General features: G+C 39.8%; 2 protein-coding genes across 2 annotated transcripts; both read right to left on the reverse strand.

The window, feature by feature from the left end:
- Nucleotides 1-10,579: 10,579 nt before the first annotated feature.
- On the reverse strand, nt 10,580-64,282 carry oprd1a (opioid receptor, delta 1a). The gene is made up of 3 exons (XM_084130667.1): nt 63,821-64,282; nt 15,394-15,749; nt 10,580-14,430 (listed from the first exon to the last, which is right to left on the reverse strand). Exons 1-3 carry the CDS (start codon nt 64,057-64,059, stop codon nt 13,901-13,903), a joined length of 1,125 nt encoding a protein of 374 aa, XP_083986793.1. The 5' UTR covers nt 64,060-64,282; the 3' UTR covers nt 10,580-13,900.
- A 61,308-nt stretch (nt 64,283-125,590) lies between these two features.
- Nucleotides 125,591-138,931, reverse strand: LOC311093033 (zinc finger MYM-type protein 1-like; the record flags this gene model as incomplete). The annotated part of the gene is made up of 4 exons (XM_084130110.1): nt 136,991-138,931; nt 131,613-131,712; nt 126,788-127,079; nt 125,591-125,760 (listed from the first exon to the last, which is right to left on the reverse strand). Exons 1-4 carry the CDS (start codon nt 137,848-137,850, stop codon nt 125,591-125,593), a joined length of 1,422 nt encoding a protein of 473 aa, XP_083986236.1. The 5' UTR covers nt 137,851-138,931.
- Nucleotides 138,932-144,179: the final 5,248 nt, after the last annotated feature.

The following is a 144,179-nucleotide window of genomic DNA, read 5'->3' on the forward strand; positions in this document are numbered from 1 at the left end:
GACTCTAGGGCTGTGCGATATGACGATATATATCGTATGGGCGATTTAAAAAGTCTATTGTTTCATATTATGCTCTATCGTTTATATCGTGGTGTCGCAAAAAACATTGTTTACGACAAAACTTTTTCATAATTTGAATGACTGCAATCTTACACGCCAACCATGGGGATGCAGGCAGAAATGTGAATAACATGGCGAGTGAAGGGGAGAAAGAACCGGGTGGCTCCGAGCAGGAGAAGAACCAGCCAAGACAAACCGAGCAGATTGTTCCTAAACGAGGGGCTACCTCTGTGGCATGGACATGGTTTAGTTAACTTTCTATATGTTTGGTTGACTATCTTATTTTGATAATGAACATGCTGCGATGTCAAGTTAGCAATGCTAGAACGTGTGCGCGTGTGAGGCATCGGAGCAATCACAGGAATTTTTGTCCTTCTGAGGAACCTGTTACTCCGTAATTTATGGTCATACGGATAGAAGCAAAAATGATTCAAAACTGTAAAACTTTGGTAAAATACAGAAAACAAGCACGATGCCGTTTTCTGCCGTCCTGGAGTGCGTTTCCCGAACAACGACGTAACTCGCTGCTTCACTACCATAGTACGATGCATCGTTGAAGAAATCAACTAGCTAGTCACGACTGTTTCCCAAAACCGCATTGTCGCAAAGTGGTCGTTCAACCACGTTGCTTTATGACATCACGCATGTGTTGGAGTAATAACTACTTTCAATGAATTAACGCTAGATGTTTTGCTATAATTTACAGACATGGCATCTGAGGACTATTTCTCATTTTTATTTTATTTTGCTTTTTTTCCAGATTCAATCATAGACTCGTTCTTACACACTAGAGCACGTTCGCGCATGCGCACTCTTCAAAAGCGGTGCTTTAAATCTCTTGACAAACTACAAGACGTAAATGACATTTGTATGTATTCTAAATAAAAGACACAGGTTGTACTGAATGTCAGTTTGATTATTTTGCTCAAGATAAGGATTTATTGAGTCCACATGTCATGCAAACTAGAAACTATGCTTCTAACCACAGGTCGAGAGCTGTCGTTCCAACTACACAAGTCTGCGATGCTGTTTGTGAATGTTCGTTAGAACGATGGTTTCGGGAAACACTGACTCGTCGAACTATGCTGATAACGAGGGAACTTGCAAACATTTTTGGCTAATGATGCTTTTGGGAAACGCACCCCTGGGCGATTAAATGGTCGACAGGGGAAGCATGTCTCTGAATATCGCCACTGGCCGAAAACCCCCTGTCTCCGTCTCCATCTCCATCTCCATTTCCCTCTCTCCTTCACACCAGCAGCTACGTCACTCAAATCGATCTCTATGGCAACGGTGCCCAGGCAAGCACACACACAGGCAGCACGCATGCACGCAGCCACGCACCACTTAAACAGATCAGAACTTTACACACATGCAAACACGGCTTGGGTAACGCAGGAAAGCTATAGTCTAGTAAAGTAGTGTAGTTATCGATATTTTTAATGTAATGCGTTACTTTACTTCGTTACCCAAAAAAGTAGTATCGTTACTGTGATCCGTTACTTTGTAACTTGTTACCCCCAACACTGTTACTATCCTAACCAGAGATACGGGGATGTTGGAGTACTCTGGGTTTGTGCCACACTCCGAGCTCGGAGCCCTCCCCCAGTCAGCATGCCAAATACGCATACTCTTTTACTCTAATCATTTGTAAATGTGAACTCGTTAACCAATTATTATTGTCTTGTTGTTAATATCCATTTTAAAGGCTATTGTTCACTTTCCCTTTTGAAGTCGAATTCAACACTACCTCTTGGATTGACGCTATGGAATGCCATCAGCGTGACCGGTGTCCGAAGCACGTGCAAAAACATTTCTTTGGCCAACAGTCAACAGTCTGTGACAGGACAAAAGTCTGTGATGTTACCGGAGGGCCTGTGAGTATAAGTGGGCGCCTGCAATGTACGTCATCACTTTTTTTGTCTTCAGGAGCTGTTTGCGTTTAGTGTTTGGGTGAGGACCATGCGCGTTCAGTTTTTGAGAGTTATAAATGCAACCATTGTTAGAACGGTCATCATTCTCAAGAGATGAGGGACAAGAGTCTGCACATTGCGGCTCAGGCCCTGCTGTAACTGAGACATAATATAAAATTTTAAACCACAAATGCTCGACTTGCATTAGCTCTGTGATGTGCCACGCATTCCAATCACGTTGGAAAGGTCACGTGTAACATACAGACCCTTTCCAAAAAATTAGAATATCATGGAAAAGTTTATTTATTTACATAATTCCATTCAAAACATTAAATTCCATAGATTATAGATTCAGGGCCCACAACTTAAACGATTTCAAGTATTTAGTTGTTTATTTGTACATAATTTGGGCTTCCAGCTCATAAAACCCACGAAAACAGGATTTCAAAAAATTAGAATATTACATGAAATCACACAGTAATTACACAGTGATACCATGGTCATTGAACCAGGTTTTGGTTATTTTGGCAGTGTGGGCAGGTGCAAATCCTGCTGGAAAATGAAGTCAGCATCTCCATAAAGCTTGTCTGCTGAAGGAAGCATGAAGTGCTCTGAAAATGTCTTGGTAGACGGCTGCGTTGAGTGGACAGCACAGTGGACCAACACCAGCCGATGACATGGCTCCCCAAACCAACACAGACTGTGGAAACTTCACACTGGACTTCAAGCATCTTGGATTGTGTGCCTCTCCATTCTTCCTCCAGAATCTTGGACCTTGGTTTCCAAATGAGATGCAAAATTTGCTCTCATCAGAAAAGAGGACTTTGGTCCACTGTGCTTTATTAAATCCAGAGTCAACGCAGCCGTCTACCAGGACATTTTCAGAGCACTTCATGTTTCCTTCATTTTCCAGCAGGATTTGCACCTGCCCACACTGCCAAAAGAAGTTTTATGATTTTTTTTTTTGTGGGTTTTATGAGCTGGAAGCCCAAATTATGTACAAATAAACAACTAAATACTTGAAATCGTTTAAGTTGTGGGCCCTGAATTTATAATCTATGGAAGTTTAACGTTTTGAATGGAATTATGGAAATAAATAAACTTTTCCATGATATTAAAATTTTTTGGAAAGGGTCTGTAGGTGCAGGGTGCGAACTACGGGGGAGCAAGGGGGAGCTCGGCTCCCCTTAATAAGATATGGGCTCCCCTGAAAACGTGATTTGTGAAATTTTGGTGGGTCTCAAAAAATATTGATAATGTATTATTTTGACGTGCAATTTCAGTTTTGTGTAATGTGATCATCGTGGATTATTATGTGTAAAATAGCTAAAATATCATTCATTCATGCATGACGGCGATTTAAACCTAATTCACTTCAATAAAGATATGAGCATCAAGGTGTGGTGGCGGTGCGGTGCAAATTCCACTCATGTTTAGTACACGTGTTAACTCAAAGATTCGTAGAAAAAAATATAAACGTTGGAGGCCATTGATCTGCACGTGAAGTCCTTGAAATCCATTCTGCAGTTAGCATATAGCAACACTTCTTGGATTTCTGGGCAAACAGCAAAGGAAGCTGACCCCAGGCCTCTGTGGTCGATTCTGTGTTAAGGTAAGCCATGTTATTCCCAATTATGTGTTGTGGCTGGGTTGTTATAGGTCTGCATGTCTCTCGATGTCTTATGCCTAAATGAATGGAGTAATTATGGTATTCTTCTGTAGCCTGACAAGTAATTTAACCGTTGTTCATGTGAACTGAAAGACAGCCTATTTGTAGACTATTTGTTGGTGGCTGTTGGCTGTTTGACCTATCAATTCATGTCAATAAAGTATAATAGGTATCCTGTATAGTGATTTATCCTATATAGTGCTTGCATAAAGCAAGTAGTGCATACACTTCTAGCTGTTGTGTATCTTTGTAAGTCACTGTAAGCACTCTTTTGAGGCACACGCAAGCGCACAAATGTTGTAATGACTGGGACATTCCTTATCATGGAGCATAGAAGCTTGGATAATGGCCAAGGGAATATCACCATTTGACAGCCCCAATGAGTCTTAGGATGTATTCTGAATAATTGATGCATCTGAGTCGGTAGAGTCAATTTATGCTGTGCCCATTATGGTTGTGCATAGTCACAGCTAATGAGGCAGGCATTCCCTCAGCATGGTGGAGTGGATATTAGTCAAGACCAAGATTGTCACTAAATGTTCACACCTCAAACATGAACACACACACAGATTAAAGCTCTGTTTGTTTTGTTATGCGAAGCAACATTTCAATATACTCATCATGTCACAAGAGAACGCAAAAGCATTGAAATACAGTAAGCACTGTAATATATTATTTTTAGAAGTGTCCTCTTTACTCTTTAAGAATATTGTCCTGTTAATGCAGAGGTAGAAAATAGAAGAATGTCTTGTTTCTGTTGTTTTCTGACCTAGTCATTAAGTTGAGTGGAGTTAATGCACTTTAATTGACTAAACACTTAGTTTTACTAAACACAATAAGGTCTGTTTTTTTTTTCCAGCCCCAAAATGAATCCTTTGTACAAGGGGGGGAAAAAAATCAACAACATATTGTATGGTTACATACAGTACTCGCTCTAACTCAGTAATTTAATTTCCTTAATTTTTAACAAAAAAACCTTGTATAGTTCAGTTAAGTGGGTATTCTATATAATTCTATATAATAACTGCTGAATATGTGAAAAGACATTATATAGGTAAAAAACTCATTTAGTCCCTAGTAAAATATACATCTAACATTGTTGCACCAAAATATACAATGTTTGTGTATATCAATATTTAATAAAAAACAGCTATGCATTTTTTCACTTTAGCTCTATTGCATACAACAACATAGGTGTAGTATACACAAATACCTTACATGCAATATTTGTGTTTTACTACAAATACTGCTAGAGCAAAAACGATTTTCAGCACATGATGTCAAATCAGCCATTCAGTGTTTGTGTACTGAAGCTCTTAATATAGCAGCTCTAATGCAGACTGTTAGGGACTGTGGATCTTGGAAGCAAAAGCACTTAATGGAGCAAGCCTCATCACTAAGAGGGCTTGGGGTCAAGGGAATGAACTAAGTCATTTTCCTGTTCAGTTCTGTAGCCTCAGTGGATTTGGGGGCTCAAGCCCCTGCCCTTTAAAAAAAAAAAAAGTGCCCCTCTCAACAATTATCAACAATAATATTGTGGTCAATGAAATAAAAAACATTTGAATTATAAATAAAATGACAATGTGTACAAAATAGCAACTTTTCATTTACCCCCTTACTGCATATCCCCCATTTTGGCAAGTGGGGCATAAATTACATACCCAAAATAAAAAGGTTGCTGCTCATAAGTTATTCTGGATAGACACACAATCAACATATATTTAGAAAGATGACACTTGGGAGTTCAAGACTGTTATTAATATGGAGATATATATACACTAAAAAGAGAAGGCTAATAAAAATGCTAATTGAATGATTTATGGCCCCTATAACACCCCTGCACTCTCTAATGTCTGGCACGGAGAACTGCCCATTATTCTTTTGTTTTTATTCAGCCATTATTAGCCTTTTTCTGGCATTACATGGCTTGCCCATCAACACCACTTTCATCCCAGATTCATTAGTCCACCTATTACCTAAAGTCTTTCTAAAAAAAAAAAAAAAAAAAAAAAAAGAAAAAGCATACTCTTGGGACCTTATGTTAATTCTGTGAATGCTCCTGATGCGACAGGTGCATTAGAGCTACAAACTACATAACACAATTTAAATGATTAACATTACGCTTTTACTCACAACTCACTTTAAACCACCAATGAGTGTTTGTAATAACTTCTGATTGTGATCTAAGATGGATTTTGGTCATATAATGTTGTTGAAATATGTCATATTTAGCATTTTATATGGAGCGAAGCGCTACACCTGCTTAGCATGCACTGTAAAAAATGATTGTGATTTTAACGGTAAAAGACTGTAAAAATGCTACAGTGAAAAACTGTTAATTGGTTAACAGAAAGTTTCCGTACTATATGCGGTTAATAACTGTGATAGATCTAATGGTATATTTAATGTATTTTTACTGTAAAATACCATTAAATTTACAGTTTTTGAAAGTGAAAAAGAACAACTCATTGTACATTGGACATTCCCACAATTCCCTGCGTGACACTTCACATTTGATCTATTTTTGTTAAAATTTTGTTGTTATTATTCCACTTTTGAATAATAAACAATATCAAGTCTATACAATCCGCCAAAACTCTGCGAAGCACAACAAGCACATCAGTGATAACACTCATTTGAACAGCATACATACCCGGACACTTGACTGCCCATCACATTTTTGACATTATTGATACTGCTTGCAATTATTATGCAATGGACCGGTCTATAGTACATAAAGTAAGCCTCTAAATAAAAGGGTTATTGAGCTGTTTACACTGACATATACAATAAATGATCCTGCACAGGAAAAGGAAATAGAAATGAACACAAAAAAGTGCCTAGTGCCTACCTTTCACTACACCGATTGTGGATTTGCACTCCAGAAGTGTGAAAGGTACCAGAGCTTAACACCAGCACAACACTAGCTCATGCCACCTGTGGAGGTTGTTCTCTGATGACTGCTGTTATGACTGTTTATGACTTTTTCTCTTGTGTATTCATAGATACAGTTGCATTACAGATAATGGGAGGGAACTAATAAATGTATCTACATTAGTTTATTTCATTCTATATGTGCACTATCCATTGTCTGTTATTTTACTACACTGTTTTTATTGCATGGCTATCTGGAATATTCAGATCGGATTAGTCAGTAGCAGCACTAAAAGCTCCACTATTTTATTTTAACCCATGCGCATTGGAAATACGAACCTGTGGTGACATTTCTACAAAATTAAATTATGTTGCTTCTTGCTCATTTCGTGAAACTTTCAATGAGAAATGTCCAGAGAGTGGCACTAAAAACACGTTTTATCCGAGACAGATGAATGTAAATCTGGCAAAGTTTATTGCGGTGGTTGGAAATGTTTGGAAATTAAATACATTTTGTACAAGGATCTTTGTATAATGCTTAACAGTATATTTGATATTTGTCCATGTCAACATACAAGTGTTACTTCCTCTCTTTCTCTTTTCATACCAATTCAAGTTAGAATGGTTAGTCAGTGCTATCTTGCAACTGTAATAAAAATGGCATCAAACGGAAAAAATGCATATTTTAAGTGAACATAACTTTTTGTTAACAAACCTTCCAGAAACTATTCTTTGTAGAAAGAACGATGAACTGGTAAGAGACACAATGACCTAATTAGAGAGAACTTCAGATAGAGGCAAAATCTGAAGTTCTCTCTCATCCAGGTCATTGCTACATTTTAACTAAATAAAAGGTAAGGTAACACTTTATTTTACAGTGTCTGTTACATGTTACATGTGCTTACTCTAGTAATAACAGTTCATTATGCATAATTGTGCAAATACATGCAGCTAACCCTAAATCAATCCCTAATCCTAACCCTATAGTAAGTACATGTTAATTAATATTAATCAGTACTTAAATGCATAATTACAGTATAACAAGGACACCTTAAAATAAAGTGTAACAAAAAGTAGTCTGCAGTAATAGTATCTATAAATTAATATTGTGATATTATAAAAAAATGTTCATGTTGTTTCTTTAAGGATTGTTATCTATGTTGTAATGGACTATGTTTCTTAGCAGAAGCTTAATGCAAACATTTTAAATAAGCTAAACACAAATTATTATTGTAACCTGTATATTCTGTTATGTTCAGTTTGAGCCCTGTTTGCTTTGCCTTCTCAGTTCTCGCGCATGCGTCGTGGCGCTCTCGTGAACTCACATCAGAGGCCCACACGGAAGAAAATTAATAGTTGAATAAAGTCGTTATTTTTGTTTGTTTTTGCGCAAAAAAAGTATTCTCATCGCTTGATAAACTTAAGGTTGAGCCACTGTAGTCATTTGGACTATTTTAACAATGTCTTTACTAACTTTTCTGGGCCGGCAGATGCAATTACCTAGCAGCCTATGAAGGAGTGAGCCAGCTCTCAGATTTCATCAAAAATATCTTAATTTGTGTAAAATGAAAGTCTTACGGGGTTGGAATAACATAAAGGGGTGAGTAATTACTGACAGAATTTTCATTTTTGGGTGAACTAACCCTTTAAGCCCTGAGTTCTGTGCCTGGACTGTGACTGTAGAGATCAGCCTGCCGCAATGGACAAGCCCTCACCTGCAAGGAGGACGGGAAAAGACATCGCCCCGGAGCCTGAGCCATTTGGAGAGTCTGACCAGGTGTGTGAGCCCACAACACTGTGCATCACCTAGGGAGTGCTTATGGAGTTCGAGGTCTTGGAGGGAAGCCCTGGCCACAACCCTGCCGCTGTGGATGTGAATTATATGGCCTCTGAAAATTATTTGGAAGAATTATTGGAGTTGTTTAAGGAAGATAATTCCCTGTTTCTCACACCCCATGCTGGTCCTGCCAAGCCCTGAATCTCCTGTTCCCCACTGGTTCCACCCAGCCCTGAATCTCCTGTTTCTCTGCTGGTTCCACCCAACCCCATGTCGCTGTTGCTTCTTGTGATGCCTCTCAGCCTCCCTCTCCCACCTCCTCTTCCCAGATCAGCCAGTTTCTCAGCCCCGCTCCGTTGGTTCCCTTCAGCCCTCTGCGTCTCCAACGCCTTTTTGTGAGGAACTGCCTAGGAGCTTCAGTCCTCCAGCTCCTCCCAGTAGGGAGGTTCCCCTGTCTCTGCTTCCAGCCTACGAGTCCGTCAATCCATCGCAGCTTGTTGAACTGTCAGCTCCACCTTGGCGCCTCTTTCCCTCGGCTCCACCAGAAACCATCATCCTGATGGCTCCATTGGGCTCCCTCGTCCCATTGGCTTCGCCTTGGTCAGATGTCATCCTGCCTGCAAACGGAGCTGTCGGATCTGCCTTCCCCCCGGCCCTGCCTTCATCTTTAGTCCCACCAGCTCTGGCTCAGTCTTCAGGCTTCCTGATTCCACCTTGGACGCCAGTTGCCACGGATCCACCTCTGTCTCCAGTGCCAGCGATGTTGCGTGGGCTCTTTGGCTCTTCAGCTCCACCTGGGTCTCCATCTCCATCGATCGTCCCCAGGGTGCCCTCAGCCAAGGCTCCTACCTCCCTCGACTCCACCTTGGGGCTTCATCCTGGCTGGTATCTGGGTGACCATTTGGCTCCTCCTGCTCCTGTTTCCCCTCATGGCTCCTCCCACCTTTCACTGTTTGTACTGTTGACTGCCATAATTATATTACGCCCCTCTTCAGCTCCACGCGCTCCACCAGAGCACCCTCCTCTGTTGGACTGTTTTCTTTCTTTGTTTGCTTGTTCCATGTATGTAAGCCCTGTGCTCTCCTTATTTCTTTGTCTGTTCTCGTTTGTGTTAGATGTGTTGTATTTCTCCACGTTCTCCTGTGTTTGTTATTAAAGACTGTTTATTTTGATTCTCCTTTGTTGTGCGATTTATATACACAACCATCACGTAACACTTATTTTATTCAGTGTGTTTATTTGCTAAGTAGCTGTCTAAGTGGCATAATACACATTCAGACAGTCATTATCACATGGTAAATCTGACGAGGTGATTGAGATCCTTAATGTGAAGCAAAGGCAGGGTCTTTGTCTGGGTTTATTTCATGTTAGCTGACTACATCTCTTTAAATTCTGAGTAGCTTGTATCACTATAAATGATACATTTTCAAAGGCGCTTCCTCAACTCTGTAAAGGATATTGGTCAGTATTTGCAGGGACTATTTAACAAAGGACTGCTTATTTAATGTGTTGCATCTGCAACTCAGTGTTAATGATATATTCCTTTTTTTACGTTTATCTTTGTCTAGCCTTCCCTGCTTATTTACAACTGAGTCTCGACTGGTTCTTTCATTTGTTCATGGACTTTAAATAAAAATTATAATTTTATTATCTATATTTCATCATCAGGATGTCTTATTTACATTCTCTTAAAGATGTGTCCTTTCTTGGATCAATGATACATGTTTTGTGTGAAGTGTTTCTGGATTGTGAACATAGCTGCATGTTGCTAATGATGCTATTCATTAGGTGGCATGTTGAGCTCATTTATCTTCACTGTGATTTCTGCAGTTAGAATGGCCTTGCCATTCAATATAATGAGGTAATATATGACTATTCCCAGAATGAATGACCTCTTACACTTTAATGTAGAGTGCACATTTTGCATACTATTTGCAACATGTGCTCTGTTCATTTGGATGATACTGATGTTATTGTATATGTGGTTGTTTTGTCAAGAGACTTGTTGTTTAAAGAGAATGTTCTGTGTTTCTTGAATTCATTCAGCTAAATCCTTTGTGTAAACGACCCTAATTTCTATTAGGGTGTCCTCTACCAAATAGAGGAAAGGCCTAATTAATTAGCTAACAGCCACTTTAAAGTGATACAAGAAAGTAGCCCTCTCAATTAAAAAAAGAAGCACTTCAACTATTGCAAACAAACAATCCTGTCTTTCATCAGTGTCATTTTGAAAAGAGCCACCTGTTATGTGTCATAACAACTTACACTCTGAAGCAGGAGCAAGTAAGCAATGTTTGGGTTAATCACCCGAGTTCATTTATTTCTGTAGACAATGATTTACACAGAAAGCCTTATTGAAAGAGTTACCAATTATCAATTATTAGCATATGCTTTTATTCGATTGAATATTATCTTTTCAAAGATTTACAGTATAAGCAGTTGTGCAAGCTAATGAGAAATTGTACAACTATGCCCTACAGACTGACGCAATTATACACTGAGAACTGCATCACGACCAGTCTAGAGATATGCAAACAACATAAATACCTTCTGTTCTGCCACATAAACAACCAGCAAAAATAACAGGAAGCAGACTCTTTGCTATCTTTTGATCAATAATAAATAATAATGGGGAAAAAACAACAACAACAACAACAACAACAACTGTGCAGATCGTTCCACAAAAGTTTAAAAGTATATTATCCATAATTGAACAAATTCAGAAATAAGACTGAATATTCTGTTAACTGGCATTGTGTAAAGACAAATTAGGGCTTTTCACTCTGTGCTTAACCCTGGGTTATTGTTGTTCCAAACCCTGGGTAAAATAATGTTTCACACTTGTAATTTAGAAGCGGGGTTAGCACCCTGGGTTGTAAAACCCTTCTCCTAAGCAGTTTTAATGCCGCTTTTGCACTGTTAACCAGCATTGACATGCCAAACACCTACTGTGTGAACTGATGCAGTGTAAGAATGTTACATGATGCTTAGCAAACAACAACCAATCTTGGGTCATGAATTGTGTGTTGAATGGAGAAAAAAAGTCAAGTAGTGACAGAAAATGTGTCAATTGGAGTGAAGAAGAGACCATTTTATTCTTATCTGTATAGTCCAAAAAAAATCCTATTTAGATTTGTTTTGTTTTGTTTAATAAATCTTGACAGTACAGTTGGCAAAGCATAATATGAGCACAATGTCATAGCTTTTATATAAACAGATTGCGTGCTGCATTTGTCCAGTCAATAAGACTGTCACTGCATATAAGAACGTTAAACCAGGGTTTAGGAATGTACAGTGTGAAACTTCAGATTATGAATACCCAGGATTAATTGTTAACCCCTGGGGTAAATTATGAACAATGTGAAACGTGAAGCAAGATAACCCAGACTTCAGTTTACCTTGGGTTTAAAATGACCCAGGGTTAACTATTTCAAGAGTGAGAAGCTCCATGAAGTCAAGTATCATGTCAAATACATCACCATTTCATTACTCTTCCAATACAGATTATGCTGTATTTATGGTTTTATGGTGAGAGCTGTTCAGTTTGTAGTCAAAAAGAATAAATTTAGCATTAAATTTTGATACATACATATCAACTTGAAACACAATGCTTCACGAGATATGACTGCGGAAAATTTTTGTAGAACAAAACATGCACATCTTTTCTGGTAATGTTAACTACAAACATACAAATTAATGCCTGAACAGGTCTATTGGCAGTTTAAGACCAAATTAAATTTAACATCATGTACAAAACAGATTATCCTGCAGATGTTTACAATCTTCTTTAAAAAATATATATATTATTATTCTTAAAAATGCAACACAAACACTAAAAAATGCAACAATTTCACTAACATCACTTATCATCAACAAAATTACAGCTCAGTACAATTATCAGTATAATAAGAGTAAAACAAAAATCAAGACTCAACTAGAACAACTAGAAAATATCCAGAGGCAAGGCTTCAAAAACACTTAGTTTTGAGTTGTGAGTCATCTACTAGGCCTATGTTATTTTTGGTAAAGATCAAACTCAATCAATTTAGTCGACTAAATTACTAGGATGCATTGCGATTCAAATTCACCAAGCATTTATGAGGTATGTTCAATTAAAATGGCAAAACCATTTCTTGAAATTTTGAATGGAAATTAACTAAAATGAACTGCTAACAACAATAAAAGATCCAAAATAACAGAATGTACTTATCTATGCACATTCTCTTTTACTACACTTTTGACTTGACTGTACAAGCACAGTGATTATAAAAAGCACTTTCAGCTTCTAAAGGAATATAAGCCATAACACTGATCAAATTGCTCATTGCATTCATTACACATCAAAATGAAGACATTCAAAAATGATAGTAGGGTCCAAGGGCTATATCATGTTCCACTAATACTCAAAAAAGTCAGTAATATACTTAATGTATATCAGGAACTCCAGTGAAAAACAATACTTGTAATTGTAAATTTTGATCTTGCATTGTGGACACAATAAATATTTAAAAGTGAAGCCAAGCTAATCTAATGGAGTTTTTGGCGTGACATTTAATGGATGATTTCTTTCAACAGTCTAAATGGTAATTTAGAGTTTCTCTTTAGTTTGGTTTACTCTTCGTTTAAGTAAACTTTATTGGAAATGTCCAGGAAACTGAAGAAATTTGCAATGTACACCCCTTCACTGTAAATAAAAAATGAATGACAGGTTTTGAAAATAAGTTTGTCTGAAGATGTGTTCATGGACAAATGGAGTAAGTTGGAGAGTTGATGCAGAGTATCACAAGGTGGTCTTCATCAATAATGGCTAATAATCGTTCAATATTATGTCCATAATTTATTTGTCCATATCGCTATGAACAGGTTAAGACCATATACTCTCTGGTCTGCATGTCATATTACTCAACCTTTCCCCATTCTGCTCCAATCTGACAGCTGTCTATTTTGGGGCAAGAAATATTTTCCCGTCATTTCTCCAGAGTTTCACTGGGGGCTAACAGACATTTGAGGAGAGTTTTACATCTTTGTCCAATGTTTGTTTTATTTATTTTTCCCCAAGGGTCTACAGTCCAATATCTCTGAAAGGTAGAGAAAATTAAATATATAATCAACTGCTGAAAATACTTTTCCTTTTCAGCCAGTGTCCTCCAATTGGACCTCATCTCCACTGTTTGCTTTTGTAGGTTTCAGGTTTCATTTCTTGATGCGTCAGCAATTTATTTTCAGTCACAGAGAGTTCATTCACATTTGGGTCATGTTCTCAGTACCAGTGTGATTTCAGACCCTGAAGGTCCACCAGACCCTGAAAGTCTGAAAATACCAATGTAATTTACCCTGTTTAAGACATAACATTGGGCTCAGAAGAGGCTCTGCATTGTGTATGCTAGTTATTTATTCCAAATAATACTGGAGCCAATCCACAATACAAAGTAATAAATGGTGCAGGAGAAGAGCTGCTCGACTCAGTCTCTCTGGTTACGTATTCTTCCCAGGGTGTAGGAAATTATGTTCCTAGAATTCAGTAGTGGAGATTTGGGTGACCTCTGATTGAAGGTCCTGCTGAACTCTTCTGGACTGGGACCCCCGTGGGATCCTCTCCAGGCCTAGTCATACTGGCTTCTTTCCTGCTTCCGAAGGTGCGCAAACTGACACTGGCTCCCTTGTAGCATTTCTTGCTCGGTTAAGACTATTCTGGGCAGCTCTGGTTCGGAAGGGTGGGCAGAAGTCTCGGAAGCATCTCTTGAAATTCTCATCCAAGAAAGCATAGAGAACAGGATTGAGGCTGCTGTTAGTATAGCCAAGTGCGATACACAGGTGCCAGCTGGCAATCACATAGGGGTTCTTTTGGTTGATGTCTACAAGTGTTTTGACAATGATGAAGATGTGGATGGGTGTCCAGCAGATAATGAAGGCAGCCACCACTACCAAAACCATTCGAGTGATTCGACGCATGTTTCTGTCCTTCTCCTTTGAGCCTGAGAGAATTCGGACACTTTTCAAACGTAGGATCATCAGACCATAGCAGATTGTGATGACTAGCACTGGTACCACAAATGCGAAGATAAACACACAAATCTTTGTCACTGTGTCCCAGTACCAGTCTGGATCAGGGAACTTCAGCATGCAGACAGTTGCACCTGTTATGGAATAAATGTAAACAGTTTTAATCAGATCTAGAAAGAAGGTGAACTTTGATTTTATTGGTTATATCAAGACACATCATCCAGCAATTTATATTAGGGGTGCGCCAAAATATCGATATGGCGATATCTCGCGATATTTTCTCCCGCGATCGATTCTCGATGCGCTCTTGCCAAGTATAGATATTAAAAGCCATTAGGGCGGGCGTACACGGTGCGAGTTCGGACACTCGGGAGGTCGTGAGATCAGTTTAACTGATAATCGCGTCAATGCAGCTGGTACAAGGCACGACTGTCCTGCATGAATTTTATCCCGAGCCGGCAGCAATCACGTGGGCTTTCGCGCTAAACCGTCATGTTGCGAATGGGAGAGAGAGAGAGAGAAAAGTGTGTGTGTGTGTGTGTGACAGTGACAGTGTATGCGCACGCTGTATGGTTGCTGCCACTGAGGTATAGCCCCATCGACGTGGTTGTGTATGATTTGGCAATAGGGGACAGCTGGTGAAAAAACATGTTTAAAAATTATCGGGAGGTCGGGAGGTGCTCGTAACGTACTCGGCTCGGCTTGTAATTCCTCTCACACGCTACGATCCGCGACCATGCGAGCATCACCGATTCCACTCGATTTCTCCCGAGTGAAAAAAATCATCTGCAGCAAAACAAAAATAGTGTCTGTGACTGTTTTGTTGCAACTGATAAGACACAAGTTGTTTTTGTTATTGTGTTTCATCCAAAAACGAAATGGAGATTCATTTTCCTAATTAAAAAAAAAAATCTTTTTATTTCTTAAAACATGATATATTGTGAGTTATTACTGATAATATATCGATTATCGCAGTATCGTCATATCGTGATATTATCGGTATCGTGAACAATGTATCGCGTATCGTGAAGTACCCAGTGATTCCCAGCCCTAATTTATATATATATATATATATATATATATAAATATATGCTCACCTTGGTTTGTCACTTTGGTAACTGCCATGATCATGATTGGCACTCCTACAGCGGAGGAGAGAATCCAGATGCACACGTTGATGATTTTGGCCTTGACCGGGGTACGAAACTCCAGTGCTCTCACAGGGTGGCACACGGCAATGTAACGGTCCACACTCATCATAGTGAGGGTGAAGATACTGGTAAACATGTTATAGTAGTCAATGGCTATGACCACTTTACATAGAGGCTCACCAAAGGGCCAGGTGTTCATTAGATACTTTGCGCTCTGGAATGGAAGTGTACTAGTGGCCAGTGCATCTGCCAGGGCCAAATTGAAGATGTAGATGTTGGTGGCAGTTTTTAGCTTGGTGTATCTGCAGAGACAGAATCGACAGAGCAGTTTGTTAGAAAACATTTATGGATTGACTAATGTGGTCCTATACTTTTTGTCTATGTGGTTTATGTAAAGTGGCTAAAGGTGGTAGTTTTTTCTAAAGTGTAGAATTTTAGAGGAATTTGATTAGAAATTTGGAAAATGTATTTAAGTGTCCTGTCCCTAAAACATTAATTCTTATTCTGCAAGACCTGCTGTTTTGAAACATCAAATCCCCTTTGGCCTTGATGACCATCTTAACTATACTAAGATGAACGAGATTAAAAGATCCATCAGGTGTACCTACAAGACTGAGGTGAGTGCACACTACAGGGAAAAGCTTCTACAAATAATGTTAAGGAAGTGTGGAGAGTAAAGAGAACCATCACTGGCCTGACTTTAAGTACCGGTAGACTTGGAGAGGGTGCTAATGAGCTCAGCTGATATATATATATGTATATTTTTTCCTTCAGCAGATTTGTCCCTTTGATATCTGATCAGTTTTCCATGCACTACCTCTTCTTCTTCCTGTGACTCGATACCTGGAAACATCAACCATGCAACATCCACTCCCATTCCACTATTCATCATGTCTGTAATTGCCAGCTAGAAGAAAAGAGAGCTGAGTAAGTTCCACACATGCTAGAACAGTATTTTTCAACACTGCTCCCGAAGGAACACCAATAATACACATTTTGGATTTCTCCCTTATCTGATCAATTAATTTCAGGTCTTGGAGTCCCTACTAATGAGCTTATGAGTTGAATCAGGTGTGTCTGATTAGGATTTAAAAATATGTACTGTCAGTGTACTTCCAGGAACAGGGTTGGGAAATAGTGGGCTATGTTGTGTGGATGATGTGCTATCTAGCTCTCTGGAGTACTGCATCATCTGTTTACTTTTTTATACCATGTAAAGTGCTCCAGCTATGAAAACCTTTGGTCCCAATGCCAAAGCTGAGGTGTCCCAGAAACCAGTTGCCCTAACTTCGCACATCATGAAGATGTTTGAGAGACTGCTTGTCAAATAACTCTGACCATTGGTTGCACACCATCTGAATGATGTTATAATCTTTTTGACCTTTTTGACCTTTAAGTGTTTTTAGCACTATCACACTCCACTGAATTGAAAACCCCAACAGATTCCCAGATCATCTACCTAGATCATTTCAGTAATATGCAAGACTGTGTCACCGATCCTGTCTCCAGTTTTGTTTACCCTTTCAGAGCTCGAAATTAACTTTTTTACTTGGTAGCACTGGTGCCGTGTTTAACCAAGCTCTCGCGCTTAAAATGTATTGATTCAGTTGCGAACGCTGTGTTTACTGCAAAACTCTGTCCCACAGGCTTTACAGTGAACGCAATGCATTGAACCATCAGCATAGCGGAGCCACTCAAAATCTTTTAGCCACTCTCTCCGAAAGCTGTACGATTTCTTTTCAGCTGGTGGATCCACATTAACCACATCACCAACTCCAGGATTATTTGTGACTTCAAAAATCTCTGAATGCTCCACGTGAAACTTCAGTCTTCTGACCTTTTACCATTGTGTCAATTCTCTATTGATTTCGATTAATATGCGCGAGGGAGGGAGAGCAAGAAATTTTGAAGTCGGTGAGAGTGCGCGCGATAATAATTTGCTTTGGTGGCCGCCAAAAAAATGTCAATGCAGGAAAAACCTTGTTTCATCTTCTCTCTTATTCAGCCTTTTAAATTTCGCGCAGTAGTCAGCTCCCTGTCACGTGAGCTCAGTGAAAGGGAGTGGGAGTGATTGACAGCTAATATTAACCAATCTAAAATCTGCTTTAAAGTTAAGAACATAAGGATGAAGTTTGATTGGCTATGTGAATGTAGTAGTAGGGGATTTTCCTTTCCCTTTTTGTGTTTGTTACCCTTATATGGGAATGAGTGGATGAGGTAATTGGGGCCGGTGTATTTAAGTGTGTAGACAGGAAGCCCTAGAATGTAGGCTTTGTCATACCCGCCCCTCTTCCGGTTACCCGTGTCACTATAATCGAGTGATTGCTGTAGCCGTCTCGGCGGCGTGCCCTGGGAGTTGCGTCAAGCACTCATTGAAAGCTTTAAGCGGAACATTCGTGAGTGCATCCTGACATCGTGATATGTGTGTCTCTCACGTACCACGTGATGGTTAACTCAGGTCGCGCTGCTGTTTTTCGTGACTAGGTTATTTTCTTTGTCTTTCGTGAATGGATACTTTTCTCAGGTTTTCATAACTTTATTAGTCTCCGTGTTTTTTTGTTTTTTTTCATTTTTATGGTTTGGGTTATTTTGTTATTTCTGTATGGAAGTTGGTTTGACCAGTGTGTTTTGGGCCATAGTGGCCGTGTGGTGTAATTATCTAGCGGCGTGTAGTGTGTCCATCTAACCGTCACCCGTTGAGTACTTTGGGGTCCTCAATGCCGACGAGGTAGGATGGGTTATCCGTGCACCAACTAATTTGGTCAATCATCATATTTGTATCTAATGTGATTGTTGTAACGATTTTGTATTTGTATTGCACCCACTAATTTCTCTTTTGTTTCTTTTGGTTGGAGTCAAGGCTGAGTGCGCCGAAGGGGAGGCTAGTCACCTGGGTGAAACACATTTGCTGTGAGTTTGGAGCACCAGGGTATGAGCACCTATTCCTATTTTGTTTGCCGTGGACACATAAGTGGTTGAGAGCACAATTTCTTACAGCTAGTTTGCCACCCCTAAGGTAAGCTTTAGCCTTGCAGTTTTTATTCTTTTTGTTATTAATTCTTTCTTCTTTTTTTTTTTTGGTGGGAACGGTACAGTATTTTTCTTTTGTGATGTTTGGTTTGATGTGATTCAGTGTTTGAATCAGGCGGGTCTGGAGGAATGTTCTATTAACATTGTGATATTCCTAATATTGTTATAATAAACTTGCCAGTGATTTATACCATGATTAAATGATGCCAGTGGAATATTTTTCCTTTTAAATAAAATTATTAATTTGTTTATTGGATGACACGACTCTGTCTTTTCACTGCACCACCGAACCTGTGTTCCTTTCATATTTCCTTGGGTGCAATTCCCAAGGTGGCGTAGTCAGTGCTATCTGGATTAAGTGATATTAGGAAGTACCAGGCCGGTCACATAACGTTGGATAGAATGATGGTCCGGCCACCGCGTATCAGCGCACAAAAGGTACACACTGTGCAGTAATTTGCGAACGTTTTGTAGAGAAATGAAAACAGGTCGCACCACAACCATTATTAACACTCGCACAAATGCTCCCAAATATATTTTTAGGTTGCACAGATTAAATTTCAGGAACATATGCGACCAAAATGGTCGCAATTTCCAGCCTTGCCTTTACACATCAGACTTGTACTATAACAGCAGTCCATACCGGTGTTACAGTTTAACTGGTGACCGTGTTAAGTTGTGACTTTACACCAGATGTTTCTTATTACATGATGTTGGTATCATTGTAAAGATAAACCATAAGTGATGTCATTACCTGTAATGGTAGAAGTATGTACAACAACAACAACAACAAAACAAAACACTTATAAAGTCATCCTTGTTACGGGATTCGAAATCGTCCGTCAAAATACAATCAACGCATTGTTGGAGCATCCTATCTTGATCTTCAAATAAGCTTTTCTGTAGCCTAATTTTCATGATGCTGATGTGTCCATGTTATAGTTTTTCACAATTGCTAAGACAGATTTCTTGAAACCTTCACCCATTTTCTCACAACATTAACCTCTTCCACTATAAGGCATATTTTGGAATTCCGCCTGAATTTAGCATACCCAAGTTTAAATATTCACCCTACACACATACATATAAAAAAAAAAAACTGGTGTCATTGTACAGTAAAACCTTCAAATTGACTAAATCAGATTGCAAAACTTCATAAATAGCATTGTATGTGTTTAAAATATTACGCTAAACATAAAAAATAGGCCATTTTTATTTATTTTTTCCCCAGAATCCTGTCTTTGAAAGTCTGTGATTCAGGTACTGTTTTGCTCTGGGGACCTGCTGTTTGACTACACTATGTGGCAGTATCCACCAGAAAAAAAAAGAAAAAAAAAACACTTTCTGAGCAAGAGTTATTCAAATGTAACCGAAGGGAGGCAGTGTGCCATTTTTAGTGCCTATATGTGTCCTTTGGTAGCCTGACGTCATCATACTCAGATTCTAGTCAGAATATGAGTCTGAAACTGCTCCATTTGGCTGTGATTATGGAGCATGTTTCAACCGAACCAGGAAAGAAAATGCCTCTGCACTCAACTGGATAGACCTACAACCAATCAGAGCAACGGAGTAAGTGACATATGTTCTTCATTCATCTTTCCGATCGACAAATGCCTCGATCGCGGTTCTCTGTTTCTCTTTTAAAATTAATGCGCTGTCGATATCTTCTATAACAGACGTGATGGCGGAATCTGCACATGATGTTTCATAAACAAAGTTCGGGAGGAGCACGTTCAAATAATCAATCCAATTTCAACTTGTCATCAAACAATTACCATGTCTACCCTATCAGCATGAGAGGAAGCATATATTTATTTACTCTGTCAACTCACCTAACATTCATTGACGGTTTTCAGCATCCCTCCACTCACTCTTGGCTTGTTCTTCCACAGCCAGGAATATGGGGGAAGTACTTTGGGTTTGGGCCGAATACAGAGCCCGGAGCCCTTTCCTCAGACAGCACGCCAAATATGCATTCTATCTGACTTATTTGTAAGTGTGAACTCGTGAAATCTCAATTCTCCAGCTGCAGTCATCTTTGTTGTAAACGAATTCAACCCAAGCGCTCTTTGGTGACGTGGATGATTACGTTACTGTTGATCATCTGTCCATCATTGTATAAAGCCCACCCTGACAATTTGATTGGTCCAAAAAGCTCTGGTTCGAGTGTAATTGCTCCACAACGGATCAATGGTGCGTTCAAGTCCTCCTGGGAAGTTCGTATTTACTAGGTGGGAAGTTGTGTTTACGACGGCTGGTGCATTCAAGTCACTTTCCTCGGAGTAAGATGGCAGAGTACTTTATCTTAATTAATTACACAATAATACAGTAAGGTTCTTAAACTCTTGTTCTAGAAAATGAAGAACAAAGAAATGTGCATCAGGTGTACTTTGATTTTTTAATGTTTTTAATTAATTTATGAAGCCACTGCCAACTTTATCGTTACATGTTGCATTATTATATTATAATGCGATCATACAGTGAGGAAAATAAGTATTTGAACACCCTGCTATTTTGCAAGTTCTCCCACTTAGAAATCATGGAGGGGTCTGAAATTGTCATCGTAGGTGCATGTCCACTGTGAGAGACATAATCTAAAAAAAAATCCAGAAATCACAATATATGATTTTTTAACTATTTATTTGTATGATACAGCTGCAAATAAGTATTTGAACACCTGAGAAAATCAATGTTAATATTTGGTACAGTAGCCTTTGTTTGCAATTACAGAGGTCAAACGTTTCCTGTAGTTTTTCACCAGGTTTGCACACACTGCAGGAGGGATTTTGGCCCACTCCTCCACACAGATCTTCTCTAAATCAGTCAGGTTTCTGGGCTGTCGCTGAGAAACACGGAGTTTGAGCTCCCTCCAAAGATTCTCTATTGGGTTTAGGTCTGGAGACTGGCTAGGCCACGCCAGAACCTTGATATGCTTCTTACAGAGCCACTCCTTGGTTATCCTGGCTGTGTGCTTCGGGTCATTGTCATGTTGGAAGACCCAGCCTCGACCCATCTTCAATGCTCTAACTGAGGGAAGGAGGTTGTTCTCGCAAAATCTCGCAATACATGGCCCCGGTCATCCTCTCCTTAATACAGTGCAGTCGCCCTGTCCCATGTGCAGAAAAACACCCCCAAAGCATGATGCTACCACCCCCATGCTTCACAGTAGGGGTGGTGTTCTTGGGATGGTACTCATCATTCTTCTTCCTCCAAACACGTTTAGTGGAATTATGACCAAAAAGTTCTATTTTGGTCTCATCTGACCACATGACTTTCTCCCATGACTCCTCTGGATCATCCAAATGGTCATTGGCAAACTTAAGACGGGCCTTGACGTGCTGGTTTAAGCAGGGGAACCTTCCGTGCCATGCATGATTTCAAACCATGACGTCTTAGTGTATTACCAACAGTAACCTTGGAAACGGTGGTCCCAGCTCGTTTCAGGTCATTGACCAGCTCCTCCCGTGTAGTTCTGGGCTGATTTCTCACCTTTCTTAGGATCATTGAGAACCCACAAGGTAAGATCTTGCATGGAGCCCCAGTCCGAGGGAGATTGACAGTCATGTTTAGCTTCTTCCATTTTCTAATGATTGCTCCAACAGTGGACCTTTTTTCACCAAGCTGCTTGGCAATTTCCCCGTAGCCCTTTCCAGCCTTGTGGAGGTGTAACAATTTTGTCTCTAGTGTCTTTGGACAGCTCTTTGGTCTTGGCCATGTTAGTAGTTGGATTCTTACTGATTGTATGGGGTGGACAGGTGTCTTTATGCAGCTAACGACCTCAAACAGGTGCATCTAATTTAGGATAATAAATGGAGTGGAGGTGGACATTTTAAAGGCAGACTAACAGGTCTTTGAGGGTCAGAATTCTAGCTGATAGACAGGTGTTCAAATACTTATTTGCAGCTGTATCATACAAATAAATAGTTAAAAAATCATATATTGTGATTTCTGTTTTTTTTTTTAGATTATGTCTCTCACAGTGGACATGCACCTACGATGACAATTTCAGACCCCTCCATGATTTCCAAGTGGGATAACTTGCAAAATAGCAGGGTGTTTAAATACTTATTTTCCTCACTGTATTCTGTGCAGGCAATTAGCTTACTGCGCTGTAAATAGAAAAGCCTGACAATATCACTGCTAAATACCTTTAAGTATTGTGGTATTCCGCCATGTTTCTCAGTGACACGCCCCCAACTCGTAAAGATCAGGGCATAGAGAAAATCCCGAACTCCCCACTGGTATTTACGACATTGTGGTGGCGTTCATGTGCGTTCAACTCGAAAATACAATCTATACGAGATGACTTGAACGCACCACAAGTCCAGACCGAACTTCCTGACCTAAAAATGTTGTGGGTGGGGCTAAGTTCGGCTGGCATCCAGGCTAGTCCTTTGGTGTTTTCAAATACTCAAATGCAAAAACATTTTTTTTACAAAGGACAGTACCCAAAAAATCATACTTTTAATATATGCTAAAGTACTTTACTTGATTATTGATTGATTTTCTTCATTTTCATTCAGGTTTAATCTTTGTATCTGAGAAACACAATATGCAAAATGGCATAAAGGAATGAGAGTAACATTTTTTGTGTTTTGTGAATAAAAGCACAAACATTTAATTTTCCTTTCAGGAGACACTAATAACTTACAAAACAGTCTTGTAGTTTTTATATGGTCTATTAAAACAGACCACTTGTACAAATTGAAAAATAAATAGAAATACGAGGGTGGGGGTCTCAGGCCCATCTCTCGGATGTGTCTCAGCTGTCGTTTTTATTACACACAAACTGGTTGTTTGCAATATATATATATATATATATATGCAGCAAAATTAGCCAAATTACATCATTTTATTCAAGTCTGATTTTTTTCAAATACCGAATACGCAACTAATGTTGTTAATAAAACATAAACACTAAATCAAGTTTCCACATATTCTGCCAAGAAACAATTAGGTGGCTCAATTGCTGTACTTTTCAATTTCAAAATAAAAATTCTAAAATACTTAGCAGCATCGGGTCACTATGTTGGGTCCAGCCTGAGCACTTTGTCCACATCACAGGCAATGTTTAGTACTTTTTATTTTCAGGTTAAAATTAAGCCCTCCACTCAATACTTATTCTCACTCAAAATCTCATTCAATCTTGGTGAAAAACCAAACTTTGACTTTAGACCTGACACACAAGCCCTCAAAAACACACTCTACAACATTAGACACAAGTGAGATCAATTAAAAAAATAAAAATAAAATAAAAACCTCCCTTTGGCATTCAGGCATAATTTTACAGCTCAATGTCTATTACAGTATACAACATAAATAGAAGGGTGCAGATAAAGTGAAATGCAACAATCAGCTAAAGAGTACTGTAAAGAGATATTTCAGTAGATGAAAAGCACTAGAAAAGAAAAGTTGAAATACCAAAGAATTGAACATGAACTTAGAATTTCAATACAAAACAGCCTATGCTGTCAATTACAGTACAGTAAAACAAAAACGGATCTTTGGCCAAATTGCATTGCAGTACTAATAATGAACATATTTGCCATACTAGAGCAGTTTCTTAGTCTTCTGACATAAGACTTTCTCTCCTTCCCCTAGGCAGTTGTCTCTCAGTTCTGCAAAAATATTAAATGTAAGATGTACTTGGCTACAAATCAGTTTGACAATTACGAGTTTGAGGGTGTACAAAATGTGCTTCAGAATTTTCTGTACATAGAATAGTGAAAGTTCTCCCATCTAAAGTACTGCTACTGTGTTATACTGTATGTGTAAAAACCCTGTAGATGACCCTGTAGACCAACTTTCCTCATGGTCATTCCATGCAAAAGAACATGTAGTGTAGCAACTATAGTGCTTTGTATTTCATCAGAAACAAATGTCCTTTGACCCTGTCCCCTTCATTTTTTTTTCCTCTCCAACTCTCCCACCACTAGGATTCATTGTCCAAAGCACATAATAAACCGTGGCCCTATTTATATTATCCTGAGATTCTTATTAGTGTGTCATCAGTTTTACTACTTACAGTTTTTTCTGAACTGCTAAAACACATTTCTTGAAACCATTACTCACTTTCTCAAAACCTTAAACACAAAATTAAATTAAATTTTCAAACCACATTCAGAGAACCTCTGACACTTCTAGTTAAATCAAACAATTGCCTCAAAACCTGTGATCAAAATCAAACAATGCTTTCAGATCATACATACAGCGAGTCAACATTATAAACACTACAGATCATTCATTAGACACTACATCAAATAATGGAGAACACGGAATCCAAAGCATGCAGTTACAGAAAAAAAAGTATATTGTAACAAAGTAAACAAATTTGTCAATTACGTAAAAAAGTATAGTAATGACAACTTACAGTAATGAGGTGAATAAATTGTATACAGTATGCACTGAAAGTATAATATTGTACTGAATATTGTATACTATTGAATGTCTGTATATTCAGCACTTGCATAATACAGTGTGAAAATACAGTGACCCAACTGCAAAAGCCAAAAAGGTTACAGTAAAGAACTCTAAATGAAAGGCATGTTACAGTACACTCAAAAGAGTTGTGCAACTGCAAAATAAAGGTCAGTGAGATATTTTTTTATTCTGTCTTCATGTTTTGTCCGGCCTGAGGACTTTGTCCACATCACAGACAATGTCATCTCTGCAGGCAAAAGGAAAACCCCTAAAGCCAGATCCAGCCTTGACAACATTCTTCACACCTTGCTCTTTCTCTTCCTCATCCTCCTCGTCCTCCTCCTCTTACTTATAATCTTCCTCCTCTCCCTCTTATATTGTTTCCAACCATTGTTGGTATCAACATTCAGTGCAACATTTTGAGTCAATTTTGGCACTCTGATCTGACTTGTATTATGTACAGTTGGTTTGGACACATCATTAGAAAAAAGTGTAAACAATTTTTGAGTCGTTGTGTGTTAATGATGACAACTGTGTTGTAGTTGTGTTTATCTCTTGCCTGCCTGTGTTTAGCAGTTTGAAACATTTGAAACATAAGTGCATCACAGTGCGAAATGTGTTTAAGTGAGTGAGAATGTGTTTAGAGTTTTGCAAAAAGAGTGCATGAGATTTGCAAACAGTGTTTTAACTACCTGAACTTGAATACAGTTTTTCTGAATTGCTAAAACACTAAACAACATTCTCTGAACCAAATCCCAATAGCCTAAACCAATTTGTTGAATAAATCACTCTTTCCGTAAAACATTAAACAAGTTCAGGTAGTTAAAACATCCAAACACCAGGCTTAACTAGATAACAGCACTGTACAAAAAGGCTCAGGTTATTACCAGTAAATAACTGCAAGTGAGCTTTTTTTTTTTTATACGTCATCTGCTGAACACCTGACCAAACTGATTAGGAAGGCATACAGTACAAGACTTGAGCCCTTTCACATCAATGACGATAACTGTAATGATAACGATAAAGATATAGTTCTAAAAATCGTTCTAAATATAAAGGATTAGCAGAGTCCACACCACAACTATAATGATAACGGCACAGAGAAACGATATAGTTTCACTTTCAGAACGTTTTTTTTTTCAATCTGATGAACGATAAAAACGCTGACAGCCAATCAGAATTCATCGTGCTTATTTTAAAAAAGTCAAACATTTAAAGCAGGAGACGACATAACTGCAGTGCACACTTTTATATATTCACACAAAATTATATATTCATAAAATACATTTCACAAATGCAAAACACAATTCGTAGATATACAACTGTAGACAAAAACCTTTGAATGTTTAAAATGTACGAGTTTATCCTTGAATGTGAATGTGCAAATCATCATTCACGTGTGAATCGCCTTGGATGTGTGTGTGTGTGTGTGTGTGTGTGTGTGTGTGTGTGTGTGTGTGTGTGTGTGTGTGTGTGTGTGTGTGTTTTTGAGACTTTCCTGGCAGCAAAATATGGAAGCAGATTTGTCTCAATTATAATTCACGCAAAAAACATGATTCACACATGCGTAGACAATTTCACATGCATGAAACCTAATTCACGTACACACAAAAACACATTTCTGTGTTTACTGAAGTTAAAGAGTTCGAGATAAGTTTAAGCAATAGTTTATTAACTGCTGTTTAGTCCACATGTGAACATAAACATTTATTTTTAGTATTGATGGATTTTCATGTCCTGTCCACCACACATTCACCTGATGATAATGTATGTAATGAAGTGCATATGGAGACATCTCTTTTGTTTTAAGCTGCATATATTATGTAGTATTATTGTTTCAGATTTCCGAGACAGATGATGTATGAAGTTGCAGACAACCAGTATTGTGATCTTACCATTCCTACTGTAATTCTTTCAAAACAGTCATGTTGCAAGCCATCCATTTTGACAGTTGTTTCAACAAGTTGTTGAAAGTGATGCATTGTTACTGTATTCATTTGTCTTCTGCGGACTATATGTACAGGAATAAAGCCCTGCTATGCATGCATTATTAAATGTTCTTGTCAGAATTAAAAGATTCAAATACATAATTACATTTGATGTACACATTTTATTAATTTGAATGTTTCTGAATCCTTTGGGAATAAAATATATAAAATGACTTGATCATGATTAATGTTCCTGTTACATATGAAGATCATGAACTGACAATCTTTAGTATGAAGCACAACATTCAATACAGAGAAATATACATCTCTTCCAGAGTTGTGAGATCCAGTCAGAGTCTTCTTTTCTTTTAAAGTATATATATAAATATAAGTGCAATAGGCTAAGTAAAATTAATGCTTCACAACATTAAGGCGGTATCGCCGGCGATACCAGCTCGCGTTTTTCCATATCAGTGCAATAGAGACTCTAAATACTCTGTTTACTTTGATCTTCCATACACGTTTCATACATCAATCGATCCTGTTAAGTGTGTATTATTTTTGTGCATACTCACAATAAAAACAAATTGTTGTACTTTTTGCCAAATAAAGAAAAATAAACATGATGCGAGTTCTGCTTTCTCTCTGTCAGTGTAGTCCATTCTGAAACGCGTCTGAAAATGAACTCAGCGAATTCTCAGTCAAACAGGCATACAGACACATAGGCATGAAGCTTGAATTCTCTTCTTTTAAATGAAGTAATTTTTATTTAAAAAAAAATATTCACAGTTTATATAATATGTATGAAAAGAGAGAGATGTCAGTCATTCTCATCTCAATAAATTTTAATGTGACTCTGCCCACTGAGAGCGCGCGCTATTCTTAATTTTACAAGCCTAACCAGGGACAGGGGTTGCAAATTAGTCATGGCTATAAACCTGTATGCATGGCATCTACTTTGTATTTTTTATAAAGCAATGTTCTATGCATTTGTCCCTGTCAAATAAACATTAAATAAATAAATAAATTCAAACGCAAATGATCTGAGAGCAATCCATGCAAACCTGTGAAACGCCCACATCAGCTGGATAACACACACAGCGAGTTCACTTTCAGACTCATGTACTTTACGACGCTGTGAGGAATAATACTATCTTGATAATAATCCTGGAAAATTTACCTCAGAAGTGCTGGAACTTTCATTTCGAGGAGCAAAGGGATCCGGCTGAGGAATAGGTCAGTTCTATATCTGCTTTGTTCTAATCGCAGGTGTCTGTACACGCAAAAGACTGTTTTATGAATCGCGTTTCTGAGTGTGAATGAATGAACGCACAGATGCGCGCTGTTATGTAGCTACAGCTGGCAAAAATACTGTTTAAAAATGAATCGCGTTTCTGTGTGTGAATGAATGAACAGCTTTTACCAAACTCTATTGCTATACTGAGATAAGTAAAAATTGGATAGATTATATAGTTTTTACTGTAAAATACTGCCACATCAAATAAGCTTATAATGTTGTCAATTTCTGCTCATATGAGTTGAATTACGTATGATAAAATGTATACTTTAGTTTTTACAAAGAAAGATTACACTGGAAATATTGTTACAATTTTAATTGTTGTAATTGTATAACCTTTTTAATAAAATAGCAACCAAAAAAATAATAATAATAAAAAAAAAAATATATATATATATATATATATACAAGGATAGATGTAAACACAATCTTCAAAGGTCAATATAAGCCTTCTGGGTAGAGAATATATTCCAAATCTGAAAATACAGTATGAGAACAATTAACTGCACAATTACTAGAAATGTTTACCTTGGATATTACACAATTTGTGGAAAAAACAACAACAACTGTGAACCAATTATATATATATATATATATATATATATATATATATATATATATATATATATATATATATATATATATATAATTGGTTCACAGTTGTTGTTGTTTTTTCCACAAATTATGTATATATATATATATATTGTCCTTGCATTCTTTCTTGTGGCTTAGTCACACACCTGAATGAAAGGCTCATTAAGTATGCAGCCTCATTATGCGGGGGCCCATTGTCTCCTCAGGTGTGAATCACGCCCACCCGCATATTGCCTTTCCAAACATAAAGTGTCTAACAAAACTTAAATCAATGTATTGTTTTATGTGAATGGTTAGGAAGGATGATTTTCACATCATTTTGAAGAAAAAACTCTAGGCGACAAAATGCATTATTCAGAAGTCTTGTGGACACATATATAGTATGTGTTTTGTGGCCTTATTTCAGACATTTTCATTTTTAGTTTTTTCAATAACTATGCATAAACATTATTTTCTCAAAAATACAAACATGTACATACATGTTGCTCACATATTATGGTAGCCCTGTTTGTGCTAAATAGAGTGTAATTATACCTTTGCCATTAATATGTTTATAAGCAACTGAAAAAAGCACAAATGTAAGAGCATGTCAAAACATCTCAAGGACCCCAAAAACCCCTTAGACCCCAGAGGGTTAAGGAAATGAATGTTGAATATATTGGTAACACTTTAAAATAAGGTTCATTAGTTAACATTAGTTAATGTATTAACTAACCATGATGCAATATATTTGTTGCTGTGTTTGTAAATCTTTAGTTTAGACGTTAGTTAAAAATACAGCTGTTCATTGTTAGTTCACAGTACATTAACTAATGTTAACAAGATTTTTATGAAGTAATGTTGAAATTAACATTAACAAAACTGTATACGTGCAGTTCATTATTAGTTCATGTTAACTAATGAAACGTTATTGTAAAGTGTTACCAATTAAGACAATAATACAAAAAAAAGTATAAAAGAGAATAAATAAACAACATGAATTAAGATGTTTGTGACTGCTATCCAGATGTCATTCCAAAGGTGAGTAATCCTAGCCTAGAAATCTAGACGCATCCTAGCAGCAGCAGCAAATTTATTTTGCAGCCAGTGTGGTCTAGCAACTCTCCGTTGACTTTCGATACATAATAACTCAGGTCAGGCCAATCACATCGTGTATAGAGTAGGCGGGGCGGGCTTAACATAATGACGACAAAGAATGGCTGCTGCTGCTGGCGAACAGCAGTCTTTCGAATCGGCTTTGGCCGCGACTCTGGAGGACTTGGAGTTAAGCTTTTCTTTGAGAAAAGAGCAAAGAACAACACTTTACCACAGGTTGTAATTCAAGCCCTATAAGTAGTAATTTATATGCAAAATTGTCGCTATGCCCGTGTTGTTTTCTCCGAGGCAAGAGTAATGCTGCTGCTTCTTCAAAAAACAACGATAAAACAATCAACAGTAGCCTATAAGAAACCTCAGAGCAGCAATAATCACAATTAAGTGTCCAATAGCGACACCATTTTACAGCTTCAAAAGAGCTTCGTGCAGAGTCGGTTTACCGTTACATTAACCCATACAATTTGTATTATGCATTTCCTGAACATGTACTTGCTAATCAAACACTTTATATGAACAAACTACTAATCTATAAAACACAATCGGTCTTCCGACCTTTTACTAGTGTGTCAATTGATGTTGATATGCGCGAGGGAGAGAGAGCAAAAGCGCTCGTGTTGTTTGAAGGCGGTGGGAGTGTGCGCGTGTGGCCGGGGCTCGCTCTCTCTCTGCTTGTTCTTATGCACCCTGTCCACTGATCTAAATAATTTGTTGTTACGACGACTTATTTGTTCCCTCGTTTTAATAAATCGTGGACACGTTGAACTAATTCCATCCCTCATTTTGATTTAACGAATTGCAACGTGGCCACAATATAGTGAAACGAGGGAACAAATTAGTATAACGTGCTGAGGTATTATTAATTCGTGGTCACGAAACAGTATTCACTTGAATATTCACCAATTCACAAAAATATAGGTCTTTAGCATTCACTATTTAATTAATAGTATCAAACTGTTTTTCTTACCTGTGAAGATGGCTCTTCAGTGAAGGCCGACTAGTGTTCTCGTACAGCTTTTTATTCCTTTTGCAAAGAAATTGCTGTTTTTTTAATAAGCAGGAAACATTTCCGACTTTAAACAAATACCCATTTAAATGCTTAGGATGTTTGCGTTGTGAGAATGTACAGGGAGACTACTCTTATCTTAACATTAACTTTTAAATAAGTAAAAGCATCTGCTAACTGAGCAAATTTATGTAAATGTATTCTAAAATGCATCTTATTAACAATTTCTCATGGTTATGGAGACATGCTAATAGATTGCACCACTCAAACATGGTTATGGAGACATGCTAATACATCCCTTCATCATTATTAACCTTTCTTTATTATTAACCATTTTGCTGTCATTTTATATGCATCATGTGCTTGCAAAGTGAAAAATGAGTTTATCCCAAGGTAACAACATGGAAGAAACTGTTTTTGTTTTTGTTTTGTTTTTGTTCCAAATATGTATTCACAGAATAATTTGGGCTTAATTAAGTAGATATATTAGCATGCTCTGCTAAAAGTGTAACTGTAAATGTAAATTAATTTTTTTTGGACCACAGCTCTCACAGCACTCTATCACCATTTGCATACTATGCATGTTGCATTTATCAGATGATGGAACAAAATAAACAAAACACTGCAATGGAAAAGAAAGCACCACCTGTGTAGATATAGTTTATTGTTTTTGAAAAGCAATTTATGTTCCTCTATAAAAAAAATAAAAAAAAAAATAATAATAATAATAAATTAAAAAAACAATATACATGCAATAAAGATTTTTCATCTTGAAGGTCTATGAAGAAGGAAGCTCGCTCAAGTACTGGAGAGCTAAACCATTTAGTGCTTTGTAAGTAATCAGCAATATTTTAAAATTTATACAATGTTTAATAGGGAGCCAATGCAGTGTTGACAGAACCGGGCTAATATGGTCATACTTCCTGGTTCTGGTAAGAACTCGAGCTGCTGCATTTTAGACCAGCTGCAGTTTGTTTATTAAGCGTGCAGGGCAACCAGCCATAATAGCATTACAATAATCTAGCCTTGATGTCATGAACGCATTAACTAATTGTTCTGCATTTTTCATTGAGAGCATATGATGTAATTTAGATATATTTTTAAGATGAAAAAAGGCGGTTTTACAGATACTAGACACGTGACTTTCAAATGAAAGATTGGTATCAAAGACCACACCCAGGTTCCTAACCGACGACGAGGACTTGACACAGCAGTCATCAAGTGTTAAACAGTATTCTAAGTTATTACGTGAGGACGTTTTTTGTCCAATAATTAGAATCTCTGTTTTTTCAGAATTAAGTAGTAGGAAATTGCTAGTCATCCAGTTTTTTATATCAGCTATGCATTCCGTTAATTTTGTGAATTGGTAAGTTTCGTCAGGGTGTGAAGAAATATAGAGCTGAGTATCATCAGCATAACAGTGAAAACTAATGCCATGCTTCCTAATGATATCTCCCAAAGGTAGCATGTACAGAGTGAACAACAACAGACCTAGTACTGAGCCTTGTGGTACTCCATACTGAACTTGTGATCGATAAGACATCTCTTCATTTACTGCTACAAACTGATAACGGTCAGATAAGTATGATTTAAACCATGCTAATGCAGTTCCACTAATTCCAACATAATTTTCGAGTCTATTTAAAAGAATGTTGTGGTCGATAGTGTCAAATGCAGCACTAAGATCGAGTAACACTAATAGAGAGATACAACCACGATCGGATGATAAGAGCAAATCATTTGTGACTCTAATGAGAGCTGTCTCAGTACTATGATAAGGTCTAAATCCTGATTGAAAATCCTTGCAGATATCATTTCTTTCTAAAAAGGAACATAGTTGTGAAGATATTGCCTTTTCTAGTATCTTTAACAGAAAAGGTAGATTCGAGATCGGCCTGTAATTGGCTAATTCTGTAGGATGAAGTGAAGTGAAATGAAATGAAGTCTTGTGTAAATGAAGTTTACACAAGACTAGATAATGATCTGAGATGTCATCGCTCTGCTGCAGAATTTCAACGGCATCAACATTGATTCCATATGATAATATTAGATCTAGAGCAGGGGTGCCCAATCCTGCTCCTGGCAATCGACTGTCCTGCACAGTTCATCTCCAACCCTAATCAAACACACCTGAAGTAACCAATTAAGGTCTTCAGAGCACGTCAGGGTCACTTGAAAATTAAAGGCAGGTGTGTTTGATTAGGGTTGGAGATGAACTGTACAGGACAGTCGATCGCCAGGAGCAGGATTGGGCACCCCTGATCTAGAGTATGATTACGACAATGAGTAGGTCCTGACACGTGTTGTCTAACTCCAATAGAGTTAAGAATGTCTTTAAATGCCCATCCCAATGCATCTTTTTCGTTATCTACATGCATATTACAATCACCAACAAGTAGGACTTTATCTGCAGCCAGTACTAACTCTGATAGAAAGTCAGCAAATTCTTTGATAAAGTCTGTTTGGTGCCCTGGTGGCCTGTATACTGTAGCCAGCACAAATCTCAAATGTGATTGATCATTTACACTAGATATTGCTACATTAAACACCAACACTTCAAAATAATTTTATTTGAAACTAGATTCTTAGTTATTCTGAAAATATTACTATAAATTAAAGCAACACCTCCCCCTTTGCCTTTCAGATGAGGTTCATGTTTACCCTTAGATGGGTTTGGAAGTTTTTTGTATTTCCTAATTCGGGGAACAGACACAGTCTCTATATGATAATATCTAGGTGAAAGAGTCTCTGTGTGATGGGATTTATCTGACCTCAGTGACGTGAGACAGTTAGCAGATGGTCGGTTTAGCCAGTATGTCTGCTTCCTGACCTGAGCCCCAATTCATGTTTGAGCTCCAAGACTATGTGCCATATTACTAGAGAGAAGAGCAGCACCATCCCAGGAGGGATGAATACCATCTCTTTTCAACAGGTCAGGTCTGCCCCAAAAACTTTTCCAATTGTCTATGAATTCTATATTATTTACCACTTAGACAGCCAGCCATTGAGTGAGGACAGTCTACTAAGTATCTCATCACTCCTGCGAACAGGAAGGGGGCCAGAGCAAATTACAGTGCCTGACATCGTACTTGCAAGTTCACACACCTCTTTAACGTTAATTTTAGTGATCTCTGACTGGCGGAGTCGAACATCATTAGTGCTGACGTGAATAATAATCTTAGAGAATTTATGATTAGCATTAGCCAGCACTTTTAAATTTGAACCTGAACCTGTTTGATGTTGTAATCGGAATGGAAGAGCGGTGTTTTGTCCTGCGACTACAGCGTCTCATCGTCACCCAATTGCCCGGCTGCACTGGCACTACAGCCAGAACCGAACAATGCACGGAGTTCACTAAGCTAGTCGCATCCAAAGCAGTATCTAAAGCCCTTGCACTCTTACAATTAACCTAGATTAAAGTTTGGGTGCGTGTCTCTAGTTCTGAAATCTTCTCCATCAACCTGACTATCTCCCTGCATTTATCACATGTAAATCCTGTGCTGACAGTGAAGGCTATTGTTATGCAGGAGTTTCCTGCGTCACCTCCTCCGCACTCACAGAGGGATCCGTCTCCAGAGTATTGACTGTTGCCATGGAAACTACATTTCCCATAATGCAGCTCTCCTGGACTGATCACACACACCTGCTCTTCACTGATTACACTCACACCTGCACTTCATTCCCACATGTATAAAATCACGCTCTCACAATCATTCAGTGCGAAGTCTTGTTTTGCCCTGGCTAACATTCTGAGCAATTAATCTACTTATTCTGTTTATACTGGTTTAGATCTTGGACTGTTTACGGATATCTTCGACCACTCTCTGGCTACCTCGACCTTGGACTGTTTCCTGGCTATCTGATCATTCTCTGGCTCCCACGACCCTGGACTGTTACCTGTGCTTTGAAACCTCTCTGCCTGCCCCGACCATCTGCGCTTGCTTACCTGAGTATTCTTTGCCTTGCCCATACCATTCCTGTCTACCGATCTATACCCTGCCTGTCTGACTCTGTTTCTAAATAAAAGCTGCAAATGGATCGACTCCGACGATTCATTACAGCTATGCTATACATGTTACATGAAGAGCAAGTGACAATAAGAGGAGAAGATGACATGACACACCATGTTTGTTGACTGATCCTACTCACCACAGTTGTTTGAATTAACTCGTAAAAAGGCGTGAGCGCACGAGAGAATAAATAAATAAATAAATAAATAAATAGATACAGTAGAGTGCACGGATTGCACGCTAACAGGCTAGCGAATTACTAGCGTGTTGTGCTAGCAATAATGTTTTAGATTGAAGCTAGCGATGTCAGGTTAATGTGTGATGTTGAGTAAGTTATATTTAGCAGTATAAACAACAAGGAATGATAGTAAATAATTATTAAAAACAGAAAGATATACGAAGCTTACAGACACAAACCAACTCAACAGCAGCAGCAAGGCAGACAGGAGGAATCGATGCAGTGTGGAATAGTTATGCAAGTGTGGATCTCATATCTTGCCGATCAGTAAATTGCAGTACAGACCACAGGTTGTGAGTGGGGGTGTTTTTGTGGAATGCAGGAGTGATGTGATTTCCCAAAGGAGAGGAGCATTTTCATTGACTATATTACAGCTCCATTTATTTCTCCCAGTCATACTTTGACATGAATCTTAACCTCAAATCACTGGAGATTAAGACCCCCAGTGAATTATTTTATTCATACATAATATTTGAGAATGTAAATGCAGAGCTTTTTTTAATTTATTGTGTGTGTGTTAATTGACATGTTCAAGTTAATGGCCACACAAGAGCAGTATCAATATTGAATTAAGTTCTTCCTTTAGCCCAATAACAAAAGATTACTTTGAAATGTGCTTCAGAAAGAAAGGGGAAAAACACTCATTTAAATAAATTTATGTCATCCTCAAGGCATGCGATTGGATCTTCATTTTCCCAGGTAATTGGCAGCTATGTAAATGTCTATGAATCATATTTAGTCCGAGGAGAGCTGTAGAGAAAAACCATCTCATATCATGCCTATTCCCAGAGCAATTTTCCAGAACAATTGGCAGTGCAAAATAGGCTCTTGCATTCTCCACTTTTTTTCTATGCTCATCTGTAGCTATCAACACAAGCCTACTCACTGCTCAGTGAGATCTAAAGCATTTACAGTATTGAGGGTGTCTGGAAGGATAAGAGTATATATGAGAAAAAGACATGAAATGACTTTGCTTAAAAAAATAAAGCTGAACTGCATGTGCTCTGTTCAGTTTTCTCTTGTTAACCATCACTTTGAATCCCTAACAACAGCTGAAATTGTCCTCACTTTGTGCCAACCCAGCAGCCAAGCATGTTAATCCACGGTCAAGAAAGCATTCATCTCTTGACAATCTCAGACATTCAGCTGAGTTGAGCAGTTCCTCTAAACGCCCGTGGGATGAAGAGATTTGGATGACCTGTGTTCTGAGGACACAGTCTGAGGAGGATTCACTGAAAAGCTGCAGAACTTTATTGTGTGATGTGTCAGTGCAAAAAAAAACAAAAAAAACAAGGTGTGGTCACATCTACCGTTGTCTTTTCAATAGGAATCCATGCAATTTGGAATTTTGTGTGAAGGTGAAAAAATTTCCCCATGCAGATTTTGCAAGGTGTTCAAGTTGTTCACGGATTCGTAGCTTTGACCAACAGAAAGCTGCTTGGTTTGAAAATGACTTCTGTGTGAGTTGTGTTTTATACTGTACTGTATAATGTATTTTTTTACATAGCAGCAAAATCTACTCCACCATTTATGATCGTACAGATAAACACAATACATCACTCGAAACTTTAAAGGGTTTACTTTTATTTGTGTCAACTTACAATCAAAACAAAACAATGTGCTTCTGTAAAATAAAGTAAACAAACAGGTTGTGATTTCTGCCGTCTCAGTCTCCGTGAACTTTTTTCTGGAGCTTGTCACAAAAATAAAAATAAAACAGCGAATATTTGTTTAATATATATATTATATATCTATAAAACATGCAAGTGCTTCTTTTAAATTATCTAATTCAAAATGAAAATAAATATTCTCTGTTTATGTAATCTGTATGAAAAGAGAGAGATGTACAGTCCTTCCAGTATGAGCTCATAACACCCACATCAACTCGATGAAACGCATCAAGTTTCATCAGATTCATTTACTTTGCATTGTTTTGGGATGCGGTGAGGAATAATAATAAGAATTTACCTCATAAGAAGAGTGCAACTGTGGTTTCAGTTTTATTTTGAGGAGTGAGTTGATCCAGCCGAGGATATAATTTCTGACTAGGCATGGGATGATAACCGGTTTCAAGGTTTACCGCGGTTTGAAAAAGTCACGGTTTCAAAACCGCAAACAAAAAAAGTTATACCGTTCCTACGATATGTGCATTTTTTGTGTCGTCAAAGTGAAAGCGCAGGACTCCCTACTAGATTGTGTGTGTGCGTACCTGCAGCGAAAACAATGCAGCCCCTCCCCCACCGGTTACTGCTGGCAGGCGCGTGTATGTGATTGTGCACGTGATCCGCAGTCAGTGAGACTCAGCAGTAATTTAAGTTCAGGATGGCCGAAGGAGGTGAACCCCCACAACTTTTCCCCCCATCAAAAAAGACCAAGTCAGCGGTGTGGGATTTTTTTGGGTACCGGAAAAATTCTGACGGCCACGGCTTGGAAGAGGAAGGTCAACCGACATGCAAATCATGTTTAAAAAGAGTCGCTGCTAAAGGAGGCAATACATCAAATATGATTTCTCATCTACGGGAGCACCATCCAGCACTCTTCGCTAAATTCAAGGTGAGTTGTTAACTTAAAGCTGTCTTGAAATGAACTTTTGCAAACATCTAAGTTACCGAGTCAGATAACACGGCTAATTAATAAACATTAGCTAACATCAACTAATTTCCTCTTGCACGTTACTTTACAGAGTGGGGAATAGCAGACTATATGTACTAACGTTACGTTTCTGTGATTGAACATTAGTACAACAATTAAGTTAAGGTGAAATCACGTCTTTGCTTTTAAGCCTTCTGCCACGTTAACATCTTTTCAAAATCACGCCATTAAAAAAAAAAAAAAACTCCTCGCTGGCTCTCACGTGTCTTTGAGTGTTCGTGAACTGATGAGACTGTGTGTGTGTGTGTGTGTGCATGTGTGCAGTACACTCGCACTCTCTGCGTTAATATGCATCAACACTGAAATTAAAATTTATTTTAGAGCATTATTTTGATATTTTTAGCAGTACTATTTGTTTTTACACACACAAAAAATTAAATAATGTAATTAGTTGTTTTTGTTAAATCTAGTAAATTACCACATCGCATCTATTTTTAAAAGTATACTGATTAAAAGATGAAGTGAAAAAAAAAGACTAGTTACAGATTTAGCTTAAATTTAACATGTCAGTCTTTGTTTTTCTTCTTTGTAGAGCAGCTGTGGCTTCAGCAGCAAAGGACCATCCTCCTCAAAAGCTGCAGGTCAGCCAACAATCCAAGAAACTTTTGAGAAACAGCTTGCTTATGCACCCACATCCAAGGCTGCAAAGGACCTGAACAGTGCGGTGGCATACTTTATTGCAAAAGACATGATGCCTTTTCAAACTGTGGAGAAACCTGTTTTTTAAAAACTAATGAAAACAGCAACACCTTTATACAAAGTGCCATCAAGAAAATTATTTTCAAAGAATGAAATCCCCAAGATGTACACAGAAGTCAGGGGTCATGTGCAAAAACAAGTGGCAGAAGGGGTGTGGTTTTCTGTTACTACAGATGTTTGGACCAGCAGTGGTGGTAGTGGAGAACCATACATAAGCTTCACAGTTCATTTCCTCTCTCCAGATTGGGAATTGAAGTCCTTCTGCCTCGAAGCTGTTTTTTTTCCAGAGGACCACACAGCTGAAAACATCTTGGAATTTTTTGAAAACATGCTGCAGGAGTGGAGCATCACAAGGGACCATTTGTCCAGCATCACAACAGACAATGCGTCAAACATGAAAAAAGCATTCCAAGGCTTACCCTGTGTTTGGCTCAGCTGTTTTGGCCATAACCTAAATTTGGCTATAGTCAAAGTGCTAAAACTTCAAAGAGTTGAATCCGCTGTTCGAGCATGCAGGCATCTTGTTCAAGGATTCTCTCGCAGCTGGAGAAGAAAGAGGGAACTAAAGAAAAATCAGGGACTCCTGAATATTCCTGAAAAATCACTCATTCATGATGTAGTGACAAGATGGGGGTCCACCTTCAAAATGATTGAAAGATTTCTGGAACAGCAGCAGGCTTGTTGTGCAGTGCTTGGAGCAGACAGAAGCTCATGGCATTTAATGCCAAAAGACAGTGATGTGCACACTTTGGAGATGGTCTGCCAACTTCTGAGGCCTCTAAATGACTTCACAGATCTACTGGCTTCTGAAACAAAGACCACCCTGTCATCATTGAAGCCTGTTATGGAGCACATCACTGGCATACTGGAAGAAAAAGAGGAAGATGATGCCCCAACAAAACAAATGAAAAAAGTAATGAGGGATGACCTGCAACAACGTTACTCCTCTGAGGATGTCTGTAAGCTGATTGACATTGCTTGCTTCATTGATCCCCGTTTCAAGGGCAACTTTTCGCAGAACAAGGATGAGACTGTCATGATCACTGTAGAGGAAGCTGTGAAACTGGAAGAAATTACATCACGGCCACCTCAAGAATTACCTGCCTTCACTACTGCTCAAGAGCAAGGAAACAGCACTTCCACAACCACTGTCCCTTCTGCTGCAACAAAGAAGAAAGACAAATCTCTGTCTTGCTTGCTCAAAAAAATTACATCAGCAAAACAAGAAACGGTCAAAGAAGGAGATGTCCCATTAAAAGAAAGAGTGATAGCGGAGGTTAAATTGTATATGTCTCAGCCTCCCATATCCTCTGATACTGACCCACTGGCATGGTGGAAAATTCATGCTCAAGAGTTACCTCTACTTGGCAAGGTAGCAAGAAAATTTCTCTGCATCCCAGCCACCAGTGTGCCCTCAGAAAGGGTGTTCAGTTGTAGCGGACATATCCTCGTACCTCACCGGTCCAAACTTAATCCAGGAAAGGTGAACATGCTCACATTCCTGCATCTTAACTTGGACTGAACTGAATAAAGAATGTGTAAAAAGTGAGCATGTCTACAAAAATTGTTGAGCTGCTAAAATGACTACATTTATTTATTTATATATTTATTTATTTTTGGAACTGTGACAAATGGTCATGTTTTTGTTTTGATTAGTGATTGCATTTTTTCCATTTAGAAGGAGGTTTTTGAAAATTTTATTTATGTTTATTTATGTTGATTATTGTTGAGCTGCAGGATTAGGCTCACACAAGTGACTGCAATTTAATTTAATTAAGAAGATTCAATTATTTATTTTAATTATTTTGCCTGATGTTCAATGTTACAAAATGTTCTATATGTTTCCTAAAATAAAATATACTGTGTTCAGTTGGAAAAAAAAGAGTTGTTTTTTTACCCAGACATTTAAATATAACATTGTAAAGCAGTAATTACAATACTGTGATACCGTGAAACCGTGATATTTTTATCCATGGTTATCATACCGTCAGAATCTTATACCAGCCCATGCCTATTTCTGACAAGTTATTTATTCTTACTTACATGTACATTAGACAGTATGTTTTTTATACCTTTCTGTTCAGTTTAGTTCAGTTTTAATGGACTTTCAGTTTGTTTTCATTTGTCACGTGTCTTCTTTGTTCATTAGGATATAAAAATGTTGTACTGTTTACTGTGCAATAATTCATGCATGCATGTGACATTACAAAAATCATGTTCCCTTTCAAGGGAACTCCCGTTGCGTCGAGAATGACGCTATGGGGAACGCTTTGCGTGATGACGTCTTGAAGCACATGTAAAATCAGTCCAATGGTGTGGCGGAACGTCAGAGGCGGGTGACGTCACGTACCAGGAAGCTATAAAAGCCGGCCCGAAACAGAAAACGAAAGCTTTCTGAGTCTTCAGTCGCGCTCTGTGTTGAAATCTGTCCTTGTTATTTGGTGTTGTCTGTCTATATATATATATATTCAGTATGGCGAGCAAGCAGCAGTTTAGAGTGTGTGTCCATCCCTGCCCGCGTTATTTAACGGGAGGTGACACACACACTCTTTGTGTTGTTTGTTTGGGAGAGGAGCATGCCCAGTCAGCACTCGAGGGTGGTGACTGTGTGCATTGCTGTGCGCTTCCATTGCGTACGCTCCGATCCCGGTTGGCACGGTTCAATCCCGATCACGTTCCCCAGGGCTCTGGTCCCGCTGCTGCCGAGGCACAGCGTCGATCTCAGACCTGGGGTTCGCAAATGGATCTATCAGTGGATGTTGAGACGGGCTCTGCCTTATCTCAGCAACCTTCTGATAGATCCAGTGCCTCTCATCAGGGTGTGGAAGCACGCGCTGCGGTTTCTTCCCCCCCGATGGAGGCACCAATACTGCAATTGTCCAGCTCTGAGGAGTTGGACGTTGTTAGTGTTGAAGCTGAGTCTGAGGATTCGCCACCTCAGTCTCACGCTTTTGAGGAATTGCTCGATGTTGTCACGAGAGCAGTTCACAGATTATCTATTGAGTGGCCAGAGGATAGGCAGGACGTTCGCTCGAAAAGTAAGCTCGACGAACGTTTCCTGCCATCTCGTGCACAGCCTCAGAGAAAAAGCCTTCCGTTTTTCCCCGATCTCCACACCGAGGTGTCGAGATCGTGGGGGAAACCTATGTCTTACAGAGTTTACACAACACAAACCTCTCACTACTCTTCCATTCACAATTATAAAGAGCATGGTTATGGGGAGATGCCGAAGGTGGAAGAGACGCTCGCGAGCTATCTCTCTCCAGCGACGGCATCTTCCTTGAAGGCTCCCTCTCTTCCCTCTAAACCAGTAAAATTTACTTCATCGCTGGTTCATAAATCATATGCAGCCGCTGGTCAAGCTGCAGCGTGTCTGCATACGATGTCTATTATGCAGGCCTATCAGGCTGAATTATTGGGGGATTTAGAGGAGGGCGGGGGTATTGGTCCAGACACAGTGGCTGAACTACGCAGAGCCACGGATCTGTCTCTCAGGGCCACCAAGGAGACCGCTAAATCAATCGGGCGGTCTATGGCAGCCCTGGTGGCCACTGAGAGGCATCTGTGGCTCAATCTGAGCGACATAAAAGAAAAAGAAAAACATGTTCTCTTAGATGCTCCGGTCTCCACTGATGGTCTATTTGGTGATGTTGTGAACAGTGCGATAGCTAAATCACAAGAGGCCTCTAAACAGGCAGTTGCACTCCAAAGACTTCTCCCCCGCCGTTCATTCTATGAGGCTGCTGAGCGGGAGCAGCCTCACTCCTCTAAAAAGAGCGCTAGCCATCGTGCCACTCAAAAACAGAGTGTGTCCTCTCGTGCTCCCCCACAAAAATCTCGGGGACACGGAGGGCGCTCTCAAACCCAGCAGCCCTCGAGGGGTAGAACGGATCTGCGGACCGTTATTACCGCCAAGAAGGCTGCTGGGAAAAAGTCCTGACGTCCGAGGGCTCAGGACAAATGAGGGTAGTCCCCCCCGAAGCAGAGCGGTTAACACCTCTTTTCACGGTGCCCGTCTCTCTTCGGTACCCTCAGGGGACCGTTCTGCCAACCCTGCCGCCTCAGGTGTTACAGGGCGCAGCGGTCTCCGGCGAGCACATATCTCAAGGACCACCCGGAAACGTAGTGGCCTCGGGATGCCCGCCCCCTCCGAGGAGGGTGTTAGAGCAGTCGGTTCGGTCGTTCCCTGCCGGTGCGCCGTTACAGGGCGACGAATTGACTACTCAACAACAACGAAATCCAGAAACCAGTCTCGAGAGGCTGGTACCTCTAGTAGAATCTTTGACAGCGTGGAAGCTACTGTCAAATGTTTCTCGTTGGGTCCTGCAGACCGTGGAAAAAGGGTATCAGATACAATTCAAAAAACGCCCACCTCGGTTTATGGGGGTCCTGCCCACAGTGGTGGGCCCCGAGCAGGTTCTGGTCATGGAACAGGAAGTGAACACTCTGTTAGAGAAAGGGGCCATAGAATATGTACCTCCCTCCGACAGGGAAACCGGGTTTTACAGCCGGTACTTCATTGTTCCGAAAAAGGACGGGGGATTGCGTCCCATTTTAGATCTTCGAGTTCTGAACGATTCAGTCATGCAGCTCAAGTTCAAAATGTTAACATTGAGACAGATCGTGCCACAGATCAGGTCCGAGGACTGGTTTGTCACGATAGATCTCAAGGACGCATATTTCCATATTTCCATCCGTCCGTGTCATTGGAAGTTCCTGAGGTTTGCTTTCGGGGGCAAAGCATACCAATATCGTGTTCTTCCATTCGGCCTAGCTTTATCACCCCGCACTTTCACCAAATGCATGGATGCAGCTCTGGCGCCGCTGCGCCTCCAGGGTATTCGCATCATGAACTACATCGACGATTGGTTGATTTTAGCTCAGTCGCATCAGTTGGCGGTTCAACATCGAGATGTTGTTCTCGCCCACATGAAAGAGCTGGGGTTACGGCTGAACGCCAAGAAGAGTGTGCTTTCTCCACTCCAGAGGACCACTTTTTTAGGCGTGGTTTGGGACTCAGTGTCGATGCAGGCGCGCCTGTCACCGCCACGTATAGAGTCCATCCTTGCAGCTGTGAAAAGTGTAAAGCTAGGCCAGCTACTCACTGTCAAACAGTTCCAGAGACTGTTGGGTCTCATGGCAGCAGCTTCCAACGTGATACCTTTTGGACTGCTGCACATGAGGCCCCTGCAGTGGTGGCTCAGGACCAGGGGGTTTTCCCCGAGGGGCAACCCATTTCGCACAATCAGGGTCACGCGGCGATGCTTACGTGCCCTGGTTATGTGGAAGAAACCTTGGTTCCTGTCCCAGGGCCCAGTGTTGGGAGCTCCTTGTCGTCGCAAACTGCTAACGACGGATGCTTCCCTCACGGGTTGGGGAGCGATCCTGGAGGGTCGCTCATCTCAAGGTCTGTGGGAAGACCATCATCGTTCCTGGCATATCAATCGCCTAGAGATGTTAGCCGTCTTCCGGGCTCTGAGGAGCTTTATCACAGATCTCAGGGGACACCATGTGTTAGTGCATACGGACAACACGTCGGTAGTCGCCTATATCAACCACCAAGGGGGTCTGCGCTCGCGCCCATTATCCAATCTGGCGCGCCATATCCTCTTGTGGTCCCAGGGGAAGTTGCTGTCACTCAGAGCAGCCTACATCCCCGGGGTCCAGAATATAGGAGCAGACACTCTGTCGAGGCAGGGGCCGAGGCCCGGGGAATGGAGGCTCCACCCCGAGGTGGTGGAGCTGATATGGAGGGAGTTCGGCCAAGCACAAGTGGATCTGTTTGCGTCTCGAGAGACGTCTCACTGTCCACTTTGGTTCTCCCTCACGCATCCAGCTCCTCTGGGACTGGATGCTATGGTTCAGACGTGGCCGAGGCTACGTCTGTACGCCTTTCCCCCAGTTGCTCTGCTCCCGGGAGTTCTGGAGAGAGTTCGCAGGGACCGGGTTTGCCTGCTTCTTATAGCCCCGCGTTGGCCGGGCAGAGTATGGTTTCCCGATCTGGTCTCCCTCCTCGACGGGCATCCTCTGGAGTTACCCGTCAGGAGAGACCTTCTGTCCCAGGCAGGGGGCTCAATATTTCACCCCCGCCCAGAACTGTGGAACCTGTGGGCTTGGCCTCTGAGGGGGCCCAGCTCATAGAGTCAGGTCTCTCAACTGAGGTTGTTGAGACCATTCTACAATCCAGAGCTCCCTCCACAAGGAAACTTTATGCCCTGAAGTGGAGAGTCTTCACTTCTTGGTGTAGTGACCGTCGGTTGGACCCAGTTAACTGCCCAATTGGTACAGTGCTGGAGTTCCTGCAGGACCGGTTCACTGCAGGTCTGACCCCGTCCACCTTAAAGGTTTATGTGGCGGCCATAGGTGCTTACCACATTCCTTTGGGTGGAATGTCTGTGGGGAAAGACCCCTTGGTATCTCGTTTCCTTCGTGGCACTTGGAGGCTGAGGCCTGCAGTTCGCTCTAGGGTGCCACCATGGGACTTGTCCATTGCGTTACAAGGCTTGTCCCTGGCCCCCTTTGAGCCTATTGAGGAGGTTCCTGAGAAGTTTTTAACGCTGAAAGCTCTTTTCCTTCTTGCCATTTCCTCTCTCAAGAGAATAGGGGATCTCCAAGCGTTGTCGGTTGCTCCGTCATGCTTGGAGTTTGCTCCGGGTATGATCAAAGCATTTCTTCATCCGAGACCGGGCTATATCCCCAAGGTCCCCACTAACGTGGTCAGACCTATTGTTCTGCAGGCCTTCTGTCCTCCTCCCTTTCAAAATGCGGACCAGGAGGCTAATAATTTGCTTTGCCCTGTGCGGGCGTTAGACGCATATGTCCACAGAGCTGCCCTGTGGCGAAAAAGTGATCAATTATTTGTGTGCTTTGGGTCCCCTAACAAAGGAGGCCCAGTGTCTAAGCAAAGGATGAGTAAGTGGGTGGTCGAGGCTATCTCACTTGCCTATGAGGCGGCTGGGCAGCCTTCTCCTTTGGCTGTCCGGTCGCATTCGACGAGGAGTATGGCGGCCTCTAAGGCCCTTATTTCAGGAGTTTCTTTACAGGACGTCTGTGATGCGGCAGGCTGGTCCTCACCGCACACTTTCGTCAGGTTTTACTCTCTGGATCTAGACTCTGCTCCAGGGTCTCATGTTTTATCTTCCTAGTGCTGCTCTCTAGATTACACACAGGACAGACATTCGTAGCTATGGAGGCGTTGGTATAGACGTTCCCCATAGCGTCATTCTCGACGCAACGGGAGTTCCCTTGAAAGGGAACGCCTCGGTTACGACTGTAACCTCGGTTCCCTGAAGAGGGAACGAGCGTTGCGTCGCCTTGCCATATCTCCTTCATGCCTGTCAGCTCGACTTCAGACTTTTACGAAGCTTTCGTTTTCTGTTTCGGGCCGGCTTTTATAGCTTCCTGGTACGTGACGTCACCCGCCTCTGACGTTCCGCCACACCATTGGACTGATTTTACATGTGCTTCAAGACGTCATCACGCAAAGCGTTCCCCATAGCGTCATTCTCGACGCAACGCTCGTTCCCTCTTCAGGGAACCGAGGTTACAGTCGTAACCGAGGCGTTTTCTGTTATGAGTGGACATTATATTAATGTTAATACTATCGTTGCTGTTGCTATTATCCTGTTATCAGCATACTCACAGATGTTATGAATGAATAATTGTAAACACAGTTATAATACATTATAATACGTATGTTACGCGTTTAGAAAGTATAATGAATTAAAACACATGACAAACAACCACTTTCAGATGCAACAAGGGATCTGCAAACATTATAATGCATGTAAACTTTTGGTTACAATTATTTATGAAAAGATATAATGAATTATAACGTACATTATGTATACCTTTATAATACATTATACATAAAGGTTTTAAGTAAAGTATTACCGCATGTTGTAATTGGCATGTTATTTTAAGTAAATGTTTGTGTATATTTTGTAGTGATAATGGCAGCAGTAATTCATTTTCATGAAATTATGGTGAAGTGTTATAACTGGGCATGTAATCGGCTTTTGTTGTACAGTACAACAACATTGTACAAGTATGTCAGGTAGTATGTTACTGTACATCTTTTACTTGGCATTCTGTACAATCTGCAAGATGGAGAACTGCACATGCAATTTGTGTTCACCACTTCTTTATTGGGCATGTCTGAGCAGATAACTCATTTGCATAATTCAATTTGTGAATCAGTTGGTAAATAAATGCTAACATCTCAGGTTATGTAACCCTCGTTCCCTGAAGGAGGGAACGGAGACGTAGTCGACATGTCGACTGATTGGGATCACGCTTAGGGAGCCTGTCATCTTCGAGTATTGTTAAAACAAGCCAATGTACATTGGCGTGCATGAATTGCATCACCAGTTGTTTTTCGCTGAGGAGACGAATGGAGCCCAGAGTCAGCGGTGGTTCAGCAATAGTGGTGACGGGACTACATCTCCGTTCCCTCCTTCAGGGAACGAGGGTTACATACGTAACCGAGACGTTCACTTTCAGTCGTGTTGACTGATTGGGATTCCCATGAAAACGCCACTAGTGCTGCCACCTTCCAGTGCCTAGACAAAAGCCTCCTGATCCTCCCGCATATTGAGGCAGAGACAGGACAGGGCTTAGGCCAAGGAAGTCGCTGTTGTTCCACAAGACCACTGGGAAAGCGTTTAACCTTTCGTTGGAAGGCATACGCTGCGGAACCCACATCCTGCCCGTAGGGAGGTAACGTGGAGGATAACACATATGGACTGGGCGAATTACCGGGCAGTACAACATATGGAATGTCACTGAGGTGGCTCCAGCCGATAACAGGGGGAAGACGCAACTGGTCAGTGATGGCAGAGCAGGCTCTGCCAAGGGAAGACACAGGTTCGCCGGAGGGAGCCGTACCGTGGAAGAATACACATATGGGATCGCTGTAGGGATTGCAACATATGGACCCAGCCTAGCACAAGTTCCACCAGTGCATACGAGTGGTAGGCCTAACATCGGACGCTCCGCCATGTCCAACACCAAAGGGGTGTGGAGGAACTCAACAGGGTTCGGCTAAAGGGGAACTCAACTGGAGCAAATGGCGCATGTATCCAGTCCATAGGAGGGGAATGCCGCAGCAAGCCGACACTACAAACCGGGCAAACAGTGAAGCTGGCTTCATGTGAAGGGAGCCCACGAAAAGCAACCGGCTTGATACATAGGCTATTTCCTAGCGAATGTGCTGGTGTCGCCAAGCCCGCAGCTCCAAAAAAATCTGTCAGTGAGGCACTCTGTGTCAACGCCCAGGAAGGAGCTACACTCACTCTTTGGAGGAGCTCACCTCCCAGGTGGGCACGGTGCACCTTGGGTATAACACACCAAGGTGACGGCAAGCACTATGCAGTGGGCCAACCTCTGCATGGAAACACCCTTCCCCTCTGCTGGTTTCCGTAACAGACAAGAGCTGGAAGAGGTCCTGAGGCTTTGCATTCTGTCCTGTATAACCACAAAGCGGAAGGATCAGAGAAAAGCCAGGGCTGGGTCTGCCTCCTCTGGGGCAGCGCTTGCAGGCTCACCACCCAGTCCCGTCTTAAGGGAGAGGAACCATGGGCACGTATCCAGACCGGGGTCTCAGATATTGTGAGAGTTGGCCAGCCCGAATTCCAGGCACAAATCATTGACCAAAAATGTGTGCAGGTAGAGGCAAGCAAACAGGATTTTTAACTCAGCTGCTTGCAGTGACTCAAGGGGAGATCTCTGAGTGCAGTAGCACCAAAGATAAGTCCCGAGAAGGTATAGAGGGGGCGCAAGGCGGATTCAGTCTCCTTGCTCCCCTCAGGAACCCGATGATCAAGTCGTGCTTCCCTAAGTATTAAATACACTGCATCATGATGTGCGTAATATAAAGGCAACATACATAAGGGTGGAGGGAGACAGCCTTTGCTCCGACCCATCTTGCAGGAAAGAAGCACAGAAGTGATCGAACACCTTCGGGGGTCTTCCATGGGAAGAACACCAACAACGAACAGGTTCCACTTCAGGTCGTAAGCAAGCCTCATCTTTTTAGAGGGAGCTCTCGCAGAATTGATGGTATCTACAGTAATTTTGAGGTAGATAACTGAACCTCAGCAACGAGACATGGAGTTTCCAGAGGTCTGGTGCGGGTGCCAACGGTGCCCCATCCTTGAGATGTCTCAGAGGAATGGGTCAGGAAGGACTGTCGAGAGGAGCATAAGTTCAGGGGAACAAGGTCCAGTTGGGCCATTACGGGGCAATTAATAGACCTGCTCCTTCTCCTTCCTGACTCAGCACAATGTTGTGCAAGAAGGCTCACTGGGGAAATGCATTTTGCATAGGCCCCGGGGTCAGCTGTATGCCAGTGTCTCCATGTTTCAGGGAGTAAACTACTGGCAAGGGGACGAGTTCGGAGAGGCAACAGATGTAACTGTGCGGCCCCGAAGTGATCCCAAAACAGCTGGACAGCCTGGGGATGGAGTCTCCACCTTCCTCGGCTACAGGCTGTCGTGACGCCTCGTGGGTGGCACGATTGAGTAGGCTGGATTACTTAAAGTGGAAGAAGCGGCCTCAGAAGCTTCTGACTACATAGGAGGAGGTGGCGGGTGAGTTGTGACATGCGAGGGAAGCATATGAGCAACGGTCGCTGTACTGAGCAGTGCAGGCTTGCTGAGCAGCGGCATCAAGCAAGGGAACTGCTAATAACTCGAGGCAGCGGCCAATGCAGTGGGAGGTTCGCCCAGACCCCCGTTACTGCATGCCGTTATATGTGGCCCCTCGGCTGGTGTTTAACAGACACTTGTTCTAGGAGCATTTTGGCCCGGAGAAGCAAAAGGCCTGAACATGGCTGAGAGTTTGGCGGAAGCCGGTTATATGCGGCTTTGTCTACCATATGCCCCAGGAGCCTCTGAAAGTTTCAGTGGGACCCTTTCTCACTTCTATGTAGCACCGACCGGACATGTTCCTGGTGAGGAACGTGTAGACCAAGTCCCACCTCCAAACCGGAAAAGAGATCCTCAGTCCGTGGAGGAGTTTACTCCTCTCCAGTTGACCTGAAGACACAACTGGCTATGTAGCACTCGAAGGGAGGGACTTGTAATGAGACTTTGACACTTCAACGAAAGGGCACAGGCATGGCCTGCATTGCAGAAGTACGTGTCCTTCAGGTCAAACGCTGCAGACCAATCTTGGGGACGGAGCATTGAGAATGCGTTTCTGTGATTGTAACTTGAACGGAAGCTTGAAAAAGGGCCTGAATCAAGAGAGACAGATCCAAGATGGCCGTAACTCACCTTTACTTGAGTACAATGAAGTACGGGCAACTTTTTTCAGAAGCCAGTCTTCATATCGGCTGGAGGGACGGCTCAATCGCATCCTTCGCCAGTAGGAATGCGATGACCGCGCACATGACAGAAGCACATTCAGAAACACTGAAGTGTAATGAACAGCACTGAACATGGGCGGGCGCCAGGCAAACTGAATCGTCTAGCCGAGTCTGCTGGCACAGAGGAACCGGCTGGAATGGTCTGGAGCAGCATCTAGTGTTTCAACGGACTGACGCAGGGGGACCAAGGGTACCACAGACGTACTCAGAGTGAGGCAACAAGGTAGAGAACAGGGACCCAGCTCGGAAGGCCCGAAGGCGACCTGAAGCAGGGTCTGAGTGTGTAGTGCAGCTCTTACCTGTCTCTACATGGCAGCAGAGAGTGCGTGAGAAAGCGTGACCGGGTCCTCGAACCACACCCAACTGCTGGCTGACGATACAAGAGGTAGCTGAGGGGTGCAAGGCTTTACAGGGTCGCACACCACCAGAGGACCCTGGGACTGGGACCCAGGAACAGAGGAAACTGCTCTTTCTTTGAAGTGTGGGTACCGCCGGCTCCGCTATTTTGGGAGGCTGCTGTGGAGGCCCAGCAGGAGCGGAAGCAGGGGAACACCCTCGGTGACGAGCAGGCGGAGGAACTTCCACCGGCTGCAGGGTGGAGGCAGCAGCGAGCCGCCGGGGCAGGATGTGTTGGATGGCCTCCGTCTAGGGAGATAACGCAGCTGAGTCATCATTTCCAGAGGTCAGCTAACCTTCCGATGCTGCAATCGACATCCTGTCCTCTGGAGATGCCCCGAATTAAACGGCTGCGCGGGGGGCTCAACCAGCTGCGATGTGATAGAGGAGTGAGGGGCCCACAGGGATTGGTTACCGGGTGGGGAAGCCTCACTATGATCCTCTGATCACCCATCCCACACGGCGCTGTAGCGGGGTGTGGTAATGGGGACTCCACCTTCACGCATGAAGGCAAGTCTCAATCTCAACACCGCGATAGTCATATTCTCGCAATGAGAACATCAACTATCCACAAAAGCTGCTTCAGTGTGCTGTATATATATATATATATATATATATAATTTTTGTTTTTACAAACACGTGATACAACTATTGTGACTGTCCATTTGGGGGGACAGGGAACGATCGCATCCAGAAACGCACGGATGGAATGGCATCTTGAAAAAGATGCAAACGCACCCGTGTTGCTCTTTCAGGAAATGGGACCCATCACCAGTGCTGGAGCACACAGGGGAATGACCGCGGCAACACTGAACAGTGAACTGAAACAGTGAAGCACTCACTTTTCCGCCCTCTAACCAGCCGTTAACAAACACAGAAATTTGATGCTGTTAAAACAGCAGTTAAGAGCTCAAAGCTCACGATCACCGATGCACTCGCGCTGTAAAACCATCAGCACTGGGAGAGTCTTCCTAGAAGAACACCGACACACTCGCTCGTTGTAAACAACAGCACTCTTAAGAGACATCGACACCGAACGGCTCCGAAGAGAAAGACAACTGGTACATGCATCCACTTCCGTATATATACCGGCACTGCGGGGCGGAGCATGTGATGCAATTCACGCACCCCAATGTACATTGGCTCGTTTTAACAATACTCAAAGATGAAAGGCTCCCTAAGCGTGATCCCAAATCAGTCGACACGTCGACTACGTCAAACATGAGCGACTGAAAGGGAACCATGGTTTCCTGAGAGGGGAACGAGACGATGCGTGGATGACGACATTTTGGGCAATGCAAGCGTCTGAAGCACGTGCAACTAATCCAATCTTGATTGATGTTACGTCAATCCATGACGTGTGATGGTGTGCAAGGAAGCTATAAATGTAAGCCAGCAACACAGCAAAAGTAGCTTGTGATAGGATGATGCAAGCCACTCTCAGGGATGCCGGAAGTATGGCAAAGGGACACAATGTCTCATTCCTCTCTCAGGGAACCATGGTTACTTGCGTAAAATCTGGAAAGAATGGCAAACCCCCATGTGGAGACTGTGATTTTGCCTGCAGGGAGCGTACATCTGTCTTTCCTCGAACGCTTCCCCCTTCTCAGCCAACCAGTTTATATTAAACAAGGCACAAGTAAAAATCTCCACAGGCTCCTCATACTGCGGGAAAAAGGCTGGCGAGTCAATCAAGTCACCTGTATCGATGCTTGGGGTGTCCACCAGATCCCGAAAATGAACACTGGAGTTAGGGGTTGAGAGCTGAAAAAGGGCCGAAGCCATCTCAAACTCTCTCCTAGCTCCATTTGTGAACCTGCACGAGTAAAGCCACCAGGCTGCCCATATATAATAGATATATATCGCGGCCATAATCTACACGCTGCCTTGGCAACATGAGATTGCCATCAAAAAACGTTATTCCCTCGAGAAGAGAGTCAACCGGAGCGGAGCTAAAACTCATAATAGTGCATGCTCTTCTCTCTTCTCACACTAGTTGCACATGTGCTTCAGACACTTGCACGCCAAAGGCATTCGGCAAAGTGTCGTCATCAACGCAGCGTGAGTTACCTCGAAAGGAGTTTTTCCTTGCAACATTCATTTTCTGTGAATTTCCCATTCTTTTTAATTGATTTCTTGTATCGATTGCTTATGACTATACTCAAGAGCTGAAATAAATTGGCTTACAATTTTACATCAGTGCTTTGTTTATGAATCAATAATAATGTGCATTGATAATCATGGACCTCCACATTTTTAGATTAGCATCCTTTGGCGAACAATTCAGCTTGAATTTTAGCCCCAACCAGGCAGTGTCAGATGAAAATGACTACTGATGTCTGTCTTCATGCTAAATTTTTGAAGATGAATAATATATATATATATATTTTTTTTTTATATATATTTTTTTTTTCATAATTAGCTTACGTGAAGTTTGTTCGGCTTGACTCTCCTGTGAACATATCCGTCAGCATACAGTTAATTACTGCACAAACACGGACTCATGTCTTATTATCACAGAGGACCAGCACAAATCCTGAGAGCAAAGGAAATTTGTGTTTATCGGATGGATTGAGAAAAGTATGTATTTATTTGTATTTGTGCATTGCTCATAACAATTTTTTTCAAGGGTTTAGAGGTAGAACTGCATCATAGCAAGTAGGTTCCCAGTTCAAGTCCTGACTGAACCAGGATGCCTTTTAGATGGATCATACTATTTTTTCTGTTCTGACAGTCTGGAGGACTAAACTGTGGATCATTAAATCACTTCTTTGATTTACAGTGCATTCAAATTAGAAAATAAGTAATGTCAATTGCTTTGCAAAACTCTTCTATGCATGGCCTATGTATGTTTGCATTATGTTTAAAAAATAACAGTACATTAATCTAAATAATACAGTGATGTACATTATTTGTACAAAAAAAAAAGTTCCTTATTGAATATAAAAATAATAATCTACTCAAAAGAGTCCGTCTTTATAATGTAAAAGTACACGTGTAACAATCACCAGTGAGAGTGCCCCGTGATTACCACCAGAGGGCACTCCACCCCGGACAATAACCCCACATCCACATCCCCATTATCCTTTGCTCAGACTAATCATCCATTATCACATTCACCTGTGTCTCATCATCTTGTTTACTCACCCTATATAAGCCTGGTTCTTTCTGTCATTCCCTGTGAAGTCTTGTTTAGTGTTTCTACTGTAATTCCGAGCATTCTCTCTGTTGTTCCCGTGTTCTTGGTTTTTGATCTTTGCCTGTTTCTTGGATTCCCCTTTTTGCCTGTGTCCCCTGCCTGTTTGTTTGTTTGTTTGTTTGTTTGGGATGCTTACTTTGTGTTTATGACCTCTTGCCTGTTATCTGGATTACATCTTTGAATTAACCGTTCAAAATTATCTGCATCTGGATCCTCAACCTTTGTGTCTCAGAGCAGTACGTGACAACATGGCTGACTGGGATGAATCAAAGATGCCAAGAGATTTTCCTTCAGGTGTATAACCAGAGGGGACAAATAACAAGATGTAAATGAGCAACACACTGAACATCAGGAAACATCATTCCAGTGACTTTTGTTCTGCACCACAAAAAACACTTTTGTAACAAATGTCTGGCTTTGGATGATTTCATCGCTTTGCCAAAGGTTAAAGCACAAAATGTTACAAAGAATGGAAATTCTGCCATCAATTAATCATCACTTGCAGTAATTATTTAATGTTTAATGTGTTTGCCCAGGGACAATAAAGGAGTTTCCTAAATATCAGAGCATCGAAAGTACAAATCATTTTGTGGACTATATTCCAGGTCTTCAGAAGCCATATTCAATAATTATGCACTGATAATCATCACCATCACACTCAAATTTCACCATTTTGCACATTCAGAAATTGTCACAAGCAGCATTATTAAACCGGATGATCTTTTTTAATGAGACAAGATTTGCTTTCATGGAGGGAATCAAAGGAAGGATTAGAGGGGATGATTAACAAAATAAATTGTACTCTGCCTCAACCACAGTTATGTCTTTGCTTTGAACAACCAGCACCTTGGTCATTTGATGATTTTTGTCCTTTTTGGGAATAAATTATTGTGACAGTTATTAGCATTTACTGTATATTTGAGTTTTTACATAAACAGTAAAATTACAGTTAGTTAAATGTTAAGTTAATGATCATTCAGTACACTTTGTTATTTGTTCATTCTGAGTTCATCTGTTCCAACCAATTTATTTTCTGCTTACGAAATGAATCCAATTAATTCTGGTATGTGCACAGTAAAATTGAACAGGCAGATAAATCAGTTATAAGCATCAGTGCAGTACAGTACAAAACAGTAGTGAAGCATTTTAAGCCTTGATAAGGCAAGCTGTTTGAATTGCCTGGAAATTATTCAAAATGATTCAAATAACAGGATCATTAATTTGCTCAAATAAATTCCCAAATGTTTTATTTTATTTTTTTTTATTTTTTTTTGTGTGTAAATTTTTCATAAAATTCTCATTATATTACAGGCAAACTGACATTATGTAATTGGGAGTACATTTTGGAAGTACTAAAAAACACTGCACACTGGTGTATCACTACAAGAGGCACTACACTGACAGCATCTGCTGGTATTTGTCAAAGTCAAACTTTGTTAAACTTCATTATGTGTTTAGTGCTTCTTTTTTTTTTTTTTATCCGAAAGTATAACTCATGCACCCCTTTCATTACACATTACGCTCATTATGACTCACATGAAAAACATTTTATGGTTAATGACACATCACCATAAGCTGATCTCTTTAAATCGGATGTATGATTGTGTTGCATTATAGACCACTAACAAATTTATAACATATTCATTTATGTTGGTTTAATTTTTATCTTTTTAATAGTATGGTGAGCAACAGACAACAATGCTTCAAAAACACTGCTGGTGTGGATGATTTTGACGTCATGAGCAGGATGTTATGTTTGGACCGTCTGCCTGGACTGGAACTCATACAAACTGCACTAAAGAGGGAAACATGCTGCGAGAGTGCTTCTGTGAGTCAGACCAAAGCACGCACATGCACAAATATGTGAAATGAAGACATTATGTCTCTCAACTGCATGTAAACACATGCATGTATCTACAGTCTTTATCTTTGCCTCAATTCATAGGATTATTTCTACATAATATCTAACCAACAAAAATTACATATCTTAAAATATATACTTTGTTCTTACAGAGGTACAATATTTTGGCTCTCGCAAAGATATATTACTCAAAAAATCTGTGATTTTCTCACCTCAGTCCAGGTTGTTCCAAATTGCCATTTTTTTTCTAAATGATTGATTGATTGATTGATTGATTGATTGATTGATTGATTTATTGACTGATTGATTGACTGATTGATTTTTTGAGGAACAAATTCTTAAGAATGTACTTGCTCCTTTTTTTGTCCTCATGTGTTGTGTACTAGCCAGACACAACACATCATTCTATATTTGAAGTGAATTTGTGCGCTCTGGTGGAGGTAAGATTGTAAAGAGAATTGTGTACATTTTTCAAAAACGTTCACTGAATAAAATAGCGGCATACAGGTTTGGACAACATAGGAAAAATGTGCCTCTACTACATGCACAACTCCAAAAACTTAACTATACATTCAATTCACTGCTGTTTTCAGATTAAATGCACATTATGATTACAGGAGCAGATTATCAATTAATGAAGATTTATTTTCAAGCTGTTCCTTGCATAATACTGTTATGACCTCAAAACACCTTTACTACAGTGCATGACTTGCAAACTAACACATTTTGATGTCTGAATCACACAACCAGCTCCATATGACTTTCCTGATGTATTAAACTTGCTTGAAAGCTCACCTGGTACAGAATTACACTTGCAGTGTGGTGTTTTTGCATAAATCTCGCCACAGGCATGTTTTTCAATGAGCCTGGGTTGGGTTTGGGACAACATCAGGGAGACTGAATAATAACAGAATTTTCATTCCTATTCCTTTAAAAAAAAAAAGACACCCATTATGTTTCTAGCAAAATTTTAATAATAATTTAAATGTTTATCCTCGTCTTAGAAAATGGTATTTGAAAAAAAAACAAAAAAAACAAACAAAGCATAAATATGTTGTGGATGTAGATGTAGTTAATGGCCACCACTATATGGGAGAACAACAACACAAGGCAATTTCAGACATATATAACATGAACACCAATTACAGTCAAGACTCTTTCCATCACAAAGCCACCCATTCCACCGTATATTACAACCTATAACCTGTGTAGTGATGATGTACTTTTACCAGACAGACTCGCATGCTGGACAGAAGGATGTTGATGTTTTTTTATTTTTTATTATTATAAACAGTTCTTCAGCTCAATAATCAGACGCAGTGCTCCTCATTTGCAGAGCTCTCAGTGACAGGTGAAAAGACCGTCAGACAGACCACTGACAAGTGCCTTGAGCTTCAACTCAATTGTGTGATCCAACATCATTATCAGCCTTATAGCACTGACGCCCACCATCTTCTGATGACAGACTGTATTAGGGTATAACCTGGTTGTACTCCAATATTTTTTCCCTTCATTACAAAATGAGCACATTTTGTTCTCTTCCTACCCCCACAATCTATCATTTCCTGTGTTCAGCTTTCCTCAAAAAATAATGCCTAGAAGATTGAATTTTTACAGCTGCAATTTCAGCACATTTTGTCCACTTAGTTGCTAGTGGCCACTACTGCTCAATGATTTATTTATTTCTTCTTTATCTTTCTTTTCTTTTTTTTACAGTGAGGTACTGCTTGTATGAGAGGAGAGGCTTTGAATCTTGAGAACATTTTGAAGTAGGGTTGTGAATAATTTAAGGCTCTTGTAAACTGAAGTTGCTGCACCGCAGAAGGTGTTGAAATTGAATTAGAGGAAGAGAAAATTACAGAATTGGAATGAAAAAAGAATCCCCAAATCTAGTCCCACTAACAAGAAATATTACAAGAAATATATGTGTGTGTGTGTGTGTGTGTGTGTGTGTGTGTGTGTGTGTGTGTGTGTGTGTGTGTGTGTGTGTGTGTGTGTGTTATGGACTATTATTTTGATCTTCTGTTTTGTTTCCTTTAATTCCTGTTTCCCCGGTCTGTATACTTTGGGTTTCCTTGATTACTGATTATATCTTTGTTTGTTCCTGTGGTTACGTATTATTTTCACCTGTCTGTCATTATATTTGCCTGGTATTTATACTCCCTGTTATGTTATGTTCAGTTCAGTTACTTGTTGGGTTCTCGTGTATGATTTAATGTGTGGTTTATTCTCCTGTGTACTCCTAACATATGCATAAGAATACAATTACCCTGTCTCATTGTTTGACATATTTAACTAATAAATTATGTTTAATGCTCTATTTAGTTTATTTCCTAAAAAAGACATTATGGGCAATGATTTAACTGTTACATATCATCACCTTCCTAAAATAATTGTCCAAGTCATATTTTCAGATTTCTTAGAAAACACAAAAAACTGAACCAATAATTGAGGTTGAGTAGATTTTCGTTCTTCTTTATGCAGCTGCCATCTTGAAAAGCTTGTAAAATTGCTTAAGTCTCATTGTATTTTGACTTAGGCAAAATAAAACGGCCTAAGTCACACTCTTGACATAGGCCATTATACTACAGGGGTAGAATTGCATGATCTGTTCAACTGAGGATGTGGGCGATTTTACCAGAGGTGGCCAGCATCATGAGGAGATGACTTATGAAAAAAAAAATCATTTTTGTCAAATGATTATTTAGGAAGGTATGTATATGTATTTTATTTATAATACAATGAATATAACATTTGTATGACGTGTTATAGTATTCACTAAGTAGTGCTGTGAGTGTTAGGTTGGCGAGCGTTGCATAGTTATATGTGTGTGCAGAAGCGGCTGTCCAGAGTTAAATCTGAGGTCAAAGAGATAAGGATGAGACTGCTCTACATATCACTCTACAGATTACTTATTTATGCTCAAAGTAGAAAAGATAAATGGTTTTGTGGCACTGTTCTTTTTACCCCAATATTTTTTGTTAAAGTAACACACATATATTTCTTTTACCACCAAAACACTATTGTTTTGCGTTTAATTAACTTAACCTGTATAATTATTCACTATACTTAATTATCAATTGTTAAACTAATGTAAAGGGTTTAATTTCGCGAAAAAAAAAAAAAAAATGCATGTGACGATTTCCAATGTATTGGATGAAGGTGCATGGTGTCAGAGCTAGAAGAATCAGCCAGGTAAGAAAATATAAAGTTAATCTAAAAGCAAAGTCTTTCATTTCAGTTAGTATTTCGGAAAGTCTGTTCTGGGATGCTTTTAATATATTACACTGAATTTTTATTTTTATTTTGGCTGCTTGTTCAAATTGCTTCATTAAAATGAGCTTAAGCCACACAATTGCTATATATTTTGTCCAAACTTAATTTGATTGTGTTTAATCTGCTTAAATATATGTAAATGTATGTTACATGAATGATTTGTGTTGCATTAACTGAAACTGGGCAGTGCTTGTTAGTTCCCAGCATGCTTTGCATATAGCTGAATTAAGAGAGAATAAATGTTGAAATTAAGTGTTATTTTATGTGTTATTTACCATTGTGGAGAATTTGGTTAGGCTGTGGACTGATTTAAATAAGTTTAACACCTATAGCTGAAGGAGCATATAAATATTAGCATTTAAGATGTTAATAAATGCTATTATTAGCAAATAGCTAGCTATAGTCTAGAAATTCAATTGAGAGATCTAAAGTGACTGATGTACACTATCAAATCATGTAAATCCTACAAACTTTTTTTTATTTCAGTGCAGTTTTAAATAAACTAAAGCATGTTCACTAAACTTACAGTAAATGGTTTAAGTTACAGGGAAGCAATTCCATTGATTTGGTTGGACATTACTATTTCACATAGATTCTTTCTCATTCAGTTGTGTTGTCACAACACAAGGAGTCTACATAGATTAAAAAAAATCCATTAATATTAATAAAAAAAATAATTTGCTTGTGTGGAACCACTGTCCATAATTTAATTAAGTTAGTTTAAAGGGGTGGTATAATACCCTTTTCACAAGATGTAAAATAAATATCTGATGTCCCCAGAGTGTGTATGTGAAGTTTTAGCTCAAAATACTCCACAGATATTTTTATATAGCATGTTAAAGTTGTCACTTTTTGAGGGTTAGCAAAAACACACCGTTTTGTGTCTGGCCCTTTAAATGCAAATGAGCTGCTGCTCCCAGCACAGAGGGCAGAGTTTCAAGAGCTGTTTCAAGATGTGTGTTAGCAGCTCTGATTACTTCACGCAGACACACACTCGTCAGAAACTGTTCTGCCTTTTATGTTTAAACCGAAGTCAGACAAAGATGGAGAGACTCATGATAGTCTATAAATCGTTCGTATAGGAACTGTTGTGAGATGCACACAGAGTGACTTTCTATTGCATGTGAAAAGATGGATGCAACAGTTTGAGCTGACTCACAAATGTGCTTGACTACAACAACTCTTCCTCTTCTCAACATTGACTGCGTGTTCCCGGGGGCGGGGTTTATGTACATTTTAGGGTTGGTGATGTCACTAACCCGTGAGGAATGTCGTGTAGTCCCTACCAGCCGTTTGTTGTAATCCTTAAAGCATTTCTTTTTAAAGAAGCCGGCGAATGCACGGAGCCATGTCCACTGAGGTATGTATGATTCACAGAAGGCTAGCATATACAGTGGGGAGAACAAGTATTTGATACACTGCCGATTTTGCAGGTTTTCCTACTTACAAAGCATGTAGAGGTCTGTAATTTTTATCATAGGTACACGTCAACGGTGAGAGACGGAATCTAAAACAAAAATCCAGAAAATCACATTGTATGATTTTTAAATAATGAATTTGCATTTTATTGCATGACATAAGTATTTGATCACCTACCAACCAGTAAGAATTCCGGCTCTCACAGACCTGTTAGTTTTTCTTTAAGAAGCCCTCCTGTTCTCCACTCATTACCTGTATTAACTTCACCTGTTTGAACTCGTTACCTGTATAAAAGACACCTGTCCACACACTCAATCAAACAGAATCCAACCTCTCCACAATGGCCAAGACCAGAGAGCTGTGTAAGGACATCAGGGATAAAATTGTAGACCTGCACAAGGCTGGGATGGGCTACAGGACAATAGGCAAGCAGCTTGGTGAGAAGGCAACAACTGTTGGCGCAATTATTAGAAAATGGAAGAAGTTCAAGATGACGGTCACTCTCCCTTGGTCTGGGGCACCATGCAAGATCTCACCTCGTGGGGCATCAGTGATCATGAGGAAGGTGAGGGATCAGCCCAGAACTACACGGCAGGACCTGGTCAATGACCTGAAGAGAGCTGGGACCACAGTCTCAAAGAAAACCATTAGTAACACACTACACTGTCATGGATTAAAATCCTGCAGCGCACGCAAGGTCCCCCTGCTCAAGCCAGCGCATGTCCAGGCCTGTCTGAAGTTTGCCAATGAGCATCTGGATGATCCAGAGGAGGAATGGGAGAAGGTCATGTGGTCTGATGAGACACAAATAGAGCTTTTTGGTCTAAACCATCCCAACCATGAAGCATGGAGGTGGAAACATCATTCTTTGGGGATGCTTTTCTGCAAAGGGGACAGGACGAATGTACCGTATTGAGGGGAGGATGGATGGGGCCATGTATCGCAAGATCTTGGCCAACAACCTCCTTCCCTCAGTAAGAGCATTGAAGATGGGTCGTGGCTGGGTCTTCCACCATGATAACGACCCGAAACACACAGCCAGGGCAACTAAGGAGTGGCTCTGTAAGAAGCATCTCAAGGTCCTGGAGTGGCCTAGCCAGTCTCCAGACCTGAACCCAATAGAAAATCTTTGGAGGAAGCTGAAAGTCCGTATTTCCCAGCGACAACCCCGAAACCTGAAGGATCTGGAGAAGGTCTGTATGGAGGAGTGGGCCAAAATCCCTGCTGCAGTGTGTGCAAACCTGGTCAAGAACTACAGGAAACGTATGATCTCTGTAACTGCAAACAAAGGTTTATGTACCAAATATTAAGTTCTGCTTTTCTGATGTATCAAATACTTATGTCATGCAATAAAATGCTAATTAATTACTTAAAAATCATACAATGTGATTTTCTGGATTTTTGATTTTAGATTCCGTCATTCACAGTTGAAGAGTACCTATGATAAAAATTACAGACTTCTACATGCTTTGTAAGTGGGAAAACCTGCAAAATCGTCAGTGTATCAAATACTTGTTCTCCCCACTGTAAATGTGTATGTGTGCAGTGCCGTAAAGCAATTCGTTACATTACATCACGAGACCTGATATCACGCATTACTTCCTGACGCTGAGGCCCGCTGGCCCAAAGTTGCAAGGGTGGCTCACAGGCGCTAGGGGGAAGTGAGACGGCCACCATTCAACCCGAAAAAAGTCATATAACCATTCCAATGACACCGAAGCTGTTCAGTTAAGGTAAATTGAGCTAAAAAAAAACTGTATAGTTCCCCTTTAAAAAACTAATTATTTAAAAGCAAATATCTCCCCTTGCTTTGAACTTTGAGCGTTGTAACTTTGCAGATGTTACATGCAACATTACACACTAACTAAAGTTAGAAAAGTGAAATCATAATCAACCCTTTAAAGAATATTTTTTTTTAGTGTATTAGATCAGCTTTATAACTATTATGTGTAAAGTATGTTGCTGTGGGTGAAAAGTGATGCAGACAAGAGGAGATGAGCTTGCCAAATGTGGAGGAGAACACATAAAACAGGCCTTTTAAAAGGAGGTCTAGTCTGGATGACCTCATTTTGGGAGGTTACTAATTTATTGTTAAATATCTGTGACAACGACAGTGACATCAGTGAAATTGCCTTGATTCAAAATCTTTTTGATGTTTGTACTTTAACTTATATAGAGTATTTGTAGAATACTTATAACGCTAGATAAACTAATCAATAAATTGATTTCTATTTTTATAACAATTTCTGCCTCCCAAAGCATTGATTTATGATGTTGAGCTAGAACAGACTATTGAGAAGTATTTTGTTTGACTGTATATTAAAGTACATACAGTATAATTTAGGTCTGTTAAAAGGTATTCTCCATTTTTTATTCAGTTTTGCACATTAATTTGTCTTGAAGTAAACAATGATTTGACTATACCACAAAACATGGTTTGTGGTATGGTTTTTCATAGTTTTTGTTAGTACCTTTAATCTTCATAACGATTGAGATGTAGGTTACAGGGTTAATCTTTGTAAACCACAAAAAAAAAAAAAAAAAAATGCTTATGTTTTCCCTGCACTCCTAATATATCTTTATCAGTGTGCAACTTATAATTTTCTAATTATCCAAAGTGAAAGAACCTTGTGTTAAAGCTAAGCTCAACTTTACTCTTAAGCAGAGTATAATTAGCACTCAATTAGTATGTTGATTAAAGCTGTCTATGTAGAAGCACCTCAGTACCAGGGGAACAGAACAATTACTGTCATTTTGAAAATGCACAGCTGGTGCAGTTCCTTTTTACACAATGTCATTTACCAGACAACCCAGCGACTTGGAAGACTCTCACTGTGGTTGTCAACTAAAAGCTGATAAATTAAAAAGATATTCTGCCTTGCACACACACACAAAAACTGTGCTTTTTGTAACAGAATGAAAACCATTAAAAAAATGGTTAATCATGGCCCACAGTAATGTTTGATAGATCTTTATTTTAAAAGGGTGCAGTAAGAAATGTCATTTGAGCACCACCTCTTCAACAACTCCCCTCACATGGAGAATATATTTCCTCACAGAGTGATATTCATCACAACTAAATGCCATACTCTGCAATGAAATGGAACAGGGTGCACAAAATATGAGATGAGCCATCTCTTGAGATATCCATGGTTGTGCCCCATAATGCTATTTCCATCAGATGATCCCAAAATGAGGTAATTTCCTGCCCTAGCTCTCCTTTACCAATGGGTTCATCAAACCCTGAGCATACACTGAGTGTATCCTCTCTCAAGACATGAAACCTCCTAAATTAGAAAACCATAGCATAATTAGCCATAAGCAAAATTATGCATACAACCAGTTAACTACCAGTCAACATCAATTCTACTCCTCTACATCCTCTCTACATTTTTTTTCATGAAAAAGCCAATGGAAAACACCTAAGATTGCTAATACCCTGTTCTAAGACATGAAACAAAATAAGTAGGCTATTGCATGACCTGCATCCTGTGGTTTCACAGTATGTGATTTTGAAAATGGTTAGGAATTTGCTCTAATTATTAATTTGTACAATGTGCACTTGCTGCTTTACATAGGCTATCTGATTCACATATTAATTTTAATATGCTCATTCCAACACACAATGTAAAATAGAGACTAGGGGCAAGTAGGCACAGTGGCTTCATCTCAGTAAATGTGTACAGTGCTTGTTTTCTGTTTTTTCTTTTTTTTTTATGTCGCAAAGGCAGTGTGTGTAGGCTATCTTCCATTTATTAAACAAACTATCAGGATTAAACCTATAGATAGATAGATAGATAGATAGATAGATAGATAGATAGATAGATAGATAGATAGATAGATAGATAGATAGATAGATAAAAAATATTTATGTTTTGCCTTGCTTACCTGACCACCCCGTACATCACTAGGATGTTTCCCAGGAGTCCCACCACGCAGATAACGGAATATAGAGCAGTGATGGAAATTGCGATGATGATTCCCGAGGGGGTCTTTACCGGGTTAGGCTCGGTGTAGTTCCTTCCGTCAGGAACGAAACCCATAACGTCGTCCGGAAAAGTAACATTAAACGGGTTAATGGAGTAAAGGTCGGGCATGTCGCCACCGGGGATGACGGATGGCTCCATCGCTTCAGTGTCGCTGTACGCTCACTGAGGGGATGGAGAGTTGCGCTTGGCGATTTGAACTTCTCGATCTCAGAGCGGGGGGAAAATGTAGAACTATAATATATGCTCGGTTTGTGCAAGAATCGCCACGCGATTAATAAAAACTAAAGTCCATCAAGGGTGAGAAACAGTAGCCTAAGAATGAAAGCTTCCCTCTGTTCAGCTTCCGTCTACAGGTGTGAGATGAGCTCTCTCTGAAGGGATCTGCTAGAAGGCTCAAACTTGTGCGTTTTTATGTGAGGGGAGTGAGTCGGAGGGAGAGCTTTGCTACGTCAACCTGCTATGCTGTATTCGGATTCCTGACATACTTGATTACTTATATAATAACCCCAGCGAGCCTGAATAAGCGGAGAACTAGAGGGTGAAACTGCTCATAATAAAACGATGTCAGAATGAGCCTGTTCTTCTGAGAATGTTCCCTGTTAGCTGGGATTCTAAACAAGTTCCATTTGTTTTACATCTTATTTTATGCTTTGTTATGTTATGTCTTTATTTATTTACTTATACTTTATATATATATATATATATATATATATATATATATATATATATATATATATATATTTATATTGTTTATTTATACAGTTTATTTTGTTTCTCTTAATTGTGTAAAATTTAAAAAAGTAGATTACTTGTGTGATATTGCCCTGTATATATACCATAATGATTTATAAGCGGTCATCCTCATGGGGACCAAAAAATGTTTCCTATAAGATAAAAATTTACTCGTATTACGATCCTCATTTGATCCCCATATTGAATATCAGACACACACGCACACACACTGGGTCATGTATTATGGGGACTTTCCATAGGCATAATTATTTTGTTACTGTACAAACTGTATTCTAATCCCTAACCCTAAACATATACCCCTAAACCTACTAATCACAAAAGACTATCTGCATTTTTTAGATTTTCAAAAAACATCACTTACCAGTAGTGTGATTTTTAAGCTGTTTTCCTCATTGGGACCAACAAATGTGCAAATAGATTTTTTCTTTTCTTTTTTTTTTTTCTCCTGCACAATTATTCAATCAAAACCAGCCTATATATTGGGTAAGGAAACCCACCCAATACTGCAACACTGTCATGGATATAAAAACATAGTTTAACATTGAAAACATAATTGTCAGGCGTCAGTTGTGTATAAACGCATGAAGACAAAGGATAATCAATATAATGTTTTTAATGACAACACTCTCGAGATCAGACAGAATAGCTCGACCTACACAACGTAACATAAACAAGAACGGACAGAGAATGAGGGAAAACACAGGGTATGAATACATGGAGCAAACAATAGGAACTAAAGAGACGACAGGTGAACATAATGATTAATCATACAACTCAGGGAAACAATTTCACAGGGAAATACAATGAAACAGAACATAACTCTGTAATATCAGTGAAGAATGGGAAATGTGAAGATGTTATTTTAATTTTTAATTTAATGTGTTATTTACATTATTTCATCATCCTGAAAAAAAATCCATCTGTCATTCAACCACCACAATTCATGGTTTGCTGAAGCACTGTGGCTCTGTCGCAGATGAGAGATAATCCTACTGATGGTGTTCTGCACCTTTGCCAGGCTTTATTGCCAGTTTCACACAGACATACACCTCTTGAGTGGGCCACCGTCTGGAGTCCACAGAGAACCAATCCAGAATGAAATCTCTAGAGGAAAAGAGAGAATGTAGGTGAAAAAATAAAGAGATATTGCATAAAACTGTACATCGTGCATTTCTCGACTGATTATGACAACAGTTGCAAGATACTCAGCAATGCTTCATCACTCCTTTACTCTGCATGCTCATTTTGAGGAGAGAGAAAGATTTGAATGAAAAATTGTATGTTACGTAAATCAAATTAGGCTAATCAAAAATGCATTTTGATTGTCCACATCTCCAGTTCATTGCCTTATTGGATCTGGATGATGTTATTACAAAAACCCTACATTAAAGGGACCAAATGTCCACACAGAGATGGTAATAGTAATGTTTGACCTTGTGGGGACACTTATTTATTTAATTGTGGTACCCATGTGGAAAACAGCTTATAAATTATATAGAATAAAAAAAAAAGAATTGGAACAATACAAATGCAGAATGTTTTCTATGAGGGTTGTTTTTAGGGGTAGGTTTAGGGTTAGGGGATAGAATATACTGTATATTTATATGTATTTGTACAGTATAAAAACCAGGAGAGTCCCCACAAAGATAGCGAAACTGTGTGTGTGTGTGTGTGTGTGAGAGAGTGTGTGTGAGAGAGAGAAAGAGAGAGAGAGAGGGAGAGGGAGAGAGGGAGAGAGAGAGAGAGAGAGAGAGAGAGAGAGAGAGAGAGAGAGAGAGAGAGAGAGAGAGAGAGAGAGAGAGAGAGAGAGAGAGAGAGAGAGAGAGAGAGAGAGAGAGTTGCTAGGGGTTTTTCTGGGAGGTTGCTTATACTGGTTCAAGCCAAAGACACCCCCAATTCTCCAGGTCCATCCATTATGCCACCATAGAATACACACACACACACAAAAAAAAAACAAAAAAAAAAAACAGATGGATTTGAGATGAGCAAGACGTCAAAACAGATTTGTCAGACTCTTGATAACTCACACATTCTGGCTACAGATATCACAGCAGGTCAGTGTGTTTATGTGGCTGAGACTCATAAGAAAAACATTGATGAAGCCTTACTATTCATACAAGCTAGACAGTTTTGTTTACGTTAACTGTTACTTCTTGGCACTTTTCCTGTAATCTGCTGAGTGTTCATAGATAGATAGATAGATAGATAGATAGATAGATAGATAGATAGATAGATAGATAGATAGATAGATAGATAGATAGATAATCTGTCTATCTATCTATTTTAATCTAGATGTTTTAAAAGCCTAAAATCATATCTAGAAAGCAGAAGCAATTACTTACATTTAAAAGCAAATATTCTGTGGGTGTATTTTTCTCTTCTGAGTTTGTAGTCATTAGCACTCACAATAATGCTCTCCAGAACACATTTATTGATTTATTCTGAGAAAGCTCAAGACCAAAGCTCACTGCAGAGACCATTGCTTTGTGGGTAAAAAACAACAACAAACAAACTGAAATGCTAGGGTGTTTAAAAAAAGAAGCATGCAACATTAGAGGCAACCTTGGTGCTGGACAGAAAATGCAGGCACTTTGCAGTCAATACATATACGTACATAATCTATATAATAAATAAAACTAGATTCTTACATTTGCAAAATAATATATGAAATGTATTGCCTAGGTGCGAGTGGTTGCTATGGGGTTTTCTGGGTTCTGGTTTCTTTATAATGAAAAGTTTGAAAAGCTTTCCACACACAGTTTGAAATGTTATGCATGGGCTGTATGATGCACAAACAGTATAGGACATGCTAAAGGATGGCTCAAAGAGGAAAGACGAAGATGAATGAAAGTAAGTTTATTATAAGGTTTATTTCGATAACTCCAAGATAGTTCAAAATGCATAACAGTGTGTTAAAACACAATCAACACCAGACCACTGAGGTGTGCACTGAATGAAAAATACAAAGGTAAATGAGGGACAAATGATAAACACCTGTGCTTATTAAACGAATTACCATGACAACTGATACGTGGCAGGAAAACTGAACAAAGGAACACGTGACTGAGGCCTTGTCCACACGGACACGGGTATTTTTATAACCGTGACTTTTTTTACGTGGTTCGGCCGTTCGTCCACACGGAAACGCAGTATCAGGTCACTGAAACCGAACATTTTTGAAAACCCCTGCCAGGGTGAGGATTTTCAGAAACACCGGTTGCAGTGTTGTCATGTAGACAGTAAAACCGGGGGTTTTGCTTCTGATTCAGGCATCTGATTGGCCAACGTGGCTTTACGATTAGGGTTATATCGCCGCCTGTTGGTGTGGCATGCTCTTGACAGCGCATGATAGCATGTTTTTGCATTTTCATGTAGGCGGAGATTTCTTTTAAACCGAGCATGTGTGGACGGGATTTTTTTTTTTAAACGCAGGAGGAAAAACTCTGGTTATAAAAATACCCGTGTCCGTGTGGACTAGGCCTGAAAATGACAAACTAAAAGTCCATGAAAATGAAACTAAGGTTAAGTGTCTGTGACAGGGGTTAGTTAAAATCATTAGGTGTGTTTGATATGACACAGGAAATGTTATCTTATATGTATTGGAAATTATTTCCATTCATTTTACCATTTAAATTTTCCATTTACATCTCAAAAGCTGATGCTTCGCAAATGTTTTTTTTTTTTTTTTTTGCTGCAATGGTGATGTGAGGCACTTTTTAGTTCTGAAACAATTTAGTAATTGTTGCATTTAAGAGAGGATTTTTTCAAAATCAGTGCAGTAGAGCAGTGTGAGTCCTTTTCATCTGACAGTTTGAGGCAATGGGAGAAACACTTATATTCAGCACTTTTCATCCATTACTCTGTACTCTCCTCTGTAACCGTAGCAACCCAAGGCTTCAGAATGGCCCCCACCAGATGACATTTCAATGGTTTGAGAAGCTTATAAGTGGTTTGGTCACATTTGTTTGGGTTCTTAACCATATAATACTGATTTAAAGCCTGTTCACACCAAGAATGATAACTATAAAGGTAACTATAACAATAACTCCACACTAATCCACAATAACATTGTCTTTACTATAACAGTTATTATATTGTTTATTTATTTATTATTTATATAGTTTTGTCATCTGCCACTTTAAATGCTTGAGCTGAAGTCAATGTTTTTATCATTCATCAGCTGAAAAAATAAAACAAATTCAACAATATTGTTCCTCTGTGCTGTTTTCATTAGTTGTGGAGTTCACTTTACTATTCTCATATAATTAGAATGATTATTAACAGACATTTAGCATATTACATTGAAGAACTCAAATTTGTTGACCACTAATCTGACGTTTTTGTCTAGGTAGTTCAGTAGCCTAAAGCCTTCTGTGTACAGTATATGAAGTTATTAAACATACTTTCTGAAGGAGTACGGCCATCTAATCTTCTAATTAACCAGGGTATAAAAACAGCCTCTTACTTCTTCCCGTTGTCAGTTCTTTCGGCATCGCTCCTCCTTCTCCTCTATGTATTTTGTATGTAATGGGGGGCAAATCGAAGCTTGAGAAAAATGTCCTCTCCGAGCCCCTCTATAGCAGACAGCAAGCCAAAACTGTTTACCATGTACACTAAGATTACATGGGCACACAAACTCATGAAATATGTGTTTGTACAGTGTATATGAAAGTCATGGCATGGACATTCACTCAGACTAGAGAAATAAATCGCTGACCATTATGTGGAAATGTAAAACTAATCACTGTCATGGTTAAAATGACAATGATGCTGTTACTGTTCATTCAATCCAATAACAATAAAAGATATGACATTTATCACCAGACTACAATGATTAACAATGTTGTAATTAAATGCAAAACTCAAACCTTGAATGCAGTCATGGATAAAAGGCAAAATCAAGGATGATAACATGACAATGGGTGAGGATAGATTTTGTACCTTTGTACTGTTCTCAAACCTAGTCAAGGAGGCACAGTCTTTTTATTTATTTGCTGTCTTTTTTTTCTTCTTCTTTCTCAAATGTCAGATACATTTTAATCAAAGATCTTTCAGACACATTGGGGAACGAAAGTGGTAGGGAGTCCTTTTTTTTTGTCATTTGCTAATGACTTATATTGTATCAAATATAAATATGATTATGCTCTGTAAAAAATTAACTAGCCTAGTAGTGGAGGCTGTATCAACACAGATTTTAAAATGATTTTTCAACTTTACAGTGCAAAGCGATTGACTACAGAGTTCAAAGTTTTGTATTGCAGAATATAGATAGAATGTGTAAAACTGTGAAGAGCATTTCTGGGAACATCACAATATCCAGTGCCATAGAGACTTGCAGTATTTAGCAGGAGTTTCTACTCTGACCCCTACCATCATGGAGAACATATGAGAAAGTACAAGGAACACATATAGACAGCCCGTTCTCATCCCAAGGCGTCATATACTGACGCTTTTGAAATTTCTTCAATATCCGACGCACAGGGCACCCTTAGGCGTCAATATGAGACGCAGATAAATATGAGTCTAGGAGGCGCCTCCTAGCGGTCTAACCCTAAACCTACCCCAGACCTAAACCTACCCATAACCGGCGTCTCATATTGACGCTAAAGGGTGCCCTCTGCGTCGGATATTGAAGAAATTTCAAAAGCGTCAGTATATGACGCCCTAGGATGAGAATGCGTTGATATAGAAGGAGTGGAGAAAAAAAAAACACCTTTTAGACACAATTTATATATATATAAATATATATATTTGCATTACCTAAGGGACACACTTCTGCAAGAATTCAACAAACATTTTTGCATTAGGAAAAAGAGCCTGGTATCCTGCTCTAAAGAAGTAGTTTACACCAAGGGAAAGTCTGGTCAGTCACATCCACCCGAGTTGTGAGCTTGATGCAGTCTCCATACTTGCTTACTGCTAAATTAAAGTCATTAGCACACCTGCCTCAAAGATGAATCACTCACTAAATGTCCCATTATGGTGACCCTAGGCTCGCTGTTGGAGCAATATGGCTCTTTTAACACTAAAGATGATAATTACCGGACTGTGTTTCTGCCCTGCATTTCTAATGTGGTTATATGGTTCTTTAAGCAGTAGTTTAATTACCCTGACCTCCCATATCCCATGAAAGTAATGGCACATTTAGTAAGACCTTGTGTCACTTTCTCTGTTACTGTATTCAGACGCTCTGTTACTCTTTAATGTTATATTAATTTCTTCTATCCAAGCAATACAGCACATCATTTCATTGTTATTTAATAAATTACACAATGTAGGTCTTTTTTTTTCCCTGCAGTTAGACCAGTGCATTGTTTAGTATATGTACTGCATGCATTAAGCTTTTGAAATGCACTCTAGTCTATAGTGCACTCAAGGTATTCATATAGGTGGAGTGTAAAACAAGGTACAGTACTTTCCATTTGGATACATACCATACAAATGATCAAGTTACTGTACATGTAATACCAGCGTTCACATTCCATACACAAACTGGAAGATGCATGAACCAGTTACTGTAGCTGCAAAATTCAATGTCTGAACCTGGCATTATACAGTATGATACAATGTGAGGTCACAAAAAACAATGTCACAATCCAGTAAAGAGTGCTCTCTTCACAAATTCAAGGGATACAAGTTCAAATTTATTTTTATTAGGATAAACCCCTTGAGATGCATCATCTCGTTTTCAAGGGGGTCCTAAAATACATCACGACCATCACAAAAGAACAATAATAAAATAAACAAAAGTACAATTATACATATTGGACAAACAAATACATACAGAACCACAAACACACAAAAAAAAACCCCAAAAAAACAACAATAATATTAACCGAAATATACCGAACTTTACAACCATTAGATCAAATTGGCAGAAATACATTTGAAATTGAATATATAAAGTATATATATATATATATATATATATATATATATATATATATATATATATATATATATATATATATATATATGTATGTATTTGGATCACAAAATAATAATACAATTAATTTAAATATAAAAAAAAAAAATCACATTGTGTCAGCATCATACATTACAAGAGCAGTCAATCACAAAGTAAGAAGACAAGGTATGCTTAAACATCCCAAATGAAGTGATGGATCTAATATCGGAAGGTAAGTTATTCCAATCTAAAGTGGCTTTGAACATAAAAGCTCTTTTGCCAACTGTCTTCTTGGCTCGGGGGACAGAAAAATAAAGCTGAACAGAGTGCCTCAAATGATAATTTGAAGTAATAGGAACAAAATACTGTTTTAAATAAAACGGGTAATTGAAATGGATACATATGAATATTAGTTGAAGCCAGTGCATTTGTCTTCTTATATTTGAAGATGGCCAATTCAGGGCATAATACATTGTGCAATGATGCGTGAGAAAAGGGCATCCAAGGACAAATCTGCACAGTCTGTTATAAGCTGTTTTAAGACGGGAAAGGTCTGATTTTACAGAGTTTTGGTAAACAACATCACAATAGTCAAAAATCGGAAGTATAAGTTGAGAAGCGAGTTTCCTGCGCACACTATAAGTGAAGCAGTTACGAGATCGATATAAAACATTAATTCCATAATTGACTTTACGTAAGATATGACCAATATGAATTTTGAAAGAAAGCTCAGAATCTAGCCATACACCAAGATATTTAAATTTTTCAACTTGAGGCAGAGGAGTACGGTCAGAACAAGTTATTATACAGGAATTGGTTTCAGATTTGAGTTTTTGTCTGGTACCAAAAATCATGAGATATGTTTTAGTTTTGTTGAGCAATAGTTTGTTATGAGAAAGCCAATCCTGTAAAATTTTGAAATCATACTGAAGACACGCTTGAATTTGTGGAAGATCATGTTTAGATGTATATAAAACGGTGTCATCGGCATAAAGTTGAACACAACAGTTATTAAGAATTGATGGTAAGTTATTAACGTAAATAGAAAAAAGTAGTGGTCCCAAAGTTGAGCCCTGGGGCACACCTCTTTGCTGAGTTAGCAGATTAGATTTATTTCCATGTAGGATAACACATTGTTCCCCATTATCTGCAGCAGAAAAGACATCATTGGTGAATTTAAGAAGGGCAGTAGATGTAGAGTGGTTAGATCTAAAGCCAGATTGAAATGGTGATAATATATTGTTTGCACTAAGAAAGTGTGAGAGTTGATTATAAATTAATTTTTCAAACACTTTAGCAATAGAACATATAATAGAGGGTCTGTAATTGTTAAGATCTAGTACATCTCCTCCTTTATGTATTGGAGTGATGCGTGCGCACTTCCAGATAGCTGGTAACTCACATGAAGACAAAGAGAGGTTGAATAAATCAGTAAGTGGATACATAAGTACATGGGATGCTAGTTTGATCAACTTATTATCTAAACCATCCAGTCCAGCACCACTGTTCCCTTTTAGTTCATTTATGGCATTCTGCACTTCATCTGGTTGAATTTTCCTAAAATAAAAAGAACTGTGATTGGGCAAAGTATTATTTAAAAAAACAGTACCCAGATCAGATTCGGGTATTAAGGTAGAACAAACAGAAGAGAAATGATGATTAAATGCTTCAGCAATAGATAAAGAGTCATGTAAAATTGTATTTGAAACTCGTATTTGATTAATACAATGTTTTTCTGATGTATTAGTAATAGTTTTAATTTTTTTCCTGAATTGTTTTGGATTCTTAAAATCATTACTGAGGCTATCCTTATAGTAGTTGGATTTTGCATTACAGGTTTTAGTCTTACTCATATTTCTCAGCTGCCTGTATATTTCCCAATCTAAATTAGCCCTTGTACGCCGAAAAATTGACCATGCTTTATCCCTCTGCCTAAAAAGACTAATAAGTTCAGGGTCAATCCAAGGGAGGTGTTTACCCTTGACCAGGACAGATTTCCAAGGAGCATGTTTATCCAGAACATCAGTAAACTCGGTATAGAGGAAATCCCATGCGTCTTGAACATTAGGTATAAGTTGGTATCTGTCCCAATTTATAGCTATCAGATCATTAAAAAATAAATCTGAATTCAGTTTCTTATATTGTCTAATTTTGATAAGTCTTGGTGGTGATTTAGGTAATTTGATCTTCCATACACAATATACTATCGAGTGATCACTAAAGCAATCAGACATAACACCTGCCCTTAGAAATCTATCTGGATGTGAAACAAGTATCCAGTCAAGCAGGGATTGAGAAGTAGGAGTGATACGAGTTGGTTCCTTAATTAATTGTGAGATATTTAAATTACTAAATAAATTTTTCACTTTATGAGATGATTTATCTAACCAGTTTTTATTGAAATCCCCAAGTAAAATAATTTCATTATTACAGGGAATGGAGTTAATAGTGGATATCAGGTGATCAAAAGTTCCAGCTGGCGAAGAGGGTGGTCTGTATATGCTCCCGATAATTAAGCTTTTATTTTCATGAAAAATTACTTTAACAAAAACACATTCAAAGTGTAGAGGCTCAACTGTAGGTATGGTAAACTCAGATATGAGCTCAGAGGAAACATATACCCCCACCTCTGGAACTCCTATCAGATCTATATAGGATATAGTTTGGAAGATTAATTTCAGTATCTGATATATTACTATTAAGCCATGTTTCGGAAAGAGTAATTATGTTAGGTTTATGTAATGCAACCCATGCACGAAGTAGGTCAATTTTAGGGATAAGACTCCTAATATTTAAATGTACAATTTTTATTCCTTTAGCATCACTCATAGAAAAAGCAAATTTTAGTAGGCTACTGTTACTACGGTCACTGCTGCTCAAACATAACTGTAAAAGTAGTTGGATCCAAAAAAGTAATACATAATTAGAGAGGTTGCAAGATTCATTTGATACAATAAAACAAAAACACGAACACACATTACATAAACCCACATACAAAACTAAACACAAAAAAACATTACCCAAGCAAAGCCCAGCAACCCCAGACACCATGTTCCGGGGAATTTCTGTGAGTAAACAAAATTATGTTGGAAAAGAACATCTATTAGTCTCAAGACTCAGTCTGCATTAATATGAAATAATGGAAAGTGTAGCTCAAAGAGTACTTTACAGGCAGCATTTAAAGTCAGTAAGGGAAAAGAAAAGGAAAAGCAAAAGCAAAACAGTTAGCATGATGTAAACCAACAACAACTGAAACTGAGAGCAATCACCTCTTGTATCTAACTATAACACCAGAAGAGTGTCAACACCTCAGAAAAAAAAAAAAAAAATAATAATTTTGCAGTCGCGTTGTCCATATTATGAATAGGAAGAAAAATAAATAAATACTTGCGACAGCAAGATGTAGACAAACAACCACTGAAAGCAATCACCCGTAGCATCTAACAACAAGTATCAACAACACCTCAACAAACTTAACAGTCGCGTTGTCATATTATGAACTGGGAGAAAAAAAAAAAAAAAAAAAAAAATGCTTGCAACAGCAGGATATAAACAAACAACAACTGAAAGCAATCACTCGTTGCATCTAACAACATCAAGCTATAACACAAAAGGAGTGTCAACAACACCTCAAAAAAAAAAAAAAAAAAAAACTTTACAGTCGCGTTGTCAAATAAAGAGAGAGAAAAAGAGTGCTAATTTGCCGTCCAACAGTTCTGTTGGTATGCTCGTGCAACAGCTAGCTCATGCATGCCTCACCTCATCAGGTAACTTATGGAGAAGTTAAACTGGACATGAAAGCAGCTTCAGCGTCTTTGTGGCAACTGAAACGCTGCTGTTTTCCATCAACAATAACACACAGCGTACAAGGATACCGGAGAAAGTACTTCATATTGAGATCACGGAGCTTACGTTTGACAGGATCAAAGTTCCGACGTCTCCTCGTCAGATCGGCACTGAAATCTGGATAGATAAAGATGCGACTCTCGCTATATTCCAGCGTCTTTTTCTCTCTAGCAAGGCGAAGGATTTTGACCTTATCCTGGAAGTTAAGCAGTGTGATCATGATTGACCTGGGACTGGCTCGATCGCTCTGTTGGACAGACGGAGTGCGAGCCCTCTCAATGATCGGTGTCGTAGGGAAGTTGCTTCGTCCCAGGAGTTGTGTGATCAGTTGAGACATGAAACCGACGATATCACTGCCTTCAGCGGTTTCATGCACTCCCACGAAACGAAGGTTGCAGCGACGGCTCCGGTTCTCCAAGTCATCAAGTTTATCCAGCAGGTAAGAATTACTTTTCTCAAGTTGCTGAACCCGAGCCACGAACTCCTGTAGATTGTCCTCATTAGCTCCCACACGCTGCTCTAGTAAATTAACTTGTTCTCCCAAAGTGGTTAGAGAATCCTGAATGCTGCTCAGACTACTTTGTATGGGATCCACTTTAGCATCAAAGCGTGTCAGCATATCAATCTTGATCTGTTGAATGGCGTCCCACAATGTTTGTAATGAAATGTGGCGCTCCTCCATTGTGGCAAGGACGCATATAAAATGTCCCAAAATAAATCTCTTAACTGTGTAGAACAGCTTTGTTTAATGCTTGACTTGTTTAGATAGAAGTCAGATCACAATCACATGGATCAGCATAAAGGATCACTTAAAAGGCTACTATATCATGGATAAACAGACTTGTGCTTGATATGCGTTCACTCACGCAGCGGCCATCTTGGATGTGTCTAATGTATGGGTTCTCAACTCTGACCCTCAAGGTCCTCTTTCCAGTTTAGCTTCAGGCCTAATCAAACACACCTGATCAAGCTAATAAAGGTCTTTAGGATTACTAGAAAGTTACAAGCAGGTGAGTTTGATCCAGGTTGGAGCTAAATGCAGGTAAGGGGACCTTGAGGGCTAGAGTTGAGAACTGCTGGTCTAGTAAAATACTCGTTTTCACCAAAGTCATAAGTGAATCAATTACAGTTTGCATGTCAAATTTCTAACCGTTGCATTTCTAAGGGTACGTTTACACGACAACGACACGCTTAAAAAGTTTTTCCTTTGAGTTTTCCGTGTACAGACAACACCATTGTCAAAACGATCCCCATTCACACTGATCCGTGGAAACGACTAAAAACCCTGTATTCTGTTGCCAGGCCATTAGATGCCGATGAAACACTATAGATTAAACACGTAATACGCATGTGCATGACGTCATCGTCTTCAAAGATTTGCGTTTTTGTTGTTTACACTGAGACGTTTTCAAAAACTTGCACTTTGAAACCCGTTTTTAAAAGTTTGCGTTTTCAGGCACCCAAAACGCTGTTGTCATGCAAACGAACGGCCAAAATGGATAAAAAGTTTTACGTTTTTAGTTGAAAACGGTGTTGTGTAAACAGCCTCTAAGACTCAAACACAATTTATATGCATGCCCAATTTGCTAAGGGATTTTAATAATAGATAGGCAGGATGACAAGTTGCTCACAGCAACTGGTCTAAGGTCAGCTTTCCCCTTCATGTTAGTAATGTATAGGTTAGCTTGACCTTAGGAAGGGGAAACAGATGATAGACCAGTAGTTAAATGCCACATTTTGCTGCAATTAAAAGCAGCAGTCAATGGACTGAGTACAAATTCCATCTAGAATTCCCTATCATTTGTATGTATACCCATATATATGACTTTTTGCCAGGGGAAGGCATATATTCCTCAACCCCCCTATTAAAGCCTATTAAACTCATGACCCTGGATCTCGTTGGTGTCAATGCGTTACCAACTAAGCTACAGGAATGTCCAGCGTCAGCATTATGCTCCAAGGCGTCTGGCAATAAATAAATAATGACCCCAGTGGTTGACCTTCCTTGCTGTCTTTAGATAGATTACTGAATTATACAGGCTCCCATAAAGATATAGGTTGGCTATAAATGGATGATGACATCATCCCTACAGAAGTTTACATACTTTCTGCAGGACTCATTTCTCCAGTGCCTCTGTTATGTTCAAGTAAAGCCTTTCTGAGGCATGTCACATCTAATCTAAATGTATCTGTAGTCACTCTCTGTGACATTCCATAAATGTCATTTATGATGTAATACTTTTGCCACTGGTCATGAGTTTTACTTAGCTAGACTGAACAAGGAACATAAAATAACTGAACTGAAAAGAATGCATATAATCAATATTTTATTTCCAGAAGCCTCTAATGATGCTGTAGTCGACCAATTTCATTATTTTCCTCTTTTCACCAATTTCTTCGCTGTTTTCTCACTTTTTGCTCGCGGGTTTCTCTATAGAGCTCCCCCTACAGCTTCGGAATAGATATTTGACAACACTGTTGTCAAAACTCATTTGCAACTCGCACTAGGGGTGTAAATTGGACAGTTAATCACGATACGATATGATATCGATTCTCTCAGCCAGCCTCAAAAAAATTCTACGATACGATTACGATTCGATTCGATTCAGGGCTATATCGATCGATTAATCAATATTTAGATATTATGTGCCAAGTGTACACAACCAGTTACGTTTATTAACTCACACTAATACATGCAAAAATATATAACATGAAAGTTTCATTAAACTCTTTGAAAATTGCACACCCTCTCCCAATTGGGACATTTACAAGTTGTTTGTTACAAGTTTGAAAAAAAAAAACATGATATATAGAAATGAACAAGTACGGAGTTATCTGTTTTTGCAAATGAACTCTATAACAGAAGAGTTCATTTGCAAAAACAGATAACTCCGTTCTTGTTCATTTTCATATATCATGTTTTTTTTTTTATATATATATTGTGCATTTGAATATCAATCAAACTTCAGCTGGGTTGTTTTGATTAAGTAATAATAACAAAAAATACAGGTAACTTATAAAATTAAATCTCATTGAAAGTATATATATATATATATATATATATATATATATATATTTATTTATTTATTTATTTATTTTTGTGTGTGGCAAAAGCAGATTTCATGAACTCCACATTTCATGTTTCAGAGTTAAACAAAGCCAAGTAATTGCTATGATACATAATAAAACACTTGGTTAATCTTTGTAAAGTTAATCTTCTCAGCTGACATAGACGCCTGTCAAACTTTGTTGTTGTGATTAACGTACAAGCAATACAAAGAGCTTTTCCCTCACCACTAACGTTTTAGCAAGATTCCGTGAAAAAGTTTCAGCTTTTATTTTCCTTTTACGCCCCGAAGAAGATATCACGGGTTCATCAAGTTCGCTGAAATCCATCCTCGATCACTTTTAGTCAGCTTTGACGAAACTCCTCTCAGCTAGCGCGTCTTCTCAAAGTGACAAGCAAGCAGCCTTGTCACCTGACCTGAATACTGCGCACTGATTCGCTAAAACAGACTTTTCGGGGCTTGTCGTTTCTGCTGTAAAACATGAACTCGCGATGCCTTGACAGTGGAAAATACCGGCTTTTGTGACAAAGGGTTCAGTCAGGCAATTCAGTTCAGTCAATCTTGTCAGGCGTCTATTTCAGCGGAGAAAAGTTACGTGAGGATGTGGAGTGTGTCAAAATAAAGGTACCATATATCGATATTTTATGTGTGGTATCGATGCATCGTATCGTTAGACGTTTGATCGATGCATCGATCCATATCGATGTATTGTTACACCCCTAACTCGCACCCCTCCCATCTTCTCCCTCCTGTCATGTGCATTTGTTTTCAAAGAAGCTGGCGAACGCACGGAGCCATGTGCACTGAGGTATGTATGATACATGGAAGGTTAGCATATAAATGTTTATATAGTGTATGTGTGCAGTGCCGTAAAGCAATTCGTTACATTGCGAGACCTGAAATTTGGGCCGTGGTTTTTCTGCTCAAAGCCTCTAGGGTGGTGCGAGAAGACCACCATTCAACCCGAAAACAGTCATATAACCATTCCAATGTCTCCAAAGCTGTTCAGTTAAGGTAAAAAAAACCCTGCATAGTTCACCTTTAAGGCTAACACTTCCTATGAAGCCTGTTCTTATGCATTACAAGGGTATTCTTAATGTATTATAATACATGCATAATGCCTTACAAAAAAAAACTTATAATAACCATCTGATGTACCATCTGATAAATTATCATAACAACAGTTACAATGCATTATAACACTAGATGAAGCCTGCATTTATAATGCATAATAAGGGTATTCTTAGTGCATTAAAATGCACACATAATGCCTTATAAACAACCTTGTTATGTGTTGTGTCAACTCATGAATATTTGTAACAACAGTAATAATACTTACCTATTTGTAGTTATAAATATTAAGAGTATGATGATTTATAATACACACTGAACATAATTGTATCCACTTAAGTTATAATGGATTATATATCCCATAGTTTCATATCCTTAACCTTACCAAGTCTCATATCTTTCCAGATTTTAAGATCTGCACAGTATCATACTACTTATCTACTAGCCTAATACTACTAATCTTATGAGTGGTCTTTTACTGCTTAAAGTAAAGTGACAAAAACAAAGTCTTCTTTTAAATATCTAAAAAGCTTTATAATGTGGTCATAATAATTATAAGTGGTCTTTGTATGCGTTAAGTAAAGTAACAAAAGTTGGGTCTTTTAAATGGTCAAAAGATATTGTAAGCTCGCCCTCGATCGGCCCAAAGTCCGGCTTGTGACATAAACGCGCACATCAACCCGATCACATGTTTATGTAAGGACTCAAACAGGAGGATGTAATAATGCAAGTAAAACTCTTTATTGGAAGTTTAACAGATAAGTCAGATGTAAACAGACACACACAAAACAAGGAGGCAGTCGAGTGGCGCAGGGACCTTGATGGGCAACACGGGTGATGATGATGGTGAGGCTGAAAGATGTCCATGACGTGCAAGGTGAGAAATCCAGACCGAGAACAAAGAACACGAAGAACAATCCAACAGGAACACACCGACGCCAGACAGAAACAGGAACAGGAATGGACACAGGAATACTCCACAATGATCTGACAAAGACAAGATGAAACTGTGAACTTAAGATTCATTGATCAGCCGCAGCTTGCAGCTGTCGCCGCAGATCAGCGGTAGTGATCAGTCACCACGCCCACACGCACACACACAACAACAATAACACGAGATGAGAAAGAGACAGTGAATACATGAACCGTGACAGTTTAGCGTTCATGTAAACACTATGTTCGGATTCATCAATCGGAATAAATTCAGTCCGATTGAATCAAAATTTGTGCATGTAAACGTAGCCACTGTCTCTGCTGACACTTCAGGGTTGCGTTGTGGTCGTGTCTAGGCACAGGTCCATCATCTGATCTGGATATGGCCTGGATCCGGCTGAGTACTGTAAACCTCGGGATAAACAGGAGAGAATAATATTAGCTGTCATTCTTCTTATGATGTAAAGAGTACATCAGGTGTTATGGGAAGTGTTCCCGGTTCCGGCTGACCTAATTCATGCAGCCTAATAATTATTTTACATGACTTGAATTATAGAAATTGATAATGTGCTATGTGTATGCCAGGTTAAAAAGATGTGTTTTTAGTCTAGATTTAAACTGACAGAGTGTGTTTGCTTCCCGAACAATGTTAGGAAGACAGTTCCAGAGTTTAGGTGCTAAAGAGGAGAAGAATCTACCACCTGCAGTTGATTTTGATATTCTAGATATTCTGGCCAGAATTTTGAGATCCAAATAGACGTGAAGGACTATAATGTGTTAAGAGCTCGCTCAAGTACTGGGGAGGTAAACCATTTAATGCTTAAGTTATTTGCAATATTTTAAAATGTATACAACGTTTAATAGGGAGCCAATGCAGTGTTGACAGAACCAGGCTAATATGGTTTGTTTTTTAAGCGTGCAGGGCAACCCGCCAGTAGAGCATTACAATAATCTAGCCTTGAGGTCATGAATGCATAACTTACTTTTCAACATTTGCCATTGAGAGCATATGTCATTATTTAGATATATTTTTAAGATGGAAGAATGCGGTTTTACAGATGCTAGAAACAAGGCTTTCAAAGGAAAGATTGGTATCAAAGAGCACACCAAGATCCCTAACTGACTACAAAGACTTGACAAGAATATCCATTACGTGCAGTTTCAGTACTATGATACTGTCTAAATCCTGACAGGAAATCCTCGCAAATACCATTTCTTTGAAAAAAGGAACATGGTTGTGGGGATACTGCCTTTTCTAGTATCTTTGACAGAAAAGGTACATTCGAGATCGGCCTATTATTGACTAATTCTGTAGGATCAAGTAACCCAAATTTGGCTTAAATAACCTCTGATGATGTCATCAGAATGTGCATGTCGGAGGATATAAATAGACTTTTCTCAATCTCTTCCTCATTCTCTGAAACGAAAAGTGCCTGCGTGTTGACCTGGCTGATCATTTACCCATCAAGACATTGCGTCACAAGACATTGCGTCACCAGATGTTGCGTCGAAATTGGTGCCCCTTTCGAAGAAGGTGGCAGCGTGGAAATTACTGCCAAACATATTTCCTTGAGTTTTGAGAAGCATAGGAAAAGGCTACAGAATACAGTTTGCGCACCATCCTTCACGTTTCAACAGCTTGGTCTCCACTACCATTAAACAGGCACACTTGCTGATACAAGAACTGCAAACTCTGCTGGACAAAGGGGCCATAGAACATGTTCCGGGTTATTATAGTCAGGTTATTACAGCCGCTATTTTCTGGTTCCCAAAGAAGAAGGGGATGGGGGGATGCATCCAATTCTAGACCTTCGCGGCTTGAACCATTTTCTCAGAACATTCAAGTTTAAAATGTTGACAAATTAAAATATTTTTGTTTCAAATTCAACACAAAGATTGGTTTGTTGACCTCAAGGACGCATATTTTCATATATAAATTCTGCCACAACAAAGGAAGTTCCTGAGGTTTGCTTTAAGGGGGCGAAACTTACCAATATCGTGTTTTTTATTTTATTTTATATTTTATTATATTTTATTTTTATTTATTTTAATATCGTTTATTTTTTTCAATATTTGCTGCCTTTTACCGCTAAGTAACGCTATAATCACAGACTTTAAAAAGTGTCAGTTTATTCTCTCTATTACGTGAACTACCTCGGCTCATTAAGAGCTGGTAGCAGATAAATTCAAGTGCAACATTGCAGTTAAAAATTCAAAATCACAATACTGAAATTAAACTACAAATTTAGAACTGAAACAAATGTAGGCTTCTATTATTGGATAAAATTTAAGCAATGTAGTTGTTCCCAGATTTTCAATAATTTAGAAAGGCATGTCAATGTCAATATGTTATGTGTCTTATACTTCGTGTTATTTTAATTTGTTAGTAGATTTATTTACTGAAACATAACAGTGAAATAAATTATACTAAATGATTGTAAAATTAAAACATTGTCAGGACTTGCTAACCGACGTCAGTCTGCAGCATTTGTGTTTAAGTATTCTTTATTATATTAAGAATTAAATAGGCTTACAGTAGGTTGTTATGATTAGCATAATTTTCTTTAATAAAATGAAAACATTTCAACATAAAACATTGCAATTAGAGATGTTAATGATTACTTGATGATCGATTAATTATCGATAATACATTTAATCAATAAAACTTTTGTTTTGTGCAAATCTAAGTTGTACTATTGTGTTTATTTTGTGTAGGCCTATCTATATTTGATTTATCTCATATATGATGCATTTGGTTAAGAATTAATGCTGTAGCATGCGGTGATCATCTTCAGCTTCAGCGCGCGCAGCTCAAACAGCCATGCACGACTAATAATGACTATGATTGGGACTGTCATATTACATAACATTATAAAGAGAACAATATTGTAATAAAACATTGTGAATTATTTTATTAAATCATTCTGGGGTGTGTTTTCCGAACAACGACGTAACTCGTTGCTTAACCATACAATGCATCGTTGAAGAAATCAACTAGCTAGTCACGACTGTTTCCCGAAACTGTATTGTCGCAAAGTGGTTGTTCAACCACGTTGGTTTATGACGTCACGCATGTGGTGGAGTAATAACTTCTTTTAATGAATCTGTTTGAGATCGAATTAAGGCTAGATGTTTTGCTATAAATTACAGACATGACATCTGAGGTCTATTTCTCATTTTTCTCAGTTATTTTGCTTTATTTCCAGATTCAATCATAGCCTCGTTCTTACATCGTTCTTACATTCGCACATGCGCACTCTTCAAAAACGGTGCTTTAAATATCTTGACAAACTAAAAGACGTAAATGACATTTGTATGTATTCTAAATAAAAGACACAGGTTGTACTGAATGCCAGCTTGCTTATTTTGCTCAAGATAAGGATTTATTAAGTCCACATATCATGCAAACTAGAAACTCTGCTTCTAACCACAGGTCGAAAGCTGTCGTTCCAACTACACAACTTTGCAATGCTGTTTGCCAATGTTCGTTAGAACGATGGTTTCGGGAAACACTGACTCGTTGAACTATGCTGATAACGACGGAACTTGCGAACATAGTTGGCTAACGATGCTTTTGGGAAACGCACCCCTGAATGGCACATAACTTATTTCAAGTTCACTTGTGCATTCGTGTCATTTTGTGCAGATATAATTTGTAATATTATGTTTATTCTGTATATCTGATTTATCTCATTTAGGATGTGTTTCTGTGAGTTAAATAAGGCAGAGCAAAGTTTTCTAGTTTACCGGTGTTCACAGCAATGCACGACTAATAATAAATATTAGTGGGACTGTCATATTAAATAACATGAGAACACCATTTTATTAAATCGTTGTGAATTCATTGGGTTTAGTTGCTGTTTTTAACGTGTTGTTTACATTTACATTTAGTCATTTAGCAGACGCTTTTGTCCAAAGCGACTTACAATTTAGGATTAAATTAAGCGAGTCATTGTGAAGAGGCAAAAACAATGCAAGAAGTGCTCAAAATACAAAGTTCAGGCATTGTTCAGAGTAGCATAAGCCCAATAAGGGAGGATTAAAGGAAAAGGAAATAATTTTTTTTTTTATGAGGTTAAGTGCTCACAGAAGAGATGAGTTTTCAGTTGTCTTTTGAATGTTGTCAGGGATTCTGCATTCCGTATGAGGGTGGGGAGATAATTCCACCAGCATGGAACTGTGAATGAGAATGTTCTGGACAGTGATTTTGTGTCTCTCTGTGATGGAACCACGAGCCGTCGCTCGTTGGCCGATCGTAGGCATCTGGTAGGGATGTAGACTCATAAGAGCGAGTGAAAGTAGGAGGGAGCTGACTCTGTGATAGATCTGTAAGCAAGCGTCAATGCCTTGAACTTGATGCGAGCAGCGAGTGGTAGCCAGTGCAGAGAGATGAACAGAGGAGTGACGACATAGGCCCTTGTTGGCTCGTTGAAGTCAAGATGAGCTGCAGCATTCTGAATCATTTGTAGAGGTTTAATTGCACATGATGTAAGTCCAGCCAGAAGAACATTGCAGTAATCAAGCCAAGATATGACCAGGGCCTGGACGAGAAGTTGTGTTGCATGCTCAGTTAGGAAAGGCCTGATCTTCCTGATGTTGTGCAGTGTAAACCTGCATGATCGAGCTGTCTTTGAAATGTGGTCTGTGAAGGTCAGCTGGTCATCAAATATTACTCCAAGATTTCTGACTGACATTGATGGGGTGATTGATGTTGAATCTAGCTGGAAAGTGAAGTCGTGCTGTAGAGATGGATTGGCAGGAAGGCAGAGAAGCTCAGTCTTTGCCAGGTTGAGCTGCAGGTGATGTTCCTTCATCCATGCCGAGATGTCCGCCAGACAGCTTGAGATCCATGCAGCTACTGTGGGATCATCTGGTTGAAATGAGAGGAAGACCTGTGTGTCATCAGCATAGCAATGGTAAGAGAAACCATGTGCCTGTATGATGTGTCCCAGTGATGTGGTGTAGATGGAGAAGAGAAGGGGTCCAAGAACTGAACCCTAAGGGAAGAGTTCCAGGAAGAGCGTACACATTCTGACAAGAACGCATCTGAGGCGGCGGTGACGTTGTATTAGTTGTTATATTTGATTATTAAATAAGTAATTTAATTAAATGATCAATCACATCGAAATATTTTACAATCCTACTAGCCCTTTATTTAGATTAAAAACCCTTCTCATTCATTTGGTGAGGAACAAGGTGTTTTGAGCAGCATTTGCTCCACATATCGCGCACAGCAAAAGGAGAGTGTTGCGTCTCATGCCCCTCCACAAAAATATTGAAAACAGACGCAACACTCTCAGCCGAAGCCTTCTAAGCAGAAGCCAGATCTGAGGACCGTTCTTCAGGCCAAGAAGGCTTTGGCTCAAAAGAAAAGGTCCTGACACCACCAGCGTCAGACCAGTGAGGGCAGCCCCAACCGGGATGGAACGGTGGAACTCAGTATACGGTGCCCTCAGGGAGGCGTTCTGCCAACCCCGCCACCCTTGGTGTCTCGGGCGCAGCGGCCTCCAGCGAGCTTCTGGCACAGTGTCAACTCGACATTGCGTCAGACTCGCGCCTTCTGAGGGGGGTTCAAAAACAGTCAGTTCGGGTGTTTCCTGCCAGTACACTTCAGGTCCCCGAACTGGCTGTCTCAATTACACCAGAGGCCAGCCTCGAGAGGCTGGTTTCCTTAGTAGATTTTCTGGCAGAATGGAAGAATCTGCCAAACATATCTCAATGGGTCCTGCAGATAGTAGAAAGAGGTTACAGAATCCAGTTTGGTTCTCGTCCACCACGCTACAATGGGGTGTTGCTCACAATAGTGCATCCCGAGCAGGCTCTGGTAATGGAGCAAGAGGTGAAAGCTCTGTTAGCAAAGGAGGCTATAGAGCAGGTGTATTCACCCGACAGAGAATCAGGTTTTTACAGCCATTATTTCATTGTTCCATAAAAGGATGGAGGGTTGCATCTCATACTAGATCTTCGTCGTTTGAATCGTACAGTTTAGAAACTCAAGTTCAAGATGCTGACACTCAAACAGATCGTGACTCAAATCAGATCCGAGGACTGGTTTGTCACAATAGATCTGAAAGACGCATACTTCCATGTCTCCATCCTACCTCAGCACAGGAGGTTCCTGAGGTTTTCTTTCGGGGGCAAAGAATACCAGTATCGGGTACTTCCATTTGGTCTAGCTCTATCACCCCGCACATTCACAAAGTGCGTAGATGCAGCTCTGGCCCCGCTCAGGCTGCAGGGCATACGCATTCTGAATTACATAGATGACTGGCTGATTTAGCGGAATCAGAACAGTTGGCGGTTCGGCATTGAGATGTTGTCCTCGCTCATATGCAGAAATTGTGGCTGAGGCTCAATGCCAAGAAGAGTGTGCTTTCTCCAGTACAGAGGACCACATTTCTTGGTGTGGTCTGGGATCCGGTCACGATGCGAGCCGTTCTATCGCCCGCTCATGTAGCAGCTATCCTCACAGCCAAAAAAGAACTAAAACTAGGCCAGTCACGCACTGTGAAACAGTTCGAGAAACTGTTAGGCCTCATGGCAGCAGCGTCCAATGTGATACCCTTTGGCCTGCTGTACATGAGACCTTTGCAGTGGTGGCTCAGGACCAGAGGGTTCTCCCCGAGGGGAAACCCACTCCGTATGATCAAGATCACGCGGCGGTGTCTCCGCGCCTTGGTTATCTGGAGGAAACATTGGTTCCTGTCCCAGGGTCCGGTGCTGGGAGCTCTTTGCCATCGAGTTGCAATCTCGACAGATTCTTCCCTCACCGGCTGGGGAGCGGTGATGGAAGGCCGCTCAGCTCAGGGTCTGTGGAGGAGTCATCATCTCACTTGGCACATAAATTGCCTGGAGATGATGGCCATCTTCAATGCGTTGAGACATTTTCTCCCAGACCTGAGGGGCCATCATGTGCTTGTTCGGACGGACAACACATCGATGGTCTCTTACATAAATCGTCAGGGGGGTCTGCGTTCGCGTCCACTATGCAAACTGGTGCACCAGATTCTCCTGTGGTCCCTAGGGAAAATACTCTCTCTGAGGGCAGTGTATATTCCAGGGGGCCAGAACATAGGAGCAGACACCCTGTCGAGGCAGGGGCTGAGGCCAGAGGATTGGAGACTCCACCCCGAGGCAGTGGAGCAAATTTGGGAGTTTTACGGCCAAGCAGAAGTGGATCTGTTTGCGTCTCAGCACACAACGCACTGTCCACTTTGGTTCTCCCTTACTCACCCAGCCCCCCTGGGGCTGGATGCTCTGGTGCAGATGTGGCCGAGGCTACGTCTGTACGCATTTCCCCCTGTTGCTCTGCTCCCAGGAGTTCTGGAGAGAGTCCGCCAGGACAGAATAAGTCTACTGCTAGTAGCACCACACTGGCCGAGTCGAATTTGGTTTGCAGACCTAATTCATCTCCTCGATGGCCCTCCCTTGGAGATCCCGATCAGGAGAGACCTTCTGTCTCAGGCAGGGGGCAAAATATTTCACCCCCGGCCAGAGATTTGGAAACTATGGTTTTGGCCTCTGAGGGGGCCCAACTTATAGAGAGTGGTCTCTCAACCGAGGTTGTTGAAACCATTTTAAGCTCCAGAGCTCCTGCTATGAGGAAACTATATGCATTGAAATGGTTTTCACTTCTTGTTGTTACCAGTGTCAGTGGGATCCGGTTAATTGTTCATTTAACACAGTACTTGAGTTTCTGCAAGATCGCTTTGCATCTGGTTTATGTCCATCCACCCTTAAGGTTTATGTGGCGGCCATTGCGGATAGTACATCTTTGGGTCGAGACCCCCAGATCACACGTTTCCTTCGTGGCACCTTGAGGCTGAGGCCTGCAACTCGCACTAGGGTGCTGGCTTGGGACCTTTCAATAGTTCTAGAAGGCTTGTCTGGGGCTCCCTTTGAGCCCTTAGATTCGGTTTCAGAAAAAAATCTTACATTTAAGACCATCTTTCTTCTAACTATTTCGTCCCTCAAAAGAGTCAGAGACCTTCAGGCCCTTTCGGTATCTCCCACCTGCCTTGAGTTTGCACCCGGGGATGGTTAAGGCTTTCTTATACCCTAAACAGGGATACGTCCCTAAAGTACCGACCAATATTCCGAGGCCTGTTGTACTGCAGGCTTTCTGTCCTCCTCTGTTTACCTCTTCGGACCAGGAAAAGCTGAACCTCTTGTGTCCAGTGCGAGCATTGGACTGTTCATTGGACTTCTCCGTGGAGAAAATCCGATCAGTTATTTATCTGCTTTGGATCACCCAAGAAAGGTCTTCCAGCCTCTAAGCAGACAGTTAGCAAGTGGATAGTTGAGGCTATTTCTCTTGCTTATGAGTCCTCTGACCAGCCGTGCCCTTTGGTGGTCAGAGCTCATTCCACTAGGAGTATGGCGGCCTCTAAAGCCTTATTATCTGGGGTTTCTCTCCAAGACATTTGCGATGCGGCAGGGTTGGTCCTCACCCCTCACATTCGTGAGGTTTTATAACCTGGACCTGGATGCTGCCCCAGGGTCTCAGGTGCTTAGTGCTTAGTGTTAGTTCTAACAACATGCTGACACTCAGGCATTTGTAAGTTTGGCGATTTGGGTATTCTCGTCCCCATAGCGGCATCGACGCATCGCGAGTTCCCTCGAAAGGGAACGTCTCAAGGTTATGACTGTAACCCTAGTACCCTGAGTAGGGAACGAGACTGCGTCGCCCTGCCATACTTCCTAGATCCCTGTGATCGACTTGCTTCGGCAATTTCGAAGCTAATGCCGGTTGCACCGGATGCGCTTTTATCTCTTCCTGGTCACGACGTCACCCGCCCGTGACGTTCATTCTTTCCATTGGACTAGTTGACAAAGATGCTTCAGACGCAATCACGTTGGTGGCGTTCCCCAAAGCGGCATCGACGCATCATCTCATTGCCTACTCAGGGAACTAGGGTTACAGTCGTAACCTTGAGACGATTTTGATGTTTTAACATTAATTGACATCAGCCCCACACTTTTCAAAATGCGGCAATTTCTTAGCCTGGAAATCTAGACCCAAATCTGAAAGATTAAGGGTCTGGCATCGACTAATGAAAAATCGCCCAGCTTGAGGCGTGGCACCAAGCATGCATTTGAAAATCTCACTGCACGCAATTGGATAACACTACGACCAATCACAACAATAAGCCCCATACGCTTAGCTACCAGCGGAGCTAACTGATAGATTAGACTATTGCCGTATCTGGTTGGCAAAACAGCAAAAACGTCCTTCTTGCAAAGGAAGGATTCAAGTCTTTTGTTCCTCTTTTAGATAAAAAGCCAAGTCTAACTCGTTCATTGTAGCGGCCAAAGCTGTTTCAAACAACTGGTGTTCATCCATAGCCATCTTGCAATGTTTACTAATGACTTCGACGTCACAGCGCTGTCGTCATCTGTTTTGCTCGCCTCTGGCCTGCCTATATCAGATAACCCGATGTGATTGGTGCAGCTCGGATACAAAGGCATATTTAATGAGCATCATTACGCGACACCAGAGTAACTCGCTGAGCAAATTCAATTTGTGCTCTCGCGAGAACTCTGGATTTACAGGGTAGCAATTTTTGCTATTTTGCAAAATGTCCCTTTGCGCCACCTGGCGGTCATTTCGCAAACGAATTTGAAATGTGACTGGTTTATTTTTTCCGTGGCGGTAATAGGCATTCTGGTTGGCCACCAACTGTACCTTTGGGCCTTCTGCATATTAAACCGTTTCAGCTATGGCTCAGAGCCAGGAGATTTTGTCCAAGGGCTAATCCCCAGAGGCAGATATGGGTAATGGCACACGCTGAGTGCTTCGTCCATGTTTATGGTAAGGGTTACGTGCTGCGGGCTTCGTACCCTTTCTTTGTGACTCAGACTCTGGTTCCACACCTTGGTATTCTCATTCCCATAGCGCTGTTCACACAGCATTGAGTGCAGCTTTTGAAAGGGAACGTCTCGGGTTACTTGACTGTAATCCTGTTCCCTGAAAAAGCAGGAACGAGACAATTTAAAGTCAACATGAAATCAAAATTTAGCGCATATTACTAGTCTTGTGATGAACAATTAATCCATGCAAGTTAATACACAGAAAAAAAATTGTTTGCCGTGGTAATCTTTAATCAAAATCTGAAAAGTTACTTCCGGTCTGGAATGGCGTTCCTTTACTGATGACATCAGTTTGATGGCTTGTGTTAAAAACACTTAACCACTCCCCTCAAACCGTTAGTCTGCTCTTCAGTATACCTCCCTGAAATGACTTTTTGCAGGTTGGGATGTCTGCTTATAGCAATGAACAAATGGAATTTTTCCTCAGGGACACTACAATGCACTGTAGTAGACGGTTACATGGTTATAATTTTATCTCTAATATTATCAATCTTGCAAGCAAAGAAGTTCATAAAGTCATTACTGTTTGTGTCTGGGGTTGAAGCTTTATTTCTCGTTAATTTAGCCACTGTATCAAATACCTAGGGTTGTGCTTGCTTTCTTCAAAGAAGTCAGTAAAATAAGCAGATCTAGCAGTTTTTAAGGCCTTTCTGTATGCAATAATGCTGTCTTTCCGAGAAATGTGGAAAAACTCCAGTTTTGTTTTCTTCCAGCTGCGCTACATTTTTCGGGCTGCTCTCTTAACCCTCTGAGGTCGACAAACGCGCGGGTGCGTTTTGCTGGATTTTCTCCACATTGTAGCACTATAAACTTAAATTACTCCGTCATTTATGGTCATACAGAAAAAAGAAATATAAAAAAAGAATCTGTGATATTTCTACTTTTGTATGTGTCCAAAACACAATCAAATCAAAACACTGTGCTTTTGTAAAATAAAGAAAATAAACAGGGTGTGCGTTCTGCCTCTCCGTCGCGGTGAACTTTTTTTTCTTGACGTCTATAAACTGAAACAAAACTCAGCGAATACTTGTCACACATTTATGAGCCATATACCTTTATAAACATTTAAGTGTGTACTTTTAAATGACCGGATTCAAACTGAAAACAAATATTCTCTGTTTAAGTAAATTGTATAAAACCAACAAGATGTCCAGCTTCTCAAACGCTTGCTCATTATTTTTTTAATTTACCACGCCCACTCGCGCAAAAGATATCCACATGCAAATCTCCACATGGAACACGATCGCGCTCATTAGGCCTACCTCAAAAACAAAACACCAAAACACTTTACAAGTCTCTGCTTTTAGACGCGCCTGAGCTTACATTGGATTTACATCAGAAGAAGAAGAACGCGATTTGAAGACAAGAAAGATGTAAGGTAAGAAATTCTTACATATTAGTTTGCTATTGTTGCATAAATTTCACATTGCAGTTGAACTGTTGCTAGATATATGGTGAATATTATAATATTTAGACCCGTGTTTACTGTTACTGTGTTTGTGGATATCTGCTCAAACGTAGATATGTATATGGTAACCATAATGTTTTATATTTGAGCGCGATCGCGCTTGAATGTATCATATTTTGCAGCGCGATCGCGTTTGAATGTATCATATTTTGCAGCGCGATCGCGTTTGAAAAGCAAACGGCTTCATGTTTTTACTATTATCTCATTTCATATCATCATAACGAATGGAAACATTTGAAGTAACATGATAATCAATATATTTTTCTCTAGCTTAGTTGTTACTGAAATCTTTTGGAAGATTTATACTGCTACAGGTTATTGTTATTTTATCCAGCACTGCGCATAGCTTATGCCTACAAGGCACAACAAACCTGGTGTTCATTATATTATATATTGTTGGAAACATTTGTGTGTGTGTGTGTGTGTGTGTGTGTGTTTGTGTGTATTCTGTGAATTTTAAAAAGCAATTTTAACCAGAAAAATCTAAAATGTATTCCCAAAATCGTGCAGGCCTTTCTCTTGATATCAGTATGTTCACTTTTTTTTTTTTCAGGGCCCAGATGCCACTGAGGACTTCAGTGAACATGAACATGGTAAAGTGAAAATCAAACACCTTGGAAATGAAAGGTATGTACAATGTTTTTAGGAATGGCACAAAGGTTTCTGTCTTTGGATCATTGTTTTCAATAAGTGCTTTTTTGGCATTTGTTGTGTGTATCTTTGGACTATGTTGTGTTGTAAATAAATCCCAACAATTTAAAAGCCATTCTTTTTTAAATCTCCTCATTTAAAGTATTGTGCAAGGTTGCTCAGAATGACAAGGCCTGATAGCTCCTAATAGGGCCGTTAGGGGAGGGTCTTTGTCTTTCTCAGGTGTGAAAACAATACATATTAATGACCTCCGCATAAAGCTTTTTCACACAAAACACGTCGTAAAAATTTTAAATCAATATATTGTCTTATCTGAATGAGCAGTCAGGGTGATTTTCACATAGTTTTAGAGCAAATATTCTAGGCTACGTGATACAATTTTCAAAAGTCTTGTGAATAAATAATCAGTATGGGTTTCATGGCCTTATTTCAGTGAGAATTTTTTTTTGTATTTTCACAAACCACACATAAATGTCATTATCTCAAAACTACAAACTTTTACATACATGCTGCTGATATACTATCGTAGCAGAGTTTGTGCTGAATACAGTGTAATTAGACTTTAGCCATGGAAATGTCACAAGTAACAGAAATAACCAGAAATGTCAGAGCATGTCAGAACACCTCCAGGGCCCAGAAAAAAGCTCAGACCTCAGAGGGTTAACCCTTTAACACGTAAGTTTAAAATATTCTGGTTGACCCCCCAGCATGAGACTCCATTAGGCCCACCACAGCACCCAGGTTAGTCATACAAGAGGATACGTGGACCAGTACTCTAGATTCGTAGGGAGCAGTAGTGAGAGATTAAATTAACAGACAGACAACAAAGGTAAATTCAAATTATGTTGCAAAATTTGTATTAAAGAAAAAACAATGACTGAAATTAATTAACGAATTGTCTCTCTTTCAGGAAATAACATAAATGGCAGAAAATAAAAATGATCAATGGAAAAACAATGAAACCACTGATTGTCAATAAATGTAAGGAAAAATAAACAATTAAATAAACCGGTTTCTGGGTTTTCTCTTTTTCCTTGTTAGACTTATTAGAGTTATTTATCCCTTTTTAATCTCTTTATTTTTCTTATAAGAGTTAGCCTATATATTTCAGTTAAATCTCTTTTTGAAATCTAGATTTATTGTATATTGTCTCTGTTAACTCCTATTTCATTATTTTCTTTTTACATATGTATCTTTTAGTGTTATAGTTCCTTATTTTAACTAATTTTAGGTTTTAGATTTCTTAATTGAAATCTACACTAGTTTAGTTACACTTTTATGTGCAGTTCAACTCACAAAGAAAATAAAAATAACACTTACATTTCAATTATTTCACACAATAAACCCTTATCTTTAAAAAAAAAAAAAAAAAAAAAAAAACAGAAAATAAACAACGAACACAATAAAGAAACAATTCAACTGTAAATATACAGTGAGGAAAATAAGTATTTGAACACCCTGCTATTTTGCAAGTTCTCCCACTTGGAAATCATGGAGGGGTCTGAAATTGTCATCGTAGGTGCATGTCCACTGTGAGAGACATAATCTAAAAAAAAAAATCCAGAAATCACAATATATGATTTTTTAACTATTTATTTGTATGATACAGCTGCAAATAAGTATTTGAACACCTGTCTATCAGCTAGAATTCTGACCCTCAAAGACCTGTTAGTCTGCCTTTAAAATGTCCACCTCCACTCCATTTATTATCCTAAATTAGATGCACCTGTTTGAGGTCGTTAGCTGCATAAAGACACCTGTCCACCCCATACAATCAGTAAGAATCTAACTACTAACATGGCCAAGACCAAAGAGCTGTCCAAAGACACTAGAGACAAAATTGTACACCTCCACAAGGCTGGAAAGGGCTACGGGGAAATTGCCAAGCAGCTTGGTGAAAAAAGGTCCACTGTTGGAGCAATCATTAGAAAATGGAAGAAGCTAAACATGACTGTCAATCTCCCTCGGACTGGGGCTCCATGCAAGATCTCACCTTGTGGGGTCTCAATGATCCTAAGAAAGGTGAGAAATCAGCCCAGAACTACACGGGAGGAGCTGGTCAATGACCTGAAAAGAGCTGGGACCACCGTTTCCAAGGTTACTGTTGGTAATACACTAAGACGTCATGGTTTGAAATCATGCATGGCACGGAAGGTTCCCCTGCTTAAACCAGCACATGTCAAGGCCCGTCTTAAGATTGCCAATGACCATTTGGATGATCCAGAGGAGTAATGGGAGAAAGTCATGTGGTCAGATGATACCAAAATAGAACTTTTTGGTCATAATTCCACTAAACGTGTTTGGAGGAAGAAGAATGATGAGTACCATCCCAAGAACACCATCCCTACTGTGAAGCATGGGGGTGGTAGCATCATGCTTTGGGGGTGTTTTTCTGCACATGGGACAGGGCGACTGCACTGTATTAAGGAGAGGATGACCGGGGCCATGTATTGCGAGATTTTGGGGAACAACCTCCTTCCCTCAGTTAGAGCATTGAAGATGGGCCGAGGCTGGGTCTTCCAACATGACAATGACCCGAAGCACACAGCCAGGATAACCAAGGAGTGGCTCTGTAAGAAGCATATCAAGGTTCTGGCGTGGCCTAGCCAGTCTCCAGACCTAAACCCAATAGAGAATCTTTGGAGGGAGCTCAAACTCCGTGTTTCTCAGCGACAGCCCAGAAACCTGACTGATCTAGAGAAGATCTGTGTGGAGGAGTGGGCCAAAATCCCTCCTGCAGTGTGTGCAAACCTGGTGAAAAACTACAGGAAACGTTTGACCTCTGTAATTGCAAACAAAGGCTACTGTACCAAATATTAACATTGATTTTCTCAGGTGTTCAAATACTTATGTGCAGCTGTATCATACAAATAAATAGTTAAAAAATCATACATTGTGATTTCTGGATTTTTTTTTTTTTTAGATTATGTCTCTCACAGTGGACATGCACCTACGATGACAATTTCAGACCCCTCCATGATTTCCAAGTGGGAGAACTTGCAAAATAGCAGGGTGTTCAAATACTTATTTTCCTCACTGTTCGCTTCGACGAACAGTGAGGAAACAGCTTCGACGAGACTACAAAGAGACATGCATTTGTGTGTGTGTGTGTGTGTGTGTGTGTGTGTGTGTGTGTTTGTTTCTTTTGTAAAAGTTTCCCGGATATAACTTCCCTATTTAATGCACAATTTTCCTTACAAATTATACTATCAGCATTACAATGTGAGTAAATGTAGCCATGTAAAATGTAAGGGATGATGCCACCCTTCTAGAACAATGTGCATTTACATTTAAATTGTAACATATTTAATAGCATGGAATTACAGTGTAATTAGTGTTACTATCTTAGCCTTTTTCAGTGCATTAGGTGAGGTAATCTGATAATATTAGTGATTCTCATTTATCAAAACTCTTTATGGAGAGTTTTGGAGAGAAATTGGGCATTTTTTAATCTCTCTATTTAACCCATCATGGTGTGTGATGCTGAACTATCATATGAGTTTCTAAAGGTTTTTGAATTCTTTGCACAGTCATGAATATTGATATTTTATGTGCAACAATAGCATGCTCAGGCTCAATGGCCTTTCGCCTAATTTTAAATGCTTTTTTTTTTCTCAAATAATATGATTTAAATGTTGATGAGTGTACTGATTTGATGCATTTTAAAAAGATGGATGATAGATATTCTTCAATCTTTCTGTCAAAGAACAAAATATAATGTGAATTACAGTATGTGCAATTTTTTTTTAAATTTATAAATTGTAGTGCACAGTGTTAATTATAAGGGGGTAGAATCCGCAGCTCAGTACTCACTACTCACTACTCATGAGTACTTTTAAATAAGCTACTTTTTTACTCTTACTCAAGTAGTTTTTTGGACAAGTACTTTTTACTCTACTCACACTACATTTTTTGGAATGTAATGGTACTTTTACTTGAGTATGTTTTTTCAGTACTCTTTCCACCACTGCTGAATTCAAAAGGAAAAAAAACAATCGTCCATACCCCAGTGACGTTTGATGAAACAGTTCAGGCCTACCGTCGTGTTGAATGGAAAAAAATTGTCAATTGCCAATGTCAATTGAGAAGAGAAAAGAGTTTGACGTCAGTTCACTCTGTCATCCTGCACAGTCTTTTTCCTTCGTCCGGGGAAAACTAAGCAGTGAAGTCGCTAAAATCCGTTGATGGTTTCGTTTTAATCAAGATTCAGTGGGAGGCTCGCCATCCGTGTCCACAATAAAAACACTCAAAAATAACTCAAAATCGCTCGTAACAACAAAATATAGTTCAGTTCAAATAAAACAAATATCTCCCTAGATGTTCTGTCTAGTTTTAAATCACAATCACTATTATTTTCTCTCAGAATTATCTCTGTTGATCTCTCTGTGCTTGTATCTCATCTCTCTTCCTGTGCGCTGTTGACGCCAATCCCTTCCTTCATGTTAAGGAAGGGAAACATGTCACCTTTAAGGCCTTGCACACTGAAGGCCCTTGCACATTGAGTCCGAAATTTTCGTATGCGTTTTTTCGTATTCGTGATTCGGTGGCTCTGAATTGTCAAAACACCATTCAAAATGCTTGCTACGGATGCGAAAAACGCAGAAAATCGAATCCGATCCTAATTTTTTTATGACGGATGAAAGTTTCGGAGGTAAGCATGATTGACATAACGTGAGGTCGTATTTCGTATTTTCATAGTAGGCATGTGAGTAGTATTTAGTATTTAGTCTGTTGCCTATGTCTTATCTGCAGACCCATTTGCTGAGAGCAAGTGTTAAAGGTCCCATATTGTCAAAAATGTAATTTCCTGGGTATGATAATTTGAGGTATTTAACATGAGGTCATTTCATGAGGTCTAGGAGCTATGTAACTACCATATAAGTTTCTAAACAGTCAGTCCACAGACAGATGCCCACAGCCTGCATAAAGTGGCTGTGCCTTTTCACAAGCCATTGTGACTTCCGTAAAAATGTGATGTCAGACCTACTCAGTCACCGCCTTCAGTCACCAACCCGATCACTGCCCACCATCCCTCGGTCCTTTTGCACAACCCCAAGACAACATCGCGTCCATGCCATTGCTAAGCAACAACAACACGTAAAAATGTCGAGAAAACACTGTTCAGTCGATGGGATGTAGAGACCTGCACTCCCGCGGGACCAAACGCAACAGAGTGCGGTGTGGGACTAGATTTGATGGCCGAGTGCGGACGTAACCCATGTGTGGGTTGCGGGAGAATAAAACTATTCCGCAAAATAGAAATATCTAAAAAATAAAAAAACATCTAAAAACAAATAAATTGTTATTCATATGTTGCACAAAAGCAACAAGACTAACTAAAACTAAATAAAAATGATTTACAGGCCTGAACGAGTTTCTGTTTATAACATGTTTGCAGCATTGAGCAATGTAGCCAATCACAGACATGTGTTGATTTCTTGAACGCAATAGGCCATTTCGCAAAAAACGGAAATACGTCAAGGAATGGCAGCTAGAGTGTTTTTGACTAGCCTGACTTGTCTTCTGAAGTTCACCAGCGCCGATGTGGTGAAGAGTGTGGAGATACATTCGTCCACTAAAGGGAACAAACTGGACAAGGGATATAAATTATTCCACAAAGATGTTATCCACAATTACCAAGGTAAGTAAAGAAGAAATTTAGCTTTAGCCATATCACAGTTTATAACTCTGTTAACGTTAACTGTAAAGTAAGTAATGGTAAATCTTAGGTGTTGTGAATTTGTATTATAAGGTATAACACATCGCAGTGAATATGTCGTGTGTATGTTTAAGTGAGATGGCATGAGATAACATAACAACCAGTAATTTGGTGAAGCTGTACAAGGTAAATGTGAAATGTTACTGATATTGTGTTGTGACTTAACGTTAACGTTACGAAGTAAAGTTGTGTATTTCTATGTGAGATAACACATAATGTTTTGTTGTTGCATGCGGTTATAGTATCAAATATACTCCAGGGACAGGTTGTAGTGAGAGGTAGATGCTTCAGGTCAATGAGGAAGAGCGAGGAGCCTCACAAACTGGAGGTTTGACTATAGACAGAATGCCGGTTGGCAGAAGTTCAAAAAGTTTCCCGTTCTTGCGTGTTCACTCACTTTCTTCACCTACTATTTCTTTACTGAAAGTAGGGTGACCAGACGTCCTCTTTTTCCCGGACATGTCCTCCATTGGGTATCCATATCCATTTGGGTTTCAGGTTTGGATCCACAGGAAAAGAATAAAATGAAAGGTAGGGCTGTTTTTGGGTGGAAGACGAACAGCCTGGAACACAAAAGAAACTGCGACTCTGTACTCTTCGACTCTCATTGATGTATTTCTGGTCAAAAAATGTGGAAGTGCGTAAAAGGCTTATGGCCAATAAGATGGATTTAAGATAGAATCCACTCACTGCTCAAAACTGAGTTTTTGTTCAGTGCTGAATTCTGCATACTGGCAAATCCTCTGATTATAACTTTGATTATATAAGTGTTGACATTATGAAATATTTAATGTGCATTCAGCTTCATTGATAATAATGGAGCTTTGTGAGATCGCGAAGCCACAGCAGGCTACAGCATACATGACCCTAGTCACTTGTGGTTGGCCTGGCCCTGCATCACTCAGAAAACAACAGGCCAATCAGAAGAGAGGCTCAAGAATATTAATTAGATAGGCCAAAATTGACCTGTTCTTGGCAGAGCTCATGAGAAAGGAGCTGTAAAAATATACTGAAATGGTTTTTGGTTATACCGCAAATATATGAAGAGTTCAGATGCAAAAGCCTCTAAATGCCTTGGCTTTAATAAACCTGGCTGAATGTAGGAATATCCCGACATCAAACTGTCTACACCACGGTGTTTTGACCGCGGACAACTAATGTTAGGTACAGTCATTATTAGTGTAACCGCACTGGCATTAGTAGTACATTTAACATTTATATTAGCTCAAATGATCTATAGGGAATTTTAATAATTAATCATGAATATGATTAATATTTTGCATTTTACAGTTACATTAATTTATTCGAAGTTGAAAATAGATCGATTGGTATATATGAATAATCAATCACAACGAATTATAATTCATCATTCATATATCAAAAATCCTATTTCAGATCGATTATGAGATAACCCTTAATGGAAAATTAATGTAATTATCGAACAGTTGTCTGTCCCGCAAACGACCATAAGATTAACTTACTAACCTTCTCAATAAAGTTATCACTTCTTATAATTTCAGAAAGGAATAGCTTCTGGCCATGAAACCATTCCTTTTGTCCTTATAAAATTTAGGTTACTAAACCATAATCAAATTGTAAAGCCTGTAGCTAGATCAACATTTCAGGGACTCGTAATGTGAGAATTATAGACAGGATCAATCAAGTATATATGGAATTTTAATAATTGGACTAATACATTGAACTAAGGAATACAAAATACTACAATTTACACGAGAAAATATGTATGTACAGGACACGTAAACAAAATACAAGACTAAACGAATAACAGATGAGAGAGGGAGAGGATCAAAGGGAGAAAGTGAAACTAAAGTTCAGGATGAGAGAGATCACCGAAATGATCTCAGCATGGCAAAATCACAGGCAATGTAACCTTGAGAGACAGCAAGGAATCAAATCACATTAAAAGTTCAATAAACTTATCTTGCAAAATGGTTCTCTTTGTTGCTGAAGAACGCAGAGTCGTGCGTGTGTCTCTTTAAGAAAGCAGGGCTTGCTTCGGTGAGCGCGTGCTGTGTCTTCCATGCGAGCGCGAGCGCGGGAGGTTCAAAGAGTCTCTTTCTTTGAGGTGAAGTTGCCGGGAATGATTCAGGCTAAGTTCATTCAGCTCGTGAATGAACAGAGGCGAATAGGAAAACGAAACTAGACTATAGGAAAACATAAAAAGAAATAAAAGAGAAGAAAAGAGAAGCAGGCCGAAGCCGGTCCGGACTTGGGTTTCCAAAGTTTTTGAGGAGGGAGAAGAGAGAGAGGAAACTGAAGGTTTAGGCTTTTATCAGTGTCCCGTGTACCGCCCCCTTTTTCGTGGTCGACGAATCCTCTTCGAGCATTCTGAGCAGAAGATTTTCTTTGTGTGTTAATGCAGCCCGACCCTCGTGTGGAATCACACGAATCAGAAGTATGATATTATGCTCAGGGAATTAAAAACGCATGGAACCATATCGTTTATCACAGTCTCTTATCAAAAATCTTCTTCGTCGTGCAAAGGGGATCAAAACAATACTAAGGACGAATATTGACAAAGATAGCAACATAGAGATACATTCTTTTGTTGAACAAAGGCACTTAAAGATTACATTACTGTAATTCAAAAACACAACTATTCTAATATCACACTGGTGAACATGCAAATCACCTGGAACACTCTTTGTACATTTTTAATAGTTAGTAAAATGAAATTTTACTAGTGGAAGTCCATATATGTCAATGTGTGTGTGTATATCTGTGAGGTCGGCATCTGTTGCATCTCGTGGTGCATACCACGTGAGGGGTTGGGGGCTATTTGAGAATGGGTTACTCGGCAAAAACAAAGGTAGTTCTGTGGGCAGACTAACTTGACAGCCTGAGGCGTCATATAATTTTGCTGAGAGAAGCAAGATAGTCCTAGTTGTCCCAAAACAACTGAATGGGGTAAGTCTTGCAATTTTCCTTCAGTACACAAAGAACAAACGTTAGACACAGTAAGGGAATTGTGGTCGCAGCACGTGATAGTATGAGAAACAAACAGGGGCCTGTTCGTTGATTTCATTAGGTCGGGTAAAACATTAACCAGGGCCTGCTTGTAGAGACTTGTGTCAGAAAGCTAGTCAATTAGGGCTTTCTGAATATGAACGTGTAGTGTTCATATTTAGTCAGCATGAGAAGAACAATCATGATTCGCTACTTCAGAACATCTGACCGGACAGACGGTCAGTGTCGTTACATCAGCTAACAGCTGTAAGCATGAACTAGCTAATGCTAAATTAGTGTTTAGCTAACTTAGTGAAGTTTATTAGTACCAGACAAAAAGACGACGTCTAATGTTATATGTTAACAAACTGCACATGGAAACATTGTTCGCGATGTCTGCCATCATATTCCTGTCTCTTGTCCACACCATGTAAGTTAGCATGTATTAATATATGCATTTGAGCCGATACGGTGTGGGAACCGAGCAGTGGTACGTCATTATGTCGAACAGTCGGTGGTGGTTTGGGGCGAAGAGCGGGTTGGCAACGCTACCTGGTGTCAGTGTGGCTGTTGTACTGCGATGCCCACCGTGTCAGAGTCCATCTGCTTTATATAACATATAACGTTAGACGTCGTGAGTTGTTCGCGGTCAAAACACCGTGGTGTAGACAGTTTGATGTCGGGATATTCCTACATTCAGCCAGGTTTATTAAAGCCAACCAACCCTGTGACGTCACATGTTAGAATACTGCACAATCCCTGGCCGCGAAAGATATAACAATTTTTCTTTTTTCTTTTATATGTTTACATTGTCATGTTTCTTATATAATTGTTGATTATAGTGGAAATCCATCTTGTAAATCATGTAAACTTGATTGACTGCTTCATTTTCCCTTTAATAGACTGGTAGGGTTAGGGTTAGATTAAGTTGTCATGTAGTTGCAAAATTACTTATAGTCAGTAGAGTGTCTGTTGGAGGACCAGGACTATCACAATAAAGTGTTTTCAGATATTAAGCAGACAGTCTACTTATACGCCAATGAAATTAGTTGATTAGTTGACATATAGTTTAAAAGTTACTTATAGTCAACAGCACGTTCAAAAGGGACCATCAAAATAAAGTGTTACCCATGGTTATGTAGAGAATGTCAAAACAACTGACTGTTTTTTTTTTTTTTTTTTTTGGTCAATGTTAGAAGCCAAGTGTTGACTAATGAACTACTGTTTCACTGATGTGTTCTGTTGTATTTCTTGAATGTATTTTGTTGTCTGTATACAGATGCACTTGTTATTGTTTCTTGTTTGTATGCAGATGCACATCAATTTTTAAGACATTTACAATTCCATTTCATTATCCAGTAGCTTAAATAAAACAAGTGACAGTAAATGTTACACTTTTCCATAATAAGATTTTCTTTAATGGAACATGTCCAGAAACAATGTTACATATTTTGACAATATACAAAATACAAAAAAGTATAAATTGTAAAATAGCATTAAACATTTCAAATTAATGACTTATTTGGGAACTCTGCCTTTGGGAACCACACTTTTACAGAGGTTTGTTAGTGCAGCTCACACAATCACTACATCATCTAGCATATCAACCTGAGACATAGGAATAACAGTTTGTAAAATCTTGAAGTTTTTCCACCAACTAATGACTCGTTCAACATGAATCCTAACCCAAGACAGTTGCCTGGATGTGTCTACTTCTTGTGCAGATAGTTGCTTTTTCCCTTTAGTAAAATGAGGGATACGAAGAGTGGCACCGCAAACTGCAAGCTCATCCCGTATTTAAAATCCCCTACCAGCTAAAACCTCATCCATAGGCTACAACAGTTCCAGGAAACCTGACTCTTTGGTGATCTGTTTTTCAGAAACCCGCCCACCCCACCCTGGAGACAAAAATGAAATTGCCCCAGCAGGTGTGATGGCAATCAGATATTTCAATGTATTATTGTGTTTGTAATTAGACCAGGTCTGGGCCCTTGCAGTCAAATTACTAGGTCGACCTATAAAAATTTCTGGGCAGTCTATTATGCAGCGCCATTTTTTGAAGTGTCGTTTGAACGTTTTCATGCCTTAGTTCTTCATTCTCACTGCGTAATTTAAAACAGTCCTGCTACAGGTTGATGTAGTCTTCCTGCAGTTGATGATGTCTAAAGCAAAGATCATCATATTCCTTTCTTGACACTGGGCGGTCCCCTTCAGCTTCCTCCTCATTTTGAACAGAAAACAAACAGACATACAGAAGTTCAGTGAAAAATTATGACAACTTTGGAGGGTGTAGCTTGTGGTACCACAGGGCTGGTGTATTAGACTGCATTAGTTGTAGCTTTACGTTTAAGAGATTATTCATACCACTGCAATGATCAATGGTACAGTGATCAATGCTACAGTCTTGTTCCATTTCAGCCATGGAAGAAGCAGGTTGCATATCAGGGCATTCATCTCTCTTCCTTTTCCTGTGACACCTAAAGGAAAACAAAAGGAACAATTATTGCTGTGTGAAACCATTTAATCATTGTCTAGTTAAACTAGGCCTGCTCAATATTGCTGTGATATTGAAATGTTATCATAGAATTTACATGAAACTAATGAATTTACATGAACAAGGAATTAAAATGCTGTAATTGTAATCTTTTTAATTAGATATCAGATTCTACACTGAACATATGGTCAATAACACCACTGAGGTCTAAGTATCTCCTTGAGGCATGCTTATGCACTGACAAACATCAGACCAATATAATGAGTATTGATTAAATTTAAACAAGGTCCAAAGTCCATATAAGACAGAAGGAGAGAGAAATACATGTGACTCAAGAGAGGGCTAGTGAGAGGAGTTCAAAGACATTTTGATAAGGATTAGACTAGGTGGTCTAGACTACTGCGCCAGTTTTCTGGATGTTGTAAGAGAGAAACAGACAAGCCTTATAGATAGATAGATACTTTTTTTTTTTATTCGTACCATTTTTGTCTTAGGTACACCAACAAGGAGGGCACAAAGTCAGGACTACTGGAGTCAAGTGATGCCTCTCCTACAAAAAAGAATTGCACACATTGATTACAACGCGATCTACTGTTGTCATAGTGAAAGCACTAATGTAAAGCTAGTCTGCTATCTGCTAAGTCTGTAGCATGACACAGGTCACAATTAATGTCAGATATCAAACGTCACCTAACTATTAAATCAGTCTAGTTTACAGAAAACATTTGTTTACTTACCATGGCTTAACTCTACCGTTGTTGTCACGATATTGGCGCTAGCCTGTGGCTAACTACTAACAGCAGGCTACGTCTGTAGCATGACACAGGTCCATGACATTTACCAAACTATTAACCTGCATAGCTTAACGGTATAGGCTAGTGTACAGAAAAATGTTCATGCAATCCAGGCTTTCGAGTTTAATCTAACAGAAAGGGATGATAAAGGATGACTTTACCTGATATGAAGTGAGCACTACAAACACAAACCTCTTTGATCGTAATTTTGTCCCAGTCTGCCTGTTTAATAGCTTGGAATGAACTTTCTGATCCCGACCTGCACACTGCAAACTTCAAATTTTCCTGTGACGTCAGCCGTGAAGGGGTCTATGATGTTATCTAGGTGAAAGAGTCTCTATGTGCTGGGATTTATCTGACTTCTGTGAAGCGAGACAGCTAGCAGATGGTTGGTTTAGCCTGTATGTCTGCTTTCTGACTTGGGCCCCAGTTAGTCAAGGTTCAACTCTAAGACTATGTGCCATATTACTGTAAAGAGGAGTGGCACCACCCCAGGAGGGATATATATATGTCTCTTTTCAACAGGTCAGGTCTGCCCCAAATACTTTTCCAATTGTCTATGAATTGTCGCATCCAAAGCAGTATCCAAATCCCTTGCATTCTTACTATTCTCGATTAAAGTTTGGATGTATGTCTCTATTTCTGAAATCTTCTCCATCAGCCTGACTATCTCCCTGCAAATATCACATGTGAAACCCTCACCGCTGACAGAGAATGCTATGCTATACATGTGGCAGGCAGTGCATGTGAGAAGATGACATGTCTCACCATGTATGTTGACTGATCCGACTCACCACATTTATTTGTTGGACTTGTAAAAAGGCGTGAGTGTACGAGAGAAAAAACACGGCAAACACAGATGGCAGGTTAACAGGCTAGCGAAATGCAAGTGCGTTGTGCTAGTGATGCTAGCAAGCTAGCAATGTCCGATTAATGTAACAGACAATATTAGATAATATCAGATATATTGTCATGGTTAAGTTATATTAAACAATATAAACAGCAAAGAAAAATAGAGAATGGAGATTAAAAACAAAGTTATAAGGAGCAACAAACACAATCCATTCAGGCAGATAGAAAAGTTAAACGGGCATCTCCTCTTTGACACCTACTAATTTATACTCTACTAGGCGTCTCACCCTTTTTGAACACTATCACTTGGGAATAAGGTCTCTGTTCCACTTAAGCAGTATCACTTGGGAATGGAAATAAGATTTCTAGTGCTCCCTAGCCTGCCGTGCAGCAGTAATCAGACAGACTCCAGACAATGCCTTCAAATTATATATATATATATATATATATATATATATATATATAATGTGTGTGTGTGTGCTCAAAATTATTCATACTCTTAGTAAATATGATCAGGGAGGCAGTGAAAATAAATCTGCAATTTACAAAAATCTAACCTTTCATTTGTGAATAAGAATTTAAAACGTATTTACCAAGGGTATGAATGATTTTGAGCACAACTGTATGTATATACAATAAATATATATTTATTGTCATGGAGTGTTTGCTGAATAAAGCTTCAATTAAGCTTAATAGCAAATATGCACAGCAACAGCTTATAACTAACTTAGATTAGTTATTATTAATTAGAAAATTCACTTTTTGTACCCAATACAGAGCCCTTTTGTTAAGGTTATTGCAAGAATAAGAGAGAAACTGAACCTAATTATGCAGGGTGCCATGAAGATTGCAATGATGAATTCCTTAAATTTGCATCAGCCACTTCAAAGAACAGCCTGTGAGCCAAAGATGATTCTGTAAAAGCTTGTCAAAGTTCCATATATGTTAAGAGTAAATTACCCTTTTACTTCTTGCATTAGGATACTGATAACAACCTTACATTAATATCCAGTGTTAAATCAGATGATATTATCATAATGGTTTTGTCACAGAGTCACTCACACCATCCACTTAGCCATCAGTTTGTATTTCAAGTTTCAAGTTTGTATTTATTTATATAGCACATTTAAAAACAGCAAACAGGGCTGACCAAAGTGCTGAACAATACACAGGATACAGAACAAGAACATAACCACACATTCAAGACAAAAGCTCACAATGAATTAAAATTCATTCACCTGTTCACCCTCATCAGCCTCACCATATCAAGCCTGCACTCCCTCCAGTTCACTGTCTGGTCTCGTCACGTTATACAGACTCTTCCTGCTCTCACCAGAGATCCTCTTCAGTAGTCTGCAGTCTTCGGATCCTCATAACCTCCCTGTGTCTTCGTTCCTCAATCTACCTCAACCTCAACCTCACTTCCTTCATCTTCATTTGTGTTACAGTCAGCTAAGTCCTATGTGTCATCTAGTATTACCATCCTTCACCTGTTGTATTCTGTTTTGGTCCAGCTCTGTCAATAAACTCTGTTTATTTTACATCCACCATCTGTTCCCTTCTGTGTCATGACAGAAGACCAGACTTACCATGCAGAGCACGAACATGGATCCGTTTGCCGTTTGCAGTTCGGCAATCACTGTCACCACCGCCAGTCCCATGGCCCGTCCAGTGACATTCATCAGCGAGGTGGAGGATTGCAGCGGATTTCTCCTTCAATGCTCACTGTACTAAGAAATGCAGCCACATCTCTTCCCCATGGATCGCGCAAGGGTGGCTTCATGATTTCTCTTCTCTCTGATTGCGCTACAGTGGGCACAGTTGTTGTAGCAGTCCAACGCTCAAGTAAGCATCTCGTTATCAGCCTTCACCAACCACATCAAGGAGGTCTTCGGACAATCAACTTCAACCGTCTCTGTTCAACAATCAACTCTTTCATCTTTATCAAGGTACCGAATCAGTCAGTATGCTATAACCTTTCGTACATTGGCAGCCTCAAGTGGATGGAATGAAACCATTCTTCTCACCGCCTTTCGACATGGCTTGAATGCTGACATTCGCCAACTGATGGCTGTTTATGATGCCATGGTGATCAAGAATTTAATCCAACAAACCATCCGGGTGTCAACGACTGTCAGCCTGCTCACCGCACCAATCCCTGCTGCATCCTCCGCCTGCTGCAACATCTGTCGCCCTTCCAGCACCTGAGCTGAAGCAGCTCAACTCCAACCATCTCACTCTTGCGGAGCGTCAGCGGAGGATTAACAACATCTGTCTATACTGTGGGGGAGAAGGACACATTCTACAGAACTGTCTCATCTGACCACCACACCCAGCGGTGAGTACAGTTCATCTTCCACCTAAAATTACTCCTCAAACCCGTACTACTGCATATGTTCTGACCCATCAAACCTCTGTTTCAGCACAAGCCCTTGACTCCGGCTCAGCGGGGAACTTCATATCTCTCAACCTTCTCCAAAGGCTCAACTTTAAGAGGAAGGTGAAATCATCTAGAACTGGCCACAACTCACCACCATTAAAGAGTTGCAGAGATTCCTGGGCTTCGCCAATTTTTACCGTCGTTTCATCAAGAATTACAGCTTAGTCAGTTCACCTCTCTCCTGAAAAACCAGCACAAGTCTCTGTCCAGGACACCTCTTGCCCTCCTCTCTTTCGAAGACCTTAAGACAGCATTTGTCTCCGCTCCAGTCCTCTGTAATCCAAACCCTGAGCTACCGTTTGTCGTAGAGGTCGATGTATCCTCGTCATAAAGCTCACTCTAGAGCAGTGGTTCTCAAACCTGTCCTGGAGGACCACCAACACTGCATGTTTTCTTTGTCTCCCTAATCAAACACGCCTGATTCAACTCATCAGCTCATTATCACATGGGTTAATGAGCTGATGAGTTGAATCAGGTGTGTTTGATTAGGGAGACAAAGAAAACGTGCAGTGTTGGTGGTCCTCCAGGACAGGTTTGAGAACCACTGCTCTAGAGGAATGGAGACTCTCACACCATCCACACAGCCATCAGTACCAGATCTGCCCACTAGTTCATCATCACCGGAATTCTAATCACCTGCACCTGTTCACCTCATCAGCCTCACCATATCAAGCTTGCACTCCCTCCAGTTCACCATCTGGTCTCGTCACACTTTACACAGACTCTTCCTGCTCTCACCAGAGATTCCCAGCATTCCCGTACCTGATATTCATCTTCATCCTCGTCTTGAAGAGTCGTGGTTAATTTTGCATATTTTTAGAGTTAGGGATTATTAAAACTATACAATTTTAGGCATGTTTTAATAAGCAATCAATTTTGCTTCAAAAACACCTAGTAACCACTCATATTACCCTAGCAATGACACGGCAACTATCCAGAATGCCCTAGCATCCACATAAAATGCTACAAAATTGCATGGACTATACAGTAGCAACCACCCACTCACAGCACCTAAAGAATGAACAGCCAGTTTAAAATGCATTCATGTATATTATCTTGACAATGTTATATTTAGACAGTATATCTTATGATTTACATCTTAGCTGTATATCTTACAATATTGAAACAGCTAGACATAGGGAAAATACCCAAGCTACAGCAAAGCAATGGCATTTATTTGACAGATTATTCTTTTACTCTGAAAACTAAATGTCACAAAAGTAGAACACTGACAGGTGAGCCAGAGGCCAGCAGAGTGCTATTTTAATCTCAAGGGCGCTTACCTATAGGCTACATAGTTCAAATGACAAAGTAATTTTGTCTTGGCATAGCATGCTTGTAAAAATCAATTAGGTTGGTTGATGGTTGATGGCTGATGTAGTAATTAATAATTAAAAGTTATTGTTCAGACAAACACTGTTATTATTAATCAAAATGTGGTTAATTGCTTTAACAGCCTTTTCCCAATAGGGAACTGATGAAAATGGAAACCAGTACTACTGACTAGGGTTTTATTTGGAGGCGTAATTACTTTAAAATGGATAAAAGAGAAAATCCAGTCAACTTGCTTGGGGTTATACACAAGTCAAATAGGAATAAATATTTAATGTGGTAATTATTATGTTGTTATTGATCTTACAGCAAGAAATTAGACATCATTTTGGCCAGTGAATATAGGGTGAATACTGGTAAAGTGGGACACTTTCTGATAATTTACCTTCTGCATATTTTTTTATTATGATCCAAATGTCTTAGCCCCTCATATGATACTATTCTAAATAGCTTAAGAGCTCTACTCTACTATACAGAATAAAAAAGAAAGAAACATTAAACACAGGATGGATGACTCTTCCTCAAACACACATTGACCCCAAACCACATTTTCCAGGTGCTACTGTCAAACTGGGACACTTCAAACACATTAAATTGTTATTCAAATGTAAGTAAGTAAGTAAAATTTATTTGTATAGCACATTTCACAGATAAAAATCACAAAGTGCTTCACAACAAACGGAAGAATACACAACACTTATAAATACATTACAGCACATAACCAAAATAAACAGAAGTACACATAAGACCAGCCTAGCCCCCCTACAGTCTAGTTAAAAGCCTCTTTAAAAAGAAGAGTTTTCAACTGGGTTTTAAAATTTTCCACACAATCCAAGCAGCGTATGGAAGGAGGCAAAGCGTTCCACAACCGAGGTGCCACAACTTGAAACGAACGGTCCCCTCTAGTTTTAAAATGTGTAAGGGGGGCAACTAAAAATCTCTGGCCTGTTGATCTCAGACTACGTGAGGACATACGCAGCTGTATCAGGTCAGAGATGTATGGGGGCGCCTGTCCTTGTAGGGCTCTAAAAGTTAGAACCAAAATTTTAAAGTGCATTCTAAATTTCACTGGTAGCCAATGAAGTGAAGCTAAAATAGGAGTAATATGTGCCCTTTTACTCGTGTGGGTTAAAAGCCTAGCAGCAGAATTTTGGACAGTCTGGAGACGACAAAGATCCTTCTTATTAAGGCAAATAAAAGGCAAATAAAAAGACTGTTACAATAGTCTAAACGAGACGAAATAAAAGCATGAATGATCATCTCCAACTCGGCCTTTGACACCAAGGCTCTTATCTTAGAAATGTTCCTTAATTGAAAGAAACAGTTTTTAGTAAGTTGCTTCGAGTGTTTCTCCAGAGACATGGCCGCATCAAAAACAACACCTAAGCTCCTGAGACTCGGCTGAACAGACGAACCTAAGGCACCGATATGTTGTTTTATCTGAGGGATGCTCTGCTCAGGGGCGATGATTAAAGTTTCAGTCTTGGCTGAGTTCAGTATTAAAAAGTTATCATTTAGCCACTGCTTGATCTTACTCAAGCAGTTGATTAAAGATGACAGTTTATATAACTCAGTAGGCTTAAAAGAATAGTATAACTGAATGTCATCTGTATACAAGTGATAAGAGACATCCTGAAACTGGCTGATTATCTGTCCTAGAGGAAGTATATACAGAAGGAAAAGAATCGGTCCCAGGACAGAACCCTGAGGAACACCACTCGACAAACCTGCAGTATCTGACATGATCTGATTTATAAAAACACTAAAACTTCTACCGGTAAGGTAAGATGAAAACCATTTTAAAACTGATCCAGATATCCCTAATAGATCCTGAAGTTTATTAAGCATAAAATTGTGATCAATAGTGTCAAAGGCAGATGTAAGGTCCAGTAAAACTAACACTGTATGCTTCCCAGAATCAGCTGACATCAAAATATCACTTGAAACTTTCACCAGTGCAGTTTCCGTTGAATGTTTTTTACGAAAACCTGACTGATATTTGTCAAAAATATCATTTATCTCTAAAAAAGTAGTAAGCTGCTCTGCTACCACTTTCTCTAGAATCTTAGCCATGAAAATGTAGGCCAAATTAATTAAATACACAATAACAATATAAACAACAACAACAAAAAAAAAAAACACTTTTTTAAGAAGGGGTGCAGGTACAGCAGATTCACCCTCTTTCCAACCCTCCCTCCCTTCCTTCCTCGGCTGTTCACAATATTTTGTATTGGGTTTAATTTATTTCATATATATTCTAATTTAAAAAAATATTAATCTTCATAAACATTTCTTCTTATAAGCTAATTTATTCCACACAGGCTAAATCTAATTTATTTTTGTACAGTAGGTTAGTCTCTACATGTCAATACAGCTAGTGCAAGTGAATGCCTCCCCGTATTCAATGAGGCCATTCTCCTCACCACACGTCTCATGGAAATAGTCCTCACAAACAATGTATATAATCCAATCTTCTGCCTTTTTGGAATAATTTTCATCACCATATCTGGCTTTGCAAATATTGCAAATGTCCCGGCCATCCGAGCTTGTAGCCTCCATTTTTTTTTTTTTTTTTTTTTTTTTTTTTTTTTGCATTGGCATTGGCATTGTTTTTTATAAGCAGTTTACAATCTTTGTTGAAATATCTAGTTTGCTATCTAAATTTATGAGGGGCAAATAAAAAAGGGAACTCAATTCCCCCATTAGAATGACTTAAATGGCTGTCCCAGTTAGCCAGTAATACCTTGTCCCAGCAGGTTAACAGTACTTTTTGGCAAACTGGGACAGTGTCAAAATCACATAAAAAACAAAACAAAAATATTCATTTGAATGTGATTTTTAAAAATTCAGATTCACCATTACATCATATAACAAAATATATAAAAATTACAAATGATCCATGAGTGTTTTTATTTTTTATAATCTTAAAATTATTCACCTCAGAATGCTATGTGATTTTACTTTACCATAGCAGTTCACTGCAAGGTTGTTAAATATGTTGTGCCACACCCCCGTAAGTGATGTGATAGCCACATTACCTATATTTCTTTATCACATGCTTATGATGAGCTCAGTGTTGATTTTTAGTAATGAAATCATATACATGTTAAGATAAAAATTAAGAAGCTTAACTGTCCCACTTTACCCATTGTCCCACTTTACCAGTATTCACCCTACACAACAGCTACAGTAATTTAAATATCCCTTTCTTTCCATAAACACCTACAGTATATTTATGAAAGCCTTTTGTGATTTCTTTGGGGAACTAGAACTGAAAGTGTAAGATGTCTGCCATGACACTGATTTAAACATGTTTTTACTGTTGTACATTTCACTAGCCTGCTTGAACGTTAGTGGTTTGTTAATAAATTTGTAAATTCAGCCTTATAAAGCACAGGTATCATTTTCTAAAGAAAAGCATTTTGTAGGTGTCATACAGAAGTAAAAGAAAAGAACTCCGCAATTAATGTTACGTAAAAATCTTTTGGATTTCAATTGCTTGGAAAACTGTCAGCCTGTCTCCTGCTTGTTTTTTTTGTTGTTGTTTTTTTTTCATGGGAAATCCTTCTTCAGTGATTGATGAGAACTCGGATTATTGCTAAAAGCTTCGAACACCGAGTTCACACCAAATGCATTTATTAAAGAATTCTATCAATAACAGAAGATACACAATATTTCTGGCAATTAAAGTTATAGTGCAGTGATTCTCAACCAGGGGTATGTGAACCCAAGGGGGTACTTGGTAAGATTTCGATTTTGCTTTGTTTAACAACCTATAAACACAACTGGCTTGTGTAAGTGTTGTCAATTTGTGTGGATGACACTCACAGGGTATATGTCAATATCTATAGAGATGTTTCTGTAAACATCTCAATAAACAAGCTCAGGAGTCTCATTAAAACGAGAGGGAGGTGCTTAACACACACTGCCTGGTTTTATTCAAAAGTGCATCATTTTAATGATATTACTACAGAGACAAGTGGGTTTTGGATTCAAACTTTTATAATGCAAAACAGGTTTGATAAAGTTTTTGATTTTTATGTAAAAAAATAATTTACCCATCCTCATGCCACACCATACTTGTCTTTTTTTATGGTTACTAAAGGAGTAATTAATAAAATGTAAAATCTGATCTATACTTGAATGATCACTGGCAACGGTGGACAGTAACAAAGTATTTTTATTCTGTTACTCTACTTTTACATTTTAAGTATCTTGAAAAGAAAATTTCTTTTTATTTTGATGTGAAGGAATTTAAGATTTTTCTAAAGTTGTGATGGCGATGTACAATTTGTGCTAATTCTTTGAGCCGATTCATTCAAATAAACTATTTGCAGTACATGCATATTTAAAGTCGCCCTGTAGTCAATAATTGTATCCCTTAAAACTCATCTTTGATCACAAAAATGAAAGCCCGCCTGCATGTCGACGGGATTGGTTACAATGTTGTTTGTAAAGTGAGAAACACTGGCAATTTAATTTTTTAGGTCTTTTTTTCCACTGCGGTTTTAAGGAGAAAATACTCAACAATGGTGTTGACTTTGAATTTGCACATGGTTTGTCTTAAGTGTGTACTTTTAAATGATCGGATTCAAACTGAAAACAAATATTCTCTGTTTAAGTAATTTGTATAAAACCAACAAGATGTCCAGCTTCTCAAACGCTTCCTAATTATTTTTTAATTTACCACGCCCACTCGCGCAAAAGAGATTCACATGCAAAAATAGAATTTTTCTCTAGCTTAGTTGTTACTGAAATCTTTTGGAAGATTTATACTGCTATAGGTTATTGTTATTATTATTTTATCCAGCACTGCACATAGCTCATGCCTACAAGGCACAACAAACCTGGTGTTCATTATATTATATATTGTTGGACACATTTGTGTGTGTGTGTGTGTGTGTGTATTCTGTGAATTTTAAAAAGCAATTTTAACCAGAAAAATCTAAAATGTATTCCCAAAATCGTGCAGGCCTTTCTCTTGATATCAGTATGTTCACTTTTTTTTTCAGGGCCCAGATGCCACTGAGGACTTCAACATTCACATGAGTCTCTGTACATGAACATGGTAAAGTGAAAATCAAACACCTTGGAAATGAAAGGTATGTACAATGTTTTTAGGAATGGCACAAAGGTCTCTGTCTTTGGATCATTGTTGTCAATAAGTGCTTTTTTGGCATTTGTTGTGTATCTTTGGACTATGTTGTGTTGTAAATAAATCCAAGCAATTTAAAAGCCATTCTTTTTTAAATCTCCTCATTTACAGTATTGTGCAAGGTTGCTCAGAATGACAGGGCCTGATAGCTCCTAATAGGGCCGTTAGGGGAGGGTCTTTGTCTTTCTCAGGTGTGAAAAGCTTACATATTAATGACCTCCGCATAAAGCTTTTTCACACAAAACACGTCGTAACATTTTTAAATCAATATATTGTCTTATCTGAATGAGCAGTCGGGGTGATTTTCACATAGTTCTAGAGCAAATATTCTAGGCTACGTGATACAATTTTCAAAAGTCTTGTGAAGAAATAATCAGTATGGGTTTCATGGCCTTATTTCAGTGAGAATTTTTTTTTTTTTTGTATTTTCACAAACCACGCATAAATGTCATTATCTCAAAACTACAAACTTTTACATACATACATGCTGCTGATATATTATTGTAGCAGAGTTTGTGCTGAATACAGTGTAATTAGACTTTAGCCATGAAAATGTCACAAGTAACAGAAATAACCAGAAATGTCAGAGCATGTCAGAACACCCCCAGGGCCCAGAAAACAGCTCAGACCTCAGAGCATAATAAAAATCACACATAGACATATAAAAACATTAAAAACTTGATTTAACTAACTGACATGGGGACCCACTCTGCACATTTTGTATGTCTTCTTTCACACACCTGATTCAGATCATCATGAGGCCAATCAGCTCATTAGGAATGAGCTATGTCATCTAAGGGAGACATACAAAATGTGCACAGAAGTGGGTCTCCAGGGGCCTCATGTATAAAACTTTGCGTAGATTTCATCCTTAAAGTGTGCGTACGCACATAAGGCAGAATTTGCGTACGCACAAAAGTTTTCAGATTTATAAAACCGTCCGTACGCCAGAACCTGCGCAGAATTCACTTTATAAATCCCAGTCAGCGGAAGATTGTGCGCACATGCGTCTCCACCCTGAAATAACCATATATGGAGCTTACAACGCCTAGTTTTACTATGCATATCCTCATCTGCATATCATTTGCATATGATTATTCATCCACGTGATAACGTTTAACGGTACAAGACACATTACATTAATAAAAATCATGTATTTGCCTATCCTTGTCTTGTTTTTGAATACATAAATCAAATAGTGTAAAATACATTTAATCTTTTCCACTGGCCGAATAGTTTTTTTAATTGATTTATATTTTTAATGGAAACAGATAGGCCTTGGGCATTATTTGCACGAAACTATTTTCTCAGACAATCTGGTATTATCATGATAAGCAATTATCTCTGTGGTTAAAACATTTAAACACAGCACGCTACAGGAAACGTGTTCAAAAACATCGCATCCACAACAAATATTTCTATTGATTGAATTTGAATATAAAAAATGTTGTAACTTCTCAGTAATGATTTCATGTTTAAGTGTTCTCCATTAATTTGAATGGCATATTTAATCTAAATGTTTATATCATAAGTAAAACATAGTTTATATCAGAAGTATTTTATTTATTTAAACTGTTATTTGCATCAGTTTCACTAAACGGCCCAACGCGCTCGCTGGCGCGGACATTTAAGAAGGGATGGATATTTGCTTCAAGTGACAGGTTGGTGAGCGAAATTATATTTGTATTATCTTGTATTTCTTTAGATTTTCTGTCTAAAAGTGATCTTCTGCAAGACACCAGTGCAGAGCTATAATGAAATAGAGTCAAAATTTTATTAAAATCAATGAATCTATCAAACTCCATCATAATCATATCATAATGATAATTCAGGTTGATGCAATTTGATTTATTGGGTGATGTAATAGGATAATTTAGAAGTTTTTCATTTTAAATAGTTATTGCTATTTGGGCCAGTTGGTGTCGCCAAAACACATACTCTTCTAAAAGAGTGCGTACGCACGGTCAAGAGCATCCTTACGGTGCGCACTTATCTACGCCTAGTTTATTTTTTATAAATCCCGATATGTGCGTGGAAAAATGCGTACGCATATTTCTATGCCCATTTTGTGCGTACGCAACGTTTATACATCAGGCCCCTGGACCGGAGATAAAAACAAGTAAACAAAATAAGAGTAACAATCAAGCATAGCATCAGTTCTGGCAGGTCACGTTTGTAAAGCTTGCATCAGCTGAGCCACGTCTACCTATAGGAATACGACACCTATCACTGTATATAAGCTCTTTCAGTATTATCAGCAGGTATCCGTTTCTCAGGAGCTAATTAAATGTCGAAATTCGGCAGCCAAACCACATCATCTCAAAAGGAATTGTGCAATCGGGAATTTAGCGAGAGTAATTCGTTCCCCACAAGGATTTCACCTCAGATGAATTCAAATTCATGAACTTGAACATGAGATTCGCTGTATTGATTATAAGCTGCCTGATTTGGAAGTGACCTCAGTCTGCATTGCTGCTCGCATCGCTGCATTATTGACACAGGACTCGATGTGATTCACTCTCCACTCATCTCTGAAAGTCTTAACAAAGCTAAGTTCCTTTTTAAAGGTTTAAAGGCTTTTTAAAGCGATGTCACACGTTTTTTAGACCAAAACAATTTTTGTCACATACAGCAAACATCTCCTCACTATCCGCTAGATGCCTGTCCCCTGAACACACTGTAAAAAACACAGTCTCTGTAGACAGCCCAGGCTCCACAGACGGCAAGAAAAACAAACTGGCCCAGCCTTGACCATGAAACATGTTCCAGCCAACAGTGGCGGCGCCAGGGGGGGCTAGGTGGTGCTGCAGTTCCCCCTATAATAGCCATAGCACCTGCCCAGCACCCCCAATAAATGTCTGTAATTTTTTATATTTTAATGTCATGTTTGAATATTATTATTTTTCATGTTTTTAAAATATTAATTAAATAATAATTTAAAATATATATATTTTAGTCTAAAATAACATGAGGCCCAAACAGGTGATCTTCTTTGGCCAATGGGCGCAACGCCCGGCGAACCTTTGACCTTAACCCTCTGGGGTCTGAGGTGTTTTTGGGGCCCTTGGGATGTTTTGACATGCCCTGACATTTGTGCTTTTTTCAGTTATTTATAAACATGATAATGGCAAAGGTGTAAATTCACTCTATATAGCACAAACAGGGCTACCATAATATGTAAGCAACATGAATGTAGATGTTTGTATTTTTAAGAGAATAATGTTTATGCGTGGTTATTGGAAAAAATAAAAATGAAAGTTGCTGAAATAAGACCACAAAACTCATACTAAATATGTGTCCACAAGACTTTTGACTAATGTTGTCGCTTCGAGTTCTGGCTTCAAAATTATGTGAAAATAGTCTTGCTTTATCGTTCACATAAAACAATACATTGATTTAAATTGTGTAAAACAGGTTTTGCTTGGAAAGCCAATATGCGAGGGGGGCTTGAACGAGGAGTGGTTTACACCTGAGAATACAATGTCCCACCCACTCTGCATAATGAGCCATTCATTCAGGTGTGACACTGACTGAGCCACAATGCAAGGACAAAAGATATATTTAGAAGAAGACTTATATTGACCATTTAAGATTTTTTACAAGATCTATCTTGTAAATATGTTTTGCTATTTTATTAAAAAGGTTACAATTACAACAATAATTACAATTTCAACAATATTTCAAGTGTACTCTTTCTTTGTAAAAAAAAAAAGATTATTTATTACTACATTTTATCATATGTATTCATTAGTTTGAATATAGACAACATTGGAACAGCTAACATCTTAGTTGATGACTTTATTTTTGACAAAAATAGTATTTTATATATATATAAACAATTTCTGCTCATATGTTATATATATATATGACATATGAGCAGAAATTGCTAAACAAAAGCTTATTTGATGTGGCAGTATATTCTACAGTAAAAACTGTACCCAAATCTAGTCAACAAAATGTTGTCTTTCACTGTAACGTTTTTCTTTAACGTTTTTTCATATTGACTGTAACGTTTCGCTTGACTGTAAAGTTTTTTTTTTATGAAATATTAGGGCATATAAATGTTAATTTGCAGTTTAATACGTTGCTTATACAAATAGCCTACATTTTATTTCAACATATTTCAGTCGATTTTTACTCATCTCAGTATAGCAATACAGTTTACTAAAACAGTCTTTTTGCGAGCTGTGGTAAACAGCGTGCATCTCTGCCTTTCATTCATTCACAAACAGAAACGCGATTCACTTGAGAAGGAAAAAAAAACTTACTACAGTATTTCTCAGCTCAGTCGGATCCTTGCTCCTCGAAATACACGCACTTCTGAGGTACATTTTCCATTATTATTATTCCTCACAGCGCTGCGAGACGGTGTAAACAAGTAATGATCTGAATAAACTTGTGTTTTCTCGAGCTGATATGGGGGCGTTCACAGGTTTGCATCGATTGCCTCAGTCATTTGCGTTTGAATAGCGCGTGCTCTCCGTGGGCGGGGTCACATTAAAAATAATTAGATGAGATGAGAATGACTGACATCTCGCTCTTTTCTTACAGATTACATGAACTGAGAATATTTGTTTTTTATATAAATTACTTCATTTAAAAGAAGAGAATTCAAGCTTCATGCCTGTGTGTCTGTATGCTGTTTGACTGAGTATTCGCTGAGTTATTGTTCATTTTCGGACGCGTTTCAGAATGGACTTCACTGACAGAGAGAAGGCAGAACTCGCTTCGTGTTTATTTTTCTTTATTTGGCAAAAAGCATAACACTTTGTTTTTATTGTGAGTATACACAAAAAATACACATTTAACAGAATCGATTGATGTATGAAACTTGTTTGTAACATCAAAGTCAACAGAGCAAAATTAATCTCTTTTGAACTGCTAATAAAAAAAAGCGAGCTGGTATCGCCGGCGATACCGCCGACCCCAGGGGGTTAACGCATTTCAGCTTGTTTTTGATAGCGAGTTTTAGCAAAGTAAAATACACCAAAATGGATCGTTTTTTTGCTCCCTAAACGTCCACGTTCTGAGTCACATCCTGAAACGAGAAACGAGAAACGAGACTGTGAAGGTGCAGACACAACACTCGTCGCCACAGAGCCTCAGGAACAAGACAATCCTGGGGATGAACTTGAAGACGGAGGAGAATCGCCGGCGGCGGTTTCCATTGAGGATGCTAACGTTACGGTTTGTGCTGCAGGTGATATTAGCAACCATCCACAAGAGGGTAGTCCTTCAAAAATACCCCACACGGCAATTTGGGAATCAGCAGAGAAGTTTTAACAAAAGTTGGATGGATCAGTATTCATGGCTGGAATACAGCGTGGTCAAAGATGCAGCATTTTGTTTTGTGTGTAGGCATTTTCTGAAATGAGGGCACAGATTTCATGTAGAGCCAACATTTACCAGCAGCAACAATGGATTTGACAACTGGCGGAAAGCATCAGCATCTCTGAAGAGCCATCATGAAAGTATGGGGCACAAATTTGCTATGGAAGGATGGAATGAGTTCAAGCAAAAAGAGACAAGCGGATCTAAAATAGCAAACCTGCTTGATAAGGGACATTCTGCGTTAGTTATGGAGAACAGAAAATACATGAAAGCTGTGGTGGAGAGCCTGCGCTTCACAGCCTGCCAGGGGATCACACAGAGAGGTCACAGAGAGGGTGAGGAGTCACACAACTTGGGAAACTTTCGTGAGCTGCTGCATGCTATTGCTAAGTTTGATCCAACAGTGGACAAGAAGTTAGCTACCAACCCATCAAACGCTAAATACACTCACCATGATATTCAAAATGAGATATTTGCTGTAATGGCAGAAATAATAAGAAAGAAGATAAGTGATGAGTTAAGAGATGCCGAGTGCTTTGCTGTTTTGATGGATGAGAGTAAAGATATGAGTAAAAAGGAGCAGATTTCTGTTATCGTGCGGTATTTGCAGCCAGAGTCAGGGGAAGTGCATGAGGAGTTTTTGCATTTCACTGCTGCAGATGGATTGGATGCAGACTCTCTGCTAGCCAGCATCAAACACACACTCAGTGTAATATTGATATACATCGCTGTGTCGGTCAATGCTACGACGGAGCATCTGTGATGTCAGGATGTAATAATGGTGTGCAGGAAAAATTCAGAAAGGAGGTGTCACAAGCCATCTATATACATTGCCATGGACACAAGCTGAATTTAGTGTTAGTGGGCTGTGTACATAATGTCAGCGCTGCAGCAGAGTTTTTTGAGACACTACAAATGCTCTACAAGTTTTTTTCTGGATCCGTGGTGCACAATCTATTCATGAGAAAACAAAAAGAGCTCGACCCAACAGTACAACCAGTGGAACTCAAGAGACTGTGCAATACTCGCTGGGCTTGCCATTATAATGCGATCTGTGCCGTCAAGAAAACTCTCCCCGCTATCCGAGCCACCCTGCGTGATGTCATCACTCAGTCACACCCACATCGGAGGGCAGAGGCAAGAGCCATCAGTGCCATCATCGATGAGAAGTTTGTTTTGCATCTCATCATGTTTGAGGATTTATTTAGAACAACAAAGTTCATGTCAGATCAGCTACAGGCCCCCAATTTTGACCTCATTGCGGCAGAGGATTTGGCCCAGTCTGTACTTAATGCTCTATCAGAAAAGCGCACAGACACTAAGTGGAAAGAAATCCAACAACAAGCAGAGACTCTGTGTGCAAACACAGGCACAACACATACTTCACGCGAGAAAAGGCAGACCCAGAAAACTCGACACCTGGAGGATTTTATTGTGGAGGCCCCGATAGAGAGAACACAGACAGACAATACTGATGACATGAAAACACACTCTTTCTATCCAGTTATAGACAGGTTGATGGTGGAAATGAAACGGCGCTTTTCAACAGAGGCAAATGATGTAGTGAGAGGTGTGCCAACTCTCAGCCCAAAACACACATCGTTTTTGAACAAACAACTTCTGCTGCCCATGCCCCGACACTATGGTGTCAGTGAGGAAAACCTGTCAGCAGAGCTCTACCAGGTGCGGCGGCTTCTACAAAGGAAGGAAGAACAGGGACATGCTATCCACAGCACACAGGAGTTCCTATCCTTAATGCGGCCATATAAAGATGCATTTATGGACCTGTACACGTTAATATGCATAGCCCTGACACTTCCTGTCACATCAGTGAGCTGTGAACGCAGTTTTTCTTGCCTGGGCCGTGTAAAAAACTACCTGAGGAACAGCAGTGGAGACGCTAGGACCAGTAATCTGGCACTTTTGGCTATAAACACGGAGAGAACGAGGACCCTTGACTGCGATAACATCATTGATGCCTTCGCACTCAATCACAGCAACAGACGTATTGTTTTGTTGTGAAGACATCTATGGTAAGTGCTTGATTTCCCCCTCTGTTGGCTGTTAAAAATTTAATTAATTTGGTGGTTGAAGCACAAATCTTGGCTCTTCATAGTTACATATAGGATCCTCCAACAATAGGAACACTGCTGATTCATCATTAGACTAGTGTGTTGGTAACTGGCTGTGTGATTTCGTGATCTGAGCATTTTAGGCCGAAGCGTGTGTCTGTTGCCTTCTGTTGCTGCTGTTTGCTGCTCCGTTGTATTCAGGGCTTGACTGTGACATAATTGTGTGAAATAATATTTTCAGAGGTTTACATTGGCAGGCTTATGTATGTTGTATCTATAGCCCTTGCGTTGAATAATTCGTTGTGAGTGCTCGGTGCGGTGTGAGTCCTGCTTCAGGTGGCGGGCTGGTCGGTCACACACTGCTGTCTGCGGAGAGAAAAGGATACCGTTAGGTTGCTTCCTCCTGGAGACATCTCTCTCTTTCGTGTGTGGCGTAGCGGCTTTTGTAGCCCTCTCTGAAGTGGTTTCAGCTGTGACCGATCAGCCTGCGGTGATTGGGAGCAGGTGCATCTCCTCCGTTTCCAGGGCGACGCTGGTAGGTGCTCAGGACACGCGTCACAAAATATATGAATATAGTTAATGCGGGCGTGTACGCATGTGTATATTAATTTATACCAAGGGTGGTCCAATGCGACTCCATAATGACATAATGACGCCGCAAAATTCAAAGCACCTTCTCTTAAGTGTTGAGCATCCCCATAGAACCTGCAACAGAAAATCTCTGGAGCCGCCACTGCCAGCCAATAACCGACAAGAATGATTTGGGGGTGGAGGTTAGTGCGCGTGCACATGGAGGGGTTTTAATTCTAGTCCTATGGTTATACAAACATGCTTGTATCAGTTTTGTTGCCGCTAGTCTGAGCTATTGTTGTAGGGTGTATGCTTCCCTTGCCAAACTACACTAGTTTTAGCAATAGTTCTGTGATTTATACAACATGCTTGTTGAATCAGTTTGTTGCCGCTAGTCAGAGCTATTGCTGTGGGTTGAATGCTTCCCCTGCCAAACTACACTAGTTTTAGCAATGGTTCCACGATTATACAACATGCTTGTTGTTTCAGATTTTTCTGCCACTAGGGGTGTAAGCTTCCCCCAATAGATCCCATACAATTGTTAAATTGGCTACAGCAACACGCTTGTTGCAATGTGTCCTTGCTTGCTCCAGCTTGGGGTGATGCTAACATCAGGATGTAACCATTCTATCAGCCTCAGTCGTTGCGGGGGTAGTGTGTAAAAAAAAAAAAAAAAATCATATTTCTACAAAAGTAAACTACAACCACGTATAACAAGGTTATGACGTCATTGACAGGTGACAGTGTACGCAGTACACATCAACAAATAACTTGTCTAGTGATTGGAATTTATTCAAACCTACATATTTGTGCCTAAATATATCCAAGTATCAGCATCATGCTTGTTGCATTAAACCATCCAGCTGAATTAATGACATGTGTTGCTAAATCTGTGTGAACCGGAAGTTTTCACCAACATTACTTCAGTATTGTGACTTATTTCCAATGAAAAAGATAATTGAAAAGAATCTCCATCTCTCATCTCTAGCTCACAGTCGTCACTCAAAGAAACTGGAACTGGACTGCGGATTTACAATAAGCAAGCAGCTGATTAATTTTGATATCTCAATTTTCACTTCTTCATTTCAGGCAGCATGTCATTCATTGCAATATGCATGTTTACTGCTAAGCATTTCGGGTATTGACAACATGCTTGTTGCTATGGCTTATGCAGGTATTGGCAACATACTCGTTTAGGTCATCCAGGTAAGGGCAACATACTTGTTGCTTAATGCTTTCCGGTATTGTTGGTAACATGCTGTTGCTCAAGCTTTTCAGGTATTTAACCCTCTGGTCCTCTTCCTCGAACACTTTTACGTTTTGAATTATTGATTTTTTTTTGCTTCATCGGAATGGGATGAAACTTGGTGACTTCTGTTGTATTAGCTATGTGAACACACACAAAAATCATGGACATGATGGATATGTTAAAGGGTCGTAAAACAAAAGTGTCACATTTAGCTCCTTCGCAGTCAAAAATGACCGACAAAGGAAATGAATGGGAAATACGAAAAAATATACGAAAACTCAAAGAAACTTTTGGTGGTACAAACTACAAATCAGCCACTGTGCAGAAAAAAAGTGCACAGCATTGGAGGATTGACACTCTAAAATTACACTGATGGGTGTGTATTTCTGTGTCACGGGAGCAGCATGAGGACAAAGTGGAGCCGAGGTAGGTGAAGTGGTCCACAGTTTTAAGACGAACACCATTTATATGAAAACTGGGGGGTGTGGGGGCTGGGGTAGTGAGATAGGACATGACCTCTGTTTTTTGAGTGTTAACCTGTAGGCCAAAAGATTGGTACAGACTGAATATAGTGTTAAGGGCGTGCTGCATAGAGTCCGGGCTGTGGGCTAAGACTGCACAGTCATCAGCATACTGAAGCTCACAGATTTGGCGGGTCTTTGTCTTTGTGTGGGCTTGGAGCCGACGGATGTTGAAAAGGCTTCCATCAAGTCGGTATTCCACATGGACACCGTCTTCATGTCCCATGACACGATGGAAGAGGCAGGTGATGGCAGAGAGGAAGATGTTAAAGAGCATCGGAGCCAAGACACAGCCTTGCTTCACCCCAACATTTACCTCGAAGGACTCTGACTGGAGTTCTCCCGTGAACACTCTGGCTTGCATCCCATCATGCAGCTGCTGTAGGATGCTGAGAAACTTGGGTGGTACTCCAATTTTGGAGAGGTGTTTCCAGAGCAGCTCACGGTTGATGGTGTCAAAAGCTTTGCTGAGGTCAATGAAGGCTACGTAAAGGTCTTTGTGATGTTCTCGGCTCTTCTCCAGCAGCTGCCTCAAAACAAAAACCATGCCTATTGTGGATCTGGACTTCCAGAAGCCACACTGCGTTTCCGAGATTGCACACCAGCACAGCTTCCGAGATTGCTCAACCAGTCTGCTGAGCATGATCTTGGCCAGTACTTTCCCTGCGATGGAGAGGAGAGATATCCCGCGGCTGTTGCCGCAGACTGCCCTGTCTCCTTTCTGCTTGTAGATGACCACGATGTTAGCATCCTTCCAGTCCTGTGGGAGTGTCCCGTGTTCCCAGATGTTTTGGATCAGGAATGTGCAGACGACGCGTGAGGGTGTATCCTCCATGTTTGAAAGCCTCTGCAGGGATTCCATCGGGTCCAACGCTTTTGTTGTTCTTCAGCCCTGCAATAGCTTGCCGGAGTTCTGAGTAAAGTGGAGGAGTGTCCAGGTGCATGGTTGGAGGCAGGTCTGGCAGATTATCCAGGATATGTCGATCAACAGGGTTGGTGTGGTTGAAGAGACTCTCAAAATGATTTACCCAACGGGCAAGAATCTCGTGGCGGTCCTTGAAGAGCGTGGACCCGTCAGCTGATCGGACTGGGGCAATCGCCCGCTTCCTGGGGCCGTACAATGCTTTTATGGCATCGTAAAAGCCTTGAGTGTTATTGCAGTCTGCCAGATTCTGGATTTCATGCGCCTTTTGCACCCACCACGTGTTTTCCATAGTCCGAAGGGCTCGCTGGGTTTCTGCTCTTGCAGAAATAAAGGTGGTTATATGGGTAGGAGATCCAGGGAAGGACAGGAGAGCTTTGTGGGCTTCATGCTTGGTTTTTAAAAGTGACTGTATCTCAGCTGAGTTGAAAACCAGTCCTGGTGATGTTTCCTTAATTGGCCAAGCACCTCTGAGGTTGCTTTATGAATAGCCTGGCGCAGAGCTGGCCAGTCAGCTGATTCCTCTGGGATCATGTTGAGGTTTTCAGCAAGGAGTCTTCGGAGTTTGTCTTTGGTGGTGAGGCTGTTCAGCGCTGTACAGTTTAGTTTCTTGTTTGGGGCTGTCCTCGGGCCACGGGGTTGAATGCTCATGAGTAGTTTGGATCTGACCATGAGGTGGTCAGTTCAGCACTCAGCTCCACGCATGACTCGGGTGGAGAGGACATCTTGTCTGTCCTTTTGACGGACAATTACGTAGTCAAGGAGATGCCAATGTTTTGAGCGGGGGTGCTGCCAGGTGGTCCTGAGCCTGTTCTTCATCTGGAAGATGGTATTTGTAATGACCAGCTGGTGCTCTGCACAGAGGGAGAGGAGTCTGAGCCCATTGCGGTTCATTTTCCCCACACCATGCTGGCCAATAACTTTACTCCATACCAGATGCTCTGTACCCACTGTAGCATTGAAATCTAATATAATTGAAATATATATATTAATATGTAAAAAATTCTAAATAATAATAATAATAAAATATTATTGAACAAAAATATATTACATTGGTTTTGCTGAAAAAAATAAAAAAATATATATACATTTTAAGGCTTCGGTCACTTTTGACCGCGAAGGAGCCAAGTGTGACCCCTAAACAAAGAGGACCAGAAAAAAGAAACATCCAGAATTGCGCTGTCAGTTTGGGTTTGGAGGATATTGGCATATGGTTTTGTTTTGGGGGGTTATTGCTGCTCTCCCTGCTCTTATCCATGCTAGGCTGCATGGATGCGCAGGGAGTTCTCGCCTAGAACAGAACCATACCGCCAACTACTGTGTGATTTCATGTAATATTCTAATTTTCTGACATTTAGATTTTGTGGGTTTCATAAGCTGTAAGCCATAATCATCAAAATTATAACAAATAAAGGCTTGAAATATCTCACTTTGCAAGCAATGAGCCTATATAATATATTAGTTTCACATTTTAAGTTGAATTCCTGAAATAATTAACTTTTCCATGATATTCTAATTTTTTGGAAAGGGTCTGTAGGTCTCTTAAGTGAATTCACGTTATCTCCGACCAAAGGGTCTGTACATTTCAGACCAACAAAGCAGCAACAAAAAGCATGTTTCCTACTTGAACATAAAACAATGCTCTTCTTTATATACATTTCAGATCAACAAATCAGTACCAAAAAGCATCTTTCCTACTTGAACATAAATTTAGCTCTTCTCTCTTTCTGGCCAGCAAATTTCTCAATTACTCTCTGATTAAAGTCAGTCATCTCTGTGACAAGTCTATTTTCCATGCACAGCAATGCCAGTGCATTCAGCCTCTCCTGGGTCATGGTGTTTCTGAGAAAGGTTTTAATTCTTTTCAAGGTTGAAAAGCACCTCTCAGCTTCAGCCGTGGTTCTTCTTCGAGATTATTCTCCATAAACAGCTGGAATAGGTCCACAGCACCACGGCAGGCACTGAACTCTTGCTTGCTGTAGATAAGACTGAGCTCTGTCTTGAGCTTGCTTCCATTGAGCATCGGGTACGCTCTGATGGTGCTGCTCAATGCATCGTCAGGAAAGGTATCCTTGTACTCGTCAAACCTGTCCCCCTGCAACAAGGTGGCACAGACAAGGTGGTCTGTGAAGGAGAAACGCTCCCTAGTGTGTCCTAGGATTGTGTCACAGACCTATAGAGATAATTAAACAATATATAAATGTAAGGTAGTAGCCTGTCATCATATACTCACCCTCATGTTTTTTTCAAACCTGTATGAATTAATTTCTTCTGCTGAACAGAAAGGAAGATATTTAGAAGAACGTCAGTAACCAGACAGTTTTAGATACCATTGACTTCCATGCCAATGGTATCTAAAACTGTCTGGTTACTGACGTTCTTCTAAATATCTTCCTTTCTGTTCAGCAGATCCCAACATCAAACTGTGTTTTGACCGCAGACAACTAACGTCATTATTAGCTAACAGCTGTAAGCATGAACTAAACACTTTGCCATCAGAAATTAAAACATTGACAGAACTCAAGGTTTTTAATACACATTTGAAACAACTGTGTGAACACTGACTGTACAGGATACAACAATGCATACAAACAAAGTTGTTAGCATGCACAGACATATGCACATTTTTGTGTTTTTGTATTGTTAAATGTGTCTAGACTAGTTTTATATTGATTTCTACATCTATTTAAGCCCATATCTTATTTTCATGTATGGGATGTATTTATTACATGCATTTTAATGGTTATACATTTTTTAATTCAATACTCTGTAATTTCTGTTTTAATTTTACAAGCCTAACCAGGGACAGGGGTTGCAAATTAGTCATGGCTATAAACCTGTATGCATGGCATCTACTTTGTATTCTTTATAAAGCAATGTTCTATGCATTTGTCCCTGTCAAATAAATATAAAATAAATAAAACTCATGCTAACTTAGTGTTTAGCTAACTTAGTGAAGATTATTAGTACCAGACAAAAAGACGACGTCTAACGTTACAGTGAGGAAAATAAGTATTTGAACACCCTGCTATTTTGCAAGTTCTCCCACTTAGAAATCATGGAGGGGTCTGAAATTGTCATCGTAGGTGCATGTCCACTGTGAGAGACATAATCTAAAAAAAAAGGTAACCCTTCCTTTTACAGTCCCCTAATTACTAGGTATTTACCTGGTAAATATATGGTAAGTTAAAGTTGTTTATTGGTAATTACCACAGGTAACAAGAATGTAAATGCAGAGAAACTACAAACTAATTACTAGGTATTTACCGGGTAAATATATGGTAAGTTATAGTTGGTTATTGGTAATTACCACAAGTAACAAGTATGTAAATGCAGAGAAACTACAAACTAATTACTAAGTATTTACCTGGTAAGCATATGGTAAATTATAGTATTTTAGTGTGTAATTACTTAAGGTGATTAGTATGCAATTACAGAGAAACTACCAGGGAAAAAAAAACACCACTGTTAAATATCAACTCAACGAAGTACTGTGTACTTGTTACCTGTTTAGGTTGGTAATAACTCAGATTTAATTGTGTACTTCCTCAGAATGTAGGCAGACAATTTTTAGAAACACCTCCAGTATTACCCATCAATTCAAGTTAGGTGTGTAGTTATCCTAGGGTTATGTTGGTAACAGTCTATATTTATTTATTACTATCTTGAAATTAAGACGGTAGTTTCCAATAAATTACCTTGTCTTACATAGTTGTTGTTCATTGCTACACCGATTTATAGAGCGTTTATCAAATAATTGACCTTACACTTACCTGGTAACTACCCCGCAGGAACAGTTTTCCCTAATGTCATGGCACATCTTAAATACTGGGAATGTTCTTGCAGATGTTTTTACAATTTACTCAGTAAGTAAAGTGCAACTGTACTGTAAAATGAAGCCTTGTTTATTTCCATGGTATTACCGGAATTGTACCATATAACCTGATCATTCCCTTTTCCATATAGTCACAATTTTTTACCTTGTATGTCCTGCAACGTTACCAAGGAAAACATGACAATTTACTCAGTAAGTAAAGTGCAACTGTACTGTAAAAGGAAGCCCTTATAAAAAAACGTATAAAAAAATCCAGAAATCACAATGTATGATTTTTTAACTATTTATTTGTATGATACAGCTGCAAATAAGTATTTGAACACCTGAGAAAATCAATGTTAATATTTGGTACAGTAGCCTTTGTTTGCAATTACAGAGGTCAAACGTTTCCTGTAGTTTTTCACCAGGTTTGCACACACTGCAGGAGGGATTTTGGCCCACTCCTCCACACAGATCTTCTCTAGATCAGTCAGGTTTCTGGGCTGTCGCTGAGAAACACGGAGTTTGAGCTCCCTCCAAAGATTCTCTATTGGGTTTAGGTCTGGAGCCTGGCTAGGCCACGCCAGAACCTTGATATGCTTCTTACAGAGCCACTCCTTGGTTATCCTGGCTGTGTGCTTCGGGTCATTGTCATGTTGGAAGACCCAGCCTCGACCCATCTTCAATGCTCTAACTGAGGGAAGGAGGTTGTTCCCCAAAATCTCGCAATACATGGCCCCGGTCATCCTCGTCTTAATACAGTGCAGTCGCCCTGTCCCATGTGCAGAAAAACACCCCCAAAGCATGATGCTACCACCCCCATGCTTCACAGTAGGGGTGGTGTTCTTGGGATGGTACTCATCATTCTTCTTCCTCCAAACACGTTTAGTGGAATTATGACCAAAAAGTTCTATTTTGGTCTCATCTGACCACATGACTTTCTCCCATGACTCCTCTGGATCATCCAAATGGTCATTGGCAAACTTAAGACGGGCCTTGACATGTGCTGGTTTAAGCAGGGGAACCTTCCGTGCCATGCATGATTTCAAACCATGACGTCTTAGTGTATTACCAACAGTAACCTTGGAAACAGTGGTCCCAGCTCTTTTCAGGTCATTGACCAGCTCCTCCCGTGTAGTTCTGGGCTAATTTCTCACCTTTCTTAGGATCATTGAGACCCCACGAGGTGAGATCTTGCATGGAGCCCCAGTCCGAGGGAGATTGACAGTCATGTTTAGCTTCTTCCATTTTCTAATGATTGCTCCAACAGTGGACCTTTTTTCACCAAGCTGCTTGGCAATTTCCCCGTAGCCCTTTCCAGCCTTGTGGAGGTGTACAATTTTGTCTCTAGTGTCTTTGGACAGCTCTTTGGTCTTGGCCATGTTAGTAGTTGGATTCTTACTGATTGTATGGGGTGGACAGGTGTCTTTATGCAGCTAACGACCTCAAACAGGTGCATCTAATTTAGGATAATAAATGGAGTGGAGGTGGACATTTTAAAGGCAGACTAACAGGTCTTTGAGGGTCAGAATTCTAGCTGATAGACAGGTGTTCAAATACTTATTTGCAGCTGTATCATACAAATAAATAGTTAAAAAATCATACATTGTGATTTCTGGATTTTTTTTTTTTTAGATTATGTCTCTCACAGTGGACATGCACCTACGATGACAATTTCAGACCCCTCCATGATTTCTAAGTGGGAGAACTTGCAAAATAGCAGGGTGTTCAAATACTTATTTTCCTCACTGTATATGTAAACAAACTGCACATTGAAACATATGTTTGCGATGTCTGCCATCATATTCCTGTCTCTCTTCAACGTCTCGTAAGTTAGCATGTGTTTGTTGTAACGTGGCTGTTGTACTGCGATGCCCACCGTGTCAGAGTTCATCTGCTGTCAGTCAATCCTGCATCACCATGGCGCACACACTTACCATGCTGTGTTTTTGTCTGGTACTAATAAACTTCACTAAGTTAGCTAAACACTAAGTTAGCATGAGTTAGTTCATGCTTACAGCTGTTAGCTAATAATGACTGTACCTAACGTTAGTTGTTTGTGGTCAAAGTGTCGTGGTGTAGACAGTTTGATGACGGGATATTCCTACATATTCCTATTATATTCCTGAGCCAACCAACCCCGTGACGTCATAGGTTAGAATACTGCACAATGTCGGCTCCTTGGTCGCGAAATATATAAAGTTTTTCTTTTATATGTTTACATTGTCATGTTTCTTATATAATTGTTGATTAAAGTGAAAATCCATCTAGTAAATCATGTAAACTTGATTGACTGCTTCATTTCCCCTTTAATATTGTGTAGGCTAAGCCTACCCATATAGATTTTTATTTAAAATGTATGTTATGTTGTTTAATGTTTCACATGCAACAGGTGCCAGTCCACAATTATTTTTTATGCATTTTAATTTTCTGTGCAAAATGTATTTTGTTAAACTACATAAATGCCATTATCTGTACCGTATCCCAACTGTTACAATAAAACATCAATATAACATGCATTTTTATTCAGTATATAAGCAATATTTTGCTTTTTATGTTAAAGACACTATAATTGATACTGTAAGAAATTTTCATTCTCAGGAAAATAGCCACTTATCAGTTAATCGTTAATCGATCGATAAGGTCAATCAACTAAAGATTAATGAATTAATCGATAACTTGCATCCCTAATTTGATCATTTATATTTATGTTGCCAATTTATTATTTTTGGGATGCTGTTGTATAATATTAAAATGATGATTTTTGTAAGGATTTATACCAAACTAAAATTGTTTTCTTGAGTCTGTAGAATATGATATGCAGGCAGGACATTTCTGCAGCACAACAATATTGTAAAATAGTATTTTGACTGATTTCTATAACAAACTCACCTCTGCTCCAATCCTTTCACGTTCTTCCGGACTGAGCACCCGGCGTCTCTTTGTTGGCTGAGAACCACTGCTTTGTTCACCAATGGAGTGGAGAGAGTTTCTGCAAAGGACAAAGCTAATTTATTATAATATTGGCAAAAGAGAGAGAGTTAATAATGAAAGAGAAACCAAATAATGATCATATTACTGTTGTGAAGAGGCAGAGACAGTGGGATCCATTTGCAGCTTTATTAGAGAGTAGTCAAGACAGGCAGGGTCAAACACAGCAGACAGGGCAAAGCAGGCTAGGCAGAGACAAACCAGGTGAACAGGCAAGGGTCGAGGCAGGCAGCAAGAATCAGGAATCAATAGACAATCCAGGTCAGGGCAGGCAGCAGAGAATCAGAAACGATAAACAGTCCAAGGTCAATAACAGAAATCAAACACGGGAATAAACGCTCAGAAATGATGGCCGGGGCAGAATCAAGACTTCGCATTGAAAGTGTGTGTGGAAGTGGTGTGTAAATGAGGTGCAGGTGTGTAACGCAATCAGTCCCAGGTAAGCGGTATTATGGGAAATGGAGTTCAATGGGTAAAGTTAATATTCCGGGGAAGGTTCCCTCCGGTGGTGAAGTAACAGAGCCCCCCCTTTGCGAGCAGCTCCTGAGGCGAGAAGGCAAACGACGCCGGGGTCTTCCACGAGGTCGAGGGGCCGGTTTTTCCGGATGCATCCGATGAAACTCTTCTGTGAGTGTGGGGTCTAGGATATCTCCAGCGTTGACCCAGGATTGCTCCTCCGGACCGTACCCCTCCCAGTCAACCAGATACTGGAGGATGTTACCCCGGCGCCTGGAGTCCAGCAACTCGTGCACACGGTATGCCTCCTCGCCATCAACCAGGATGGATGGGGGGTCTGGAGCCGCGACTCCCTCCTCCGACTCTCCTCTCGGACCACCGGCAGGTTTCAGGAGTGATACATGGAATGTAGGAGAAATACGGTAATTAGCGGGCAAATCAAGTCGAAAAGATACAGGGGAAATTTGTCTGAGAATTTGGAACGGACCAACATACCTGGGACTGAGTTTGCGACATGGAAGTCGAAGTCTGAGATCTCTGGTAGAGAGCCAAACCCACTGGCCGGGTTGATAAACTGGAGCGGGGCGACGGTGACGATTAGCCTGGACTTCTTGACGTCTGACGGCATGGAGGAGATGAGTGTGTGCTTGATCCCAGACCTCTTCACTCCTTTGTAACCATTCTGTGATAGATGGTAAGTCAGTGGGTTCACCGGACCAGGGGAAAAGTGGAGGTTGGAAGCCCAGGATGCACTTGAAAGGAGTGATGCCTGTAGCAGGTTAGACCAAAGAGTTCTGAGCGTATTCAGCCCAGAACAGATACCGGCTCCACTCGGTTTGGTGTTGTTGACAATAGGAGCGCAGGAAGCGAATTACATCTTGATTAAGACGTTCTGTTTGTCCGTTGGACTGGGGATGATAACCAGAGGTAAGGCTGACGTTGACATTGAGGTGTTTGAAAAAGGATGTCCATACCCGGGAAGTGAATTGGGGTCCTCGGTCAGAGACTATGTCGTCAGGAAGGCCGTAGAAGCGGAAAACCTGGTTGCAGAGTAATTCAGCAGTCTCTAATGCAGTGGGGAGTTTGGGAAGAGGGATTAACCGGCAGGCTTTGGAGAATCGATCTACTATGGTGAGTATGGTGGTATGGCTTTGTGAAGGTGGTAAGTCTGTGATGAAGTTGATGGCTATGTGAGACCAGGGGCGTTGAGGTGTAGGCAGAGGAGTTAAGAGACCTGCTGGGAGTTGTCTGGAAGACTTGGAGGTATTACAAGTTATGCAGTTCTTGATGTGAGTTATGGTATCTGATTGTAAAGTTGACCACCAGAAGCGGTTCTGAAGTAGATGGATAGTAGCCGTGATTCCGGGATGTCCTGAGCTGGGTGCAGAATGTACTTGGTCGAGTAGTCTTGAGCGCAAAGGTTCTGGAACGTACAGAAGGTTTTCGGGGCATTCGGATGGAAGTTCTGCTTGGTGGTTGAACTGTTCAATTTCTGTGATTATGTCCCACTGTACCGGGGCTACCAGGAGACTCTCAGGAATGATGGTGTCGTTGGGGAGAAGTTGAGTGGGTTCTTCTGCTTGGCGGGAGAGAGCGTCTGCTTTTACGTTCTTTGATCCTGGTCGAAAGGAGACAGTGAATTGAAATCTGGTGAAGAATAGAGCCCATCTAGCCTGACGAGGATTCAGACGTTTAGCTGATCGAAGGTATTCAAGGTTCTTATGATCAGTAAGGACAATGAAGGGTTGAGCAGCACCTTCCAGCCAGTGTCGCCACTCCTCGAGGGCGAGTTTCATGGCCAATAATTCGCGGTTTCCCATGTCATAGTTTCTTTCTGCTGAGGATAGTTTTCGGAAGAAGAAGGCACAGGGAAACATTTTTTCTGGGTTACCTTGGCGTTGAGACAGAATGGCTCCGACCCCGGTATTGGAGGCATCCACCTCCACGATGAATTGACGTGTGGGATCTGGGTGTCGGAGAATGGGAGCGGAGGTAAATTGGGTCTTTAGCTTTTCAAAGGCTTGTTGAGCTTCAGGGGACCAGGTCAGACGAGACGTGTGGCGTTTGGTCATGGTGGTTAGAGGAGTGGCTATGATGCTGAAATTTCTGACGAAACGTCTGTAGAAGTTGGCAAACCCTAGGAAGCGTTGCAGTTCTTTGACGGTTTGGGGTAATGGCCATTCCAGTACCGCCTTGACCTTCTTATCATCCATTGCCACCCCTTCTTGGCTGATTACATAACCCAGAAATGAAGTGCTGGTTCGATGAAATTCACACTTCTCTGCTTTTGCGTAGAGTTGGTATTGTAGCAGACGTTTTAGGACCGTTCTGACATGGTGAATGTGTTCTTCTAAGGAGTTTGAGTACACCAGGATGTCGTCGATGTATACAATCACCCATCTGTTCAACATGTCCCGGAACACGTCGTTCATGAACGATTGGAACACTGAAGGACTGTTAGCCAGGCCGAAGGGCATAACCAAGTATTCGTAGTGCCCGCTACTGGTGGAGAATGCTGTCTTCCATTCGTCACCCTCACGATCCAAATTAAATTGTATGCATTGCGAAGATCCAACTTGGTATAATATTTGGCTTGTCTAAGTTGTTCGAGAGCAGCTGGAACCAAAGGTAAAGGATAACAAAATTTGACAGTGATGTCATTCAGTCCACGATAGTCAATGCAGGGTCTCAAACCTCCATCCTTTTTCTTCACAAAGAAAAACCCGGCGGATGCTGGAGAAGTTGACGGTCTAATGAAACCCTTGGCTAGTTCCGCTTGGATGTAAATTTTCATGGCATTAGATTCGGGTTGCGACAGGGGAAAAATTCTACCTTTGGGTGGTGTGGAACCTGGAGTGAGTTTGATGGCACAGTCAACAGAGCGATGTTCAGGAAGTTGAGAGGCTTTCTTTTTGCTGAATACTTCAGTGAGGTCTGCATATTCGGAGGGTAGTTTTACTTCTTGGTTATCAGGAGGGGACACGATGGAAACAGGTTGAGAAACTCGAGTGATTTTCGAGAGACAGTGTTCATGACAGTGCTCACCCCATTGTATGATCTGGCCATCTCTCCAAGAAATGTGTGGATTATGGGTGCGTAACCAGGGTAGACCGAGGATAATAGAGTGATGAGGGGCCTGGATGACATAAAACTGAATGGTTTCTGAGTGCAGGGTACCGACGTGCATCTTGATCTCTTCAGTCAAACGATGAACTTTTCCTCCTCCGATGGGATGGCCATCTAGCGCCTCCACTGTCAGAGAAGACTCACAGGGATTTAATTTTAGTTGTTGTAATGACGTGAATTCATGAGAAATGAAGTTTCCTGTGGCTCCTGAGTCGAGCATGGCAGTAGTGACAATAGTTCGGTTTTTGATGTGCAGGCGAATGGGTAACAGGATATGGGTGTGAATAAATTCTCTTTGGTGTGAGAACTCACCGATTGAGGTTTGCTGACAGGACGAACAGGGCAGGAAGCTTTCATGTGACCAGGTTGACCACAGTACAGGCAAAGACGGTTCTGCTGGCGACGCTCTCGTTCTTCAGGTGGAAGATGAGTAAATCCCAGCTGCATTGGTTCGTGCATTGTAGTGGATTCGTGAGCGGTGTATAAGGGTGTTCTGACTCGGCGTCGAGACCTGGATAGTGAGATTGATGTATTCGTTCAGGCTCCTACCTTCATCTCGGCAGGCCAATTCAGACTGTAGTTCGACTGTGAGACCTTTTCTGAACAGAGTTTTGAGGGTATCCTCTATCCAGTTGGTTTGTGCAGCGAGAGTGCGAAAAGTGAGAGCGTAATCAACAGCGGTGTTCCTTCCTTGAGAGAGTTTTAACAATTGTTCTCCCGGATCTCCTTCTGCTGTGGAGTGTTCAAAGATATTACGGAATTGTTGAAGGAATGCTCTGAATGAGGAAAATGACGAACCCTCTGGTCTCCAAACTGCCGTGACCCATTCAAGTGCCTTTCCAGTCAATAGTGAACAGACAAACGCGATGCGTCCAGCATCGTTAGAGTATAATGAAGGTTGCTGATCGATATAGAGATTGCACTGTAACAGAAACCCCTTGCATTTAGTGGGATCACCGTCATACTTCTCTGGGAAGGCAAGACGAGTGTTGATTGAAGTACTGACGGGATGTGCTGATGCACTCTGTGCTTGTTCCGGAAGGAGCATGACTGGAAGTTCGGAGAGCTTGTAGTGCTTGAACGAGTTCCTCAGTGACGGAGGTAAGACGACTCAGCTGATGATGATGAAGAGATAACTGTGATGCTTGAGCAGATAGTTCAGTGGTGATCTGCATGACTGCTGCTGGATCCATAAGTGGCGAAGTCTTCTGTTGTGAAGAGGCAGAGACAGTGGGATCCATTTGCAGCTTTATTAGAGAGTAGTCAAGACAGGCAGGGTCAAACACAGCAGACAGGGCAAAGCAGGCTAGGCAGAGACAAACCAGGTGAACAGGCAAGGGTCGAGGCAGGCAGCAAGAATCAGGAATCAATAGACAATCCAGGTCAGGGCAGGCAGCAGAGAATCAGAAACGATAAACAGTCCAAGGTCAATAACAGAAATCAAACACGGGAATAAACGCTCAGAAATGATGGCCGGGGCAGAATCAAGACTTCGCATTGAAAGTGTGTGTGGAAGTGGTTTATATGAGTGTGTGTAAATGAGGTGCAGGTGTGTAACGCAATCAGTCCCAGGTAAGCGGTATTATGGGAAATGGAGTTCAATGGGTAAAGTTAATATTCCGGGGAAGGTTCCCTCCGGTGGTGAAGAGGAGGCGGTGCGGAAGCCTGCTCTGTAACAATTACAGGAATACAGTTACCTGATATTTTGTATTTCCTGTTGGAACTGTTGGATGCTCACTTTGATATGGACCGAATCAATGTTCTTCTTCTGGAGCTTGGCATAGAGGAAGTCTACATGTGGCATGATGTGGTGATAAAGTTCCAGAAAGAACTTAAAATCATCATCCTCCAGTAGCATGGCCAGGGCACCTGCTTCTCTGACAGTATTGGGGTCAAAGTCACCTGAGTCTTGTATGCTCTCAAAACAGTGAATGAGATCCTCTCTGTGCTCAAAAACTGTATTAATGGCACGGCTATGAAAGTTCCATCTGACATTGCTGGATCTTGGCAGTCTATGGGCAACCACTTTATCCAGAAAACATGTCCGCTTGGGTGACTTAGAAAAAAAGCTGGCAAATCCACCAATGTTAGAAAAAAAAATTCTCGTCTTGGATATGTGAGACGTGGCCTGCTGCATAATCAGGTTGAGCTGATGAGCGTAGCAGTGGATATAGTGGGCATTTGGATACACATCTTGTACTTTTCTCTGTACACCTGCAGTGGCACCCCTCATCACGCTGGCCCCATCATATGCCTGGCAGATGAGCTTACTTTTCTGATCCTCAGGGAGGATAGAAGCAAGACGCTCTTTTAGTGCAGTAGCAATGGACTCAGCTGTAGCTGACTGCAGAGGGATGAACTCAAAAAATCTTTCCTGCACGTTATTTTTGTCGTCGGTGTAGCGCAAAACAAGCACAAGCTGGGCCAGTGTGGCAATATCTGTGGTTTCATCTGCCTGGATTGATAAAAAACTACTTGTCTGGACTTCTTTGATTATTTCTTCTCTTGTAACAGATAACATACAGTCCAGAAGCTCGTTCTGTATAGTTTTCGACATTCCCTTAAATACAGTAGCACTGTCAAGATGCTTTTTCAATGCTCCATCAAGAGAGGCCACAAAATCCACCAATCCGCGAAATATACCAGGGTTATCTGAGCTCTCACTCTCATCATGACCACGTAAAGTCAACTCAAATGCTCCACAAAACTTTACACAGTCTATTATCCTGGACAGTATGTGTCGATTTTTTGTCACCTCTTCGTTGTGCCTCCTAATGCCAATCCTGTAGCCTTCGTCTAGTTGTTCCGCAATGCTTACTTTGGCCAAAAACTTTAGTTTCACGCTATTCTCAAGATGGCTGCGGCTACTTTCATGACGTTTGCATTTGTCAGATAGATGTTTGAGGTCGCTTACCCCCCTAGTTGTCCACAAAACTTCAGTGCCGACACTTTGAAAAAGAAGACAGGGAAAACAAAACAGGGCATTGCTAACATCACATTCAGTCAGCCAGCTCCGTTTCTCGTAACAAGCGCGGGTAAAGCTACGTTTGTAGCTTCGTACTCTGTCACTTGCCTGCTGCTGGATGTGTAAATCTGGTTGTTCCGGTCCGAGATCCTTAATCTTTTTTTTTTTCTTCAAGCGAAAGTCTTGAGAAAGGGTTTTTTTGTAAATAAATAACAGAATTTGGATTAACTGCTGCCATTGCGTAATAAAAAGTGATCAGCCTAGTAGCAAGCAAGGTTATTTCCCACCGCGTACAGTTGAATGACAGGTGACGAGAACCAATCAGATTGGATAAAATAACATGTATCCAATTATGATTGGCCAGGGACGCAACGACTTGCGCCCCGAGGAGGATCTTTAAGAAACCAATCAGAGACCAGCTTCAGGTCACATGCTGCCCGAGAATTTGTGTACTCACATAGACACCCATGTGTCCGGCGTCCCTCGCCCATGAAACGTATTGAAAAACATAGTAAATAGTTAATCGATTAAAGACAGTTTTTATTAAATTCTGAGGCTCTTACTACCAGCCGGCACATGAGTAAACTATTTTTTTTTTTTTTTTTTTTTTTTTCATTTTAATATAATGTTTTTACACATGTTAATTTCTGAAATGTTGATGGGGGCGGCGCCCCAGTGCCCCCTATGGACAAGCCTCCACTGCTCTCCTCACTTGTGTGTGCATCAGACATTGACAGGATTGTGGATTGATACAAATGAAAAACACAGATTCATAAGGGTGTGAAATTGCTACACGAACTGCCTTTCCATCCATATACGTCCCATTTTACTTTTCTTCTCTTTTTTTCTTTGTCTGTCTGCACAGCAGATTTCTGTTGATCTCCCAGAACAGTTACATTCAAAAACAACTGATTGGCAGTGTGGAACATGATTGTAAAGCAAGTGGAAAAGCAAAGTTTTATGTTAACATGATTCATGAACACACAACCGTAAATTGCATTAGAGCAATTTTTATTAAAACATTTTTTGCATGACCACATATTGCTGCTTCTTTCTCTTCCTCAGTATATAATAAACTATAATCTTTAAGATATTCTGAAATGGTGCAGTAGGAGACAAAATGTGTTTATAAGGGTGATGTGTTATTCTCATTTTGACCATTGAGTGGCGCTGTGAACATTACAGAGATATCAGTGTATATAGTTGGCCTTTCTCGTAGATATCATATAATAAAGGCTAGATATCTCGTCCGCGCTGCTGGCCAATGCGGCCGACATCCGCACATGGCGGCCATCTTGCCACAGGGAGCTCGCTCACTCGTAACATTGTGTTTTAATGGTGCATGTACTTTTAAATAACCATAACTTGCTCAATTTGCTACCGATTTTCAAACGGTTTGGTTTGTTATAAACGTCAGAGATGTAGTTATGACACTGCATACATATGAATAATTAAGAAAGTCTGCAATTTCAACATGTTCCAGCGTTCAGAATTATAGCCACGTTAATAACGTTTGTAAGAAACCAAACCGTTTGTAAATCCGTCAAGATTTCAGCGAGATAAGAGGATTTGTGTTCGTGCTGATCACTCACCTTACTTCAGATACCACAGAGCTCGCCAGAAAGCTTCCCTGTGACAAGATTGCCACCGGTGATGTCGACCTGGAAGGGCAAAAAGGTTTTTCCGCAACAGCGGAAGCGGTGAACGTATGTAAAACTTCTCTTTAATATGTATATGGAAAAAACAAAATTGGACATTAGCCTATGCACGGTGGTGTTGTGGAGCCAATAAATTATGTTTTATTAACAAAGTTCGGGAGGAGCACGTTCAGATAAATTTCAAATTTCATTCAGGGCTTTAAATACTCCTCATATTCACTACATAAATCATTAGTAGATCAATTTTCATATTTGCTCTTTATCCATGCTTGTTAATGCATGTAATTGCTTATTATTTTTTTAGAGGTTATGCAGAGCAAAAATAGATGCATGAAATGTAATCAAAATAATTATATAAATAAGGTTGAATGTACACTCTTGAAAATAAAGGTTGCTTATTGTCATCGATGGTTCCATGGAATCTTTACATTGCACAAAATATTCTTTATAGTGGAAAAAAAGATTCCTTAGATTTTTGAAATGTTCTTCACACTAAGAAAAAAATGGTTATTTAAGAATGTTCAATGTAAGATTATTTTGTGGAACCAAAAATGGCAGCGCTGTGAAAACCTCCTTTGGGAACCATTATAGAAATTAGAAAATTGTTGTGTAACACTTTTAATTATATAATACTGTATATATAATTCACTCATTTAGTTTTATGGGTGAAATGCGACCTAGACCAGCACAGTATCAAAACAGAAATGCTAAATATTCTCAATGTAATTATGCAAATACGTTTATTAAAAAAGACTTAAGCCACACCAGCAAGGTTCTGGTATGACTTGTCCTATTTTGTTTTTTGTTTCTTTGATGGGGCTATGAAGTTATGAAGGTGCACTCTAATTGATCCTGACACAGCTGACCTTCTAGTGGACCTTCTTGATTGATAATTCCTCTGAGAGGAGGCAGGGTCTGTCAGAAACACTGATCCGTGACAAGCTAAACCCTAAGTTAACAAGGCATTTGGCTGGCTCAAGGAAGTGTTGCTGTCACTCAAAGCTACAATGACATAAATAATAGTTTTTGATATATTTTAAGCTGTTTGACCTATGAAGAAAACATCAAACGTAATCTGTGGCAGATTTGAATGCTAAATCCACAGATCCACAGGTCTGATATGTTAACATTAGTTATACATTAGTTAGTATTTTGTACAGCATTTATTAATCTTTGTTAGTTAATACAAATGTTAATGTAAGATCACAGTGCATTAACTTATGTTAAAAGATATATCTTTTAATCTTAAAAATTCTATTAGTAAATTTTGAGATTAACATGTCACATTTACAGTATGTACAAGTTTCTGTTTAGTTTCTGTGTTCCCGTTTTCCTAAGTTTGTCTTTGTATAGATGACAATGTCATCAAAACGATCCCTGTTCACACGGGTCTGTGAAAACGACTAATAATGCTGTATTGTTTTTGCCAGACTAGTTGGCGATGTCACTGTAAAGAAAGACTATACGCGCTTGCATATACGTAGTCTTTTACTACAGTGCAGTCGAGCCAACTCACATGCCTACACAAATTACATAATCTATCTAAATAAAAACATTTTCATTCTGAGGATGTTAATCTTGATAATACTGTAATAATGTGCATTGTCTTCTGGGTAAATTTCATCTTCACAAAAGTGGCAATAGGCAACAAAGCATTGTATGGGACAAAATTATTGATTTTTCTTTTATGCCAAAAATCATTAGGATATTAAGTAAAGATCACTTTCCATGAAGATATTTTGTAAATTTCCTTTCAATTTTTGAAAATATATAAAACATTTATTTTTTGTGAGGGAATGCAGCACAATCGCAAACATAAATGGACAACTTTAAAGGCAATTTTCTCAATGTTTCGATTTTTTTGCACTCTCAGATTCCAGATTTTCAAATAGTTGTATATTGGCCAAATATTGTCCTATCCTAACAAACCATACATCAATGGAAAACGTATTTATTCAGCTTTCAGATGATATATAAATCTCAATTTTAAAAAATGGACCCATGTGACTGGTTTTGTGGTCCTGGGTCACATATCATCCTTGAGTCTGTTTAAAGGAACCTTTAATGTTTCATGATGACAAAAGCTGCGTTTCCACCAAAATTACCCGGAACAATTTGTCCCGGAACAATGTGTAAAATAATGACTTAATAATAAAAGCTGTGGCAGAAAAGAGACGAGCACTGATAAAGCGTGTTCAGTAAGCTCGTAATGCTAACGTTAGATATAAAATTTGTATGTTATCAGCTATTGCGGACATTGACCGTGAGATGGCTGGGACGAACGCGCAGAAAGTTTCCTCTTCCACAAAATAAAGCCTGAAACTCGTCGCCAGTCCACCAGTTTTTTTTATTAAATTCCATATTTGCAAACAGACAACTCTTACTGCATGAAGCCACGACACGAACCGCAATAGATTTTTAAAAAAAGGGAGGTTAAAAATAAATAAAATGCTGCGTGGAGTCATCCAACCAAAATGCGGCGTGAACACAACCAATCAGCTTGTGCAGCGCACAAGTCCCACCCCTGAAAGTTCCTGAACTTTGAAAAAGTACTACCTCGTGAGCAGGGACTATCGGAGGGTGAAATATTTACCCGGAACTTCATTTAGACCCTGGTTCCTGCGGTGTAAACACATCGAGTACCAGCCCAAAGTTCCTAGTTCCTGGGGAAAGTTCCTGCGGTGGAAACGCAGCTAAAATGTTATATTCTGTTGAGTTGTGTAATTCTCATAAACACTTGTGATGATGTCTGTATGCCCCTTTCATTTAATGTCTGTATCCTTTCATTTGTAAAAAAAAATCCCATGTGCATGACATCACCATTTTCACAGATTTGCGTTTTTGTAGTTTACACGGCGATGATAAGGGTGTCGTTTTCAAAAACTTGCACTTTGAAACCCGTTTTTAAAAGTTAGCATTTTCAGGCCACCAAAACACTGTTAACCTGTAAGGAATGGCCAAAACGCAATAAAAAGTATTCTCTCGTGTAAACAGACCCTTGTAGTCTCATAGGCTGTTAATTAGTTCATCACACCTGATTCCGTTCTCCTTGATTATTCCACATGCATTTAAGCCCTGAGTTTTCCTTTGTTCCCTGTCTGGTATTGTAAATGTCTATATGTTAATGTAGTTGTGTTTAAGTTATCTCCTGTGATTTCCTGAGTGTTTCTGTCGTGGCTATATTAAAGACTGTTTCTGTTTCTACTGCAATGTGCACTTTACTACAGCCACAGCACCATGACACATAAGATTAATACATTCTGTAGAAGTATTGTTAATTGTTATTTCATGTTAACTTGTGTAGTTAATGTTAACAATAAAACAATATTGTAAAGTGCATTATAATTATTGTAAAGGGTTACATCAGAGTTTATTCTAAAATGTGGGAAACAGTAACTATAAAGAATATAGTTGTGGTACTGTGTATTTCTTGTGGCAACTGAATGATTTAAATCACATTATCTTACAAACAGCTACCCACAGAAAACTGCATGCAACATAGAAATCTTTGAAACATAAACCCTGGTAACACAAGTGTCACAGAGATACTGCAGGCAAGGTCTGATGAGTCAACACAGTGGCCTCCACTGAATCCCCCTGAGAATAAAGATGAATTAGACAGCCTTCCATCAATTGAGAACCTCACACTTTAGCCAAAACAAATATTTCATTGAAACAATAATGAATTGCACAAAAGAGCAACAATGTGTAAATATTCCCTTTCTTAACTTTTGTTTCCCTAAATGATCTGAATGAAAAATCCTGTCTCTTTAAAGGTGTCAAGAAGCATCTTATCACACTGCAGCCGGAGGTCTGGTGAAGGTTAACAATGTTTTTTTTTTACGCTTTTCCCATTCCGATCCCTCATTAAATCTTCCTCTGGCTCAGTATTTCTGTTTTTGGTTTGCATCTGTCATTGCTTTATTCAAGGGAAAATGCAGGGTTCAGGATTTTCGCTTGACTAATGATGCTTTTCTCATTGTTGAATACATTTTAGGCATTTTCAACCCAAAAATAATTAAATATTATCTTGCAATTTGGTGTTGTATTAAACGATTTAATGTTTGTTTGTTTTTATTCACAAGTTTTACAGCCGCCTCAAGATGTAGCTATTTGGATACTAGAGCTCATTGCATTACATTGGTACATTGTTACCTTAAAGAGCAATTTGTGTATACACGATTATACCCATACATTTAGTTTAATGCATTTAGGTTGATTCAGTGATGGTAAATAATTGTAAAGCTTGAGTTTGGTTGGGCT

Source organism: Abramis brama, assembly GCF_963993115.1.
Source record: "Abramis brama genome assembly, chromosome: 12".
Lineage (NCBI taxonomy): Eukaryota > Metazoa > Chordata > Actinopteri > Cypriniformes > Leuciscidae > Abramis > Abramis brama.

Excerpts from the sequence above, each read along its gene's own strand:
- oprd1a (XM_084130667.1), bottom strand. The coding sequence starts at position 64,059 with ATGGAGCCATCCGTCATCCCCGGTGGCGACATGCCCGACCTTTACTCC. Across the intron at positions 15,750-63,820 it reads GTGATGTACGGGGTGGTCAG|ATACACCAAGCTAAAAACTG; the intron begins GTAAGCAAGGCA and ends CTGTCTCTGCAG. Across the intron at positions 14,431-15,393 it reads TACCAAAGTGACAAACCAAG|GTGCAACTGTCTGCATGCTG; the intron begins GTGAGCATATAT and ends ATTCCATAACAG.